This window comes from Sorex fumeus, unplaced genomic scaffold (assembly GCF_029834395.1).
Source record: "Sorex fumeus unplaced genomic scaffold, SorFum_2.1 ptg000072l, whole genome shotgun sequence".
NCBI lineage: Eukaryota > Metazoa > Chordata > Mammalia > Eulipotyphla > Soricidae > Sorex > Sorex fumeus.
The window spans coordinates 41,801,966-41,944,794 of NW_026606129.1; the positions used below are offsets into that span (position 1 = coordinate 41,801,966).

The 142,829-nt window shown below is 46.9% G+C and overlaps 3 protein-coding genes and 3 non-coding genes across 8 annotated transcripts; all 6 read left to right on the forward strand.

Annotated features, from left to right (window-relative positions):
* Positions 1-36,106: 36,106 nt before the first annotated feature.
* Positions 36,107-52,799, forward strand: SLC25A38 (solute carrier family 25 member 38). 2 transcript variants are annotated; one of them, XM_056129880.1, is made up of 7 exons: positions 36,113-36,515; positions 45,742-45,863; positions 46,609-46,693; positions 47,374-47,553; positions 47,785-47,953; positions 50,766-50,932; positions 52,222-52,476. In XM_056129880.1, the coding sequence occupies exons 1-7, from the start codon at positions 36,447-36,449 to the stop codon at positions 52,342-52,344; spliced, it is 915 nt and encodes a 304-aa protein (XP_055985855.1). In that variant the 5' UTR covers positions 36,113-36,446; the 3' UTR covers positions 52,345-52,476. The 2 variants fall into 2 exon arrangements, with proteins under 2 accessions (XP_055985856.1, XP_055985855.1); XM_056129881.1 differs by lacking the exon at positions 50,766-50,932 and having other exon boundaries at positions 36,107-36,515; positions 52,222-52,799.
* A 13,137-nt stretch (positions 52,800-65,936) lies between these two features.
* On the forward strand, positions 65,937-88,079 carry LOC130037886 (caspase-14-like). The gene is made up of 7 exons (XM_056129879.1): positions 65,937-66,334; positions 68,336-68,388; positions 75,093-75,242; positions 80,789-81,014; positions 81,787-81,903; positions 85,677-85,786; positions 87,737-88,079. Exons 1-7 carry the CDS (start codon positions 65,980-65,982, stop codon positions 87,836-87,838), a joined length of 1,113 nt encoding a protein of 370 aa, XP_055985854.1. The 5' UTR covers positions 65,937-65,979; the 3' UTR covers positions 87,839-88,079.
* LOC130038028 (U6 spliceosomal RNA) lies at positions 84,724-84,830 on the forward strand. The gene has a single exon (XR_008794583.1). It is a non-coding gene; the product is annotated as a U6 spliceosomal RNA (small nuclear RNA).
* A 5,294-nt stretch (positions 88,080-93,373) lies between the features above and the next one.
* RPSA (ribosomal protein SA) lies at positions 93,374-98,581 on the forward strand. 2 transcript variants are annotated; one of them, XM_056129883.1, is made up of 7 exons: positions 93,374-93,450; positions 94,113-94,277; positions 95,100-95,218; positions 96,719-96,964; positions 97,745-97,873; positions 97,984-98,149; positions 98,427-98,581. In XM_056129883.1, exons 2-7 carry the CDS (start codon positions 94,145-94,147, stop codon positions 98,519-98,521), a joined length of 888 nt encoding a protein of 295 aa, XP_055985858.1. In that variant the 5' UTR covers positions 93,374-93,450; positions 94,113-94,144; the 3' UTR covers positions 98,522-98,581. The 2 variants fall into 2 exon arrangements, with proteins under 2 accessions (XP_055985858.1, XP_055985859.1); XM_056129884.1 differs by having other exon boundaries at positions 98,430-98,580.
* On the forward strand, positions 94,882-95,033 carry LOC130037953 (small nucleolar RNA SNORA62/SNORA6 family). Its single transcript, XR_008794534.1, has one exon. It is a non-coding gene; the product is annotated as a small nucleolar RNA SNORA62/SNORA6 family (small nucleolar RNA).
* LOC130037952 (small nucleolar RNA SNORA62/SNORA6 family) lies at positions 97,027-97,180 on the forward strand. The gene has a single exon (XR_008794533.1). It is a non-coding gene; the product is annotated as a small nucleolar RNA SNORA62/SNORA6 family (small nucleolar RNA).
* Positions 98,582-142,829: the final 44,248 nt, after the last annotated feature.

A 142,829-nucleotide genomic window follows, 5' to 3' on the forward strand; every position in this document is an offset into this window, starting at 1 on the left:
CATCATGAGAGAACTGAGCTGCACAATTGTGGACACTGTGGGATGGGAGGGGTGTTGGGGTCCTTGAGGGAGGGAGGTGGGTACACTGGAGATGTGTGGGCATTGGGATGATGAGCATGAGAAATCGTTATTAAAAGCGTTCTAAATCCCAGAGTTTCAATTAAATAAATCAAATAAAGATTAGAGTCCCAGCAGACATGAAAAAAAGGCAGGTTGGCGGGACTGGGAAGATGGCAGCGGCTGGAGCACATGTTCTGTACAGATTTGATCCTTGCACCTTTGGGTCCCAGAACACTGTGAGGTATGACCCAAAACAAAGCAAAACGCCAAGGGCAAGGTCTCCAGGACCATCTGTTCTCACAGGCAGGGACAGGAATTAGCCACTTCAAGCACTTGGTCATTGCTGGTCTCCCTGGCGACCCTGACCACTCCCAGGCATATTGATTTATTCCAGGTTCCTGGTTAACACAACCAAAAAATGCATTTTGCAGCTCCAAAAATCAAAGGCCTTGGTCAGTTACTAACACATGATTACTTAATGTCCCTGCTCAATCAGGCCTTTCCTGCTGGCGCCTGAGAGGAGGAGAGGAAGCGCTTTGCTCCTGTTCTGACTCTACACCTCAGGGAACACAGCCAGGCTCTGATTGGCTAAGTGTGATGTTTGCATCCTTGGCGGAGGCCTCACCTTTATAAGAAGGTTCATCCGACAAATCTCAGCTGGACGTCATGCTTCAGAGAGGTCTCAGACGGCTGGTGGGACAGCAGAGTGTGGCGCCTCTTCTCTCAGCACTGGTTGGCCAGCCCCAGCTGCCCATACCAGCCAGGACACCTGCCCAGCCCATCACAGTGAGTAGTACCCCTATCGTGGTTGTGAGGGTGGATGTGGAGTCTCTGAATGACACTGCTGGCCTCCGATGACACCTTTGCCATTATCTGGCCTGCTGGACTCCTTGGACCAATGAGATAACTAGTTTGGGGCTACCAGGTAGTCTGCCCAAGCCTACTCAAACTACTAGCAGAATGAAACTAATATCAAGACTCCTGATTCTTAGAAGATGTTTGTTCCTATGGGCTATGTTGTTCTATATCAGGGGACGGGCTCTCAAACTGGTCTCTAGAGAGAAGAGTGATGGTCCCCTACATATGTGCTCTCTCCCTCCCTTCCTCTCCCTCTCCTCGTCTCTCCCCCTCTCTATCTGGCTCTCCCCCCCCCTCTCTCTTCCTCTCCCTCTCCCCCTCTCTCCCGATCTCTCTCTCACCCTCTCTCCCTTCTCTCTCTTTCTCTTTCTGACATGGCTGGACTTTTCTAGTATGGGAAGGCTGGATTGCTATGGAGTCAGAGCAAGTATATAGCCAGGAAGGCGCTTGCCATGCACATAGCTCACCATGGCTCAGTCCCTAAGAAACCATATGGTTTGCTAAGCCCCACCAGGAGAGATCCCTGAGTGCAGAGTCAGGAGTAAGCCCTCATACTGCCAGGTGTGACCCCTAAACCAAAACAAAAAAAAACCATAAAATACCCAGAGAGAGTAGCTGAGCACTGTCCACTCCAACAAAAGCAGGGGTCACATTTTAATGTGATATTTTCTGACCTTCACTCCCCCTCTCAAAAAACAAAAAACAAACAAACAAACAAAAAGAAACAAAACAACAACAAAAAATAGTAGGCAAAATCAAAAGTAATTTGGATGTAAACTAAATGCTAAAAAGTAGCAGGAATCAGGTTAGAAAGAGCTAGAAAGATCCTACAGCAGGTTTCAATCCCTGGCAGCAGATACAGTTCCCTGAGCACATCTTTCCCTGAGCACGTCTAGATGTGATTCCTGAGCACAGAGCCAGGAGTAATCCATCTCTAAGCACAGCCAGGTGTGGCCCCCAAAACCAAAAGGAAAAAAGCAAAAAGAAAAGTAGCATGAATCAGAAGCCAGGCCTTACACATTTTCATAAGATGGGTAACCTCATTCCCAAAACACATACACAGATTCAGAGTTGGTTTCCTATCATCGGTCCTAGAAAAGAGTTCTTTGGGCTCCACATATAGAGAGGGGGAGACTTTTTCAGCTCGTTTCAGATTTTATGTGGGAATTCTTACTCGGGGCCAGGTATCAAGTAAGGTGCATGCAGGTCTTCTGAACGCCAAGGTCCCTCAAGCAAGACAGAGCTGGAGGTGTTGTCCTCACTTTACAGATTTGAAAACAGTGAAGGGACATGCGGTTGAGAAAGGCAGGTCCAAGTGGGAGGGGTCCTGGGGGTTGAATACAAATGCCTCTCTACCAGCCACTGGCTGGGAGGACTGGAGCTTATTTCCAAGCCTTAGACGATTTCCCACTTACAAGTCTGTTTTACAAGTCTGTTAACAAATAATCTAAGACTGACTCTCCCTCCCCCGCCCCCACCCCGCAGGTGCATAGAAAGGTAAGGGTGCATGAGAGAACTCTTGGTGTGCGGTTTAATGAAGCTGAACAAAGTAGAAACTGTACAAACATGGAAAGGGCCTGTAGGCATCAGTGACTGTGAACAGTCGCCAGCCGGCAGGCCCCAGAGGGTTGTCTGTATGATGAATGGATGGCAAAGTCCCTGGGAGGAGAGCTTGGATTTGGTCCTGGATTTGGTCCTCTCCCTCTGGTCACCAGAAAAGGGTGTCTCTGGTGCAGCCTCTGGATGTAATGAGACACAAAGAGGCCTGAGAAGCGTCAGCAAAAATCACCCTCTGGGAAGAGGCTCCTTGAGGATATGGGGCAGGCATCTTTTTTTCCTCCCCCCCTAATTTAAATTTATTTATTTATTTATTTATTTGCAAAGCTGTTTATGACTGGGTTTCAGTCATACAATGTTTGAACACTCATCCTTCTACCAGTGTTAATTTCCCAGCACCGGTGTCCCCAGTTTCCCTCCCATCCCTCCAAACCCCCACCCTCACCCCCGCCTGCCTCTATGGCAAGCACCTCTCTTCTTTCTTTCTCTCTCTCTATTTCTCTCTCATTTTAAGCATCTGGTTTGCAATACAGATGCTGAAATGTTATCATGTATATCCCTTTGTCTAATTTCAATACTCAGTTCCTGTCCAGAGTGTTCATTTCCAACTCATGCTTGTCATAATGGACCTTCCCCTCTCTTAACTACCCTCCACTTCCCCCCATGTAGGATAACATTGGTTCTTCCTTTCTCCCTTGCCACAGGGAGCTTAGGTGTATTGGGTTACACCCAGCACAGTGCTCCTGAGTTACCCCCATTCCTTATCTGTAAACTCTTCTCTGTGCTCTCTTCCCCAACCAGTCTATCACTTTCTTCCTAATCAGACTCCGTTAACTTGTAAGGTCAGATCCTCCTAAGGACACTGAACTTGTATTGTAGGTTATATATTGTCTTTCTCCTCTCCTTATGTCTTTTGCATAGTTTACTTTAAAGCAATGTCCTTTCTGTATAGACACAGGAAGACAGTTAATGCTATGCTTTTGTAACTTGGGAGTTAATTGACTTCGAATAATATTCATTCCTGGGTATCTGCTTTCTTGATTTATGCCTCAGTTGCCCTTAGTTTCTAGCACCCTAAAGCAAGGTCCCAATGAGGGACTGAATGGACCCAGGCAAGGTGTGAACTACCCTGGCATCGAAATGGGCCAGGTCAAAGTGCCACAATACTCAACTATAAATTAAGAGCATGGTCATGGACAAATGCTGTCAGGACTCAAAAGTAATGATGAGATTAGGACCCTGCTAGGGATAGGAAAGACTAATCTGACATGAGCACTGTAGTCTGAGATCGAGGTGGCCCCAGGAGAGCAATGTATCTCTTACTGTGTCCATACAAATGATAAATGATTAATATTATGTAGACATTACATTACTGTCTAAGTTTAATGTATCTCTTACTGTGTCCATACAAAATGATTAATATTATGAATGTGTGTTTGTTGGACTAAGGAAAGGAGAAATACACCCATGATTGGAATTTCAGTCTTGGGAGAGCCGTCTTGCTGGATGAAAATCTATAAGAAGCTTCCCCTGAGGGAAGGACTTTACCCCTGTTGATCGTATGACCACACCTACGTCTAATGATTACCCCAACCCCGCATGCTTGGGGAATTAACTAGGCTGTCAGAGTGGGCTAGGGGAGTGAGGAGGAGAATGAAGTGGGAGCCAGAAGGAGAATGAAGTAGCATGGGAGAGACAGAGGGAGAGGGAGAATCAGAGGAGAATGGAGATGAGATTGGAATAAACTGCAGTTGAGACCAACCAGCCTGGCCCTCTTTCCTTCCTTCGCCTGCCCATCGCCATGGGCCTCCCCAGGGGTGGGGACAGTGGCGGAAGCCAACGAACACGGGTGGCGTGAGAGATAGAGTGTCGAGGCCCTTTAGTAAATACAACCTACACACATACCCCTGTGGTTACTTTCCAGCTGTTTACCAGTCCTCCTGACCCATTTTCCCAGGCCATGGGAAAATGGGTTTTATACTGGTTTTGTTTGTTTATTTGTTTTATATTGAAGAGAGCATCTTTGAACTGTGTATCTGGGGCAAGACCTAACACAAGTCCCCATGAGCCAGGAGGGAGCCTTCTAATATGGCAAAGTGGCCAGCCCACATTCCCCCGGGGACTCTTCTTCTTCTTCTTCTTTTTTCTTTCTTTTTTTTTTTATTAGTGAAACACCATGAGGTACAGTTATAGACTTACAAATTTTTGTGCTTGGGTTTCAGTTATACAATGATCAAGTACCCATCCCTCCACCAGCGCCCATCCTCCACCACCACGGGTCCCAGCATCCCTCCCACCACCCATCCTCCCCATCCCACCCTGCCTCTGTGGCAGGACATTCCCCCTTGTTCTCTCTCTCTCCTTTTGGGTCCTGTGGTTTGCAAGAGAGGCATTGAGTGGCTATCATGTTTGGTCTATAGTCTACTTTCAGCATGCTTCTCCCATCTTGGGAGGATCCTCCCAACACTCTTTATTTGGTGCTCCCTTCTCTATCTGAGCTTCCTTTTCCCCTAGCACATGTGGCTGGCCTCCAGGTCATGGAGCAAAATTCCTGGTACTAATCTCGGCCACTCCTGGGTGTTAGTCTTCCAATTTGTTACTTTATGTTTCCCAGATGAATGCAATCTTTCTGTGTCTATCCCTTTCTTTCTGAGTCATTTTGCTTAACATGATACTTTTCATGTATTACCACTTGTATGTAAATTTCATGACTTCATCTTTTCTAACCGCTCCATTTCTCATAGTACTCCATTGTGTAAATGTACCAGGGTTTCTTTAACCAGTCATCTGTTCTTGGGCACTCAGGTTTTTTCCAGATTCTGGCTATTGTAGAGTGCTACAATGAACAAACAAGTGCAGATGTCACTTCGACTATACTTTTTTGCCTCTCTGGGATATATTCCCAGGAGTGGTATTGCTGGGTCAAATGGGAGATCAAATTCTAAATTTTTGAGAATAGTCCATACTGTTTTCCAAAAGGGTTGAATCAGTCGGCATTCCCACCAGCAGTGAAGAAGGGTCCCTTTCTCGCCACATCTGCACCAGCTCTGGTTGCTTTTTTTCTTTTGAATGTGGGCCAGTCTCTGTGGTGTGAAATAATATCTCATTGTTGTTTTGATCTGCATCTCCCTGATGATTAGTGATATAGAGCATTTTCTCATGTGCCTTTTAGCCACTCAGATTTCTTCTTTGAGAAAGTTTCTGTTCATTTCCTCGCCCCATTTTTTGATGGAGTTGGGTGTTTTCTTCTTGTGGAGTTCAACTAGTACCTTGTATATCCTTGTTATCTGCCGCAGACTGGCTCGGTCGGGAACCACCAGGCTGAGGGACGTGGGAGAAGGTTTACAGGAAAGCAGGAGATTCGGCGATGACAGACAGACACCAACACAAGTGAGGTTGAGTGCTGCTGCGATTTTACTGAGCACAGAGTTCCTTTTTTATACAGTCAAGGCAAAATCATAGAACAAAGGGCCAGAATACAATCGGACATTACATCATATCGTGGTCACTTATTGGTGACATATTCCAAAAAATATCGAGGGACAAAAACACTTTCTTAATACACTTCCTGCTTCAAATTAGGACAAAACATTTACCTATGAATTCTTTACAGTGATTACACAGGATTTAATGTCTAACCATGGTTCCCCTGTTTACAGAGTTCTCTATCATTGTTTTTCTTCAGCAACTTTTGTTTTCATCTGACAGGGTCTTAACCACACATCACAATCCAGGAAGGGTCTCGGACCTTCCCATATATTGGTTTGCAACACTTTGTTTTTCTGTTAATAAACTCCAGGATGTATGTGCTTAGACCAGTTTTTGTATGGGGGGATAGAGGTTTCACAATGTCCCTCATTCTCTCATACGGTAGCTTATTGTTTTCTTTTATGTTAGGCACCCTTGCTTGAAATTAAGGGCTGTACTGTATGCTAAGGATCTAATTGTTTCAGCCACAATATTTGGTGGTTTTTCTGGCTCCTGTTATTGTTTGGTTTCACTATGACTCCTGACCTTTGTCGAACCTAACATCTCCTTAGTTTCCTACAGATTTCACAATGATTAAAAGCAAACTATAACTACAAAGCTTCTACCTATTAATTCTAAATACCTAACTTATAAGTAAAATTGGCAGGCAACCATTATAAACTCCATCCGGGATGCAGAAGAGCCACATACCAAAGTGCCACAGAAGCACACAAAGCAGGATAAGAAAAAGGGGGCGCCGGAGGCATAGACCCAAAGGTCGCGAACCTCCCTTTCCCGCGGGACCTGGGCCAGGCCCAGGTCACCTTAGCAGGTTGCTACGCGGGCGACACCGTTGACGGCGTGGCAATTCCTCCCTTTTTATTTTTTAGACGCTCGGCATACAGATCTTCTTTAACCCGTTGGAGAGATTGTGCCATGCCTCTAAAACAACAAGGAAATATGAACAAAATAACTCCTATTACAGCTGCTAATAAGGCAAATATAAGAACATATTGGATCCAATCTAATGGGTTTAATGCTTTGATTCCAGCAGTCAGGCTAGTAGCCAGGTCACTTAATTCCGTTGTCTTATCATACGCTTGACTCATGGCTGCAATATCTCTTTGTATACCTTCAAGATCATGCGTAATGGATTGGTCTTGCCAAACACCCATGAGATGATGTTTAACCTTATTCCAATCTAAAGAGGTGTTGTATGGCAAAGGGGTAACACAAATAGCTTTAAATTGTTCGTGACAACGGGTTTCCATTACTCTTTTTAAATTATTAACGTCCTGACCAAGGGCTAACACTACTTCTTCCAATACATTTAATTTTGCTTCTAATTTCTTATCAATAATAACTTGTTCAGATAAAGCAAATGTAACATTTTTGTTTAGGTTATTCACAAAATGGGCTGTATGAATTTCTTGGACCAATGCTATTGTGGCTACCGCAAATGTGGTAATGATAGATATTAATGCTGTAATTCCTAAAATCAATGCAGCAATAAACCTTTTTGGTCGAATTAAAGCTGTTAACTCTTCAAGAACTTGCATAGCTGAATTATCATACCAAGTTATATTGGGTAAATGTACTGGTAACATCACAAAAGATGGCCTCCATACCAATAACAGGACTGTTGCATTATTCCTTTGTTCCGGAGAAACACAATTAGTTAAGATGCAATCAATGCAAGACACATGATAGGAATTATTACCAAAGGAGGTTATAGCTAAATTTTTTGAAGACCCTAATAACACAGCATAAGGATAAGAAACACAACTTCTCACAGCCAGGATAGTAGTTTTTGACCACTGTCCAGGGCGGTCTTATAACACCATATTAGAAGCAACAATTAAGCAAAAAGGTCAAAGTGTATTTGCTGTCTAACAAAAGCGGTAATTCAGTTAAAAATGCAGGGCCCACCCAGAGCTAGAAGACTCGCTCTAAACCTTCCCTTAATTCTCGCATGGAGTTTTTAATCACTACACTGTGGTTAACATAAAAGCAACATTCTTCCCCCAAGGCAGCACACAATCCCCCCTCTTTCATAAAATGCAAGTCCAGTCCTCTGCGGTTTTGAAGAGCAACTTCCGAAAGAGATGTCAGAGAATCCTCGAGGTGAGAGATGGATTGTTCAAGGCACTCTAAATCGGCATCCACGGCAGCACGAAGTGTGGCTAGACCAGAGTGCTGAGAAGCCAGGGCAGCGATGCCTGTGCCGGCGCCCACAAGGCCAAGGATGAACAGGGTGGTGATGGTGAAGGCGGAGACAGGCTCACGGCGGAATCGGTGGGGTGAGGCAACATCGCTTGGAGTCTGGCATCTACACCCCAAAGATCAGGCCTGGCTAGCACCTGAGATCTGCTCTGTGAGATAAGAGAAGCTGCCTCTAACAGCAAGGTTTCTGTGAGATAAGGGAAGCTGCCTCTTGGAGTATACTGAGATTATTACTTAAGGCTGTTTGAAAGGAAAAAATGTTTAGCCTCATCCAAACTAGTCAGAACATTCTTCTAGGACAGATTCTCACTTAGCAGATGACTCGCAATTTACAACACAAGTTCAGTGTCCTAGAAGGATCTGATCTTACAAATTAACAGATTCTGACTAGGGGGAAAGCTGATTAGCTGGTTGGGGAGGAGAGCATATAGATATAGAAGTGATTACGAAAAACAAAGGAATGGAAGTAACTCAGGAGCACTGTGATGGGTGTAGCCTGATAAACCTTAGCTCCTTGTGTCAAGGGAGAATGGACAAATCCAATTGTTATCCTATAAATTGCCACTGTTTAGGAAAATAAGGAAACTTAATGTCTTTTGTACCTATGTAGTTTGTAAAAGCGGCCTAGTTTTTCATTAAAGTTAGCTGAGGCTTGTAAGATAAGGTCTTGCTTTCTCTGAACTCTTATTTCACTTTAGCTTCAGGCTCTAGTTCCATAGCTCTTCTAGATACTACAAGATTCTTAAGATCAAAAGGATTTCAACTGTTAATCACATAATCATTAATGTTATTCTACCAAGAAATTTAGATTGAGAATTCTGCTTTCTCTATAGGCTCAACCTTCTGATAAGGATTAACCCTTGTCTAACAGGTTCCAAAAACAACTGCATTTCTTAAATCACTGGGTTGCATATCACTAACTTCTCTAAAATTTCTACTTCTGATTTCAGCCTGGTTCCAACACTCGAGTGTTTCACAGAGACAGATAGACAGACAGACAGACAAAACAGACAGACAGACAGACAATGAACTGACTAAAACACCAAACATACATGTGCACACATCTGCAATTGATTGATCAATCTGACCCTTCAAAAATGACAGGGAAAAACTGATGGTCTGAGAAAGGAAGGGACAGTCCCCAGGGCGGAGAAACACTGCTCCCCATTTCCCAGCCTGACCAGCCAGTCTCCTGCTTGTTAAAAATGGGTCAGGAAAGCGCTTTTGTTGATATAAGCCGGCAAAATAAACTATGATAAAGATGTTACCGTTTTTTAGCCAAGGCTAATTCTGAGGCAGGGAGATTCTTATCAGACATGGGGATTGGCTCCTTAGTGACACACTTCTTTGTTTCTGATGTCAAACAGTTAATCATAAGATGTTGCATTTTCCTGCCTCCTCTGCTTTGATACTCCTATTTCTTTAGTTTACCTGCAAAGATCTGACTCTAAAATAATCTGGTAATGCAAACTGCCATTTACTGGCTATCTTTCCCCACTATACTCAGGCAACAAGGTGTTACAGAGGTCAACAAGATACTCTTTATCTAAACTACCTAGTTGGAGGCTCCTAGGATGTTTTTCTAATTGCAAGCAATAATCTATAAAAAAAAAAAAAAGGATGGTTCCTTGGCAAAACTTTTTTTCCAGGTCTGTCACTTTGGCCTCTCCAAGGGGATTCTAAGCCCTTGTAAATTGGCCTTTACTTTGGCCTTTTACCCCCCCCCCTTTTTTTTTTTGAACTGTCTTCATTAACATTTCAATTGACCTCTATCTTCTAGTTAGACCTGGGTGGGGAAAAGGATCTTATGCCTGGAAATTGGCCTGCCTTAGTTTCCCAGAGTCTTTCTCACTAGTGGGCTTCCTCCTAGTGGAGGGTGACACAAAACAGGCAAAGAAGGGGTGCCTCTTTTGCAGAGACCATTCACACAGAGGTTATCACATTCCTTCCCCATGCCCCCTAGAGATTTCCAGGGGAGTATACCTTCACAGCAGATTTTCTACAGATTACCTCTTTTACTGGAGCCACATGGTTTGTTGAGAAGGAATCTTGTGGGGGCCAATCCACATCAAAAGAAGGTCATTCTGATGAACAATAAATGCCAAACTTTCTTGACCCTCAAGCCCAGATCCTGAACTTTCCTGTGGATCTCAGAGAAGTGATTAAGAATTAAAGCTTTGGGGGTCGTTCGATTCTGACCCATGTTAAACAATCTTAATTAACAGAACTAGGAGAAAGATATTAAGAAAATACACACACTAGGAACACACGCACAGATCACACTCCTACACTTGCTCGGACCGGTCCTCCACTTACACGGGTGCGCACCACACTCACCAGTCACACAGAGATTTCCGAATTTGCCCAAAGGGCGTGTACGTGATTTTCACTTTTGAGGTTTCAGTTCTTCCAAGTCTTCTCCTGGCGCCAGGTTTTCCAGATCAAGTTACTAATTAGCAGTGCATAACTCTGGAATTCTGCAGCCAAAGAGAGGTCAATTTTCTCTTGCAAATACATTTTAGGGTTGTAAGGGGGAGGTCAGGAAGAAAAGGTAGGGAGGTGTGGGGGCCATTTGCACTCTAGATATCGGGCAGCCTCCTGCTGGAGGTCTGCCTCATCTCTGGGGATAGGACAGAAGGGAAGTCATGGTGGGGAGCAAAGGGTGGATCTGTGGGACTGTCCTTAAGAACTGGGTATAAATGAGGAACATTAGCCTCGGAAACAGGCATGGGGATAGTAACCAAGGGGCACTGGGATATGGGCTTCTTCATGGGAGAGGAGGCCCGAGAGGCTTTTCTCTCATAAGAAGGCCTCTGAATCTTTCACAGCATCCTCTACATCTGATTCAAAAATGCCCTACATAAGGAGTCATCCAATTGCTTGCAATCATGTCCACTATTTGTAAAGTGTAGGGAGCAGATGCTCCCGAAGACTGCACTGCTGACCGTAACTCTTGTAAGGTCTTAAGTGGAAGAGGCTCCCAGGAGGGGGGATCGTCACCAAAAGCCTCTGCAATTGGGAAGGCAAATGAGGTGTCTCCAAGGCGCCGTGCCTCAGCCATAGCGCCTTGAAACCCTACAGGAGGTGGGCACAAACGAGGCTTCGGAATGGGTTTTTTAGCCCGTCCCACTGGGAATGCTCTCATAAGAGGGAGCTGATGGTCTCGAAAATCATCCTCAAAATCCCTTTTTGCCATTTCATCAGCCACATCCCAGTCCTCCTCCTCTCCCTCAGATAGAGGTGGGGCAGTGGGAAGCACCTGCTCTGATCCCGCAGAGGGGTTTTCCACTGCCACAGAGGCATAGGCCGCGGAGGCGGTTTCTTCCTCCAAGCCCTCTAGGTCAGATGTCTGTGCTAATAACTCCTTTATTTGCAACCATAATGCATAAGTGCATGGGGGTAGCTTATCCTCCCCTTCTTCTTTACCGTATTTATGCAATGCTTTGCCCACTTTCCTCCATTCAGTTAGAGTAAGACTGCCGTCTTCTGGAAACCAAGGGCAAAGTTTCTTTACTAAATTCAAGAACTCTGATAGAGCTGAACTAGTCACTTTCAATCCCTTCTCAGATAGCATGCGCCTGATTACAGCTGCAAAGAGCTTGTCCTCCTTTGACATTTGCAAACCCATGATTACCTGCACTTAACCGGTGAGCCTTTACCGGCGGATCCGCGGAATCCTGACAGGAGCCGATCCCTGCTTTGGAAAGAAAAGAAAAGAAAGAGAAGATTACCTGTCCTTCCCGCCACGCGTTGGGCGCCACCTGCCGCAGACTGGCTCGGTCGGGAACCACCAGGCTGAGGGACATGGGAGAAGGTTTACAGGAAAGCAGGAGATTCGGCGATGACAGACAGACACCAACACAAGTGAGGTTGAGTGCTGCTGCGATTTTACTGAGCACAGAGTTCCTTTTTTATACAGTCAAGGCAAAATCATAGAACAAAGGGCCAGAATACAATCGGACATTACATCATATCGTGGTCACTTATTGGTGACATATTCCAAAAAATATCGAGGGACAAAAACACTTTCTTAATACACTTCCTGCTTCAAATTAGGACAAAACATTTACCTATGAATTCTTTACAGTGATTACACAGGATTTAATGTCTAACCATGGTTCCCCTGTTTACAGAGTTCTCTATCATTGTTTTTCTTCAGCAACTTTTGTTTTCATCTGACAGGGTCTTAACCACACATCACAATCCAGGAAGGGTCTCGGACCTTCCCATATATTGGTTTGCAACACTTTGTTTTTCTGTTAATAAACTCCAGGATGTATGTGCTTAGACCAGTTTTTGTATGGGGGGATAGAGGTTTCACAATGTCCCTCATTCTCTCATACGGTAGCTTATTGTTTTCTTTTATGTTAGGCACCCTTGCTTGAAATTAAGGGCTGTACTGTATGCTAAGGATCTAATTGTTTCAGCCACAATATTTGGCGGTTTTTCTGGCTCCTGTTATTGTTTGGTTTCACTATGACTCCTGACCTTTGTCGAACCTAACATCTCCTTAGTTTCCTACAGATTTCACAATGATTAAAAGCAAACTATAACTACAAAGCTTCTACCTATTAATTCTAAATACCTAACTTATAAGTAAAATTGGCAGGCAACCATTATAAACTCCATCCGGGATGCAGAAGAGCCACATACCAAAGTGCCACAGAAGCACACAAAGCAGGATAAGAAAAAGGGGGCGCCGGAGGCATAGACCCAAAGGTCGCGAACCTCCCTTTCCCGCGGGACCTGGGCCAGGCCCAGGTCACCTTAGCAGGTTGCTACGCGGGCGACACCGTTGACGGCGTGGCAGTTATCAACCTCTTGTTGGATGTGTATTTGGCAAATATCCTTTCCCATTCTGTAGACTGTCTTTGTATTTTGGTCACTGTTTCTTTTGAGGTGCAGAAGCTTCTTAGTTTAAGATAGTCCCATTTGTCTATTTCTGTTTTCACTTGCTTGGCCAGTGGCGTGACATCTTTGAAGATGCCATCAGCTTCAATATCATGGAGGGTTTTGCCAACTTTGTCTTCAATAAACTTTATGGATTCTGGTCTGATGTTGAGGTCTTTAATCCATTTTGATCTCACTTTTGTGCATGGCATTAGGCAGAGATCTGAGCCCACTTTTTTGCATGTAGCCATCCAGTTTTGCCAGCACAATTTATTAAAGAGGCTTTCCCTGCTTCACTTCACTTTTCTTGCCCCCTTATCAAAGATTAGATGATCATATGCTTGGGAGGAGATGTCAGTATATTCAACTCTGTTCCATTGGTCTATAGTTCTGCCTTTGTTCCAGTACCATGCTGTTTTAATTATTACTGCTTTGTAGTAGAGCTTGAAGTTAGGGATGCTGATTCCTCCCGTTTTCTTTTTTCCCAAGAATTGCTTTAGCTATTCGTGGGGGCTTATTGTTCCATATAAATTTCAGGAGTGTTTGCTCCATTTCTTTGAAGAATGTCATGGGTATCCTTATAGGGATCGCATTGAATTTGTACAGTGCTTTGGGAAGTATTGCCATTTTGACAATGTTAATTCTCCCCATCCATGAGCAGGGGATATTTTTCCATTTCCTTGTGTCCTCTTTTATTTCCTGAAGTAGCGTTTTGTAGTTTTCTTTGTACAGGTCCTTTACTTCCTTAGTTAAGCTTATTCCTAGGTACTTGATTTTCTGGAGCACAATTGTGAATGGGATTGTTTTCTTCATGTCACTTTCTTATCTTTCACTATTTGCGTATAGGAAAGCCATGGACTTTTAGGTATTGATTTTATAGCCTGCCACTTTACTATACAAGTCTATTGTTTCTAGGAGTTTCTTGGTAGAGGTTTTAGGGTTCTCTAAGTATAGTATCATACCATCTGCGAATAGTGAGAGTTTGATTTCTTCCTTCCCTACCTGGATGCCCTTAGTATCTTTTTCTTGCCTAATCGCTATTGCAAGTACTTCCAGTACTATATTGAACAGTAGTGGAGAGAGTGGGCATCCTTGTCTCATCCCTGATCTTAGGGAGAACAGGGACTCTTTTTTTACTAAGGTCCCAGTTCTTTAACCACACTGCGGGGCCCCGTGCCTTCTCTCTGGCCTCCTTCCAGCCCCACCGCCCTCCCACAGGAGATCTCCCCTGTGCGTCCTGGGAGCCCTGGTGCGGTTCTGGGAGCCCCACATGATCTGTCTCACCTTGGAGCATTTGTTATGTTCTTTCTGCTGAAAACAGACCCCCTGATTGAATACATGCAGGAAACCTGAAAATGTGAGTTGAGTGTGGTGAGTGAGAGTGTGATGGGCACCAACTAAGGCCTCTTTTGGACTTCTCAGGTCTCAAGCAGCCTCCGGTCCCCAGGAAAGTATGAAACCCTCCCCAATGCCAGCTGGAACCCCGACATGATGGGTCTGTATAATGAGTTCATGGAGAAGACCATGGATGGGTCCTGGACGCGACTTCCAGGCCCTCTGCACTCAACAGAGTTTCTTAAAGAAACAGACCTGGCCAGACTTGCTAAAGTTGTCCCTGGTAAGTCAGAGACCCTGACGTAGGAGTGATTCACCCAGGCTGGAGGGGAGCCTGGAGTGACACGTCGCAGCTGGCACACCTCTGCCGTGCCATTTGCCTGGGGGGGGGACCTGGGGGGTCCCAGCTCAGTCCCACGCCTCCCTTGCAGCTGTCAGAACCAACACATGCTGGAGATGGCGATTGAGCCTCGCGAGTTCCTGGCCTGGGAAAGGACAGTGGAGGCCACCTCACTCCACCAATTTACTTTACTGTGAGAAAATGGAGTTGTGGAAGGGGACCCCATTTTTACAGAGCACAGATTAGAATCTGAACTCCTGACTCTTGGCTCAGTGCTCCCAGACCCCTGACCCTTTTTCGCTGGCCCATTGTCTCTTTTCAACCAGACAGGCGCAGTGAGTGGGGAGAGCTGGGATGGGGCAATGCCCTGGACCAAATGTTGCTGCCTTCCTCCAGGCACACCCCAGGTTGTTAGCCAGCCACATGCGAGGAGCAGTGAACCGTCAGGGATCTGAGAGCCCAGGCCAGATGTCACCAAGCATGATGCCACTAGGCAAAGGGTCTTGTCTAGTGACCTACCGGTCAGTGTCAGAGGAGCTGCTGAACGGGTTAAAGGACTGGTGGGAAAGATCCCAGCAGATGGGGTGTAAGGGCCAGTGATGGAGCGCTGGAGAGGAAGGGCAACAGATTGAGCACACACTGCACGCAGGAGGCCTGAGCCAACCCCCGGCATTACCCAGTCTCCCCAGCACCACAGGAAAAATCCCTGAGCACTGAACCAGGAGTTGCCTCTGAGCACCAAAGGGTCTGCCCACCCCCCCAAACAAACAAAACAGAAAATTTATCAAGTTTGGGTGACCTGGGATGTATCTCAGCCATCAAGTCCTCACTCTCATGTGTGAGGCCTTGGGTTCGATTCCCAGCGCCGAAAGCAAACAAACACAGCAGGTGTTGGAGCAGCATTGGATGTTAGTCAACGATGGCTTGACCTTGGGCCTCTAATTAAGGTCTCTGAAACTTCCTCCTCTCCAGTTCGTACCCTAGAGACAAATCTCATAATGCAAATCTCAGGCCTGTTTCAGGAGAGAACACAGTTGCCTATTTAAGAGAAAAGAATTTCTCCTCTTTATTCCTGCATCTGCTCCCGTGGGTGCCTCTCAGGTTAGCTTGCTATCAATTGCAAAGCAGCAACTGTGTCCTGACTTCAGAAGTAGTTCACATCTCCTCATTGTCCTCACACTGCTAATCCCTCCCTTCCTCCAGAGAAAGTTTGGGAACATTCCAGAAGGCACCAGGGTAGCAGGTTTTCCTAAGGAATGCCTCCAGCTTCCTGCCCAGAGATCCGTGCGTACTCGGGAGGGCTCTGGCTCTCCCGAGCTCCCTGCCTCAAACTTGTCTCCTCTCTCTAGTGCCGATGATTGATGGGGCCCGCCTCTTCCTGCGGATCACAGAGACGGAGGGTCTTGGCTTTGAGTATGTCATCTTCCACAATAAGTCGGAGAAGAGAAGTGTCTGCCTCTTCCAGCCTGGGCCCCTCCTGGAGGGGCTGCCTGGGTAAGCCCTGGACCAGCTTCCCTCCAGCAGCTCTGAGGCGCTTTTCCTTGGTCACCGGTGAGAAAGGCAGGTGGAGGGAAGCAGCCGGGGCAGGTCCGTGTTCCTGCTCAGGGAGCACAGGGGAGCAAAGGCCTCACTGCATAGAGCCCCTAGGCAGAGACTCAGCCAGCCCCTCAGTCACTCCCCCTCAGCAGCCAACAAGGTGTGAACTTTGCTGTTGGAGGGGGCGCTCCTCATTGATTCCCAGCCCCCTACACTGCAGTGGACTAAGTAGCAAGTGGTATAAACCAGGGGAAAACAGTATTTTTGTTTGTTTGTTTTTGTGGGGGTGCTGGAGTGATAGCACAGCGGGTAGGGTGTTTGTCTTGCACATGGCCCACGCGGCCAACCCGAGTTTGATTCCTTCGCCCCTCTCGGAGAGCCTGGCAAGCTACCCAGAGTATCTCGCCCTCAGGGCAAAGCCTGGCAAGCTCCCGGTGGCATATTCAATATGCCAAACACAGTAACAAGTCTCACAATGGAGACGTTACTGGGCCCGCTCGAGCAAATCGATGAACAATAGGAGGACAGTGCTACAGTGCAAATGCAGTGGTTTTGGGGGTCACAGCCGGGGCAATGCTCAGGGGTTACTGGTACTCCACTTGGGGGAGCATATGGGAGGCCGAGGATCAAACCTGGATCAGCCACGTGTAAGAAGAACGCCCTCCCCGCTCTACTATCACTCCAGCCCCAACAGTATTTTAACTCAGTGGCTTGGATATACCAAATTTCTATGTGTGCGCAGAGCATTGGCTCTGCTCACTAATTGTTGGATGTGTGAGTTTTTTTCTGCTTTCGGTTTGGGGCCACACCTGGAGGTGATGGGAATTTCTACTGACTAGGTGCTTGGAAGTTACCCAGTGGTGCTGGGGCATTGGGGGACGGCATGTGACATCGGTACCATGGCCCCAACCTGGGCTTCTTGCACACAAAACATATGCTCATCTGGTTGAGTGATCGCTCTGCCTTGTCCATGCAGATCAAATGCTCACAAAAAAAATTTCAGGAAGATATTCTTTTTACTCCCCCCTTTTAAAATTTTTATTGTTTGGTTTGGGGCCACGTCTGGCAGTGCTCAGGGCTTACTCTTGGCTCTGTGCTCAGGGATTGTTCCTGGCAGTGCTCAGAGAACCCTATATGGCACCCCAGTCGAGACTCCAATGGTTTGCAGGCAAGGCAAACACTGTACCCTGTATTATCTCTCCCCCCCCCCCCCCCCCCCCCCCCCCCCCCCCCCGCCTCTCCACCTCCCACTCCCACCACCACCACCACCACAGTGACTGAGGAATCAGATGTCTTAGATGATTACGTGCCTGGGGCGACATTTGAAGCAGTTCACCTCTGTGTTAGCCTCTGAGCCAGCAAAGCCCTTTGTGTTCTGGAGTGATAATACAGCAGGTAGGGCGCTTGCCTTGCACGCAGCCAACCGGAGTTTGAGTCCTAGCATCCCATATGGTCCCCTGAGCACTGCCAGGAGTAGTTCCTGAGTGCAGAGCCAGGAGTAAACCCTGTGCACTGCTGGGTGTGACCCAAAAAGAAAAAAAAAGGAGGTGAATCCCTTGCCTGCCACCCCAAGATTTGCTGCTAATAAAATTTAAAGCTTTTTTTTTAAAGCCCTTTGTGTTGACTGCACCCTCTCTTTCTACCTGAGACTCCCCGGGGAGGAAACCAACATCATCAGAATCTGAAGCTGATGGAGGGAGAAGGGCCACTCCTGCCACCATGAATAGCACATCCTGTTCTAAAGAGGCACAATTTGCCCTGGACAATCATGATTATCTCCCCAGGGCTCTGCTTTGCTCTAGTGCTTTCTCTGCTCTGCCCTGAGCAACCAAGAGTCTGACCTGGTCCTGTAGGGAAGCCCAAGGTTTCTCACCTCCCAGCACCTAGTGCTGCCGCATGTAGTCCTATCTAATGCTTCCTTCCCTTTCCTCCCCTCATCTGACGTGGCAGGATTATCCACGGTGGGGCACTGGGGACCATGATAGACACCACGCTCTTCATGACAGCCTACACCAGTGCCAATGCTATCTTCACTGGGACCATGACCATCACCTTTAAGAGGTCTGTTTCCGAGCCTGGGGGAAGAGGGGTGAGGGTGAGGTGTTGGGGAGAGAATTAATCCATGTGTTAGGAAAATAAGGAGCTCCTGCAGCAGTCCTGAATGGGGGAGGGGAAAAAAGGGGGGAATTTCTACTTTCCTTTTTCTCATGGACCAATCTAAACTTCTGAGATGCTCCTTTTCCATCCAAGGACATGGTAATAGTAAAGATGCATTGTGTGGACTGGAAAGAGTGCAGAATGGGTCAGGCGCCTGCCTTGCCCACAGCCAACCCACATTTGATCCCTAGCACCACATATGTCCCCGCAAACTTGCCAGGAGTGATCCCTGAGCACAGAGCCAGAAGTAAGGCCTGAGCACAGTCAGTCATGGCCACTAAACAAAACAAATAAAAAAGCATTATATCGTCAAATATTATTGCTTCAGACTTAAAATTATTCTTTTGGTTTTTTTTTTTTTGGACTTGGGGCCACATCAGACAATGCTCAGGGGTTACTCCTGGAGTTTCACACAGTAATAACTCCTGGAAATGCTTGAGGAACCATACAGGATGCCAGGGATTGGCATTCCATATGGTTGGTTGTGTGCAAAGCAAGTGCCCTACTTACCGTACTTTTTTTCTCCAGTCCCCATAAAATTATTCTTAAAAAATGATAATGAACTGCTCTCAGTCACCATCAATGAAGAGAAAATGTGGTTATAAATATTTCAGTATGGAGCCCTGTGAGTACACACAGTAAACCACAGGGGCTGCTACTGCTCGGCCTGTGTGCGGTGGCCCAGAGCTGCCTCCCCACCTCCCCACCTCCCCAGGGCTCCCCAACAGAGAGACAGAGAGATGGGGAGATGGGAGACCCCAGTCTGATGGTGAAAATAGCCCGTTTAATGCAGAGTTGCTAGCATACTTAGAGAACATCTGAAGGGGTTGAGGTAAGGACTTAGGTATAATTGGTCATTTACATAGATAAACATTTGGCAGAGGAAATTCTCTTAGGGAGATCAACTCTCCCAGGGACATCTACATTGCTTTTATCTTTCCCTGTAGTTGTATAAGTTACAATACTTGCAGTTGTTCGGATAAACACAGTAAGAGACAAAGATCCCAACATGTAGTTCTCTGGGCTGAGAGCAATCAAGGCTTTTACCGTAAATCCCAGACTAAGTCCTCAGGCCAGTTCAGCTTGTTCTTCCCCATGGGGGTCCTGTCTCTTAGGCTGTAACAGCTTGCATCAAGACCATGTATTTATGGCTTCTAGAATGTTCCATTTTGATGCCGGGTAGCTTTGCCACTTGCCCTGGGTCCATCCCAGTTCTATGGCAGGACCTCCCTTTTGTAGTGTTAGGAAATACAGCAACTGAAGCCTAGGTCAAGTAATTATGACCAAGTAATTAGGCCCAGGAGCAGATACATTTCAGAGTCAATCAACTCCCATATATTAGGAGGATAGCATTAATGGTCTTTCTATGTTTAGCCGAAGAACATTGCTCTATAGTAAAATATAAAAAGGCTATAGGGGAAATAGAAAAGCAGGTACAGATACACAGCACTTCAAATACAAAGCAGTACAAATACAAGTTCAGAATTACCAGAAAGTTTTGGCTTACAAGTAATCAAGACTGACTTGGGGAACTGTGACAATGAGAGATAAAATACAAGGGAAAGGTTAAAGATAAACTTTAAGTCAGGGATGCTAGCAAGAGCATGTTAAACTTCTCTGGGAGGAAGAAAGGGGGAATTTACTGATGAAGCCTAAAGCACTTAGGGTTAATATCAAACACAGATAGACTTTAACCAAATTAGGGATGTTAGCAAGGGCATGGTAAGCTTCTCTGGGAAGAGGAAAGGAGAAAGTCACCGGTGAAACCTAAAACACTTAAGGCTGATATCCAACAGAGCCCAACTGACCTGAGTGTTCTTTCCACATGTTTGGTGTCTTACTAAATAACCATTTATGCACACACATTTATTTCATTTGTTTGCTTTTGGTTTTGTTTTTTGAGCTACACCTGGCAGCACTCAGGGTTTACTCCTGGCTCTGCACTCAGGAATCACTCCTAGAGGTACTTAGGGCAGCATATGAGGGGCTGGGGGGTGGACTCACGTGGGTCATATGCAAAGCAAGGACTCTACTCATTGTGCTACTGCTCAGACCCCCACTGGGTTATGATAAGTAACCGGAGAGGTAGAAACTATTTCCTTTAATTCAACACACGAAATGAGCACTCAGCTCACAGGTGACAGAACCAGGAGCAAACACAGGAATCACTGCCTGATTGCAGAGTCCATTTTCCCTGCCCAATAATAAGAGTCCTAGGTGGACTCTCAAGGACACAGGGACAAGCAGGACATAGCACTGAAACCAAGTGGTGGGGAAAGTCCAGCATTGTTCGGGAAAAAACATTCATACATACAACTTCATGTGTCATTATATATGTTTCTCTGAAAACTGAATGGAAATATATCAATATTTAATCATTATCGTTATAATAATTGCTTTTATGCTACATAATATCGATATATGAGCACATATGTCTTTAACAGGGATTTTTCAGTATTGCTCCTGAACTCTTTCACTAATTAGATTACACACACACACACACACACCAGATTATTGGAGGTAATCATTGTGTGTGTGGTGTTGGGGACTGAACCCAGGTCTCAAGCTTGTAAGGCAGGTGCTTTTCATGCATATCCCAGGTTCCCTGGAGATGATCTCTGTTCTCAGTAAAAATGACAAGCTGGGGAGGCAGTTCTGAGAATTGGGACACAGGCTTTGCATTTGGGTGGCCCAGGTTCAATGGATCCCCAGACTGCAAGTTTCCCCAAGCCCTGCAGCTGGGGGAATCAAAGCCAACTGAGATGACACCTTCCCAGCACTGCATGGCTCCGTTTCCAAAGGGAAGTGCCACCCTATCCCTCATGTGGGCACAGCTGCTTGCAAACTGGCACAGGAGGGGGTAGGTCAGCAGAGGGGCAAGGGCTGAGGTTTCCAAGGGCTCCTCGGCAGAGGGTGGAGCCCATCTGCAGCGAGGGCTGCTCCCTAGGAAGAAGCAGAAAAACATGTTACAGTGCTGACGAGGGGCTGTGTGACAATAAAGCATGCAGGGTCAAGCTGCCTGAGTCTGCTTCACAGTTCCTTCTCCCACTGTCCCCGAGATCTTGGGCCCTGGAGAAGAATTTGAGGACCCCCCCAAGTCGGCAGGGCCATAGGTGTCCCATCTTCCCCTTTCCATAGAGTCACCACCCTTTCCTCTGAGACCAGCCCAGGAGTGACTTGACCTCTTTGCTCTCCTGTACAGCCCGGTCATTCTCTGCTCAGCTGTGAGGTTGGAGGCCCAGATCATGGGCACGGAAGGAAGAAAGGTATTTCTCTCTTGCACAGCTCAAAGCAGTGACAGGACCGTCCTCTTTGCGGAAGCATCAGGTAAAGCCATTGGAATTCCTCCTGACTGCTGTTTGGGCCTGTCTGTGACTGAAACAGGGACTTCCCATACCTCCCGGGGCAGTGTCTGTCCAGGACCATTCAGACAGGCTGTGTTTGGGGTGGGAGAGGACATTCAAAGGGAGAAGGGTCTCTACTAGTTACAGGATGGAGGACATCAAACACATGATACACACAAACACACACAAACGCACATACACACACACACACACATACACCGAACCTTGTAACACTGCAAATGAATGATGAATCCATCCAAAAGGGAAGCAAGGGCCAGTGTGTGATTTGCATGCAGGAGGATGCCTGGGTTAAATCCACTGAGCACCACCGGGAGGCATCCCTGAACTGGTAATACCCCAGAACACTTACCGGGTGTGGTCCAAAAGCTAAAACATGAAAGACGGGGACAACCAAGCAAAGCACAATCAGGCCCCTCTCTAGGAGGGCAGTCATCCCTGAGGTCTGTGAGGATGCACGGGAGGAGCCGTGGGCAGTGAAGTAAGCATCAACTCTCCCTCTCCACCCCTTTCTGGCTTCCAAAAAGCAAAAGGCAGAAACCAGGGGTGTGACCTAACAACAGAGCATGCACCATGTGTACAGCTCAGAGCTCTATCACCAGCTCCATACAGTGGCCCAGACCATGCAAGACAATTCAGAGACTTACATAAAGTCAAAGGTGGACCCAGCGACACAGCACAAGGGTTTAAGGCTCTTGCCTTGCACCCAGCACCACAGCTGCTGCCCCCCCCCCACCAGAACTCACCAGAAGGAGCCCCTGAGCTCCTCCAAGGATGGCCCCCCCAAAAAAATAAATGCAAAAAGCAAAATGCTAAAGTGAGATCTCTGGTTTACCAACAGTCGAGGGAACTGAGACATTTATTTCAAGAGACTGGAAGGGCTCCCCAGGGGGTGGCGGGAATTGACCCGTGTGCTCTCTGCTCTTTCAGCTATCTTCTTCCAGATGAAGTGACTGAGCACGCAGGAGCTGGGAACACAGGAGCCTACCCATCCCTTCCCTGTACCCTCAGCTTCAGCCCTCTCCTATTCGGCTGGTGGAAACGCCTCCAGACATTGGAGCATGCTGTCAATAAAGATTTCAGAGTCGGGTCCAAGCTGCTATGGGTATATTTCTTCCGGGATGGGAGATGTTTCTACCCACTTGTTGGGGGTGGCCCGTGGGTATGTGAAAACATTCACTGAGAGAATTATAGACATAAGAATATCTTATTAGGGAATTAGTACAAGCGCCAAAATCGCAAAGAAGAAGGAACAAGCAGGTCTTTAGAGAGTTAGAAGACCCAGTGTGGCCCTTTATCTGGGCATCTGTGCCCTTTCTTGGTTGTGGGCTCCCACCCCTGGGATGCGGTCTATGTGATCTCTCTGGAAAGGCAGTGACAGGCCCAGAATGAGGCCTGGGACCCTCTTCTCTGATCACTCAGCTACCTTCTGCATCCTACTGAGAAGTGTTTTTGCTGAGTTGCTGCAAGTGAGCATCTGGGCCTTGCCTCATGCGGATAGAAACCTGCTTAGCTTTCTAGAGGGACAAGACCAGCAGTTTGCCCCACCCCCATGTCCCTTAGTAGTGGCTGAAGAGACTGAAGCTTGTGTCTCCCAGTGGGACCCATGCTGGCCTCCTGCACAGGGGGTAGGGCGTCTGCCTTGCACGCAGCCAACATGGCCGACCCGAGTTCGATTCCTCCGCCCCTCTCGGAGAGCCCGGCAAGCTACCGAGAGTATTCGATATGCCAGACACAGTAACAACAAAGTCTCCAATGGAGACGTTACTGGGCCCGCTCGAGCAAATCGATGATCAATGGGAGGGCCTTTACTTTACTTTTTTTTTTCTTAATTTTTTTTTAACCAAATCATCGTGAGACATATGGTTACAAAGTTGCCCGTGATTGGGTTTCAGTCATATGAAGTTCCAATACCTGTCCCCTTACCTGTGTACATTTCCCACCTATGTCCCCAATTTCCTTCTTTCTACCCCTCAACCCCAGCCTCTATAGCAGACACTTCCCTCTTCTCTCTCTGTCTCTCTGTCTCTGTCTCTCTGTCTCTGTCTCTCTGTCTCTGTCTGTCTCTGTCTCTCTGTCTCTGTCTCTCTCTGTCTCTCTCTCTCTGTCTCTCTGTCTCTCTCTCTCTCTCTCTCTCTCTCTCTCTCTCTCTCCTCCTTTAGTCATTTTGGTTTCTGGTACAGGTACTATAAGGTTATTATGTATGTATGTCCCTTTACCTACTTCTAGCACTTAATTCTTGTCCAGAGTGATCATTTCCAACTGTCATTGTCATAGTGGTCCCTTCTCTATCTGAACTGCCCTCTCCCCCTTGGGAATCTCATTCTTTCTCAAAAGTAGGAAACTTTTCCCTGCTGGGAAGAAACCCTTTGCCCTGCAAGTTTTTCTTCAAAAAAAAATTTAGCCTCAGGGGCTAGAGGCTAGAGAGATAACATAATGGGTAAGGTGCTTGCCTTGCATGCAGCCAATCTGGTTTGATCTCTGTTATCCCATATGGTTTCCTGAGCACTTCCCGGAGTGATTTCTGAATGCAGAGCCAGGAGTAACCTCTGAGCACTGCTGGTTGTGGCCCCAAAACAAAAGCAAATAAAGAGTATTTATTTAGTCATCAACACTGCATAAAGAAACTAAGCCTGTGGCTTAGATTAAGTTGCTCCAAAACCTTCAACCTTTATGAAGAAAAAACAGATATACACTGTCGTCTGTCCCCAACTCCCCCCACCCATGGTTATTTTTTGCTTAATCCCTTCTGGGAATACAGAGACAGTGGACTTTCCTGCTTGCTCCTTGTGGGGCCTCAGCATAACAGGACTGAAGTTTTAAAAAGTTGCACGGAGTTGCTTGATTCCACAATCCAAAATCCTTGCCATACCTTTGGCCTGACTTCACTGTCTCAGGACAGACCTCCTCAAGATATAATCTGCTGAAAATTCAGGTATGAAGGTTTTGTGGCTGAAGTCTCCAGGCTTTCTTGGGTTGGGATGGGCTACCTCCCCCCAACCTCCCTGAACTTCCAGAAGCCTCAGCAGTCACATTCACACTCCAAAGTTGCCACCCAATTGAAAAGCTACTCCAGACTTACCATCCTGATAAAAATACTGAATGCCCTGAAAAAACACCATGACCTCTTAGCACCAGTATTGCAAATCATAATGCTCAAAAGGAAAAGGAGAGAGAGAGAGAGAGAGAGAGAGAGAGAGAGAGAGAGAGAGAGAGAGGAAAGTGACTTCCATAAAGGGAGGCTGTAGGGGGAGGGGTCTTGGGGGATGGGGAAGGGAAATAGGAGACATTGGTGGTGGGAAATGTACACTGGTGGAGGGATGGGTGCTGAATAATTGTATGACTGAAACCCAACTATGAACGACTTTGTAAAGGTCTATCTCACAGATATTCAATTAATTAAAAAAAATTAATGTGGAATTCATGCCCAATTCAATCAGCTTAATAAATAACTGAATAAATAGCAGTACTCCTACATTAAAAGTTTATTTTTAATTTTTAAAAAATATTCTGCTGGAGCGATAGTACAGCGGGTAGGGCGTTCGCCTTACACGCGGCCAACATGGCCGACCCGAGTTTGATTCCTCCGCCCCTCTCGGAGAGCCCGGCAAGCTACCGAGAGTATTCGATATGCCAGACACAGTAACAACAAAGTCTCCAATGGAGACGTTACTGGGCCCGCTCGAGCAAAAAATATTCTGCATGGAACCACAGCACCCAAAAAGAGAGAGAGAACAAAAGGGAATGCCCTGCCACAGAGGTGGGGTAGGATGGGGGGATGGGGGAGTGGAGGGATACTGGGATCATTGATGGCAAAGAATGGGCACTGGTAGAGGGATGGGTACTCGATCATTGCATAACTGAAACCCAAGCACAAAAACTTGTAAATCCACAACTGTACCTCATGGTGTTTCACTAATAAAAATTAAAAAAAAAACCATGGACTCTAGGGATCCCCAGCCTCAGATATTGCTAAAAGAAGCAGCAGGACAGAGAAGTCCCGCTTGTCACCACTGTGTCACACAATGTTCCTAGACCTGCCCCCATGCAGGGCTGTCAGACCCCACAGTGGAATGACCACTGGGAAAGCACCTTTGCTGCTCAAATAAGCATCAGAACCCAAGGTTAATACTGCACCCCCTTCAAATCCTGCTAGCCACACCACTTCTGCACTTGGATCTAATTCCTTTCCCCAACTAAATTGTTTTTAAAAGATGGAAGCATTTGAATTCTTTTTAAGGCAATAAAGTTGAAAGTGGCCATTCTTTACGAAGCCGATAAGAAAAAAATTTTTCTGCATGGGGAGCCCAGAGAAATAATATAGGTGGTAGGGTGCTTGCTTTGCACATGACCAACCCGAGTTTGATCCTGAGCATATGGTACCCTAATCCCACCAAGAGTGACCCCTGATTGCAGAACGAGGAGTAAGGCTTGAGCACAGCTGCCAGGTGTTACCCCAAACAAAAACAAAACACAGCATAGGACAGAGAGAGTGCAATCAATGGATCAGATGCTTTGCATGTAGAAGGGCCTGTTCCCCACACCCCCACACCAACGCCCTGGATTGAGTTATAGGCATGCAATAATTCAACACCAATCCCTCCACCAGTGTCAACTTCCCTCCGCCAGTGTTCCCTGATTCCCTCTCCATCCCAACCCCCACTTGACAGGCACATTACAAAGTTTCAGTGGTTGCAATGTTCTCAGTTTTGTTGGGTATATGGCCTATACCCCTCACTCATATCATTGGTATAATTGAAGCCCTGATGCCGGTTCACCCATTACTTCTTGTTCTCTTTGCTCCTTCTTGTTTTCTTTACTTCTCTGACTGTCTCCTCTCTTCTTCTTCTTCTTCTTCTTCTTCTTCTTCTTCTTCTTCTTCTTCTTCTTCTCCTCCTCCTCCTCCTCCTCCTCCTCCTCCTCCTCCTCCTCCTCCTCCTTCTCCTCCTCCTCCTCCTCCTCCTCCTACTCCTCCTCCTCCTCCTGTCACACCTGGCGATGCTCAGGGGTTACCCCTGGCTCTGCACTTCGGAATTAGTAGTGCTCTGGGGACCATATAGGTTGCCGGGGATCGAACCCAGGTCAGCCGCATGCAAGGCAAACACCCTGCCCTCTGTACTATCATTTCTGCCCAGTCTCCCTAAACACCGGAGTCAAGGGTAACCTAAGCATCCTCCTTTTACTACATTTCCCCATCCAGTAGTCTACATTCCATAGATAAGTAAGATAACCCTGTGTTTGTTTTTCTTCTGGCTTACTTCACTCAATATGGTATCTTCCAGTTCCAACCATGTTGCAGCAAATTGCATGATTTCACCGTTCCTTGCCATTGCATAGTATGTATTTCAGTGTGTTTATATACCACATCTTCATAATCCATTCATCTGTCATTGGGCACCTTGGTTGATTCCATATATTAGCTATTGTACTGAGATGCAGCAATAAATAATGGTGTGCATATGTCCTTTTGAGAGACTGTCTTTTATGTCCTGGAGATAGACGCCCAGAATGGAATTGCTGGGTCATATGGCAGTTCAATTCTAAGTTTATTGAGAACTATCAATACTGTTTTCCACCATGGTTGTACCAGACAACATTTCCACCAGCGTGATTGAGAGTTCCTTTCACTACATCCCTACCAAAAGAGATAGCTTCTACTATTTTTGATATGTGTCACTCTCACTAGTGTGAGATGTGGTGGTCTTTTCTTTTTTTAAGCAGGCACACAATAATTTATTTTATATCACTGTCACGGCCAAATGACTAATGACATTAACAAAAATACTTCAATAAAGAAAAATTTGTGGTCATTGTTCTATCTCACCCCGGGGTCTTTAAATCCTTGTCTGACATTTAACTAATTGTTTGTTGCTATCTGAGCCTTGTGTTACTATTATTTTTCTAATGTAGGAGTACTGCTATTTATTTAGCCACCTATTAAGCTGACTGAAGCAGGCATGAGCTCCACATTATTTTTTTTTTAATTTTTAAATTTTATTTTCATAACGTTGCTCACAGTAATTATTGACATTCAACATTTCAACACCAATCCCAACATCATTAGCCTTCCCAACACCCATCATTTCAAATTTTACCACCACCACCCAAGCCTGTCTCATTGGCAGATGCTAAATAATTTATTTTGTATTGCGTGTCATGAATAGTATGAGATGTCATGTGCCATGAAAGTGGTCATAAACTCCTGAAATTCTAAATTTTTTAAAATATTTGTGGTCTGGAGGCATCTCTGCAGTGTGCTGCTGTCTTCTGAGATTCATTTGTGAGTGTCTGAATCATGGCTGTTAATGTGCTTAAATGGCCAATTTTGATCTCTTTTGAGTTTTATTTATGTGTCTCTGAAGCAAGGCCAATAAATGAGCTTGTATAGCTGAGCCGGAGGTGGTTTGTGGGCATGGCTCTCACATACCTAACTTTTGGCCATTTAATTTCCCGGGAAACTGGTCCCAAGTTGTTGGGGTCTGGCCAGAGGCACAGCGGCCATTTTGGGGTATCAGGAAGCCTGAAAGCACCATCAGGCTGCTGATGCACTCACCCCCACAGTACAGGTTGATCTGTACTGTTTCTGTTTGTTGAGGTTAGTTGGCTCCTGTGTGACTTTCTCATCGAATGTGATGTGCTTGCTCCTATTGCAATGTCAGTATTGTGGATTTTGGAGATGTCACGCGGCTGCATATGGATCCGTGAGGTCCAGAACTTCAGGCTCTCTAGAACTGGACCTTGAGTTGACAAGGTGGTGGCTGTGGGAAGTGGACATGGTTGTTGAGCTTCTGGAAGTTCTGGCATGGGGGATTCCCCACTCTAAAAAGACCCCAGAGTTCTCAGCCTAAAAAATGGTGTGTACCTGGAACTTTTCACGGTTTGTTGTCTCTGAAGCGATTCTTCATGATGAAGTAGAATTGGATGGTTGGCGTAGCAGCAACTTTGGGTTGTGGGTGTGGCTGCCAAGTCTTCAGCAGGATGGGGACATGGCTTGGGTCCTTCCCCAGGGCATCCCAGAGTTTTCAGCCAGGAGATAAGTATTTCCATCAACTGTAGCAGCTTGGTTTACATACACCCCTTGAGTGATTTAGTCTTGAGACTGGAGAGCAGGGCCAGTGAGTCCAAATGGCGGTGGCTGTGGGAAGTGGGCATAGCTGGCAACTTTTCATAATCTCACAGATTCTTCTCTAGCTTCTCCTTTTCTTAGGGGCCCACCCTTCTCTGGGTACAGCTTGGGGGGTGCCTTAATTTCTCCTCTCCAAAGAATTCAGGATTTGTTTTTGTTGGTGTTTTGTTTGGGGGTCACACCCAGTGATGCTCAGGGGTTACTCCTGGATCTGCACTCAGGAATTTCTTCTGGCAGTGCTGGGGAGGACCATATGGGATGCTGGGGATCGAACCTGGGTCAGTTGTGTGCAAGGCCTACCTGTTGTACTATCACTCTGACCCCAAGAGATCAGAATTTGTATTTCAAAGGTATGCGATCTTCATGCCTTTGGGATATTTCAGGACGAAGCAATCTCTTCTTAAGTTTTATTATTTTACAAGAGTACATTACCATAGGTCAGAACAGTAATACAGTGGGTAGGGCACTTGCCTTGCCCCTAGCTGACCAGAGTTTGATCCACAGCATCCTTTATGATCCCCTGAACCAACCAAGAGTGATTACTGGAGTACAGAGTCAGGAGTAATCCCTGACCACTACAGAGTGTAGTACTGGAGCACTGTCCTCCCATTGTTCATTGATTTGCTCGAGTGGGTGCCAGTAACGTCTCCATTGTTAGACTTGTTGTTACTGTTTTTGGCATATTGAATATGCCACAGGGAGCTTTCCAGGCTCTGCCATGTGGGAAGGATACTCTTGGTATCTTGCCAGGCTCTCTGAGTGGGATGGAGGAATCGAACTCGGGTTGGCCACATGCAAGGCAAACGCCCTACCTGCTGTGCTATCATTCCAGCCCATGGAGTGTAGCACAGAGACAAAATTAATAATAATAATAATAATAATAATAAGAAGAAGAAGAAGAAGAAGAAGAAGAAGAAGAAGAAGAAGAAAAATTGGAATATAATGTAACAGGTCAATTTATCTTGCAGTCACACTTGTAATCACTTGTCATCTCGTTGTTCATCAATTTGTTCGAGTGGGTACCAGTCATGTCTCCATTCGACCCTGTTGTGTGCTAATGTAGCCCAATGGCATCTACTCACTCCAAGAACATGAAGAGCATCAAACCGTTTGTTCAGGGTCAGATGAAGAAGTCTGACCATCTCGTAGGTAGGCAGTCAGGTGTTCTTTTGATATCCCATGGAATCCCGTTGGTAATGGCTCTAGTCCAGCGGTCGTATCCAAATCACATTATGTGTCCAGCTCATCTGATTCTTGACACCTTGGCAAATGAAGCAACGTCCCTGATCTTCGATCATTGACGGAGGTCTGAACTCCAGATTCCTTCTTTCACTTGAGTGAAGCGTGATACTCCAAGCTTAGCTCTTTCGATTCCTCCTTGGGTGATCCAAATAGCATTCTCATCCTGTTTTCATAGGGCCCAGGTCTCTGAGGCAGATGTTAGAGCGGGAAGAACAGTGGAGTCGAAAATATGTGCCTGGAGTCGGAGGTTCTTTGTCCTCTTAACAACTTCTTCAACGCTCTTGAAGGCATTCCATGCTGCTCTCTTCCTCCTGCACAGCTCTGGCGCCCAGTTGTTCCTCATGTTGAGCTCTCAACCCAGGTACCCATAGCTGCTGCATTCGGAGATGTTCCATTGAGAGCATATGGAATGTCAGAGACTAGTTCATTTTTCATGAACATTGTCTTGGTAAAGTTCAGCTGTAATCTGACCTTTCCACACTCATGGTCGAAGTTGGCCAGCATTTATGCCGCTTGAATAATGTTTGGTGTTATTAGAACAATGTCATCAGCGAAGTGGAGGTGGTGTAGTTGCTGACCATCTGTCTTCACTCCCACTTCTTCCCATTCCAGTCATCACATGACGTTCTTGAGGGTGGCACTGAAGAGTTTCAGTGAAATGGTATCACCCTGCCGAACTCCTCTCTTTACTTCAATGATTACTTCCTTATAGAATGATGAGATCATGGTGCTGAATCCGTAATACAGCTCATGGAGGATCCTGATGTACTGAGTTTGAATGCCCTGTTTGGCTAGGGCTTCGATAACCAATTCAGTCTCAACAGAATCAAAGGCCTTCTCTAAATCGATGATTGTTAGACAGAGTGGCATCTTGAACTTGCGAAACCTCAATGAGCTTGGTCACCATGTGGATATGGTTGATTGTGCTGAATACTTTTTTGACCCAGCTTGCTCACATGGTTGTCCTTTGTCTAGTGTTCTACCTATTCTATTCAGGATGACTCAAGTGAACAACTTGTAGACGACGGACAACAGGCAGATCAGGCGATAGTTGCCAATGTCATGGATGTCTCCCTTCTTGTACAATAAAATGGTCCTGCTGGTTTTCCATTGGGAGGGAACCTTGCATTCAGACAGGTAGTTTGTGAAGAGCCAAACCAGTGTATTGACGAGTGCTGGCAGCGGATTCTTCAGGTGTTCAGGTCTAACCTCGTCTGGACCGGGTGCTGTATGCTTCTTTACCAACAAAATGGCATGTCAGATTTCGGAGGGGGAACATTGAGAATGACATTCATCCTGCAGAATTTGGTATTTAGGCAGGTAGATGTGGCTATCGAAGAGATCCGAGTAGAAATCGTGGATAATCTTCTCCATTGCCCTTCTGGAAGATGTGATAGATCCATCAGGATGTCGGAGGGCAGTCATCTTGGTCTTGTAGTTGGCTAAGGACAGGTGGGCATTGCGAATACTTTTCCCAGCTTCTGCTGCATCAGCCAACACTGCTGCTTTTCTCTCTTTGCGGTCTTCCTTTATCGCTTCTCTACACAGTTTTGCGAGCTCGGATGTTAGCTTGTGATTGCCCGAGGTTCGCACCAAACCACGTTGGCGAATGAGCTCGAGAGTTTCCGAGGACAGGCATCTATTTGTGGCTTTCCCACTCTCGGTATTCTTTGCGCAGTCATGGAGGTGCTGAACCAGTCAATCGTATTCCTTGTCAATGTTGTCAAAGACGGCATCTTCCTATGTTGTTGCAATAGTGCCAAAGAGCTCCCAGTTGGTGGTCGTTCTGGGAGTTCTCTTCTTAAACGTTGTAGCCCTCTCTCCCCGCTCTGTGAAGTAGAATTTTGCATGAAGGAGGTGGTGATCCAATCCCATTTGGAATTTTGGGACAACAGCAACATCGGTCAGGCAAAACAGTCTGAATATAATGTGGTCACTTTTGTTGTGGAACTGTCCACTGTGAGACTCCCATGTCCAACATTTAGATTCGGCCTTCTGGAACTGTGAGTTACCATGGATGGTCTTGATCGACATGATGAACACAGACAGTCTCTCACTTGGTTTGTTCCATTCTAGGCCATTGGTCCTGATGTGGAGTTCTTCGGGCGACCTTCTTGGTCCTATCTTGGCATTAAAATCACCGACAATGATCTTGTAGAAGGTGTGGTCATCTTTATAGAACTTCTTCAGCTCCATGTAGAACTTCTAAATTCTTCTTCATCATAGTTGCATGTTGGTGCATAGACGACGAAGATAGAAACTGTTGGCAATGAGCCACATCTATTTAAGCATAATCGTCCGATTCAGGTTATTAGGCATTCGAATGAATCAATGCTCATTGCCAAGTTCATGTTGACAAGGACACTGACACCACCGACACCTCTATTGTTGCATGTTCCGAGGAACAGTTCTTCTCCAGTGTCGAAAATGGCATGTTGTGATCGATGCCTTCTCATCTCTATCAAACCAGTGATGTCATACTTGATCTTCTGTGCTTGCGTCATCAGGTCCTTGATGGATGCTTCCGATGCCAGCATATGTGCGTTGAAAGTACAGACAGTCATTTTAGTCCTTCGTTTTGTCAGCCTAGTTTGGCCCTAAGATTTTATCAGCCTCTCCTTGCTCATCTTTCTTAATGCTGCTATAGTTTACCACTTTCAGGGTCAGGGTAATTAGGCCCATTGTTTTTACTGTTTTTGGCATATTGAATATATGCCACGGGCAGCTTACCAGGCTCTGCCATGTGGGCAGGGTACTCTCAGTAGCTTGCCAGGCTCTCCAAGAGGGATAGTGGCTTTTAGGGTAGACTCTAATTGCCCTTATAGGTGTTCCCATGGTTCACACCATATTTGAACCCCATCAAATATGGAGCAGTAATCATGGAAAATGGGTAGGAAGTGTCTTATGGGTAGGAAGTGGCTTCGTGGCCACGTGGTCCGGAAAGCGGCCTGGAGCGTGGCAGCAGTTGAGTAGTGGAGGTCGGCCAATGAGGAATTTATCTGGCACCTTCAGGGTGGGTCTTATTGGTATGACCTCTGGGTCGCCAGAGATTGGTGGAAGCAGGCAGGCCGCTGCCATGCTCCAGGCCGCTTTCTGGATGCTAGGACTGAGCCTCACACATGAGTGAAGTTCCACAGAACCAGGTAAGCAGAACTTTGGAACTTTGGACACCAGGCTCAACAGGATTTAGAAACAGAGATCCTCTGCCTGCTTCCCCCAATATCAATTTATCTTAACTTAAAAAATACTGTGGGGTATGGTGTTGCCAGCAGGTCAATCTGTACCTGTGAGGCGAGTGGATCAGCAGCCTGATGGTGCCTTCAGACTTCTAGATACTCCCAAATTGCTGCTGTGCCTTTGGCCAGACCCCAACAACTTGGGGCCAAGTTTACCAAGAAAGTAAATGGCCAAAAGTTAGGTATGTGGGAGACACACCCACAAACCACCTCTGGCTCAGCTATGTAATTGGAGGCAAGACCCCTCTGGTTCCTGATAAAACTGCTTAACGGCCATGATCCAAGAGACTCAGAAACAAATCTCGGAACCCAGTGGTTTTTGGCAGAAATGCGTCTGGTTCCTGCAGTAGGTTACTGGCGCTTGGCCACCCCAGGTGGAATAGGTTTCGTGCCTTGGCCTGTTCCCCCGGTGGCTTGGTGACCGCCATTCTCCAAAGGCCATTGGACAGTCAGATTTGGGCCCATAGTGATGAGACTCTCAGGGCCTCACGGTATGGGGGTGGAACCGACCCTTTCCTCCCTGCCCCAACAAGACCCCAGGTTGTTGCCCACAAATGGCCTCTCTGGCTCCTGATCAAGCTGCTTAATGGCCATGATCCAAGAGACTCAGGAACAAATCTCGGAACCCAGCAGGTTTTGGCAGAAATCCCTCCAGATTTAATTGTTAAAATTTTGGAATTTCAAAATCGTGCGGCCACTGCTGCAGCCACGCGACATCATATGTTATTCATAACCAGCAATAGAAAACAAATTATCTATGGTTGCCTTTTCAGCAGATCTGAGTGTTGGGGTAAAATCCTGAATCATAATGGTGGGTCTGGTGTCGAAATATTGAATGTAATCAAAGTAGAGAGAGAGAGAGAGAGTAATGTGGAAATCATCTGCCCCACAGGTAGGGGGAGGATGTGGGATGGGGGGTATACTGGGGTTATTGGTGATGGAAAATGGGTACTGGTGAAGGGATGGGTGTTTCATCATTGTGTGACCGAGACTTAAACCCGAAAGCTTTGTAACTGTTCTCATGGTGATTCAATAAATAAATTTATAAAAAGGAAAAAAAAAGTAAGGTGGAGTTCATGACCAACTCAATCAGCCTAATCAATGACTGAATAAATAGCAATACTCCTACATTAAAAAATAAAAATTAAAAATTAAAAAATTAAAAATACTATTACCTTTACAGCGGGTAGGGCGTTTGCCTTGCACACAGCCAACATGGCCGACCCGAGTTCGATTCCTCCGCCCCTCTCGGAGAGCCCGGCAAGCTACCGAGAGTATTGGATATGCCAGACACAGTAACAACAATGTCTCCAATGGAGACGTTACTGGGCCCGCTCGAGCAAATCGATGATCAACGGGAGGGCCTTATTATATTATTATAAAAATAAAAATAAAAAATAAAAAATTTAAAAATACTACTACCTTTATAAAAAGAAGAAAAGACTGGCTCCAAAATAAATAAATAAATAAGAGTATATTACCAGCTCCCCCCAACCCCACCCCAAATCTGTCTGCAATATTAAATTAAATTGTTGATTTTTTTCCAAACCTAGATTCCCTATGTGCAGAATGTATGGCCTGGAACCCTAGTGACCCTCTGAGCCCACCAGCATCAATCCCTGGGCACAGAGCCAGGAGAAAGTCCTGAGCATAGCTAGGTGTGGCCCCAAAGCAAAAATAAAACAAAAAATCTGAATGGATTGTGGAGAATATAGAAAGTTTATAACCAGGGCCAATGAAGGTGAAGTGTCAGGATCCCAGCAATAAAATTTTTCTAACATCCAGGAAGACAGAAATAAACAAGTTAGGTAAACAAGTCTCACAATGGAGACGTCACTGTTGCCCGCTAGAGCAAATCGATGAACAACGGGAAGACAGTGGACAGTGCAGATAAACAGGAGTTCAGAGCAGAGATAAACTTTAACCTCTAGAGTAGAGCTGTCCAATTTGTAACGCAAATCCCACAGTGTAATCTTAAATGTTCTGTAATACATTAAAAATAAACAGGTAAGGCACTAGTCTCGCATACAGCTCAATTTAACTCAGATTGAACTCAACTGGACCCACATCAATCCCCAGCACCCCACATGGTTCCATAAACAAAGAGCCAGGGGTAAGCACCAAGCACAGCTGGGTATGGCCCCAAAATACAAACAAATAAGTTAATAGGTAAAATTTTTGAAAGACACAGGTGAAACTAATTTTATGTCATCGACCTCAACATATGCAAAAATATCATTTTAACATTAGTAGAAATGGTTAATAAAATACTTTAAGTCTTAACAATCCGGTGTGTGGATAATTTACAGTTCATGTCAATTCCTGTACTAAATTTCAGCGTTTAAAGGGACATGTGGCCCTAGTAAGGTGGAATTACTCCGAGAAGTATTCACACTGCTTCCCCTTCTGATACACATTAACTAAAATAAACTTCTGTCCTTCCGTGATACTAATCACAGTTCCAGTGCTCAGTGGCCGCCGTCACGTATTAACTCACGGCTTTGCGCAGAGCAAATCTGGGCTGCAAATACTTGAGCCCAAACTTTGCACCCTGAGCTCAAAATCCTGGAGAGCACGGTCCAAGAAGACTGGCCGAGGTCGAAAGGGGCGGCTCCTGCAGTTCCGCACGTTTGCACGCGGTGGCGCTAGAGAGCCCCACCCCCGTGCCCTCACGTGACGAGGGCCCAACCCCGGAAGCTCAATCCCCGCCTCCTATCTAGTTCCTCCGACGTTCTCCACCCCGCGTACGGCCGCCCGGAGCTCGGGGCTTCAGGTTGCTCCCCGGCAGAATGGGCTGCAGGGATGAGCCGCCGCGGCGTGCCCGGAGCGAGTGAAGGGCCGCGAGTCGTCGTCCCCGGGTGCGGCAACGTCCAGCTCGGCGGGGCCCCGCACGGACGGGTGGACGCGCAGCCCCGGGTCCGCGGCGGGCGCAGACGGCAGAGAGCCCTGCCTGGAAGCGCGGGGCGAGTCTCCGGCCCCCCAAGTAGCCTTCAGCGCCAAGGTCGCCCCCTGACACCCCACCTCCCCCGACTCGTGCACTGGCGGGCTCCTCTCCAATGATTCAGAAGGCGCACCCGGCACTGCTGCAGCCGGAAGATGTTGGGGACCACGTGGAAACGCTCGTGGTAAACTGCGGGAAAGGGGAGGCCCCAGAACCTCCGGCTGGGGGGCAGGGGACTTCGGGACAAGTCCAGGGGGGTGCCCTCGGGGGAGACTTGCCCGCATCCTGGACCCGTGCGGAACCGGTTAGTGACGTGGCGAGAGAAAAGAAATTTGGCGAAATACTTCGAAGGGGGCGGGGCAGGGAGGAGAGCAGTTGCCACTTAACCTTCGGGCCGGCCAAGTGTGTTAGTAACTGGATACTCCTGGGGACGGAATTACTGGGGGCCCAGGGCGTAGGAGGGGGGCGGACGTGGGAGGGTCCTAGGGATTGTGCCCGCGCCGCCCAGAGCCAGGTGACAGAGCGCGCCCGGACGTTGTTTTGAGCTAGAAGTCCGAAGTGGCCAGTGGCGCGGGCACATCTAGACAGGTATTTGGGCCGTCTCCAAGCTTGCGATGCCGTCGTGGCTCCCGCGTGTTGGGACCGCGGCTCTCCGGCCAGACCCGGGAAGCTGCTAGCATCCCTGCGGCTCCGGGCGCGGCCGCCGGAGACCACGCCCCCGCACCTGATTGGCTGCCGTGGCCGGGCCGCCGCGCCGCCATTGGCGGAAGCGGAGGCGGGGCTGGGCAGGTGTGTCCCGGGGGAGGAGGATCTGACAGAGACGGGCTGCGGGTGGGTGGAGGCGGGTGCGCAGCCCTGGCCTTGGGCTGCGAAGGCCGGGACGGTGGCCACTTTCACCCCCCACCCCCCGAAGGTCATAGTTCAGGCCACCCGCGGCAGGTGACGGGGTGCGAAGCAAACGTTAATCCTTACCTAGGGAGCGGAGAGATGGTTTATCGGGCTAGAGCACAAGCTTTGCATGCAGGAGCCCCGGGCTTTGATTCCGAGCACCAGTTGGTCCTTAGTGAGAGCATTCCTTCCTTTATTTGTGGGAAATTTCTCCAGGGAGGAAGGTCCTGCAAGAGGTGAGGAATGGATCTGAGAGTGGCCTGACATTTGGCTGGGAGGGCGAGGAATCAACGGCCAGTTCTCCCTAAGGTCATAGTTGGGTGACCCTTAGGGAGTGGCAGGGTGTAGAAGAAAACTAAGTGAATCTCCTTAAGTTGAGATGTCTCTCTGCCCCTGGTGAACTCTCAAAACAAGCCAAATAAATCCCAGCGTGTAGGTTGCAGTTTTACATTTATGTTTTTGTTTACTTGTTTGGTTGAGGGGGGGGTGTCTTGTAGGGAACACCCCCTAAGATGGCCTGCTGTGCCTGGAATAGGACCAGATCTCCCACTGCAAAGCATCCAACTTGTCACATTGAGTTCTATCTCTCCTGCCCCACACATACATCCTTGAAGAATACACTGAACCTCTTTCTCAGCCTGGCTCTACCCTCTCTGGCTTCAAGATCTAAATTGTATTTAAGTTGTTTTGTTTTGAGGAGAGTAGGTGTTGCTGTGAAGCCAATTTTTTAACTATTTAAGTGCTGTAGTTGCCACTGTGCCTGAATTGTTATTTGACTGTTTATGCCCACTCTGTATTAAGAGAAAATTGGACTTTGGGGATTTGCTGCAGGTTACTTTGTGCTATATAGGGGGAAAAATCACATTGATCTTGGAGTGGAGATAGAACAGGGATTAAGGTGTGCTTGTATGCTTCCAGACCCCATTAGATCCCCAGCAACACATGTGGTCCCTTGAGCACCACTAGGACTGATCCCGGAGCACCAAGTCAGGAGTAGTCCTGAGCACTGCTGGATGTGACCCAGGATGTGACCCAATTCCCCCTACTCCCTCTCCAAATTATATCAGAGTTACGTCCTTTAAGAATGTTCTTTGAGAACTGAAATTCTTTAAGACCGTTTACAATAAAACTACAGTGTCTTCTTGTTTGTTTGTTTTTATTGATTTGGAGATCTTAGAAGTTGGGCTTCTCATTTCCCTTTTATAATTATGTTTTTGGTGCCAGCACCCAAACATGCAAGGCAAGTGCTCTGCCACTGAGTCGCATCCCTGACCCTCTCTCTTCCCTTTAAAAAAAAAATTCTATAGTTTACCACTGGGAGGCAGCTCTGCCTTTATGAGCTTTTTACTTTTCTCCATCTTGGAGCAGTTATGCGGCCTCACATCAGTGGTGTTTCTCTTTTTTTGTTGTCTTGTTTCTTGTTTTGGGGTCACAGCCAGCGATGTTCCAAGATCAGTGCCGGCTCTGCACTCAGGAATCACTGCTGGCAGTGCTGGGAGATCATATGGGTTGCTGGACCAAACCTGGGGCTTCGGCTGTGGTTCAGCTGAGTCAAGGCAAATGCCCCGCCCGCTGTGCTATTGCTCTCTCCCTTAGTGGTCTTTCTCAGGTTGCAGTTCCCTTGACCATAAATAAAAGCTTCATTTTCACCTGCATAGAGACTTCTGGGTCACTGATGAAATGTAGTGTTTAACCCTGTTAGGTAACTCATTCTTTTTGTCATTGTTGTTGTTCTATTTTTGCTTGGGGGCCACCCGTGGTGGTGCTCAGGGCTTACTCCAGGCTCTGCACTCAGGGACCACTTCTGGAAGTGCTCAGGAACCAGATGGAGCATCAAGGATTGAACCCAGATCGACCATTTCAAGACAAGCGCCTCACCTGCTGTACTAGTTCCAACCCATCTTTCTGTTTCTTTGTTTTGGGGCACATCTAGCAGTGCTCAGGGATTACTCCTACCTCTGCACTCAGGAATTTCTTCTGGCGGTGCTCAGGGGGATCCTATGGGATGGTGGGGATCGAATTCGAGTTGGCCTTATGCAAGACAACTGCCTTACCTGATGTACTCGCTCTTCATCCCATCTCCCCACCCCCCCACACACCCCCCCACCCCACCTTAATTTCCATTCTTGGCTGAAGAGATAGTATAGAGGTTGAGACACTTGACCAAGCCCAGAATCAGGAGTAGCCACTGATTACAAACTGGTTATGAAGACTAAACCTCGAAACAAGTAAATGAACTTGTATTCTATTCTAAGTATTCAAAAGGGTTTTATCTCTTTTCTTTCAAAGAAATATGCCAATGATTGTATATTTATTCCCATTTAGTTTTCATTTCTTTCACCTTGAAGATTCACCAGTCAGTCTTCCTTTCTTACTTTACTCACCATGCCAGGAAACAGTGGATTCTTTTATCTTTTAAATTTAGACCCTCTTCAAGGGCTGGAGCGATAGCACAGCGGGTAGGGCGTTCGCCTTACAAGAGGCCAACATGGCCGACCCGAGTTCGATTCCTCCGCCCCTCTCGGAGAGCCTGGCAAGCTACCGAGAGTATTCGATATGCCAGACACAGTAACAACAAAGTCTCCAATGGAGACGTTACTGGGCCCGCTCGAGCAAATCGATGATCAACGGGAGGGCCTTTACCTTTACCTTTTACCACCTCTGGACCAGCTCAGCCCCAGTCTCTTTCCCTCTCGTAACCCATTGATTTATTTTGTTTTCCTCCTGACCTATGATCTCAAATTCCTTGCATTTTGCTGCAGATAGTCAAATTTTATCTTTTTTATTGCTAAACAGTATTCCAGAGAGAGAGAGAGATAAAGAGGTGGGGAGTCCACATCTCAATCCAGTCACCTATTAGTGAGAACTTGGACGTTTTCCATTGTTTATCTATTATACATAATGTGGCAATCAACTTTGGTGCCTGCCATTGCTCCTCTGGGCAAAGCTGAAGACAGAGCTGCTGCCTTGTCGCCAGAGACCTTTCTATCCTTAAAGGAAAAATCTCCATCTGTACTGATGTCTGCCTCAGCAGTGTCAGTCTGTCTCATACTCTCCTGACAAGCCCTACCTTCTCTGTGCCTCACTCTTTCCTGTGCACCCCACAGAGTGTGGCATGACTAGAGGTCAGGTCTGGATTCCTTCTGGCTCCTGCTGGAGGCCCTGGGCTGCGGGCACCTGCTGCCCTGTCAGCCCTGGCCACTTGTCCACGTCATCCTGAGCCTGCGTCTGGAGCTGTGTGAAAAATTGAAGGCTCAGAAACTCTGACAGCTTCTGGCCACTCTGACCGGGAGGAAGGAGGCAGGGCCCAGGGATAAATTAGACTCAGGTGTGTGGAAGAGCAGGGAATGAGGGGAAGGAGCCTCAAGATTCATTTGGGAAAGGCTCCTCAGGCCAGTGATTTGGACTTTATTCGGAGGAATGGAGAACACTTAGAGGAACTTTTTTTTTTTGTCTGTTAATTTGCATTTAAAAGACTCTATTAAAGGGGCAGCCAGAGTTCACAGCTGGAGTGTGTGCTTTGGGTTCAGGAGTTCTGGATCAGCACCTTCACCCCACCCCCCAGTATCGATCTGAGAGTGGCCGGGAGCACAGCCGGGTAGTGTCTGAAACCAAAAGATGAAAACCACTGTTCAGTTACGTTTAATTTCATGTACTATTTTTTTTTATAACTGCTATTTTTAAATTTTTAGAATTTACTTGGGTGAGGACCACACCCTGCAGTGCGTTGGGACTATTTCTAGCTCTGCTCAGAAATGACTGATAGTGGCATTTGGGGGACTATAGATGACGCCGGATCAAGTAGGGGTCAGCTTCTTGCGAGGCAAGCACCTGAAACCCTGTACTTTCTCTCAGGCCTGTTTTTACTTTTTAAATCAATAGCTTCAGAGTGTGCAATAGCTTCAAGTTCATTGGTAGGTTTTGCACCCAGAAACCACACGTCAGAACTGTGGTTTCAGAGGCCAGAGGATGGACAGGTTTTGAGAGGAGGCGATATAGGGGAGCCGTTTGGAGTTGAAGAGAGGTGAAGTCAAAGCTGGGGCTCAGGGGTTGGAGAATAGCACAGCAGGGACGGCATTTGCCTTGCACGCAGCCAACCCAGCATCCCTTATGGTCTCCCAAGCACCATCAAGAGCAGTTCCTGAGTGCAAAGCCAGGAGTAACCCCTGAGTACAATAGGGTGTGGCTCAAAAAATCAAAAAGGCCGGTGCTCAGGAGTCTGGTGGGGCATTCCCCAGGAGAGAATGATATGGAAAGTGTGTAAGAAAAAATGTCACACCTGAATGTTATGAAATGTGTAGCCCGTTAGGAAATGTGTTTCTTGGATTTACTTTTTTGTTTCTTTGTTTTGTTTTGTTTTTTGGGTCACACCTGGCTTCCTGTGCCCAGGGCTTGCTCCTGACTTTGGGCTCAGGGATCACTCCTGGCCAGCTTGGGACCAAACAGGATGCCCGGGATCTAACCCAGGTCGGGTATGTGCAAGGGAAGCTCCTTATTCATTGTATTATCTCTGTAGTCCCACGTTTACTCGGTTTCTTTTTTAACCTGTACTGCAATATCTGTTTCTGTATCCCCTGCTTAACTTTTTGACACCCAAGCCTGTGGGCCCCATCGCCCCACAGTTATCCTAACTACTGCTGTTAATACTAACTTAAGGACTTTTAGTTTTCCTGTTCTTGATTGAGATAGCTAACTCCCTGCCACCTTCAACCCCTTACTTGCTGTCCACACCAACATGCCTAGAGGCCTGTAGGGCTTTATGTCAGAAAGTCACTGACACAGAATTCCAGAGTAATCTCCTGCCCCGTACACCCCCCCCCTCCCCCCCGCAACCACCAACCTAATAAAAAACACCCTCTGAACCTTCTGGAGGTCAGTTGTTCATTCAGAAAGATTTTCTTCTTTAAGGAAATAAGAGAGATGGCCCAGTTCCAGTTAGGAAATGTCACCTGAGGGCCCCGTGGGCGTGTAGCTGTGGGGTGACGTTGCAAGTGGAAAGATTTCAAGAGGCCGCAGGAGAGCTGGGAGGAGCCCAGCAGTTCAGGCCAAGAAAGCATTTCCAGATGAGCCAGTGATGGACCGAAAGTGGATTACTGCTGAGAGTCTGCAAAGTGGCCTGGGTATTCAGTGGTACCATGCCTTGGACATGTGAGGTCCTGGGTTTGATCCCCAACACTGCAAAAAAAGGGTAGAGTTTGTGGGGGGTGGGGGGCAGGGCACAGGCAAGTAGAGATGTGGTGAAGATATTTGAAGCCACTGGGCTCTGAATTCATCTGTGAGAAATGCCCAACTCTCAGAAGTGTCCTGTCCTGAGAGTTAGAGGAGGTGCAAGGGGCTGCCTTGCCTGGGGGCCCCCCTGGAGGGTGGGTCAGCTCTCTGGACACCCACGATCCTCACAAAGGCCACTGGGGTGACTGGCTGGGGGCAGATTCTGGGAAGGTGTGTGTGTGTGTGTGTGTTTGATTATGTCTGTCTGTCCGTCTGTCTGCCTGTTCGCCTGTCTGTCGGTCTGTCCGTCCTGGGTCTCCTCTTTGGAATGCAGAGTGGGAGTTGCCTGTGGGCCCCTGGAGATGAGGTGGAGGCAGGGGATCGGGGCTGGAGAGGTGGGCGTTGCCCGCATGTGTGTGTATATGCTGACAGTGATGAGGTCGCCCTGGGAGGTGCAGGCAGAGGAGATAAGGGGGACCAAAACATCTGTGAGCGGCCTGAGAAGGAGCCCAGAGGAACTGAGAGGAGGCAAGAAGCATTTCCGATGCTCCAGCGACAGCAGGAGAAAGCCACAGACGGGAGAGGGGCCCCGGGCGGCAGCACCGTGGTGAGCTGCGGGCAGTTTCACTCTGGTGCTCTAGACTACTCCTGGCCAAACCTGGGGCCTATGGGGGCACCAGCGGTGAGGGAGTAGCAGTGTGGCGGCGGGTGGGAAATGAGGGGTTTTCACACTTGTGGCCAGCACAGGAAAGAGGCCAGGGTGCCTGCGGCGGGAGGGGGGGGGGGGGCTTGCAGTCAGGTGAACACCTGTCAGCAAAGAGGCTTGGGCACGTCCCCTCAGGGGAAAGGGCATTGGACGCCTGGCCATGGGCCTGACCAGATGTGTGTTTTGCTCGGTTGTGATTGCTTTATCAATTTTACAGCCTTGAATACTTAACAAGCTTTTTGAACATGGTTGTAAACGCCAAACTTTCTTTTTCTGAACCTCTGTGGTCTTTCTCTCAAGTGTTATTTTGGGGTTTCTCCCAGCTGAGGAGACCAGGCAGTGCGTGTGGGCCTACTTAGGGCCTTCTTTCTGCACATGTGCACTCAGCCTCAGGGGCCTTCCCAGTAGTCGTCTGAGTAATTCTGGTAGTAACTGGAGACTTGCTCCTCGGATGGAATTTGGAGCTATCTCTCTTCTCCATCAAAGAGATCACAACAACTTATTTCTAGTAGGTGAGGTGACAACTTCATATTCATCCAAACAGGGTTTTATGAAAATAGCATACCATTTATGTATGGTAAGAGCATAGGGGCCAGAAAGATAGTACAGCAGGCGTTTGCCTTTCATGTAGCTGACCTGGGCTCGATCCCCAGAATCCCATATGGTCCCTCAAGCCTTCCAGGAGTGATTCCGGACCAGGAGTAACCAGGAGTAACCCTGAGAACTGCTTGGTGTGACCCCCCCCCCAAAAAAAAAAACTAAAAATAAAATAAGAGTGAAAATGCCATTTAATGATTGGGGAGAGTTTTGGTTTTGGTTTTGAGGGGCCACACCCGACAATGTCCAGGAATCACTCCTGGCAGTGCTTAGGGGGATTCTATACAGCGCCAGGCTCTAAGAAGGGCCAGCTGTAAGCAAGGCAAGTGTCTTGACTGTGTTTTGGTGTTGGGTTCTTTTTTGTTTGTTTCTTAAGTGGGATTTGTCAAATATCTTTAGTAGAGAAGAGAGCTTTACTTTGGGGGGTGGGGTGGGGGAAGTTATTAAAAAGTTTTAGGTGCCTTATCCCAGTCCTTTGTACTTCCAGGCTGGATTCTGGAGCTTGCTGGAGGCCTCCCGGGCATGCTTGGGAGGGGCGAGAGTACATTTTTTTTTCTCTTGAGAATCTTGCTTTTCTGAGTAGTACCCCAAGATAACCCAGTAGTGTGACTGTGGTGCCCGGCTTAACGGAGACCAAGTAAACCAGCAGTGGGCACTAGTTTGTGACACTTGTGTCTGAGACCTGCTGAGGTCCCCGGAGAGATGCGTGAGTCTAAGAATGCGATTAAGTTAAGATCAAGTTAAGTAGACTTGACTGGGAGTGGCAGTGTTTCCTTGACAACTGTTTGCACATATAGTTTCACTTCCTTTGCCATGAAGCTGTTGCTGTCTGTCGCTCCTGCGCCTCAGCTCAGGGAAACCCACACCTCCTCCTTAAAGCACTGTTCTTTTCTCTCATGAAGACGCCGAGATCCCAGGGCAATGATGTTTATTGTCAGGGACTGTGGCTGGTGGCCTGATTCATGAATGGAAACAGATGGGTTGCTCAGTAGTCGCAGAATAGTCATCACTATTAAGACACGAAAGGTTGTGTGTGTGTGGGGGGGGGGGCGTTGCGGAGTGATAGTAGAGTGGGTTGGGCACTTGCTTTTTTCTTTTTTTTTTCTTTTAATTGAATCACCATGAGGTAGAGCATTACAAAGCTGTTCATGATTGAGTTTCAGTCATATAATATTCCAACATGCATCCCTCAACCAATGTAATTTCCCAGTACCAGTGTCCTCAGTTTCCCTTCCATCCCCTCAGCTGCCCCCAAGCCAGTCTGCCTCTCCTCTGTCTCTGTCTCTGTGTCTCTGTCTCTGTCTCTCTCTTCGGGCATTATGATTTGCAATATTTATTGTCAGGGACTGTGGTGCCGAAAGGTTATCTTCAGCACTTTACCTACTTTAAACTTTACCTACTTTCAACATTTAATTCTTATCCAGAGTGATCATTTCCAACTGTTGTCGTCATACTGGACCTTCCTCTAACTTATCTACCCTCTGGCCCCCACACACTTGTGGTAATTTCCAACCATTGATCAGTCTAGGGCACTTGCTTTGCAAGCAGCCTGGGTTCAATTCTCAGTATCCCATGTAGTCCCCGAGCACTGCCAAGAGTCACTTCTGAGAATAGAACCAGGAATAACCCTTGAGTACCACCAGGTATGGACCTCTGAGAGAGAGAGAGAGATTGAGAGATTGCTCAAAGGGCAGGTGAACATGCTTTTGTGCAAGAGTTCCAGGCTCCATCCCAGGGCCACCATTACCTGGTGGCCCAAGAACAAACAACAGAATCCTAAGACTGGTGAGCTATATCTTTCTGTGTACTATTTTTTCAGCAACATTCTGACCATGTTCATTCCTGGCTAACAATCCCTTTCCCTCCTCTAACCTGTGACTGGAATCTGGGGGGCCACCAGGTAAATTTCTCGAGATCCTTATGGGGGAACTGACCCGCCCCCGGTTTGCGGGGAGAGAGGTGAGACACGGTTCCTGCGAAGCTGCTCACGCCGTGTCTGCTCGTCCTGCAGCTGCATCCGGTGATCAAAGCGTTCCTCTGTGGCTCCATCAGTGGCACCTGCTCTACGCTCCTTTTCCAACCTCTGGATCTCCTCAAAACGCGCCTGCAGACCGTGCAGCCCCCGGCCAATGGGTAAGGCCTGCTGCCGCCCCATTTCACCACGTGAAGTCCACCAAACCCTGGGGGTGCTCGTGGAGCAGCAAAGGGCATGTGGGCCCAGCCATGGTCCATGAATGTTTTCCTGACCAGGCATGTCTTGATAGTTAGGTGGGGCACCTCCTGAGACCTGTCTCGGGGCACTGGTGTTTTATTGTCTTTTCCTAATAAGTGTCTAATTGTCCTTACTGGTGTCTGATGATACGGGGGGGGGGGGGGGGGGGGTGGAGAGAGTCTGTGTGTCTGTGTATGTGTCTTTGTTTGGGGAGCAAGGGTGTTCTGGAATAAGTATTGAGTGGCAGCTGGAGAGGTAGAGAGGGTAAGGTATTTGCCTTGCCTGCAGCTAATCTGAATTTGATCTCCAGGCACCCCACATGGTTCTCCTGGTACCTCCAGGAGTGATCCCTGAGCACCACCACTGGGTGTGTCCCTCACACTGTTAAAAAAAAAAAAAGAAAAGAAAAGTATTGAGTGCCCTTTTGGAGTCCAGTGCTGCGCTTTGCACTGTGCGAGCGTGTTCAGATGTGTATGGAGCAGGGAGTTTTGGAGGGACAGAGGACAGATAGACTCACGCATGTTAACCATGAGCACCCAGGCACGAAGTTTCTCCAGGATGCCGGTGGAGGAAAGAGCCCGTGTGGAGAGGTCTCAGGGGTGCCCTGGCCCCGAAGACAGTCTAAGTGACCTTTGTCTTCCCTGCCTCCATTTCATCTGCCCTCAGATCCAGACGTGTTGGGATGGTGGCTCTGCTCTTGAAGGTGGTTCGCACGGAGAGTCTCTGGGGCCTTTGGAGGGGGATGTCACCTGTAAGTCGCCTGTGGGGTCTTTTAGCACCTGTCATTTCTCATCTATCTCCTGTAGCCTTTGTGGATGTGCAAGAGGGGGATGGAGAGAGTTACAGAAATGAAGGCACTTGCTTCCAAGAGACCAACCCAATTCTTTTGTTTGTTTGTTTGTTTGTTTGTGGGGGGGGGGGGACACGTTGGACTCCTGACTCGTGTGGTTCTGAGCTTAGGGGTCACTCCTGGCATTGCTGGAAGGCACCAGATGTATTGCCAAGGATCCAACTGGGGTCAGTTTGCAAGTGCAGCACCTTATGCTGCCAGTGTGACCCCCTGAGAACAGAGCCAGGAGTAAGCCCTGGTTAGTGCTGGGTATGGCCCAAACATCACTCATCACCCGCGCCCCCAAATAAATGAAGAAGTGAAAAATACTAAAACCTCCAATTCAGTTGGAGAGAAAACTAAAGCGTGCCCTGTGTTGAGTCACAGAGTTCCCAGAAAGCTGCAGTTTCTCCAGCGGTAGCTGGTCCCTTCCTGGACCCCCTTCCCTGCCTCCCTTTCCCACTCCTGAAGTAGGATTCCTGCTGCATCTCTGATCCTCAGCCGCCTGCAAACCTGGGTCTTCTCCTGGGATGCCCCAGCTGAGGCGGGAGCCCCCAGTGTCGGGTCTGTGATGTTGCGGTCCTTCTGCCTCTCTCTTGCAGTCCATCGTGAGGTGTGTGCCCGGCGTGGGCATCTACTTCGGCACCCTCTACTCTTCCAAGCAGTACCTCCTCCGAGGCCATCCCCCCACTGCCCTGGAGTCAATTATCCTGGGGATGGGCTCTCGCTCCGTCGCGGGGATCTGTATGTCACCCATCACGGTGATCAAAACACGGTATGAGGTGAGTTGACAGCTTTAGGCCCTGCAATAGAGATTGGGGGAGGGGAGGCGGGGACTCTTGAGCCACGTGGCTGCTGATGTGAGCTCCCAGCTGGGCGTGGAGCTGGTGTGATCAGAGCCAAACATGGCAGGCCCAGAGGCCAGGTGCCCTGAGCCTTACCCGAGGAGGACCTGGTTCCTCTGACACAGGGCCTCCACCCACACCCTCACGTTTTCTGTGCTTCCTTGGCAGAGTGGGAGGTACGGCTACGGGAGCATCTATGCGGCCCTGAGGAGCATCTATCGCACCGAGGGCCACCGGGGCCTTTTCAGCGGCCTCACAGCCACACTCCTCCGTGACGCTCCCTTTTCTGGAATCTACCTGATGTTTTACAACCAGACCAAAAACATTGTGCCCCACGGTATGGTAAAGGGAAGGAAGAAAGGGGCGTGAGTGTGAGAGTGTGTGTGTGTGTGTGTGTGTGTGTGTGTGTGTGTAGGAGGGGTGTGGGGGTGGTAGAAATCTCTGGAGTCATCCCCTCCTCACCTCTCTCTGTGGGTGAGACGCCTGGTTCTGGGCAGTGTCACATTCTGAGTGGTTTTCGGAACTGAACCCTTATCCATGTTGTTGCCGGCCTGGGGCTGGGGCCTGGATGCAATTGTGTTAAGTGTGAGCTGCTGGTGGTTTGTGGTGGAATCAGCCTGTTCATTCAGAGAACTGCCAGTGAGCTTCTTGGGCTGGGGTGGGGTGGAGTAAAGCTTCCTTTGCTAAGTTCTGCAGTAATACTTCAAGTTTTCTGATCTTTGAATCGCTGGCTTCCTAAATCAGAATCTGTGGGACAAGCCTGGGAGCCTGTTGTTTCCAGGTGTACTTGAACTGTTCTCAGCGGACAGGTTTGGGAAACGTGGATGGGTTTGGCTCTGGAAGGAAAGCCTTCCTTGCTGTGCTCTTGGGTACTGTGGTTTTGAACCCTTGGTTTGGGTGGCGAGAAAGGGCAGAGCTGATGGGCAGTAACAACCCACCAAAGCAGAGCCAGGCATGGACAGAAAAGTTCCCTGTGGAACAAAGCTGTGTTCAATCAGGAGTCAGTGGTACTCGGAGCCTTGGACTGCACCTCCCCGTCATTTCTCTGGGAACGCCCAAATGCCTTCAGCATGGCAGTGGTGATCAGTTGTAGTTTGGGAACTTCAGGAGATTAGGGGCTTCTGCCCAAATCCCAGAAGGGGTGATACTACCCCTTCTCTTCTAAATAATACTGCAGAAATTTAAGGCAGAAAAACAGCTTGGATAAGTACTTCTGACTTCTCAATCCATCTTTTACATTTCTTTCTGATTTGGTTTCCAAAATCACATGAAGCTTGGGGTTTGTGGCTTAGTGAGGTGCATACCTTGCAGTATGACGTCCTGTGTTCTATCCCTGGCTCCAAATCACATCAAAACAGCAAAAAGATGCAAGAATAGTACAAATAATTTCATGGCCATATGTAATTTCCCCCCAAACCATTTTGGAGTAAGATGGGACAATTTTTTTTTTTGTTTGGGGGCCATACCTGTTGATGCTCAGCGGTTACTCCTGGCTCAGTACTCAAGAATTACTCCTGGTGGTGCTCAGGGGACCATCTGGGATGCTGGGACTCAAACCCAGGTTGTCCGCTTACAAAGCGCCTTAGCCACTGTACTGTCATTCCAGTCCCCTAGAGGGATGAGACAGTTTTTTAAAAAATTAGTTTCAGGGACCAGAGCCATAGAACTGTGGATGGGGCGCTTGCCTTGCTCATGACCAACCCTGACTTGATTCCTGGCACCACCTGTGGTCCCCAGGTGTGATCTGAGGAGAGATCCCTGGGTGTAGGCAGAACCAGGAGGAAGCATCACTGGATGTGGCCCCCAAACTTGAAAGATTAAAAAAGAAATTCAGTTGCAAAAATGCTGCCTGTTTTCCTTACTTTATTTCCCTAAAGACAAGGATCTCCTTATATTGCCAGCACAGCAGACATAGGAAACTTAAAAACATGATGCAAATCTTTGATCTATATTCATAATTTTCCCATGTACCAATAATGTACTTTCGGTTTTGTGTTTGGGGTTGCAGGATGCGACCACCCAGCAGTGCTCAGGGGCTACTGGAGCTCTGTGCCCTGGGGACCTGAGGATTGGGCCCTGGGTCAGCCCCAGGAAAGGCAGTCCATTTAACCCCTGAACCATCAGTCTGGCGGGCCTGCAATATTGTACTTTATAATCATTTTTTATCTTGGAGTCTATGGGCCAGTTACATTACCTCCTCATGGGTTGACTTGACGTTTCCTTTTGATTAGACTTAGTTGTTGCCTGAGGCTCATGGCTACGGTAGCCTCCCTGATCCCTTCTAGCAAGAGGCTCAGGACATTGATTTGGACCTTGTGGTGGACGTCAACCATTTATTATTATTATTATTATTGGGATAAGGTCGTGTTTTCACTGAAAACGGTTATTTTTCCTTTGATAATTTGTAAATATATATGTGTGTGTATTTGTGTGGGTGGTCCCAGGGATCAAACCCAGGACCTAACACCTGCAAAGGAGCAAAGCAAGTTCTTTACCACCAAGCTACATCCCAGGCCAATATTTTGAATCAATATGAATTCATATGCAACATCCTCTTCCTTTGATGCTTGTGTTAGTGAATTAGCATCAGTTAGGTTATTCTTGGTCACGGTCATGGTCCTCCCGTTGTTCATCGATTTTCTCGAGCGGGCCCAGTATGGTTATTCTTATTCAGGCAAAAATAATAATTCAATAATGGTTGTATAGAAGTAAATTTCCAACTTCAGTATTCCACTACATTTATTAAGTTGCATCTTTCCTTTCAATTTTTAGTAAGTGCTCAGAGGTTACTCTTAGAACAGTGCTCAGAGGTCTCTTCTGCTAAGTGTGGTGGATATACTTGAGACCACTTAGGGCACCATGCAGTGCTGGGGACGGACGGGGACTCCTTCACACAAAGCACACACACTTTTGCCCTTTAAATTGTCTTCCTCTCCGGTCCTCAGTTTTCAATTCTTTTTTGGTGAGGACAGTCGTTCACTTTATTTCCTGTCCCTCAGGCAGTGTTTAGTTCCTTAATCTTGTTTGAATCCAAACCCTTCTGACACTGGGGGAAGAATTACTGAACAAGTTGGCACTGATATTTATCTGTGAATGGGAGATTTATTTATTTATAACGTTCAGTGAATGTTGCCTTTGTTTTCTTTCAGACCAGTTGGATACAACCCTTATTCCTGTTGTGAATTTCAGCTGTGGGATATTTGCTGGTATTCTGGCCTCGCTGGTAACTCAGCCTGCAGATGTTATTAAAACCCATATGCAGCTCTCTCCAGGGAAATTTCGGTGGATCGGGCAGGCCGTGATGCTCATTTTCAAAGTAAGCAGGTTGAACAAATAGGTTTTCTTGTTTCTGGCTTTCTAAAGCAGAGGTTCTCATCTTTCACTTTTTGTTTGTTTAGTTTTTGGGCCACACCCGGTGGTGCTCAGGGGTTACTCCTGGCTGTGCACTCAGAGATCACTCCTGGCAGGTTCAGGGGACCAAAGGGGATGCCGGGGATTGGACCCCAGGTTGGCTGCATGCAAGGCAAGAGTCCTACCCGCTGTACTAGCTCTCTAGCCCCTCATTTACTATTTAGTATGCGTTGCCCAGGTTGAGAACCGTTAATGAAAACCTATAGTCTCTTGAGTTTTTTGTTTGTTTTGGGGGGAAGGGTCACGTACTGAGGACAAGCAAGGTGTTTGTTAAGCTTGCAAACTATTTATCAAGTCAGGTGATGCAGGAGGCTCGAGCAATCTAATCAAGAGCCTAAGAGGAAGTGTAGGCAGAAAAATAGACATGCTTTATTTTTCAGTTTGCTCTAATACTAATACACAGATGACATTATGAAAATAAAAAGTGCAGTCACTACAAGGGCTGCTAAAATTCTGTTTCAAAACCTGAGGGCCAGGCTGGAGGCGCACAGGGCTGGTGAACACACTTGACCCTTGATGCAGGAGGCCCCAGGTTTAATCCCCGGCACTGCATAGTCCCTGCTGAGTTTTAAGAGAACTCAGACTTTTTTTAATTTGGTTGGGTTTGTGGGTGGTGTGTTGGGCCATACCTGTCTGTGTGTGGGCTGACTCTTTGCTCAAGGGTCCCTCCTAGGGCCATGCGCAGTGCCAGAGATTGGAGTCAGCCATGTGCTAGACAAATGTTTTCAGCCATAAGCCACCATTTTAAAGTTCATTGTCTCCTTGGAACCATTACTCATAGTTTTGGCATTTTAAAAATAAGTCTGTGGGGCCACTTGAGCACTACCAGGAGTGATCCCTAAGTGCAGAGCCAGGAAGGAGTAAGCCCTGAGCACTGCTGGGTGTGGCCAGAAAGGAAAAGAAAGGAAAAGAAAAGAAAAGAAAAATTGTCTGTGTGGCCAGAGAGATAGTACAAAGGTTAAGACACTTGCCTTGCATGCACCCGACCCTAGTTGATCCCTACCACCGTATATGGTGCTCTGTGCACAACCAGGAGTGATCCCTGAGCCATTGGTCCCCCAGAAATTAAAAAATCAGAGGCTGAAAATTTAGATTTAAGAATGGGCTCATGCAAGAGATGCTCACGCTGGTTGTATGTGCAGAATTCCCCTGCCACTTTGCTTCCAGAGTTGTGAACTTCCCTTTTCCTCACAGGACTACGGGCTACGTGGCTTCTTCCAGGGCGGTGTTCCCCGGGCCCTCCGCAGAACTCTGATGGCAGCCATGGCGTGGACAGTGTACGAATCGATGATGGCCAAGATGGGCCTCAAGTCCTGAGCCAGAAGGGGCCCGGGAGAGGATGGAATCCTTTGCCCTGCTTGATGTTGCATCCCTGTGCCAGACTAAGACAGAGCCCTGTCTGGAGAACCGGGCGCTTAGGTGACCTTGAGTGACCCAGTTCAAGTAGCGAATAGACAGGTCTGAGTCAGGCCTTTGGAATCTCCCCAAGGCTCATGTAAACATGCAGCACATTGGGGAGTTGGGAGTACAGCGAGGCTGCCCGATGGGCATTTCCAGAGGGAGCTCTGCCAGGAGGCTCTGCCCACCGCCTCATGGCTTCCGGCCACCTCTTCCTCGAACCCAAGGAAGCTGTAACAGAGACGCTTCCTTCCAGAGGGGCTGGAGCTTCAGAGAGAGGAGTCGCTGTTACCAGGCCAAGTCTGGTATTAGGGGGAGAAAGAAGCAAGGGTGTTATTTCATTGGCTCTTAATAAACTCAGACGATTTGGCAAATGGAGAGTGGTTTCTTAGCCTCTAAGTGTTCTGACATGTTTCTGCAGCTCACGCAGGTAAGTCTGAAGCACGTTATCATTGAAAGCTGTATAGGACACCTAAATAGTCCGGGAGCAGGGCTTGGCGAGGCGGGGAGAGGGGGAGCAGGTGGGGCACTTGACTTGCACACAGCCAACTTGCGTTCAATCCCCGGCATCTCATATGGCCTCCCTGAGCCTTACCAGGAGTGATCCTTGAGAGCAGAGCCAGAAGTAAGACCTAAGCTCAACTGGGTGTGACCCAACCAAACAAACCCCAAAACCCAAGTAGTGAGCCTGAGAGATGACTCCAAGGGCTGAGCACATTCTGTATATAGAAGCGCTGTTCTGTTCCTGGCACTGCATGGTCCCTGAGCACCCCCAGGAGTTCACCCCGAGCACTGAGCTTGGAGTAACCTCTGAGAGTGGCTGATGGTAACCACACAAAAAGGAGAGAAAGAAGAAAGAGTGTTATCACTGCTCGGGGCTGGAGCAATAGCAGAGCCGGTAGGGCATTTGCCTTGCACGCGGCCAACCCGGGTTTGATTTCCAGCATATGGTCCCATATCCCATATGGTCCCCTGAGCACTGCCAGCAGTAATTCCTGAGTGCAGAGCCAGGAGTAACCCCTTAGGATTGCCAGGTGTGACCAAAAAAAGAAAAAAAATAAAAGTGTTATCACTGCTCTAAAATAACAAATGTTGGTTGACTCTTCACCTACGTGGGTTCTAAATATCACCCCCCTAGATTTATCTCTTTTTCTTTTTTTCAAGGGGTGGGCTGTAGCAAGAATTCGGGGTCTCGTATATGCAAGGAAGGCCCTCTGCCGATGAGCCACATGCCCAGACCTAAAATATTTCTAGACACCTTTGATTTTTCTTTGTTTTGTTTTTGCTCTACACCTTGCTGTGCTCCTGGCTCTGTGCTCAGTGCTCGCTTCTGTTGGGTTTTTCTAAAACAGTTGGGGCATCTGTGGTGCCAGGGATCAGTTGAGCCCAAGGCAAGTGCCTTTAACTGCTGGTGCTATCTCTCCAGCCCCTAGACAGCTTCGCTTTTTTCATATCTTTATTAAGTGCTATATCTGTCAATACCAGTCAGAATTAGGACATGTTCATTCCCCAATAAGATCTCTTTGTTTTATTTATTTTGGATGGTTTGGTTTTGGTTTGAGGGCCACACCCGGTAATACACTGAGCCATTCCCTCTCTGCTGGGACATCACTCCTGGCAGTGCTCATGAGACCATGTGGTCCTGGGGACTGATCCCAAGTTTCTCACATGCAAAGCATGTGCTCAATCCATTGTGCTCTCTCTCTAGTACTCCCCTTTTTATCAAATTGAGACATGATTGATATATTTCATGTAATATGATTTATGTGTATGTTGTAAAGTGATCACAATAAGTCTAGTCCTATCCCTATGTAAAGTTAATATTTTTTTTTCCTATGATGAGAATTTTTAAGATCTACTCTGAGCAGCTGGAGTGATAGCACAGCGGGTAGGGCATTTGTCTTGCATGCGGCTGACACGGATGACCCGAATTTGATTCCTCTGCCCCTCTCGGAGAGCCCGGCAAGCTACTGAGTGTATATCGCCTGCACAGCAAAGCCTGGCAAGCTACCCGTGATGTATTCGATATGCCAAACACAGTAACAAGTCTCACAATGTTACTGGGCCCACTCGAGCAAATTGATGAACAATGGGAGGATAGTGACAGTGACAGTGACTCTGAGCAGCTTTCAAATATATTCTTTCCTCCTTTCCTGAATATTTTTTGGCTATTACATTGAAGAGAGGGGAAAAAAATCATGGCCTTGGACATCATTTGAAGACCTTAGTTAAGGTCTGGACATTTCTTTGGGGAGGGGGGCAGGGGGACACACCCAGTAATACTCAGGGGTTACTCCTGGCAGTGGTCGGGGGATCATATGGGATGTCAAATATCAAATTGAACCTTGGTCGGCCACATGAAAGGCAAACACCCTACCTGCATTATTATCACTCCAGTCACAAGGTCTGCATATTTCTAAGAACCTGTAGAAGATGTTAAGGGAGTTACTGTATGCAATATAGTTTATCTTAAAGTTAACATACTGTATATTACATCATAGCTCTGTGTGTGTGTGTGTGTGTGTGTTGTGAGGAATAAACTTGAACCTTATATGCAAAGCACACACTCTACCACTGACCTATGTCCCTTGCCCCCTAGATGTATCTGTTTTAGGGTTCACTCTTGGTGATACTCAGCTAACCAGGCCAGTGTTTCAGTGCTTAGGCCAGAAATGCTGGAGGTCATGCAGTATTGGGGATTGGGCCCCCAGAACCCTAAGCGGCTTCCTCTGTACTTGTTTCATTTTGGGGGCCACAACTGGTAGTGCTTGGGTACTATTCCTGGTTTTGTGTTTGGAGGATCACGTGGAACTGGTATCAAACCCTGACTTCCCGCGTGCAAAGCTTGTACTCAGCCCCGTCCTTGAACCCTCTTAGTCGTCTGAGCTTATTTTGAACTAGGAATTGGTTTTCTTTGCCACCTTTACCTATTTGGCTTTATCTATGGCCATTCCAACATCCATCTTATTTATAATCACATTTAATCCACTTGTAATGAACCCTTTGACAGTCTCAGTTTAAGGCAATGGTAATCGATAAATCTGCCTTTTCTAGACACTCGATAAATATGAAGCCGTATAATACTTGTGTCTGCTTTTTACTCCTTTTTAGAGGTTCATATTCAGTGTCTTTAATGGTCAAAACATACTCTATTGTTTGTCCATTCCATATATTTCATCTAACCGTTCATTTGACAAATATTTGCAGTGTTTCCACTTCTTGGCATTACTGAATGATATACTGCTCTGAACGTTGACGTATGTGTGTTTGTGTGGACATAAATTTTCAACTTTATTGTGTATGGAATTGTCAGGTCATGTGTACTAAACTGGCTAAACTACTTTACATACCAGCAGTATATGAAGGCTCTAGTCATCTGATACTGGTTATTGTGGTTTTCTTTCTCTTACCCTGACAAAGTTTGATTTTTTTTTTTTTTTTGCTGGAGAGGCTTCTGTGGGGTATCCACACCCAGGGTGCTCAGGTGCAGAGACTGAACCCAAGCCTGTACGCAAACCATGTGATCCAGCACTTTGAGTTCTCTTTCCAGCCCTCAGGGCAGACTCTATTTAATGTCTTTTTTTGTGTGTGTGGGGGTGGGAGGGGTGCAGATCACCTTTGGATATGCCCAGGTCTTACTCCTGGCTCTGTTCGGGGACCCGTTCTGGCAGGCCTAGGGTATATGCAGTGCCAGGAGTCAAACCAGGGCCACCTCATGCAAGGCAAGGGCCCCCTGTCTGTCTTTTCAGGCCCGCTTTATCTGTCTTTTTTTTATCTGTCTTTTATTCCAACCACTGTTGTTCCTCAAGTAGAATCTGTTAGAACTTTGATTTGCATTTTCCTGATAACTATCTCCTTGTCATTTGCATATCTTAGAGAATTATTCCACCTTAGGAGTAGCCTGTTTTTCAAGTGGGTCTGTTTGTTTCTACACTTTCAGTGAGTGGAGTCAGCCCTCTCTGCCCCAAGCAGTGTTCCAGCATCTCCACCACTTAACTGTGGCTATAGTATTTATTTACTATAGCCACACAGTGGTTACCAAGTTTTTTTTTTTCCTACCAACTTTCAGAGAGGAAAAGGCCATTGTCCAGAGGAGCTGCAGAAGTGGAATGTGGTTCTAGAGGTGAAGAACCTGGGGCAGGGGTGAGAGGGGAGATAGGGATTGCTCCTAGGGAAACAGACCTGCCCTATGGTGCTGTCCACTGTGCTGAGTGGGGCCCGTGGCTCTGGGCTTTAGGATCTTAAGTGCTACTGAAAAGTGTGCTTTCTCTGGCATGCTGCCACTGAAATGTGGCCCCTGGCAGAAACCACAACCTAGCATGCGTGTGAGATCCAGTCATTGGCACAATATTGACAGCATGGGAAGGGGGGGCTTTAATAAATAGATCATAGTTTCAGGGCCCGAGAGTACTTGATGATCCCCTGAGCATCACCAGGATATATGTACGTATATGGTGCTTTTGGAACCATACTCAGTCCCAAAGTGGTTGCTCCTGGCTCTGCATTCAAGGATCACTCCTGACAGTCCTGGGGATACTATATAGGGTGTCAGGGATTGAACCTGGGTTGTTTGCATGTAAGGCAAGTGCCCTAACCGCTGTACCATCACAAATTTGCTCCCTAGACTTCACTGATGAATTCCCACACCCAGAGTTCCTTTCTGGGCACCTCATTTGTTTTCTTTTTTTTTTTATTTTTTTGAAGTCAAATATTGTTTTACTGTGTGAGAATACTAATTCTAGGGCATATGAGGTGAGAGCCCGCACGGCAGAGCCACCTGGCAAGCTCCCCGTGGCGTATTCGATATGCCAAAAAACAGTAACAAGTCTCACAATGGAGATGTTAATAGTGCCCGCTCGAACAAATCGATGAACAATGGGAGGACAGTGCTACAGTGCTACATTAGGTGAGAGAGCGAAAAACTGGAGAGAGAAAAAGAGATAACGAACCAGATGCTATGACAATGATAGTTGGAAATGATCACTCTGGACAAGAACTGAGTGCCGAAAGGAGTTAAAGGGATACACATGATAACCTTTCGGTATCTGTATTGCCCAAAAGGAAAGAGGGAGAAGAAAGAACAGTGTCTGCTGTAGAGGCAGATTGGGGGAAGGGGATGATGGGAGGGAAACTGGGGACGTTGGTGGGAAATGTGCATTGGTGAACTGGGTGGGTTTGGGAACATTGCATGACTGAAACCCAATAGTGGACAATTTTGTGACTGTATCTAACTGTGACTCATTAAAAAAAAAATCCTAGAACCAGAGAGATAGTAGATAGTACCTAAGGTACTCAATCCCAGCACTCCATATCCCCGGGCCCTAGCACTCCTGAACATCACCAGGGGTGGCACCAAGTCGCCACCACCACCACCACCACCACCCTCATGCCCTAGAGAAGGACAGGGTGGGCCTGAGAGCTCAACTAGCTTTGATTGTAGGAAGGCCAGGGTGGACCCATGGTCCTCTGAGCACTGTCAGGCCAATTCCTGAGCGTTGAGCCCAGAGCAGTCGCTGCACACAGGATGGGGTCTGCCTGCTAGATTTTGTTTGTCTCCTGTGGTGCCAGGAATAGAGTTGTAAGGCATGTGCTGAATCCCTGTGTGTGGTTGGGCTGTGGTCTCTCAGTGTTCTCTAAACACAGTATAAAACTGCTAGTTGTCTTGGTGAACTCTAACACTGGGGGGCAAGCAACCCCAAGGCTTTTTCAGGCCCCCAAATTTGTTTCCTCTCCCTCTATCTCACGCAAGCATTAAAAGATTTCAGAAAAGGAAGTGGCTAGTAAGCTTCAGCTGGCTGTGAAAACATTACTGCCCGCCCCCTGCCACCCCATCCCCCACACTTCATCCTTTTAAAAATTGATTCAGGGCTGGAGAGATGGTATAGTGAATAAGGCTTGCACATGCCCAACCCAGGTTCAATCTCCGGCATCCTGTGGACCCCTGAGTATTTCCTGAGTGCAGAGGCTGGAGTGACCCCTGAGCGTCTCCAGATGTGACCCAAAACAAAAAATCAAATGATTCACTCTTTGCAACCACAGACTTAAAGCAAATTTGCAGGCTGGGTTTTGTGGGTGGAAAACAGCCAGCTGGGAAGTAGAGATAAAGTCTGGAGGAGCTTGAGTCAAAACACAGTAGCACTCGACATGCTATTGTACTCACTTTCTAAGCTCTGTCATGAAATATTTCCAGTAACTGCAACTAGTCCGGTGGCCAGTACCATTTGTTATCAGGATGTAGGCAGGGCTCGTGCTAGTTCATTTCTCACCTGCCACATTTTTTGGGAGGTTGCTTTGGGGTCACACCCAGCTGTGTTCAGGCTTAACTCCTGGCTCTTGGTATTCAGAGGTTACTCCTGGGACCGTAGGCAGTGTCAGGCTTGATCTGGGGTCTTCCACTGGCACAGCAAGCACCTTAACCCCTGAACCTTCTCTCTTCTCCACCCACCCCTCAATCTTGCTTTCATGAAGTATTTAAAAGTAGATCACAGGACTGGGGCCTGTGGTTCCAGTACTAGGGAAGCAGCACTATCAGGAGTGACCACTGGGGTACTAAACCAGTGGTTGTGTGAGTCTACGTAAATTAAACATTTTAAATGAAAGCAGGGGCTGGAGTGATAGCACAGCAGGTAGGGCATTTGCCTTGCAAGCAGCCAACATGGCCGAGCCGGGTTCGATTCCTCCGCCCCTCTCAGAGAGCCCGGCAAGCTACCGAGAGTATCTCACCTGCACAGCAAAGCCTGGCAAGCTCCTCGTGAGGTATTCGATATGCCAAACACAGTAACAAAAAGTTTCACAATAGAGACTACTGGGCCCGCTTAAGCAAATTGGTGAACAACAGGAGGACAGTGACAGTGAAATGAAAGCAGATGGCAGACTTCAGAGCCTTCCCTAATTAAATGTGCATCTTAAAGTATGGACTGTTCCCCCCCCTCCACGCGCACACACACACACACACACACACACACACACACACACACACACACACACAACCACTGTTATTATCATGCCTGGGGATGGGGGGAAACAACTTTCTTTTTCTTCCTTTTTTTTCCCTGTTTTTTTTTTTGTTTGTTTGCTTGTGTTTTTTTTTGTTGTTGTTGTTGTTGTTTTTTGGTTTTTCCCCTTGGTCCTTCTCTGGTGGCACCCAAGAGCCACACCAGATTCTGTATCCAGTTGTCTTGCCTGCCAGGGGACCCTATGTGGTACCAGTATCAGGTTCAGAACCGGGAGGAGGCTTAACCCCTGTATTAACTCTCCAACGCTGTTTTTCTTTTCTTTTTTTTGTTTTAATTCAAGAGTACTGATCTTTATTTAGCCATTGATTAAGCTGATTGAATTGGGAATAAATTCCGCATTACTTTTTTTTAAATTTTTCAATTGTATATCTGTGAGATAGACCATTAAAAGCTGTTCATAATTGGGTTTCAGTCATACAATGATCCAGCATCCATCCCTCTACCAGTGCACATTTTCTACCACCAATGTCCTCCATTTCCCCACCCCCACCCCCCAAACTCCCACTCCCCACCCCCAGCCTCCCTCTATGGGAGGCACTTTCCTTTTTTCTCTTTCCTTTTCCTTTTATGCACTATGTCAACCTTGTTTTTCTTGTGGTTTTAATTTGTTCCTCTTATGTATTTTCTACAAACTAGATGCTGCTCTGATGACTGGAATCAAATCCGGTCGCTGCAACATCTCAGACAAGAATTTTTTGCAGCTGGTTTATGTAATTTTGGTTCACAGCAACAGGAAATCCCCAGGACCTAACTGCTCCATTATTTTATTTGTTTGTTTTTCTGATTTTGAGCCACACCAGCTGTACTCAGGGCTTATTCATGGCTCTGTGCTCACTCCTCATGGGACTTGGGGGACTGTATGGAGTGCCAAGGATCAAATTCATGTTGGCCATATACAAGAAAAGGGCCCTTCCCACTGAATTATCTCTCCAATACCTTAAAATTTTTTTGTTGTTATTTCTTTTAAAGATACATAGACTTGGGGTGAAGCAATAATTCAGTGGTTTGGACATTTACCTTGTGCATGGCTGACCCAGGTTTGATCCCCAGAATCCCATAGGGTCCCCATGTCCCATCAGCTTGCAGATAAAGGGGGTTAAAGCCATTCTCTTGGGAATAAATCAGCCTGCTCATTATCATGTGTGTGTGGGGGGGGTTGGGTTACAGAGGGGACCATCACATGATACTGCAGGGGGCAGGGCTGTGCCTTAGACCCCATATAGGTTCCTGAGAGAGGAGGGCCTTGTTGGGACTATCACTTCCCTGGGTTGCTGTGTTCTTTTTTTTTTTAAAGTGGGGGGGGGAGGGGCTGGAGCAATAGCACAGTGGGTAGGGTGTTTGCCTTGCATGCGGCCAACCCGGGTTTGATTCCCAGCATCCCATATGGTCTCATGAGCACTGCCAGGGGTAATTCCTGAGTGCAGAGCCAGGAGTAACCCCTGTGCATCGCCAGGTGTGACCCAAAAAGCAAAAAAAAAAGGGGGGGGGAAAGGAAATCTTGGTAATGAATCATCCTGCTTAGACTGATCCTGGGTAGACTGATCTTGGGACTGAAAACACTGAAGCTTTTTCTGAATTGGGATGGGAAGATAACCCTTCCTTCCATTGAGACCCAGCAGCCACCACATCTGACCTCCTCTGGCATAAAAGTCACCCAGTTCCACATCTCCTGGAGCATGTGGCTGCATATGTGAGCACACAGTATCCCCACATCTCACTATACGAACAGCATATCAAGCTCACTGAACAAAACCCCTAAACACAGAAGGCCCAGCCAGCACCAACCAGCTCAGTAAATCCTCAGAAAAAAGACTTTAGTAACACCATTGTGAGAGGTAACAATTGTCACAAACTGACTTTTATTGATCTGTTCTGTTGTGTTGTTTCTGCTTTTTGTTTTTTTGCTTTTTGGGTCACATCTGGCGATGCACAGGGATTACTCCTGGCTCTGTACTCAGGAATTACGCCTGGCGGTAGCTCAGGGTACCATATGCGATGCTGGGAATCGAACCCAGGTTGGCCATGTGCAAGGCAAACACCCTCCCTGCTGTGCTATCACTCCAGCCCCTGATCTGTTCTCTGATAATCCCATTTTCCATTTTGTTGTAACAAGCAGTATGAATTAAATTTGTGTCTGCTAAGAGGGCAGTCTTGGGTGGGGTGGGGGGGGCGGGTGGGAAACTGGGGACATTGGTGGAGGGAAGGTCACTCTGATGGTGGGATTGGTGTTGGAACATTGAATGCCTAAATGCCTGAAACAACTGTATTATGAACATTGAATCTATGTTTAAATTTTGAAAAATAGAAAGCAAAAAAAAAATATATATATATGGGGTCAGGAAGATGGTTCAAAGGACTGGAGCACATGCTTTGTATGAGAGAGACAGGGGCTTACTATCTAGCTGCACATGGTCCTTGAAGCACCACCAGGTGGCCCTGGTGGCACCGGATTGAGCAGCAACAGGCTGAGTATTGCTGTTGAGTGCCTCCAAATGCTCCTGAGAACTATTTGCAGAGACTTCAACAATAATAAAACTTTATTGGCTGGCAGGTAGGTCAGTGGGTTGGAGTGATGATTTTTATGTAGGACTCTTGGTTTGATCACCAGTGCTACATGGTCCCCCAAATATTGCCAGGAGTAGCCTGATCTCCAGTACTACACGGTCCCCTAAATACTGCCATGAGTACCTCCAGGAACACCACACTGGGAGGAGCCCCTGAGCATCACCCTTGAAGGCTGACCAAAAAATAAGGTGTGTGGCTCAGGGGGAATGGGTGTTCTCAATGGCATGCATGTGTTGCAGCCTGCTGTTCTGAATTCAATCCCTGGTGCTCCTACATGTGTCAGTACTATCCTGGTGACTCTGCTCTTGAGCCTGGCAATTCTGCTGTCTGTGATCCCTGGCGCAACCCCCAACTGAAAAAGACACCTGAGGGGTTAGAGAGTACAGTGGGTTGGACACTTGGCTTGCATGTGGTTGACCTGAGTTTGATCCCCAGAACCCCATATGCCCCCCTGTCCCCGTCCCAACAGGAGTGATCCCTGAGCACTGCTGGGTGTGACGCAAGAACAACAACAACAACAAAAAGAAAAGGATGAGTGAGCACTAAGGCCAGGAAGTGATACTGTGAGCAATGCAGGGACCCCGAAAGTGACCACTACCATAACTCACCAAGACAATGTTCATGAAAAATGAACTAGTTCCTGACGTTCCATTTGCTCTCAACGGAACGAACATCTCCAGATGTAGTAGCTATATGTACCTGGGTCGAGAACTCAACATGAGGAATGAGTTGGTGCCAGAAATGTGCAGGAGGAAGAGAGCGGCGTGGAATGCCTTCAAGAGCGTCGAAGAAGTTGTTAAGAGGATGAAGAGCCTCCGGCTCCGGGCACATCTCTTTGACTCCACTGTTCTTCCTGCACTAACATATGCCTCAGAGACCTGGGCCCTATGAAAACAGGACGAAAACGATATTTTGGTATTCCAAAAGAACTATGCTTTGAGTATCCTGCTTCCCTCAAGTGAGAGAAGGAATTTGGAGTTTTGACCTCTGTTGATGATCAAGAATCAGGGACGCTGCCTCTTTTGCCAAGGCATCGAAAATCAGATGGGTCGGACACATAATGCGATTTGGAGATGACCACTGGACTAGTGCCGTTACCTACTGGATTCCATGGGACGTCAAAAGGATGCGTGGCCACCCATCTGTAAGATGGTCAGACTTCTTTGTCAAAACCCTGAACAAATTGGTTTGAGGCTCTTCGTGTTCCTGGAGCGAACAGATGCCATTGGGCTATACTAACACGCGACAGGGACAAATGGAGATGTTACTGGTGCCCACTCGAGCAAATCGAAGATCAACGGGATGACAAGTGATACAAGTGATACCATAACGTCTGTGCCTGAGCTAAGAGTGAGAGCCCCTAGAGCAAATCACATATGCAAGCACCACAACTAGGCCAGTGCCAACCTCAACCAGCCATACAGCCGGCTAAGTTTAGGTAACCACCACCTGATAGGCGATGCCCAGTGAGCACCCCAGCCACGCATGCACCTGGCCCCCTAATCCCTCTCCCCTATCATAACAAGGCAGGTGGGAATTGTATAGATAGGTTGTTTTTAGGACCTTCCTGAGGACACACATCAGTCACTCTTGACTCCAGAGCACATTTTTGGTCTTTACTCAGCATCTGATACAGCATTTCAGGTATTTCTTTTTCTCCTTTTTGGGCCACCCCCACCCAGCAGTACTCAGGGCTTACTCCCATTTCTGTGCTCAGTGATCACTTCTGCTGGTGCTGAGGGGGAATAAATATAATACATGGTGTTTGGGATCAAGCATGGCTACAGCATGCAAGGTTTCACCTCCCTCCCCAACCCCCCCGTACTATGTCTCTGGCCTTTAATGGATGTTCCTGTGTCTCCCCCAGGGAGAGAGTCCTGCACCTGGGCCAGTTCAGTGTTGCTCTCGTCGTGGCACTGCCGAGGTAGCTCCATCTTCGGACAGCAAGTGCAGGACTGGTTGTGCCATTAAATCCCAGTGGTGGGCTGGAGTCATAGTTCAACAGAGAATGTGCTTGTCTTGTACGTGGCCCACTGGGGTTCAGTCAGGCATCCCATATATTCTCTTGAGCACTGCCAGGAGTGATCCCTGAGTGCAGAGCCAGGAGCAGTCTCTGAGCATCACATCACCAGGAGGGGACCCCAAACAAATAACAACAAAAAAGTCCCAGTGGTGCCAGGAAATTGATAAAGGGAAAGAATCTGCACCCCCACCCCTTAAGCTTTTTCTATGCTACATTTTAGAAGACAGCTATCTACAAAATTTTAAGTCCAAAGTTCTTGCACTTGGGGTTCTTAAAAAAAAATGTGTGCCACATGGGAGGGGCTCAGGGTCCATCCTGGTGTTGGGCTTGTTTCCATGAAATCATGAGTTTCTGGCCCTCGGAGCTCGCTCTCTCTCTCTCTCTCTCTCTCTCTCTCTCTCTCTCTCTCTCTCTCTCTCTCTCTGGCTCTGTAAATAGAAATCTGAAGGAACCAGGCTCTCTACCATTTTTGCATTGTCTGGGGTCAAGCACGTTCTCACCCAAGGTTAAGGCACTGGCTCTATCATTGAGCCACAGCCCCCTCCCCCAAATAATTAAGGTAATGGCAGGATAATCTCTCTTACCGCCATTTCAGTTTCTGCTTCTTTTTTTTTTTTTTAATTGTGTGGTCCGCACCTGTGATGCTGAGGAGATGGGGGCGGGGAGGACTTGCGAGGGATGCAGAGGTAGAGGGAGTGGACTGATCAGCCCCTGCTCTTCTAGTGGAAAGGAAGCCAGTCAAGCAGGGGTCTGCGGGGTCCCAGAGCTGCCTCAGTTTTTTTTTTTTAAATCCACACTCACCCCTCCTACCTAGCACTGCATTATAAGGCATCTAAGGGATTCTCATTTGGTTAACTAATGAGCCTGAGAAACTTTCCATTTCCCTGGCTCTGATGTTTTCTGGCAGAGAAATGAAGAAATCCCGACCGGAATCCATTTGTTGTTGGAAAAGGTCATTTGGAGGCACACCACGTGCAGACTGAGTTCTGGAGCCTTCAGTCTTTTCAGGGAAGGCTCGAGCTGGGGCTCGCGTGCGTGTTAGAGCTGAGATCCCTTACGGTCTCAAGGACCGCCCTGCACCCAGGCTTTAGGTTGGGGGGGGCTACACCGGGCTGTGCTTAGGGTTTACTCCTGGCTCTGCGCTCAGGGATCGCTCCAGACGGACTGGGAGGACCCTGTGGGGTGCAGGGGTTCACGGGAAGCGCCCCCCCACCCCCCGTACTATTTCTCCATCCCCCAGGCTGAGCACGACGCCTTTCCAACTCCAGGCTGACTGCACTTTCTCTTTCGGTCCTCGTGCTTGTCTCTCCCAAAGCTGGTCTTATGCAATCACCTGGGGCGGGGGTGTGATTTTCACTTCCACGTTCTCCTCGGACTCCTGAGAACCCTCTGGCTGGGCTAGATATATAAACACGCTGGAGGTTTGAGCTCCATGGGTCTAAAACTTGCACCTTGGAAGCATCTGAAGGGCTTTAAAAACTGTTGCTGGTGCCTGGATCTCCCTCCCGCTCCGCTCTCCCCCCCCAGATATTCCAGTGAGAATCCACCGATAGGATGGCTGAAGGTCTGAAACGTGCCATCCTAGGTGCCTCGCGCACAGCCGCGGCTGAGAAACACGGCAGGGGCAGATTCAGTCCTGGGCTGTAAAGGGTTAAAGTGGAATCAGACGGGGGCGTGGCCTCGCGGAAGGGGGCGTGGTCTGGCCGAAGCGCGGAGGCTCGACCCGGGGGCGCAGACTCTGACGGGGCGTGGCCTTGTCGGGGGCGTGGCCTGTGGCGAAGGCGGGAGCGCCGGGGCCGCGGCGGCCTGCGGACTCCGGCTCTGGAGGGCGAAAGGAAACGCCTCCTCTCCGCAAAACAAAGAGACGCGGGAGGCGTGCGCGGTCCGTGCGTGCACGCCCGCAGGGACAGCGGCCTCCCGGCGCTTCGGGCCGCCTCCGAAGAGGCGACGATGGCGGGCAGCCCGGCGCGAGGCCAGCGCTCGGGCTCCAAGGTATCCCGCGCACCGGCGCAGGTCAGCTCCGACGTGGAGGAGCTGCAGAGCCGCTTGCAAGAGACCCTGGACGTGCTGACCCCGCACGAGCTGCGCAGCTTCCGCTTCATCCTCAAGAGGCTGGACGTGGAGCCGCGGGTGAGCCAGCTGCGCCTGGAGCTGGAGGGCGGCAGCGCGTCTGGGCTGGCCAGCCTGCTGGCCAGGCACTATTGTCTGCCCACCGCGCCGCGCGTGGTCGTCATGGTGCTGCAGCAGTTGCGCCGCGCCGACTTGCTACCCCTCTGGCAGAGCCGTGCGGCCCCGGACAGCGAGGGTGAGTGGGCGCGGGGACTCCCGGGCTGCGGGGATGGGGGCGGGGGATCCGGCGGTAGGCGTTGGGCGGAGAGCGGGGCGGCGGGACGGGAGCCAGGTCTGCTGGGGGGATGGGGGGGAGGGGGAGGGTGCGGGTATGGGCACCGCAGGCCCGACCCGCGCAGAGGGGGACGCCCAGGGGTGCTGCGGGAGGATGGAGCGGGTAGGGCCGGGCCGTCGGGGACCCGGCGCTCAGCATCCGGGCGTCTGCAGGTGGGACCTGCGCCCAGCCCGCGGTTCCCCACGCACGCAGTCCCGAGCGCGCAGCCCGTCGGCGAATGCCAGTTTGTTTCGGGGGGGGGGGGGTGAGCCTAGATTTCGGATTGACTCGGCAGGCCCGAGGCGGGGGGGGGGGGTGCATTTGTGTAGAGAAGCCCGGCCTGTGATTTTGGTGGGGGAGATTTTTAGAAGGGTGCGGCGGCGGCGGCGCGAAAACGGTTGGAATCCTCCGGGCCACCCTTAAGAAGTGTGTGTGATCGTGGGAAAGAGGCCGCCGGCTCTCCATCCATCGGACCGTTTGCTAGAAGTCGGAGGGGGGGGGGGCGGGGAGAGGTAGGCTTTATAATCAAAAAATGCAGTAACGGTGGAAGGGGAGCTTAGGGCGATTCTAGCTTCTGTAGCGGGCGGGATGCTTGTCTTGCACGCGGCTTGGCACCATGCCCACCTCCACCCCCTTCCCAAGTTCCACCAGGAGTAAGCCCTGAGCACTGCTGGGTGTCCACCCCTCACCCTCCGAAAACAGCAAAAACCCCAAATGGGTATATGTAGTGTGTATACACGCCTATAAAGAGGAAGTAGCCTACAAAGAGGAAGCAGCGCAGAGATGCAAGGCATTAGGTTTTGAGGTCCTGCACTACCGCTGCTGGTACTTGTTACCTCTCCCAGGGTCATAAGTTGTTTCTGTATCAAGTTTTTGTCATGCCATCGTTAAATAGGAGCCTGTCTCTTGCTGTTGACAAAACATTGTCTATTTCCCCCAGAATAACCAAAATTTCACGGTTTTGTGACTACACTGCAGGTGTCCATTAAGTCACTGTCACTGTCACTGTCCTCCTGTTGTTCATCGATTTGCTCGAGTGGGCCCAGTAACATTGTGAGACTTGTTGTTAACTGTGTTTGGCATATTGAATATGTCACAGGTAGCTCTCCAAGAGGGACAGAGGAATCGAAAATCGAACCTGCTAGACTGGGCCTGCCACATGCAAATGCCCTACCACTGTGCTATTGCTCCAGCCATTAAGTAATCAAATATTAAGAAGTCAGAGAAAAAAGTAAAAGCTGGTCTCTTTTATCTCCTTCCCTTTGTCCCTTGGTCCCTTCAGGGAGCAAGTGTGTTCTCATGGCAATTATTCCTTGGCCTTCCTCCCCCTCGCCCTCCCCCATCTCCAACCTGGGATCTTTCCGCCCCTGTTCCTGATGGTCATCTAAGGGATTTCTGTTTTAGGTTTCCAGTCTCAGGTTTTCCCCCCATAAGGAATCTTATTTTGTCTTTTGGGTCACACCAGGGTGGTATCCAGGACTACAGACTGGTGCTGAGGGATTCTTCTGGTGATGTTGGAAGACCATGCAGTGCCTAGGATCAAACTCATCCCCCCAGCCTGTTGGTGCATATCTCTGCTGTGCAGAAACCAATTCTAAAATGGGACGGAAGGGAGTGGGAGGGAGAGTGCAGAGGTCAAGTTGCTTGTCTTGTATGCAGCCAATCCTGGTTCCATGCCTGGCACCATTAGGCATGAATACTACTGAGCACAGAGGCATGAGTAGTCCCTGAGTACTGCCAAGTGGTCCCCACAAACCCAAAATAAATAAAATGAGGCAAAAAACTTTCCAGATCCATAACCATAAAAGATTACAGAATTCCTTGGTAGAAGTTTCTAGGTCACAGGAATAACAGCAGATCTTGATTTTAAAAAGTGGGGAAAATAATGCTCTCTCTTTTATTCTTTTTTTCATGAAAATTCAGTGATTCCAAGAAAGAGTCTGAAGAGAAGCTATGATTGTGTGGACGGTGACTTGGTAAATATCTCACTTTGTTTTCCTTTTCTTTTGTATATTGAGTAAGTGTTGAATAAGATTTAATGAAAAATTTTTTTCCAGTAGAGGACTTGTTCAAAGCAAAGAAGCATTTTAAAAATTCTGATTATCTCCATAAGCAGCCCCATCTGAATGGGATGTCTCTGTGTGTACTTTTTCCCCCCTCCCTTCCTCCCTCCCTTCCCCCTTCCTTCCTTTTTCCCATCTCAAGCCAAAAACGCTCCTGCACGCTCCCGCTCCAGCTGCTTTCTTTCCAAAACTAAGTAAGCAGAATGCTGAGTCTCTGTTTTTAAGTTGCAGTGCCCATTCTTGAAGGGTCCACTGTCCTCCAGTTTTGGTACTTCTCCTGCAGCACATCGCTCTGAAGTTTCTCTGAGAGGGGACTAGTAACTTCTGTCCATTCCTCTTGGGTGAAGCTAAAGACCCCACGTAGGAGAAGTCATTGAGTCATGAGGACAACTGGTCAAAGTGAGGGTCCCCGTGGGTTTTAGCCTTAGTCAAAGGAAGGTAGAAAGGTCCATTATGAAGACACTGACATTTGGGATATCTAGGTCGGAGAGAACCACAGGGTGCCTGAGCAACTTGGCTTGCAGAGCAGAAATTCTTTCTTCTGGAGGAACTTCACAAAGGTTACTTTGGAGGCTTTTGACTATAGGAGCAGAGGGACAGAGGTAGCGCTCAGCCCCACCTCTGTGCATCCTTCCTGGACTATGCCAGGATCACAGATGGGGTCAGGCCTCTTAAGAGTGCTTGTATAGTTGGCAGGGCACATGGCCAATCTGGCTTCAATCCCTTGTACCCTATGTGGTCCCCCGAGCAGCATCAGGCGTGATCCTTGAGCTCATAGCTAGCAGTAAACCCTGAGCACTGCCTGCTGTGACCCCAAAATCAAAATAAATAAAAACTAGGCCCTTGGGGCTGAGGGCTGGAGAGATGGTGCAGAGGATAAGGCACTTGTCTTGCATGTGGCTAATCCCAGTTTGATCCTGGGTACAGCATATGTTTCCCCTGGGTACCACCAAGTGAGGAGATAGGAAAACTGAGCACTGCATGGAGTGCCTGCCCCCCTGCCCCCAATATGTAAATAAATATATAAAGAGGCACTTTGGAAACATTGAGACAAATCCTCTGAATCCCCCTTCTAGCCCCTGTCCTTCCCTTCCCATGTTCCTTCTGAATTGCTAAAATAGAAATAGCTTCACCCAGCCCCAACAGGACACATGGGTAAGTGGACGGTGTTTAGGCATTACCCGGACAGTTTTGTGCTGCTCCTGTTAGGGAATGTCTATGTGGTCATCTCAGGTGGTCAGATTTCGATGTTTCATTTATTTATTTTTTTTCAGTTCTGGGTCCACACCTGGCAGTTTTCAGGACTTAGTCCTGGCTCTGTGCTCAGGGATTACTCCCGGTAGGCTCGGGGAATCATAGAGGGTGCTGGGACTTGAACAAGCGCCTCACACACTCCCGCATGCTCCTGTTCCAGATTTCGATACCATCTTTTCCACTAGTAAAAGCTAAAATTGGGCAGTCATAACTACTTTGCATGCTGGTAGGCTGTTACATCTCTTCCTTATAAATCAAGGAAAATGAGGCCCTGGAGATGCAAAGACTAGTGGGATGGCCTTGAGCAACTCTTAAGAATTGCCAGTTGCAAGGTTTAAGGAGAAAAAAAGTTGTTTTGTTTTTATTTTTTCTTAGTAGGATGGAACCCAAGGCCTTACCTGTGTAAAGCATAGCCTTCTGCTGAGATCCATCTCATTCTCCTGCAGGATTTTGTTTTGTTTCCTTAGTTTTCCTTAGTTCTTTTTCTTTTTGCAGGAGGGGAGAGGGCAGAGGGTTGTTGTTTTTTGGGTCACAGCCAACTATGGTCAGGGATCATTCCTGGTGGGCCTGGGGGACCACATGGGGTGCCAGTGATCAAATCCATATTGTGCAAAGCAAAAAGCAAGTACCTACTAGCTAGACTATTATGCTGGCCCAACTTTCTTTTTTGCAGGAGCCCAACTTTCTTTTTTGCAGGAGCCCAACTTCCTGCAGTGCTCAGGGGCTGCTCCTGGATTTGTGTTCATGGGTCATTGCCAGGGAAGCTCTGGGGAACATGTGAAATCAGGGCTAGAACCCAAGCATCTTGCAGACAGAGCATGCATTCACCTACTGAGCTGGCTCTTAAACCTTACATAATTTAAAAAAAAATTTAGTATTTGGAGTTAGGGGCTCAGGCCACACCTAGCAGTTCTTTGGATGCTATGTGGTGCAAGGGTTCAAATGTGGAGTAGTTTGGCCCACGCAAAACAAGTACCTTAACACTTGTACTGTCTTTCCAGCCCATGCAAGACTTTTTTTGTTTTTGGTTTGTATTTTGTTTTGGGGCCATGCCCCCCAGTGGCAGTGCTTGGGGGGACCATCTGTGATGCCAGGGATTGAATGAGGGAAGGCCTTATGCAAGACAAGAGCCTTATCCCCTGTATTATCTCTCCTGTCCCCACTCCTTTTTATTTATTTATTTTTAAAAAAATTTTATTGAATCACAGTGAGATACAGTTACAAAGCTTTCATGTTTGAGAGTCAGCCATACAGTGATCGAACACCCATCCTCCACCAGTGTGCATTTTCCATCACCAATGTCCCCAGGGCTAGAACCCAAGCATCTTGCAGACAAAGCATGCATTCACCTACTGAGTTTTTATACCACCTATAATTATGTAAGGCTTAAGAGCAAGGATTCCCCCTGACCCCCACATCCCAGTCTTCACCCTGCCTCTATGGCAGTTAGTTTCCCCAATACTGGCTCTACTTTTGCGCATTCTGTTTTGCCCGAATTTTTCCACCACCATTCAAGCCTGCCTGCCAGGGGCAGATGCTAGATAATTTATTTTGCATTGCTCATTTTGAATATCATGAGAACTTGGAATCCTACATTGTAAATGGTTGGGTCCAGAGCCATCACTGTAGGGTACTAATCCATTTGGGGAATCAATTGGGAGTCTCTGGACCAGGGCTGTTGGTGCGCTGATATGTTGCCAGGTAGAAGCTTGTCGGCATGACCAGGCCAATGAGCGGGCAGGGAGCTGGGGAGGGACAGCTCGTCTCCCCCTGGCCCCTCTGCTGCCATCAGTTTGGAGATTTAATCCTGGAACCCACATATCTGGGCCTTGCTTATGGAAGCTCTTGATCACCAGGATTCCATCTGGAGTAGGCGGGGAGACTGCACCTGTTCCATCTGGGGTGCCCTGGTGAAATTGGCTGGGTATGGTGCCCCCCTCCTTTTTAAAGTGTTTTATTATGGATTTTAAAGCAGAGGATAAAGCAGAATAGGATCTGAATCTCCCAAACTCTAGCCCGGCGTGCGTACATGCTGCCTCATCAGTCGTAATGTAGGGCCAGACTTAGCTCCTCCTTCCCAGTCATTCTAAAGCAAATCCAGATACATCACTTTTGCCTATATATTCTTTATAGCCTCTACCGATGAGAAAGGCTTTTGTCTTTTGGGGGAGTCTCCCAAGTGGTGCTCAGGCGCCCTGAGGCCACTCCCAGATAGTGGTTCAGTGCTGGGGCTCGAGTCCTTGATGCTGCTGCAGACCTGCAATGCTGAGGGCCAGCAGAGCAAAGTGCCTAGGACCCACACCCCGCTAGGTTCTGTGCATCGAACCCAGGTCAGGCACAGGCTCAAAGCCATCAATACTGTACTGCCTCCCAGCACCCTGAGGAAAAGTTTTCCAAAAAGCCAGGCTGCGATTTTCCTTAAAAACAATTCTGTAGCTTGGCAGAGATATGACTAGTACTGAGATTTCCTGAACTGGTTCCGATTTCTTTCCAGGTGGTTTGCTTAATTAAATCAGGATTCTGACGTGGTATTTCTCTCATCGTAAAACTTGGATGTTAGTTTGTCAAATTATTTTATATAATATTTTTCTGTTTTTATATTGCAGTGGCTTTCTTTTTTCTTTTCTTTTCTTTTTTTTCAATTCAGGCTGGAAACAGGGGTGGGGTTTGAGGCCGAACCTGGCAGTGATCAGGGCTTATTTGTAGCTCTGTAGTCAGGGATCACTTCTGGCCATTGCATGCAAAGCAAGCACCTTATTTCCTGTGTTATCTCTCTGCCCCCAGATAGGGTTTGTTGTATGAGCTTAAAATGGTCAGGTGATTTGACTGCCATAGTGCAGCGGGTAGGATGTTTGCCTTGCACGTGGCTGACCCGGGGGTTCGATCTCTTCATCCCAAATATGGTCCCTGAGCACCACTCACCAGGAATAGTTTCTGAGTGCAGAGCCAGGTGAGCATGAGTGGGTTTGGCCCCAAACAAACAAACTAAATAGCCAGGACAGCTCACTCTTCGAGCCTGTATTCTCCCTTGAGCATGCATCTCGCTTGCTGGTTTGTATGTTGCTTCACTTGCCTTATTTCCACTCTGGAAGTGCATTCTCTCTCGATCACATTTCCCTTCTTTTTCTCCTCTCACATCTTTCTAAACAAGTTTCATCTGATAAAAACTGTCGTACTTCACTACAAAAAAAACCTTAAAATGACCAGGACATTTTCTTTTTGCTTAGTGTGTCTTATTTTACTTATCTTGAATATTGATCTTGTCCCGTGTTTCTCAACCTTTCACTGACTGTGGCCCCTTTTGATCTTGTTTCCTTCCAGTCACCACTCTGTCCTATCGATTAGCCCCAAGTCTTAGGCTGTACCTACGCCTGCCCTCACATTTATGAACTTTTCACCTGTGACTTCCTGAGAGTATGCTGGAGACCCTCAGGAGGCTGTACTGCCCCTGTTGAAGAAAGGCTCATCTATCTTATGGCTTTTACTTATGAATTTAGCACAGATAATCGGAAAATGCCTACAGTGGCATTTCTTCTTGTCAAGTGTGTTGGTCACTTATAAGGATCAGTCCTATATCATTATATGGTTATATTGACTATATGCGTAGTTATCTATCATGAGCTAAAGAAGTAATTCAAAACATTTCCTGGCCCATTTCTTTCTTCCCAGCAACATTTATTAATATAAAAAAAAACCTAGGTTTTAGTTCTGTCAAATTATTTCATATTTTTTTTTACATTTAATTTTTATATGGTTTCTTTTGCTCTTTTTTTTTACATAAATAATAATGTTTTCCTAGACTTTTTGGGTCACATCTGGTGATACTCAGGGTTACTCCTGGCTCTGCATTCAGGAATTACTCTGGCAGTGCACGGGTGGACCATATGGGATGCTGGGGATCGAACCCAGGTCTGCCACGTATAAGGCAAATGCCCTACTCTCTGTTCTATCACTCTGACTCCAATAATTACTTTTTGTTTTGGAGCCACACCTGGTGGTGCTCAGGGCTTACTCCTGGTTCTGTATTCAGGGATCATTCCTGGGAAGCTCAGGGGGCCACATGGGGTGCCAGGGATAGAACTTGGGTTGGCCACGTTGTAAGACGAGTGCCCTAACTGCTGTACTATTGCTCTGCCCTATAAATTATTTCTAATTTTGAAAAATGACTTGGAGGGGGCTGGAGAGATAGTACAGTAGGTGGGGCACTTGCCTTACATACATTTGACCCGGGTTCAAGCCAACAAAACAAAACGACCTGGATCTAAGGGTCTGGGGAGATAGCTCAAAGGGCTACAATACTGCCATAGTTCCAGTTGATCCCCACTACAACTTGGTCTCCTGAGAACTGGGAGCACCCTGCAGCACAGCTAGGGTGGCACTGTAACAGAGCAAAAAGTACAGTTAAGTAAAAGTGAAATTAAACTTCTGTTGCACATGGCCGACCTGGGCTTGATCCTCATATGATCCTTGAGCACTGACTGAGCCAGGAGTAAAGAGTAAGCCCTGAGCACTTGCTGGTATGGCCCCCAAACCAGAAAAAGGGCGGGGGGAAGGGCAGCAAAAAGGAAAAAAAGAAAAGAAATTAGGTATAGGTGGGCCAGGGGGATATCTCAAAGGATTGAGTTCATGCTTGAGCCCTGGCATGGCGGGGGCTTGGCACCCTGCCATGGAAGCAGCCTCTGTTGCCCTTCACCACTGTGCTCTGCAGTATTTCCCCAAGCTGGTAGTTAGAGCTCTATTTAGTAATTTAAAAGAGAGATTGAATGGTCAGAGCGATAATATCACTTGCCTTGCATGCGGCTGACCCCGATTTAATCCTCAGCATCCCGTATGGTCCTCAGAGCCCTGCCAAGATTGACACCTGACACAGAGTCAAGAATAAGCTCTAAGCATCGCTGGGTGTAGCTCCCAAACCAAAAACATAAAATTAAAATGAGGTTGACTTGTCAATACTAGACTGGGATATTTGAGAGAATCGTCATGAATCCTTGTGCTCCAGCCCTGATGACTGAGGCAGTTATTTTGTGCCTTTTCGGAACTGAGACACCCTGCACCCCCCCTCACCATTTATCTCAGGAGAAACTCAGCACTTGAGAGCCAGAGAGATGGCTCACTGGGCGGAGCTCGAGCTTTGCGTGGAGGAGGCCCGGGTTTGATCCCTGGCACCACATGGTCCTCAAATACTGCCAGGAGAGAGTACTGAGCATGGGCGGGGATGCAGAACAATAACAAAACCAAGTAGCATTCCTGTACATAATTACACACACACACACACACACACACACACACACACACACACATCTCATATCTGACTTCCCATGTTGGGTTTGGGTCAGTCGTGTCTTGGTTTTTCCTGCCTACAGGACAGTTATGATCTGAGCGGCAAGCGGAAGGCCTTCCTCATGTGTGTGAAGAAGCACAGGCCGGGGGCGAACCAGGACATCGAGCTCATGAAGGAGTGGCTTGGCCATTGCCGTTTCGAACACACCTCCTGCATCGATCCCGACAAAATGGTAATGTCCGAGTGACCTGCTTAGTGCAGCCGCTTCTATTCTCTCCTCCTTTGTGGGGTGATGTCCCAGCTCCCCTTCCTGTCTGGCAGGGATCACCTGGGGCTCCAATCCTGACTAGAGGACAGGAGCAGTGGACTAGAGAAAGAGAGTCCAGGAATGTGTCCCAGCAAGGCGGGCAAGGAGGCCCAAGGATGAGCTGTGGTGGTGAGTCCAGAATGAGCAAGTTCTGGAGCCCTTAGGAATAGGGTAGGCCATGGAAATAGCTTTGAGAGGTCAGCGTGTGCCATGCCAGACACATCCCAGTAGCCCTAGTGCCTAGGATTTGGAAAAAAAATTTTTTTTCCTTTTTGGGTTACACCTGGCGATGCACAGGGATTACTCCTGGCTCTGCACTCAGGGGTTACTCCTGGTGATGCTCACGGGAATGGTCAGAGCGATAATATCACTTGCCTTGCATGCGGCTGACCCCGATTTAATCCTCAGCATCCCGTATGGTCCTGGGATGCTGGGAATCGAACCCGGGTCCTGGTTCGGCCATGTGCAAGGCAATCGCCCTATCTGCTGTGCTATCACTCCAACCCTGGAAAAAATCTTTAAATTTTTTTTTTTAATTGAATCACTGTGAGACACACAGTTACAAAGTTCTTCATGGTTAGGTTTTAGTCATACATTGTTCCAACACCCATCCCTCCACCAGTGAACATTTCCCACAAGCAGTTTCCCCAGTTTCCCTCCCGCTACTCCACATCCCACCCCATCCCCACCCCTCGAAAAGTCTTTAAGGGACTTAACATGGAGACTTGTTAAAGTCTATATAGTGGTAGAAGCCTGCATGCCCAGGGCAGAAGTGTTAGGATTTAAGTATGACACAGAAAAGCAAAGTGTAAGGTTGGCGGTAGAAGGGGCGGATTATATTTGGTGTATGTGGGGTATATTGGTACTCAGCAGTGCTCAGGGATTATTCCTGGCTCTGTCTGATCCAGTGATCACTCCTGGCAGTATGAAGGGAGGAGCGTGTGTGTAGGGGGAATGGACATATGCAGTGACCGGGGATTGAACCAGGGTTGGCCTTAACTTTGTACTCTCTCTCCATCCCCTACCACAAAGATTTGTTGGGGGGCTGTGTTTTTCGGGCTCAACCAAGGGATAGGTTTGCTCTCTGCAGATAGAAGTAGTCTGGGTCCAGGGCTCCTTATGTTGCAGAAAAGATTTCCAGAAAAGACAATGGAGGAAAGTCGTTTTCTCTTTTGAGGAAGGGGACTTGGAAGAGTGTGGGATTTTCTAGAAAAAAAAAAATCCTTCCCAAGGGAAGGAACTTGACATCATAAAGATGGGGCAAGCGAGGCCAGAATGGAGCGCCCCCTCAAGCAGAGAGAGGAAGTTGTGATCCCAGAAAACAGGGTTGCTTTGCAGAGCTTGATTTTACAGGATTTTCCTTAACTGCTTCACTTCAGGCTGAGTTGTCAGGGAGAAGGACTTGTTTTTATTGTTGTTTTTGTTTGGGACCATACCTGGCAGTGTTTCGGGTCTACTACCAGTTCTGTGTTTCCGTGGTCACTGTTGGTGGCCCTTACGGGACCATGTGGTGCTAGTGTGCCAATTGCTTATATCTCTGCCCCTTATCTCTGGTCCAAGAAGGACTTTTGACCTTGGCAGTTTCTTTGTTCTCAGTCTTATCAGGGCTCCACTCCTGTCTGTCAGTTATCATCCAACTGTTTTTTTTTCCAACGGTTTTCCTTAGTCGCATCTGTGTGCTTCTATTCAGAATGTATCTGCTTCTTCAGACATGTCTTGGTTCATATGATGGCTTTTCCTCTATCCAGATGGCTGGCTGACTGTCATTGCCCAGGGCCCACTGCCTGACTGCCCAGCTCAATTTTCAGTCCATGGAAGAAGTTTTATTCTTCCTAGGATCTGGAAGTGTCTTCTTGGGGTTTTTCTCTACCTCAGTTAATATTTATTTGTAAATTGTTAGTAATATTACTGGCAAAAGTATATCACTTTTCCTGATTATTACTTTGGCTGAACATGTTTTATTTCTCCCAGTATATTTTTTGCTTTTGGACCACACCTGGTTATGCTCAGGGCTTACTCTTGACTCTGTGCTCAGGAATCACTCCTGGCAGTGCTTGGTGAATTGTTTGCAGTGCTGGGAATCAATCCAGGGTCGGTCACTTGTAAGGCAAGTGCCTTAACACCTCTGCTAACTCTTTTTTTGGAAAATTTTTTTATTACTGAAAGACCATGAGGTATAGTTGTAGACTTACACACTTTCGTGCTTGGGTTTCAGTTATACAGTGATTGAGTACCCATCCCTTCACCAGTGCCCATTCTCCACCACCAATGAACCCAGTAGGCCTCCCACCCCTCCTTCCCTGTGCTAACTCTTCAGTCCTGATTGAACATGTTTTGTCCATTTTTTTTCCTTCTGTAACTTACCTTTGTATTCTTTGCTCACACTCCCATCTACACAACCACACGCTTTTCCTCGGGAGCTGGGGGTCGAACCCAGGTCCCTACATGCTTGTCCTCAACTTTGGAGCCACAACCCAGCCTCCGTTTGCCCTTTTATTCATTGGACTTCTTTATCTAATTTTATAGTTCCTTTTTCCTGAACATTATTTACTTTACAAAATATAGGATCACAGACTGGGGATGTCAGATTCCTTTTTCCTGGCCCCGTGTTTGTCCTATGCCCACTTCAGCCTCTGAGTCATCTTCCCTGCTTCCCTTTTGACTTTTGGGAGCCTTTCATACAGAAACCTTCATTTTTAAAATTTTTTTTTATTTTTTTGGGTCATACCCGGCGATGCTCGGGGATTACGCCTGGCTCTGCACTCCGGAATTATTCCTGGCGGTGCTCGGCGAACCATATGGGATGCTGGGGATTGAACCCAGGTCGGCTGCGTGTGAAACAAACTCCCTACCCACTGTACTATTGCTCTGGCCCCAGAAGCCTACATTCTTGTGCGTAAACTTGTCTTTATACTTTCAGTTTCTTGTTTTTTTGTGTCTTTATCATACCATAGGCATGGCAACCTAGGTCTGCCTCACTTAATTTTTGTTCTTGTTGCTGGGTCATACCCTCCGTGCTCAGTGCTTCCTCCTGGGTCTGTGCCCGGGGACTGCTCCTGATGGGGCTCTGGGGACCGTATATGATACTGGGGACTGAACCTGGGTCAACTGCATGCAAAGAAAGTACCCTACTTGCTCTACTCTCTCCAGCCCCCACTTAATTACATTAATATATTTGTTTAGGATTTTGTGGCCAGGGGCTCCTCCTGGCTCTGTGCTCAGGGATCCACTTAAATATTCAAACATTTAAAAATAGCTTTTCTGTAATATTTTCAGTTTAAGGTTAGTCTTATGCTCGCTGGAATTTTAATTTTGGGATAGTGTGAAATAGAAATTATCTTTGTTTCCTGGTGAACTCTTGGCTGTCTTGACATTTATTGAATGATGTTTCCTTCACCCAAATATTTGAAATTCCTGTTTTATCATGAATTAACTTTGGGTGCATAGTTGGACCAGTTCCCCACCACCCCAATGAATACTTGGATCAACTTCTGGATTTTCATTTATTTAGTTTTTCTGTTTTAGTGCTATACTCAGTGGTGCTTAAGGGTCTCTCCTGGTGGATTGATTGGGGTCACTTCCTGTAGTGCTTGGGAGGATTGTGCAATGCTGGGGATCAAACCAGGGTCTCCCTTGTGCTAAGTGTGTGCTTCAGTGCTTTGAACTATCTCCCTGGCCCCAACTCCTGGAGTTTTAAATATTCTATTTGTATGTATTTATGCTCATCCCACTGTTCCATTTTATTCACTGTGATTTTTTGTGGTACATTTTAATGTCTGTAGGACCTTTTGCCCTTCATTTTTGGTTTTCTTTTCTTTTGACTGCTCTTGGCTATTTTTTAAAAATTTTTGTTTATTTATCTATCGCTCTAGCCCCATTGGCTATTTATTATTTTGGGGGGCATACCAGTGAGTGCCCAGAGCTTTATACTCAGCAATCACTCCTGGTGGAGGTTGGGGGGCCATATGGGGTGGCGGGAGTTGAAACCGGGTCGACTGTGTGCCAGGCAAATATCTTACCTGGTATACTGTCTGGCCCCCTGTTCTTGGCTCTTTCTTGAGCATTATCTATTCTCAGATCTCTATGATGTGTTGAAATTTCTTTGGGATTTTATTGGTATGGGTACTGATTTATAAATTAATCCCGTATCTAATCAGTTTACTGTTCTTTCTAATTTCTGTGGATTATTTTATGGTTCTAGTTTTGGGGGATCCCTCGACCAGCAGTGCTCATGAACTGATTCTGTGCTCATTATGTGGTGCTGGGAATAGAATTAGCATCAGCAACATGTAAGGCAAATGCCTTAACTCCTGTCCTATCTCTCTAACTCAATTCTAGACTTACATAAATGCTTTATGTCTCTTTGAGTATGAAGCTTAATTTTGATTTTATTGAAATGTCTGGATCAGGGGCTGGAGTGATAGCACAGCAGGTAGGGCATTTACCTTGTACGCGGCAGACCTGGATTTGATCCCAGCATCCCATATGGTCCCCTGAGCACCGCCAGGAGTAATTCCTGAGTGCAGAGCCAGGAGTAACCCCTGTGTATCGCCGGGTGTGACCCAAAAAGAAAAAAAGGAAAACAAAAAAAAAATAGCTGGATCATAACAAAGGTTATAGTATGTCTGGTAGCAGTAATTGTAGTATACTTATATTTCTCATTTTCTCTCCTTTAAAAAAATTTTTTTTTCATATTTGGTGGTGCTCAGGGCTTATTCCTGTTTCTGTACTCAATTATCACTCCTGGCAGGACTTAGGGGGAATTTATATGGTGCTGGGGTTCAAACCCGGGTTGGCTGTGTACAAGGCTTTACCCGCTGAGCTATCTGTCCAGCCCTCCTATCTTTTCAGTCAGCTGCCTTCTGGTGGCTATTCTTTTTTTTTTCCTCTTTGGGTCACACCCGGCGATGCACAGGGGTTACTCCTGGCTCTGCACTCAGGAGTTACTCCTGACGATGCTCAGGGGACCATATGGGATGCTGGGAATTGAACCCGGGTCGGCCATGTGCAAGGCAAACGCCCTACCCGCTGTGCTAATCTCTCTAGCCCCCGGTGGCTGTTCTTGATTCAGGCAGGTAGATATTATTGGACAGATTCCTTCATTGCCTTTCATTTCTAGATTATAGGGGGTATTAATTGTAGAAAATAACTTGTTTAGTACTTGTAAGTTACAATACAATTTAGGTAAATGCACCCTTTGGGGAGGTATCATTCTATTGTATTTTATGTTGGAGAATCATAAATGCCCTAATTTTGTTAGTCAGGAGCCAGTGACACAAAGAGAAATACAATGCTGAGAGCAACCAAAAATGTAGCAACAAGTTAAAGAATTAGTGCTAACATCATGCTAGCTCTGCTGGAAACGTAGGTAATTCATTATTTATCTCCCGAGCTTACCCAGTAACAAGACCATCTCTAGCACATCAGATTTACCCACCTTCTGTGCTCTGACATTTCATTCTGCTTTACAGGAGTTACTTGAACAAATAACATTATTTCGGGATGAGCTCAATGAAATTAGAGACAAAATTGGCTGCTGCATTGTCACTCTCATGTCCCACGGCGAGCAAGGCTTTATTAAAATGAAAGATGGTGAGAAAGTCAGCCTGGAAATCATTTTTGAAATGTTCAACAATAAGAACTGCCCTGCTCTTCAGGAGAAGCCAAAGATCTTTATAATTCAGGCCTGCAGGGGAGGTATGTGGGGGACTTCTCTGCAATAAGTGTATTTCTAGGAAAAATCTCACGTTGATGATGGAGAAAAGGGGGAAATAAGTAAGCACGTGTGTGATTAATTTACTTCATTGCTTAGTTTAAGGGCCACACCCTGGCAGTTTTCAGTGCTTACTCCTGGCTCAGTGCTTGGGAATCATGTGCTTGGCAGGCAGCTTGATCCCTACACTATCTCTTTAGCTCTGTATGTATTTATTTGAAGTAGTTGAGGCCCCTAAGCAAATGTAAGGAACACTGGCCCTATAGGACTCTTGGGATTTGGAACGGAGAAGAAAGGGTAGCAGAACAATTATGCCTGGGAGGGGCTGGAGCAATATCACAGCAAGTAGGGCGTTTGCCTTGCACTCAACCAGCCCAGGTTTGATTTCCAGCATCCCATATGGTCCCCCGAGCACCGCCAGGAGTAACTCCTGAGTGCAGAGCCAGTAGTAACCCCTGAGCATTGCTGCGTGTGACCCAAAAAGCAAACTATATATATATACCTGGGAGAGAAGTGTGACCTGAGACTGAGGGTGATGCTGGGAAACCAGACTCTTGAGAGCTGGGTGGCCGGTTCCCAGGCCAGGTCAGCTGTCTGCGTGTCTTAGAGCACCGTGGGACTGCCCTGGGGCTGAAACAGCTTTAGTAACGTCTTCCTCTGGAGGTACAAGCCTGGCAGGGCTCTGAGTAAGGGTTACTCGTGTCAAAATAACGGATGGGAGTTTGTCTTTTATTTTTTTTTTTCCTTGAAACACAGAGAAGAGAGACTGTGGTGTTGAGACGGATGATGAGCCCATGGATTCTGATGACATCTGTGAGAAGCGGCGGCTGCCCACGTTCAGTGATTATTTCATCATCTACCCCACCCAGCCAAGTGAGCCATGAGGAGAACCTGAGAGAGAGACCCACGTTTTGAGGGCTTAGGAGCTTCCCACTGGCTTTAATTTACTTGTTTATTTTTATTTGGGGGGATATCGGGACACACTTGGCAGTGCTCAGGGATCACTCTCAGCAGTGCTTGCATGACCGTTTGATGCTGGGACCAAACTGTGACTGGTTACATGCAAGCCCTCAAGCCCTTAAAGGCATGTGCCTGACCCACCATATTATCTCTCCAGTCCTGGATTGTTTGTTTTCTAATGAAAGTTTTCTAAACCTCAGTTGTTGGAGTCTGGGCTGGTGAGATGGCTCAATAGCACTGAGCACATGTTTTGCATGTAGGAGGCCCAGGTTTGATCCCTGGTTCCACATGGTTCCCCAAGCATTACAGACAGCAACCCTCCCCCCTCAAGACTCCTTCTGTGTGTTACATTTTCTCTTAAATTTGCTTTCTTGTTTATTGTCTTTTTTTTTTAATTTATTTTTAAGAAGTTTTACTGGATCACTGTGAGATCCAGTTACAAACTTGCATGATTACATTTCAGTCAAACAATGCTCGAGCCCCCATCCCTCCACCAATACACATTTTCCACCACCATTGTTCCCAGTGGTCCACCCACCACCCCGACCCTACCTACTCCCTGCCTCTGTGGCAAGTACAGTCTTTCTTACTCTCTAATTTTGGGTATTATGATTTGCAATACAGATACTAAAATGTCATCTTGTTTGGTCCTTGGTCTACTTTCAGCACACATCTCCTATCCTGGGCGATCTTTCCAATTATCATTTACTTAGTGGTCCCTTCTCCATCCCAATTGTCTTTTCCCCTAGCACGTGGGGACGGCTTCCAAACCATGGTGTGACCCTCCTGGCCCTTATAAGTCTCTACTGTTCTTAGGTGTTAGTCTCATAGTATGCTACTTTATATTCCACAGATGGGTGGAGTCATTCTATGTCTGTCCTCTTTCTGACTAATTTCACTTAGTATGATACTCTCCATCTTGTTTATTGTCTCGATTCTGCCAAAACATTTTAGTTTTGGTAAAGTCAGCGGGTAGGGCGTCTGCCTTGCACGCAGCCAACATGGCCGACCCAAGTTCGATTCCTCCGCCCCTCTCGGAGAGCCCGGCAAGGTACCGAGAGTATTCGATATGCCAGACACAGTAACAACAAAGTCTCCAATGGAGACGTTACTGGGCCCGCTCGAGCAAATCGATGATCAACGGGAGGGCCTTTACCTTTACCTTTTTACTTTGTTTTTGGGTGATGCCCAGCTGTGCTCAGGGTTTACTCCTGGCTCTGAGCTTAGGGATCACTCTTGGTGGACTTGGGGGACTGAACCCACCATACTGGGTGCTAGGGACTGAATCCAGGTCTACTTGCATGTAAAGAAAGCACTTCACCCACTGTACCACCTCTCTGACCACTTCTTATTTCATTCATGTTATATGCAACCTCAAGACTGCAAAATATTCCCAGGCTATTTTCCTTTCCAACTCAGATTTACTCTGTAGGATGCGATTTTGATATTCCCACTGAATTTCTACATTGAATAGACATGTACCACGTTATTTGATTTAACTAATACAAATAATTTCAGTAACTAACCTTTCGAGTACTCTGAAAGTTCCATACAAATATATTTTAGAGCATTTGGCTTCGAATTCTGAAAAGCAGATATATAAAAAATGGAAAAGAGATAAATGGAGCAAATTTAACAAACATTTGATAACTATTGCATATAGGGAATGGTTAAATGAGCCTTTGTTTTATATATATATATATATATATATATTTATTTATTGCTTTTTAGGTCACACCTGGCGATGCACAGGGGTTATTCCTGACTCTACACTCAGGAATTACTCCTGGCAGTGCACGGGGGACCATATGGGATTCTGGGAATTGAACCTGGGTTGGCCACATGCAAGGCAAACACCCTACCCGCTGTGCTATCACTCCAGCCCCACTCTATTTTTGTCTGTATTTGAATATATCTGCTGCTGAAGTGAGCAAATTTTTTAAATTTTGTTATATTTTGAAACGTTTATTTTTCCCCCTTTCCTTTCCATACACACACACACACACACACACACACACACACACACACATATATATACACATATTTTTTTGAGGGGTGTTGGGCCACATCTAGCTATGGTTTAGGGGCTGTTCCTGGCTCTGTGCTCAGGGATCACTCTAGGTGGTGCTGGGGATCGAAGCTGAGTCAGCCACATGCAAGGTGAGCACCTTAACCCCAGCATGTCTCTCTGACCCTCCATTCATTATTGTGAGGGTGAAGTCACACCCTTGGTTGGGGTTGGGTTTTTGCGCACTTGGTTCCATGTGCACTGGACGTGGACACCTGATGGTGCTGCTCACCCACTTAACGGTGGGGCTCACTGGGGTCACACATGGTGCTGTGGAGGCACTGGGCCACGAAAACTGGGACCTGGCCTAGAGGTTTAAGCGTCTGTTTCTCAAATATGAGGCTGTGAGTTTGATGGCGAGTGCTGCCTCCAGGGCCCAACACCATCCTGGCAACTCTGCTGTTGGAGAGCCCCTGCACCTTGGCACCACCATCTACTTTTGGTCACACTGTGGCTAGGTGTGTGTCAGCACTGCAACCAAAGGTGTGATCTCGGGGCTGGAGCAATAGCATAGCGGGTAGGGTGTTTGCCTTGCATGCGGCTAACCCGGGTTCAATTCCCAGCATTCTATATGATCCCCTGAGCATCGTCAGGAGTAATTCCTTCGTGCAAAGCCAGGAATAACTGCTGTGCATCGCCAGGTATGACCCAAAAAGCAAAAAATAGTGCTCACTTCGGCTGCACATATACTAAAATTGAAACGATACAGAGAAGATTAGCATGGCCCCTGCGCAGGGATGACATGCAAATTTGTGAAGCGTTCCATATTTTTCTAACTTTCTTATAAGCAACTCATTAAATCATGAATCCATAAAAAAAAAAAAAAGATGTGATCTCCCGGGAGCATGGCAGCGAGGCCAAGGTTCAGGCTCGGTCCAGCCCCAGCTAGCACCACAACTAGACTGTGAGTCCTGTACTGTGCTCGCTGCAGCCCTAGGAGGGAACGTGGTTCTTCTGGTCCCTTTGGTGTCTGTGAGGGCCCCAGCTGTACTCCTGCTTTTGTAATCTCTTTTCAAAGCCATTTTCCAGCAGCAGGAGTGATAGTACAGTGGGTAAGGTGCTTGCCTTGCATGTGGCCAACCTGGGTTCAATCCCCAGGCACCACATACAGTCCCCCAAGTCCCCTGAGCACAGAGCCAGGGGACAAAGACCCTGCACAAACCCCACTTAACCCCCTTGACCCTCCCTCCTCCCCCCCCCCCCACTAAAAACATTTCTGGGATTCCAAGTCATTTCTAGAACTACTTGTAGAAGAACAAGTTAGATCCAAATAGAGGAGGAAATGGATGGACTTAATTTTTCTCTTTGGCTCAGATGATGATGGTTGGAAGAATCGTTCAGAATGGGAGATGTGTGCTGAAAGTGGAAAAAGGATCAGACATGATAGTCTCTCAGTATCTGTATTGCAAACCATAATGCCCCAAAGTAGAGAGAGAATATGGAGGAAATTGTCTGTCATGGAGGCAGGGGGAGGGTTGGAAGGGGGTTGTTAACTGGGAACATTGGTGGAGAATGTGTGCTGGTAGAGGGATGGGTGTTTGATCATTGTATGACTGAAACTCAAACATGAAAGCTTTGTAACTGTATCTCACGGTGATAATTTTTTTTCCCTTTGTAGATCATGTAGCTCTCCGGCACTGCATTAAGGGCTCTGTGATGATTGAGGCCATGATTGAAGTCTTTAATGAGTACGGGAATCGGTGGCACATCGCGGACTTCTTCACCAAAGTAAGTCCATTCCAAGTGCGTGTGTGTGTTCCATTTCCTCAGTTTGATGCCCTCAGTGAAAAGGCCTCTAGGAGGAGATTCACTCTAGCGATGAGACATGAGTGATGGTGACAAGTTGCTTGAGAACCCTGGGCAGAGGACTGTGAGTCAGAGGACTGTGGCATTTAGGAGATACGACTGAGCAAGATACTGTGGAAAAGTGATATCTGTACTTGGTTAAGTACTTATAGGAGTGAGTTGGATATGGCAGTTTCTACTGTATCCTCACGGAATATATTCTAAGACCACTCCCCAGTGCATGCCTGAAATTGTGGCTCCCACTGGTGCTGTATATATTATGGTGTTTTTTTCCCCTAACATACAAAACTAAGCAAAAGTTTTAATTTTTCAGTTAAGCACAGTGATAGGTTAACAAGAACTAATATTAGAATAATTACAACTACACTGTAATAACAGTTTGTTAAGGTGATCACAAATCATTATCACAAATCTCAAGATACCTTTTTTAAAAAATTATTTTTATAAAGTTGTTTGTGATTTATTATTAAGTATTCCAACACCAACTCCACCATGAGTGCACCTTCCCACTACTATTGATTCCAATTTCCCCAATCACCACTCAAGCCTGCCTCTGTAGCAGGCCCTCGATAGTTTATTTTATATTGCTTGTTATAATTCACTAAAAATGATCAAAAAATATTTCCTTAGAGTTATGTGTATGAATATTGTTGTATCTCAGCATGGGGCTACTAAGTCCTTGTAGAAGAGATTACTAACATGTTACCCGTTAGGCCTTGTGTGTTTATATTTTCTTAATCGAGATTGGTTGCCATCTAATTTACATCAGGATACCTTTCTGGGCCACACTCATGGTGCTTTGGGCCTACCCCCAGCAGCTCATTGCTCAGGATTTCTCGTGGTGATGCTTGGGGCACCGTCGGGTCCCAGGGATGGGGTGCCCAGGCCTCCTGCATGTAAATGTGCCCTTTAGACATTTGAACCATCTTGCTGGTCCCAACATGGACAATTTTAAGTCATTTCAACAATATTCCCAAATATTTTATATTGTTCAATTTTTTTTCTTTAAGAAATTGGTTTCTCAGGGCCGGAGTGGTAGTACAGCTGGTAGGACATTTGCCTTGCATTTGGCTGACCTGGGTTTGATTCCCCAACACATGTGGTCTCCCGAGCACTGCCAGGAGCAATTCCTGAGTGCAGAGCCAGGAGTAGCCCCTGAGCATTGCCAGGTGTGACCCAAAAAAGAAAAAAAGAAGAAGAAGAAATTGGCTTCTGGAGCCAGAGAGATAATACAGTGGGTATGGTGCTTACCTTGCAAGGGGTTGACTGGGTTTGATCCCTGGCATCACATAATGGGTCCCCTGAGACCCACCAGGTGTGACCTCTGAGCACAGAGTCAGAGGTAAGCCCTGACTCTGCCCATATCATTAGGTGTGCCCACCTCACTCTTTTCTTCCCACCCCTCCCCCCCACAAAAAAAAGGAAACTAGTTTCTAAGCCGAAGAGATAGTTTAAGGGTTGAGGTATTTGCCTTGCATGCAGCTGATCCCTGCTTGATCTCTGGCATTGCCTGTGGTCTGTTGAGTTACTCCTAAGCCAAGAACCAGGAATAGCCCCTGAACACTACTGGGTGTGTGCTGCCTTCTCTGCCACCTGCTTCTATCAAAGAAAGAAACTTGTTTCTTGGTTTCCTTTTCTTTTCTCCTCTCCCCCTCCGCCCCCCCCAGTGCTTGGGATTGATTCAGGTGCACACGCAAGGCAAGTGCCCCATCACCGTGAACCACATCCCTGGGGTCCCAAGCCCAGGTGTGACGTGCTCCTTACCATGCTGTCTGTATTTTCCCGTTGAGATTCTGCGGTCTTCTTCTGCAGGGCGTATTGAAAGTGTTCCTTCTGAGTTTTTGCATTCTCCTGCTTGCTTTTGTCTTACAGGTGAATAGCAGAGTGGTGCAGAAGGAATTCTCTCTATACGAGGAACCTGTGAAAGTATCACTCGTAATGGAATCGACTTTAACTAAGTCTGTGTATTTTTGACCGAATCAGGAAGACTTTAAGACAAGGACTCCTTTAAGATAGACTTCACAGAGATCTGTGAAGGTTTGTAGCATATTACTAATGGTTCTATTTTGCATTATTTCTGTCACTTGCTATACATTTCCAGTTTGTTTTATGTTTGTTTTCCTAGGATTTATGACATGTATTTGCTACTTGTAAATATTTTCGACTTTTCTAAAATCGCGGCTTTCTAAAATGTCATTCCTGGATTGTTATCAGAACCCAGAAGTCTCTATTTGTATTTGTATACTGTGTTTATTTGTATACTCTCTTTGTATACTGTGTTTATCACTTACTTTCCGTTAACGATACCACACTCTCTCCCACTCTGCTTGGTGCTGGTGTTATTAAGCCTTATTTTCTTGGCTTTGTATTTGAGACCTGCCTTGGTGTGTTCACTTCATTTCCCCCATGTCCTTGTTTCCAGCCAGCCTGTGTCTTTTTTTTTTTTTTTCGGCTTTGTTGGCTAAAGTCTTGCCGAGCTTACCTTGCCTTCTCTTTGTGCCCTGATGTACCTCATGCTTTTACCTTTACCCATTCCTCAGCTTCCTCCTATTGTCCCGGGACCCGTGGACTGTTGGGTTAGAGTGTCACGTGCACAGGAAAGCTTTCTGAACCCCTCTCCTAAGTCAGCTCTTCTGAAGTGCTCAGCGACCCCGTGCTTTTCTTACGTAGCGTTGCACCTACTAAGTACTGAATAGAGTACAAGCTGCTCAGTTTCTCTCCAGTTCCTCCCCCCCACCCCGTGAACTCCAAGAGGTACATCACATGTGCCTTGTTCACTGCTATATTCCAGCTCCAGTCTATGCCTTAAGACACAGAGCTCTAAGCCATGTGCCTGATGGTTCTCATTTTGCATAATCTTTAATTTTCAATATTTTATCGGTTCTGCAGACCTCCCCTCAATACCTCTTACATACCCGGCCACCTGTTAGTCATCCCCACTGACTTGTCTGTCCCGTGGCCAATTGAACTTGAACAAGTTAGAATTTGAGTTCCCCTTAATGGATATGGAAAACCCGTTCTATGATTCCTTTGACCGCCCCCCATCACTCCTCATAGTATATACCCCAAACTCTCTCTTTTTTAAAAAAACATTTCTGGGCCATACCCAGTGATGCTCAGGACTTTGCTTGGTGGACCATATAGGACGCTGGGTTGGCTGTGTGCAAAGAAAGCACCTTACCTGTGGTACCGTCACTCTGGCACAACTCTAGACTCTCTTAAGAGAATATTTCAAGTCTGTTCCTGCCAGGCCTTAGTCTATACTGTGCATGTACTACCTGTTTATTCTGGCTCCTTTTTCGGAGTGTGTATGGGGGTGGGGTGGGGGGTGGGGCACACCCAGCAGCGCTTGGGGCTTACTCCTGGCTCTTTGCTCAGGGATCACTCCTGGCAGGGTGAAGGACCATATGGAGTGCCAGGTATGGAAGCCTGGTCGGGTGTGTTGCCTTGCCAGCTGTACTGTCTCTCTGACCCTTGTCCCGAGTGTTGACTTCTCCAGGTCATTTGCCCTCTCAGTAATCCACCTTCTCTCAGGACGGGGGCCTTGAGGAATGCTGGGTGAATGTTCTTAGCTGTGCCATCATGGTTGACTTTGCCCTTCTGTCTGCAGCGTCCTTCATTCTCCCTCCCTTTGTTTCATGCATTTTCAAGAAGCAGCTCCCATCCTGCCATCAAGTAAACCTGTGTGTAAGTGTTTCTTGAGTAACAAACTATGAACTCACTGTGTGTTTGCACCCTGTGTAACTTTGGGACACTATTGGGATCTGTCCTCCCATTTGTATGTAAGGAAATGTAGTTCTGCTGACTCCAAGAACTGATGGACTCTAACTTACTGGTGTATCTTCTCGTGAGCATCCTGGAGCTGTGGCTGTCTCTGATCCTAGGGGTGCAGGCAGGCAGTTGCCTATGACCAGTGGGCCTGTATGAAGATAGTTTGCTGACAATGCTGTGAAGATTGAGGGCCAGCTGGCCTGAAGAAACCCGGATTCTGCACGTTTTCTCATTTCAGGGATATCTGTCCTTTTTTAATTACTGTAATTTCTTTCATATGTATGCATATAGATAGATAGATAGATAGATAGATAGATAGATAGGTCCTTTTTTAATTATTGTAATTTCTTTCGTATGTATGTATATAGATAGATAGATCGATAGATAGATAGATAGATAGATAGATAGATACACATGTAGTTAAGTTTTTATACTTTTGAGTTTGTATGTAAGTTTTTTTTTAAATAGAGCATTAAAATGTCTTCTTAGTTTGTAATATACAAACATCGTGTAAGCCTTCTCTATTCATTTGTATCAGATAGGATTTCTGGGTACAGAGGCCATTTCAAGCGAGTACCAGCAACTTGAACTATTATCAGTTCCTATTTCTAGGAAGTTTATCTATTGAAGTGAGCTTGTTTAGTCAGCCACAATTTTCCATGTGTCAAAGCTGAGATTCTAATGCGGGAATGAATACAAGGCACCAGCGCCGAGTGACAGAGCAAAGCTGTGGACGAGAGGGACTATACCTTTGGGTTTGGGGATTGAGAAATTTGGAACAAAGGAGGGAAAGATTGGGTGTTCGGGCCAGATATGCTGGTGAGCAGGGGTCAGTCTCAGAGGTGCTCAGCAGTGCTGAAGGCTGAACCCAAGCCTCCTGAATGTAGGTATGTACTCAGGGAGTTGAACTCTTTCTCTGGTATGGAAAAGTTGCATTTTTTTATTGTTTTTTTTTATTTGGGTGCCATATTTAGTGGTGCTTAGAGCTTACTCCTGGCTCTATATTCAGTGATTTCCTGGCAGAGCTCAGGACCATATTACAGTGCTGGGGATTGAACCTGGGTAAGCAAGTACAAGTGTAAGTGTGCAAGGCAAGTGGCCTACCCACTGTGCTATGTCTCCATCCCCTGGAAGAACTTTTTTTTTGGGGGGGTGTCACACCTGGCAATGCCCAGGGGTTACTTCTGCCTCTGCACCCAGGAATTACTCCTGGCGGTGCTCAGGGGACCATATGGGATGCTGGGAATCAAACCCAGGTTGGCCGCGTGCAAGGCAAACACCCTACCCGCTTGCTGTACTATCGCTTCAGCCCCAGGAAAAACTTTTTTAACACTGCTCTGGTCACTGTTGCTGGTAAAGCTTGTGGACTATAGGACAGCGGTGCAGCAGACAGGTGCAGAGTAAGAGGAGCTGTCTTAGAAGGGGAGATGGAAGGTGCTGCAGATAAACTTGATCTTGATGGTTCTTTTGTTGGCAGAGCTGGGTTCTTCCCTCCACACTCCCCCACCACTACATCATTTTCAAGGGAGATCATAAGGCACTTTCCTTGCATGTAGCCAACCCCAGTTTGATGCTGAGTACCACATGGTCCCCCAAGTACCACCCGATGTGGCCTCCCAACCCCCAAAGAACGAAACACTTGATCCTGAGTGAAGAACAGATGGCTGCCACTTGATGTCATATACACAGCCTCTGACCCCCACTGTAGTCCCTAGCACAACTTTACATTTGGGAAAAAAAAAAAACCTTTGAAGCCCATGTTTTGTTTTTGAAATCTGGGGCCATATCTAATGTTGCTCAGGGGTCACTTCTTGTGCTTGGGGGTCCAGAAGGTGCCAGGGATTGAACCTGGACCTCCTGCACGCAAGGCCTCCACTCCACTCTAGCCTCCTGAGCCTCTCTCTCTGCTCCCACGTGTTTATTAATACAAAGTCTACATATAGAAGTTTGTAAAAACCAGTCTCTGAAGCTTTTATTAAAAGTGGGCGTGGGTCTGATGAACAGTGTAGCAGCTCAGAGAGTGGCTTAGAACACTGGCCTTGCAATCATAAATCCCTAAGTTCAAGTCCTGGTGGCCCCCTTGCAATCCTGATGCCTCTGCTGTTCCGGATCCCTCACACTGCAGGCGAGTGAGCTCACAAGAGGAGTGCCGAGGTGGGAAGTGAACCTTCTGGTGAACATAATCCTAACTTGTGTGTTCCTCTCCCCCACATACCTGTGTGCAGGCATGTAACTCTCAGTGACAACGCTGTGGAGTGTGTAGTGCCCCCCTTCAGTTGGAGAAATAAAGAAAAATAGTCCTATCAAAGTGGGCATGAATAAAAAATAGAGAGATTTGCACAGGGGGCTGAGAGGCCCAGAGCCCTTAAGTGCAGTTTCCTAGTTTTCATCTTTGGACATTTCTCAGTTCATTTCCCAACCACAAACTTATCACAAAAAAGATAGAAAAAACCAACACCTTAATTAGTACAGTACAATGCACTCCTTGTTATAATCAAAGTATTTAGATTTCAAAGGGCTTTGTAGGGGGAAGTTTCTAGAATGTTCAGGTAGAGAAATCCTGCAGTAAGTGAAAAACCATAAAAACCAGCCATGCATTTTTCAATGAAGTATTTTAATCATTTATTTTTGGGTTTTGGCAAGAGCCCTACATGCTGTATAGGCCCCTCAAATATTTAAAATCTTCCTCTTTTTGAGATTCAGAATGTCTTGCAGCTATTTCCAGCAGTTTCTGTGAATGCTGAAAACCTGGCTGCACGGACTCCTTTTCCTTATGTCAGCTGTTGAAATGCAATGGGGTTGGTTTTCAATTTAAAAATCACCTGTTTCTCAGAAAGTTAAGTAAAACCTAAGACCCAAAACTTAATCCATCCCCAGTGATTCTTACCCAAAATGTACTTAAAACCATTCAAAGAGCTGTTTTTGCAAATCTGATTTAAAAGCAAAAACTGGATTATTAGCTAGACCTTCACAATCTTGGTGAATATGGTCATACTCAAGCTGCCCTCAAGCTGCAATATTTTTATTCCATAAAATAAAAATTTATAAAATGGCTTGAATTGGATGAACTAAATCTTGACTAGTCTTTGATAATGCAAGTTTTTCTACCAAATTAAAAAAAAAATGCCTATGCTTGCCATCCGTGCTGTCTTGTTCTTTAAATTTTTTTCAGGGACACATCCCATAAGTTAATTTAGTACTACCTTACAAGAAAAGAACGTTTCTGCAACTTTGGTTTTCGAGCATTTTTTTAAAAAATTTTTGGGTCACACCCTGCGATGCACAGGGGTTACTCCTGGCTTATGCACTCAGGAATTACTCTTGGCGGTGCTCCGGGGACCATATGGGATGCTGGGAATCGAACCCCGGTTGGCCGCATGCAAGGCAAACGCCCTACCTGGTGTTTAAAAGTGCTCGAGGGGCTACCGCTCCAGCCCCTGGAGCACTTTTTATACACACTCCATGATGAGAAGGGCAACGTTGGGAGAAGGACCTCGCGTACAAACACACAAGTCTGGCTTGGAACCTCGAACCCGCCTAGAGGGGGGGGGAACTAAAGGGTGAATGAAACCCCCGAGCACCGAACAACCGGCAGAGAGTCAGCCCAGAAGGCCGCGCGGCTGCGCACGCGCGCCGCAGGCCCGCCCCTTCCGGGAGGGGACAGCCCGCCGCGCCGCGCGCGCCCTTGAAGACCCGCCTCTCTTCCGCCAGACCTCCCTTGTCATTGGCTGGCCGAGATGCATATAAGGACGTCACTTCCGCCCGTCGCTCCTTTCCGCGCTGCCCAGCGAGGGACCCATACGGCGTTGTTCACGGTGAGCGCGTGTGGCTGTTTCTTGGGCCCGCCAAACGCCGGGACGGACTTCCAGCACTGTTTGGGGGCGCGCGGGCACCAGGGGATTGGCAGCCGGCGGCTGGCGCGGGCCCGCCGGGACTCGGGGCGGTCCCGCACGTGGCGCGGCCTGCGGGGCCCGGGAGAGATGGCGCCGGGCCCGGGCAGCGGGCGCCTCGCCGCGCCGCGGGTCGCTCTCCGGATCTACTCAGGGTCCCGGGGACACGACCGCCTGGGGAGATTACCGAGCCGCCCCCTGCCGTCTATCTGGAGAACAAAACGTGTCCCTGCCACATGCTTAGACTGAAGCTCAGTCTCTGCTTGTGTTTGCTTATCTTGCTGCATCTGCCTGCCGTGTTGGCTCGTCCGGGGCTCTCTGAACGTCCTTCAGTCCCGCTATCCACTTCCCAGCAAGATTTGCTGCACTTGGAAGCAGTGACTTGTCACATTCCCCACTCGTGACCTGCATGCCTGACTCTGGAAGGTAGAGGTCTAGATTGCATTTCAGGAGTTTGACACAGTCTGTCGTGATGCACCTGTTAACCACACCCACATACACAACCCCACCCTTGCTTGCTTTAATATTTTCACTTGGGTTACTGGAATGAGGAATGAACGGATTTAACGGAATTTTCTCCCTTCCAGATTCCCGTCGTAACTTAAAGGGAAATTTCACAATGTCCGGAGCCCTCGATGTCCTGCAGATGAAGGAGGAGGATGTCCTCAAATTCCTTGCAGCAGGCACCCACTTAGGTGGCACCAACCTGGACTTCCAGATGGAACAGTACATCTACAAAAGGAAAAGTGATGGTAAGTTTGGACTCGTGACCTATATATAGCCTAGGAAAAATCTGGCCCTGCTGTTTTTGTGGCTCTTAGGACATTGTGTTGTTTCTAAATCTCTTTCGGGCAGCTCTGCCTCTAATGAAACTCCATTACTAGATCATAGTTTTAGTTTTTGATTTTCTTTTGTGTGTGTTTTGGGGCCGTGTTTGGTGGTGCCCAGAATACCAGATGCAAGCTAGGCGAGGCACTATAACCATCTATTCTTGCAGCCCAGAAGACAGTTTTAAAAATTAAGTGCATGTTTGAAGCAGCATAAAATTGGCGGTTGTTGAAAGTCGTGATTTGGGGCATAAAGTGTTGGTGGGTGTTTGTGATGAATTTGAGGAAAGATGGGAATAAGCAGTTTGGCTTGGGAGAGATGGTTGTGATGAGGATGTGGAAAACATTGTTAGGCCATGGTAGCATTCAGTTTGCTGATCATTGAAAGATTAAAGGCTGGGTCTTAAATTCTTGGGGAGGGAACTGGCGTGAGGGGAGAGTCCAGGAAGCGACTTAATAAGCTTACAAAAGGGACCCGCCGGTGGAAGGTAAGTGGAAGGGAAAGATGTATCTTGCCTTTTGGGTCAAAACTGCACACTATTAAAGCTCAGGGTGGAGGCCAGTTTTGGCCAATGACCTTCTGAGTGTCGGAAGTGTGCTATATAAAATGGCAGGATTTTCGCTAACACCAGTAGAGCTTGTCTCGATGACTGGAGTTTGATAGTACTCGCTGCCACATTCCAGCCTTTTAGAAGAATGTCGGTTTATCAGCCTGGGTTAGATGTTACAAGGGCTTCTGTCGCCTAGGCATCTACATCATAAATTTGAAGAGAACCTGGGAGAAGCTTCTGCTGGCAGCTCGTGCCATTGTTGCCATTGAAAACCCAGCCGATGTCAGTGTGATCTCATCCAGGAATACTGGCCAGGTTTGTGACCAACTTTTTTCTTTGGTTGGGGGGGCCAGATGCTTGTGGCCCTGGGTCTATTCTCCAGGGACCATATGCAGTGCTGGAGGTTTGAACCAGGGACAACTCCATGCAGACAAATCCTTTACTTCCTGTATTGTCTCTCTGACCCTCAGGCTTTTTTAATTTAAAAATAGACAGTTTAAAGACTTTGATGATGTATAGGAGAGAGTTAACCAAAAGTAACATGTCACTTTGGAATTCCAAATTGACAATATTATGGTCAACATATCACTTAGCGTATGTTATGTTGTTCTTCAGTATTCATCACTTTTTATTCCCAAATATCAAAACCCCCTTTGAAATGCTAGTGATATTTTCTCATTAAAATTTTTTAATTTTGGAATTTTGTTTTATACCTGATGGTATCTCTCCATTCTCCCAATTTTTATATTTTAAATTACTGAAGTGGGCCAAAAATTGGCCAGCTGTAGACTTAAGCTAGGGGAGAGGTCTTCTACCTTGGGGTTGGAGTACAGAGGGCAGGTACAGGGTGGTTTGCCTTGCATGCAACCAACCCGGATTTGATTTTCTGTTTTCCCAAATGGTCCCTCGAGCACTGCCAGGAGTAATTGCTGGTGTACAACCAGGAGTTAACCCTGAGCATTGGCCGGGGTATGTGTGATCCAAGAAAACCAACCAAAATGGTCTTTTCCCAATTTTAAGTCAGGGGCAAGCATAAGAATCTTCGTTATTTTAATGGTATGTTTTTTTTTTTAAACTGGGGTAAGTGGGGTAAGCGTTACCACCCCTAGCCACCTCCGATGGCAGTCCTAGTTTTTATTCTTAGGGGATGGGTAAACTGAATATTGAATTTCCACTAGATGTGTAGCAGGACTGGAAACTCAACATTTACACTTAAGAGCTCTGACTTGACACTGTTAATTTTTTTTAATTAGTGAAACACCATGAGTTACAGTTGTAGACTTACAAATTTTTGTGCTTCAGTTTCAGTTATACAGTGATCGAGTACCATCCCTCCACCAGTGCCCATTCTCCACCACCAATGATCTCATCATCCCTCCCACTCCCACCCCGCCTCTGGCAGGGCATTTCCATTTGTTCTCTCCTTTTGGGTGCTGTGGTTTGCATTGAGGCATTGAGTGGCAGTCATGTTCGGTCTATAGTCTACTTTTAGTATCCTGGGCAGATCCTCTCAACACCCATTACTTGGTGCTCCCTTCTCTATCTGAGCTGCCTTTTCTCCCAGCATGTGTGGCTGGCCTCCACACCATGCAGTAAGCCTCCTGGTACTTATCTCGACTATTCTTGGGTGTTAGTCTCCTATTTTGTTACTTTATATTCCACAGATGAATGCAATCTTTCTATGTCCGTCCCTTTCTGACTCATTTCACTTACTGTATTTTCCATGTAGTACCACTTGTATGTAAATTTCATAACTTGATCCTTTTTTAACAGCTGCATAGTATTCCATTGTCGAAACTGTTAATTCTATCCTAGCGTGCTGTGCTGAAGTTCGCTGCTGCCACCGGTGCCACTCCAATCGCTGGCCGCTTCACTCCTGGAACTTTCACCAATCAAATCCAGGCGGCTTTCCGGGAGCCGAGACTTCTGGTGGTTACTGATCCCAGGGCTGACCACCAGCCCCTCACAGAGGCTTCTTACGTTAACCTGCCTACTATTGCTCTGTGTAACACAGACTCTCCTCTGCGCTATGTGGACATTGCCATCCCTTGCAACAACAAGGTAATTTGTGACTGGCACTGGAGTTTGAGACTGGATGTTCTAGAAATCCGTTGGGGTGTGATTCTGCACATTGTTAGAGCTTGGAGTTGAGGCCACTGAATGGTCGATGAACTCTCAAGTGTAGGTAGTGTGCTACACGAGGGGCAAGTCTTTCGCTAACACCACAAGGGTCTTTGGCCCGATGAGTGGGGTTTGATAGTAATTCTTGCTACAAATAAAGATTTTTGATGTGTGAGCTTAGAAATGATGAATGCACGGGAAAATGTCCTGATTTCTTACGTGTTCTATTAACCTACTTGGGTTTCTTAGCTATGATGTGACCTTTTCTTTTTAGACCAACTTTGTGAATCCTGCTTTAAGATCCCAAAAAGGTGGGTTGTGTATGTGAAATAGACTTAAGTTGCCAGCTGATCAGTCTGGTTCCACTCAGGTAACCCAGAAGTTAAAAGTATCACTGTATGGATACTAATGCCAAGAATTACAATTTTGTTTCTTGGAGTTGAAAGTTGAGAACCATGGATTTATAGAATTATCTTGGCATATAAACACTTGCAAACTGCAAAGGGCATGTCTGTTACAGAGTTAGCTAGATGGTCTGTGGTTACAGAATGAGCAGAACGCTTGGAACTGCCACTCCCAGTGATGATTGGCCAAGCAGGCTGGACGTTTCGGTACTGAGACAGGGCCCAAGGATGTACCAGGGGTGGGACGGGATCCTGTGTATGTAAAAACATGTGCCCTTGGTCTTGTCACTGTTCAAATGACCTGTCACTTTTGCAGGGAGCTCACTCTGTGGGCCTCATGTGGTGGATGCTGGCCCGGGAGGTTCTGCGCATGCGAGGCACCATCTCCCGTGAACACCCATGGGAGGTCATGCCTGATCTCTACTTCTACAGAGATCCCGAGGAGGTGAGCTTTCTTCACTAATCTTGGGCTGGCATAAGCAACTTGCCTGCTTAGGTTTGTGCTCCTTGGGTGCTAGGGTTGCCATTCCAGTAAAATTTCCTTTTAATAACCAGATTGAAAAGGAAGAGCAGGCCGCTGCTGAGAAGGCCGTGACTAAGGAGGAATTCCAGGGTGAATGGACTGCCCCAGCTCCAGAGTTCACCGCGACTCAGCCTGAGGTTGCAGACTGGTCTGAAGGGGTGCAGGTGCCCTCTGTGCCCATTCAGCAGTTCCCTACTGGTATGTATGATGGTCGTGCCTCAAGTGGTGGTTTGGAACTACGTGTTGATCCAAGTTCAGCGATCTCTGCCATATTTTCCTAGTGTGAGATACCTGGATTTCTGTCAAAAGTTGAACTCAAAGATATTTCCAATTATCTTTTGGAAAGATCTGTCTTTGTAATGAACTTCTGATACAGTGCAAGACGGATTGGTGTTGGCGGGGGGGGGGGGGGCGTTAAGTGACGAAAAGACTAAGTCGGGTGGAGCTCATTGTTTTTATTGTTTTTTATTCACAGAAGATTGGAGTGCTCAGCCTGCCACAGAAGACTGGTCTGCGGCTCCTACTGCTCAGGCCACTGAGTGGGTTGGAACCACCACCGAGTGGTCTTAAGCTGTTCGTCTAGACTCAAACGGGAAATGAAAATAAGGTTGGCAGGAAATAAAATAAATGAGTTTCTAAAAGTGTGTCCCATTTTTAAAAAATTTATTCCGTTGGTGCAAGATTGAAGACTTTGTATATAAGTGGTTTGGGGTCTTGACCTCTATTACTATTTATGTCAGATCTATAGGGCATCTTGAAGTGGGCTGCTGTCGTTGCCACCTTGAGAGTTATTAGTCCTGCCTCTTGATTTTCAAACCAGTTAGTAACTGTCAAAGATTTACAATGGATTCCCTAGCAAGAACTGTGCTAGCATACTGGAAGCTAAATTTCCCTATTTGGTCCCAATGTACTAGAGTACAGTACTCACAGGGATCACTTCTGGTGACCAGGGCAGCACTTGTCTAAAGAAAGAATTGCAAACGTTAGACTGTTAGGGAGGCCCAGTCCCACCAAGTAAGCAGAGGTGCTAGAGATCCAGCCTTCTTTGGGAGCTGTTCCTGTTTTTCATTTTAAATTTTGAGTTTTTAACCCAAGGCATAGACTTTTTTTTTTCGGGTCACACCTGGGGATGCTCAGGGGTTATTCCTGGCTTTGAACTCAGGAATCACTCCTGGCAGTGCTTGGGACCTTATAGTCAAATTCCCTTATGCTGGGAATCAAACCCAGGTCAGCCATGTGCAAGGCAAACGTCCTACCCACTGTGCTATCACTCCAGCCCCACGGCATAGAATTTACCGCTATGTCAAGAGTGCAGGTGGGTCTTAACTGTTTAGGAAATAAAGCAGTCACCAGCATCCATCAAGTTCCTCCAGCCCAACTTCTGGGGTCCATTCAACACCTACCCTAAGGGGTAACATCCCATTCCAAATCAAGAGATTTGGAAGAGAAAGTGACATCCCCCTTGTCCTAAGTAATGTATGAATGGGTTTGTGATGTTTCAAAATCTCTGAAGTTAAATGTTTCATAAACAAGTAGATTGTTATTTTAAAACAATACTTATTAAAATCCTGTATGTTTACAATTTAGAAGTGCAGCCACTTTAATACACAAAAAGGGAATGTGGAGTGGGAATGTGCTGGTGTGGAGTTTGGCAAATCAAATAAGGAACTGCAAGGAGCACCGGTGCGGTAGTATAGTGGGTAGGATATTTGCCTTGCACCTGAGCAACTGGGGTTCCTTCCTGTATGATCCCCAGAGCACTCCCAGGAGTAATTGCTGAGTGCAGAACGAGGAGTACCCCTGAGCATTACCGGGTATGGTGCAGAAAGCCAAAAAAAAAATGCAAGAACAGCAGGATGAAAAAAGAACATCCAGGGCCTGAAGAGGCAGTGCAGTGAGTTAGGTGCTTGAATTGATGCAGCTTTGTTTCCCAGCATACCATGTGGTTCCCTGAACACCACCAGGAGTGAGACCTGCCAGGTGTAGCCCTCCCCCTGGCTCCCCAACAGTCTAGAGGGAAGAGAAAAGAGAACGGGAATGTCAGTATATGAGAAAAAAACCAATTTTCTCAAATTCTGAATCTACATAATTTTGAGTTGTAGGAGTACAACGTAAGTTGTGGCAAGCAGGCCAGGGGACAAGGGCCCCTCCCTGCTCCCCCTGTTACCAACACAGTAGGCTGAGGAAAACCAAGGTTAACACCCAGCCCTCCAGCCCTGTTACCCAAGAACTAGGACCTTACACTTTCCAGAAAATATTAAGGGGAGGTGGCAGGATGGGGTCAGGGAGGGGGATGAGGAGAAGGAAGCACTGGCTTGAGGGCCGTGGTCCATCACCATACATTATCCTTCCGTAGCAGTAAATCCTGACTGCAGAGCTGGTGCCCCATGTAACCATGTCGGAATGTTCAGTTTGGTTTTGAGGCCTGTAATACTTCAAAACTTGGGAGGAAAGCAAACCACAATTTGACCTTCAGGTATTCAGGAGATGGTAGGAAAGATCCAGAATGCTGGGTAACATCTTTGCGTTGTGCAAAGTCTAGCAAGAGACAAGAATTCCAGCTAAATCTGGCCAGTCTGCAAACAAATGGAGTCTTGCTAACACAGGTGCCTTCTGTCCAGTCTGCTTACTGCACATCGGCCAAACACCTCGCCTGGCTGGCAAAACCATGCTGAGCAGCTCTCATGGTGGTGGGTGCTCTCTGAAGAGGCTGGCTCTGAAGACCTTACACTTGCTCCTCAGGGGGAGGTTCAAGGCAGACAAGTGGTGCTGTTTCCCACGGCAAACCTACCATCCACAAGGAAAAAATACAATGTTTGAAGGGGAATTGGCATGAATGGGAATTGGTTCTGTCAGCATTATTTAGTAACCCGCGCATCTGCTCTATCTCCCTTGGTTGGGGGGGGGGGGGTATCCACCCACTCACACACATTGACCTTAGGATTTGTGGAAAAGAATTCCAACCAAGGGCAGGGCGTGTGTGTGTGTGTGTGTGTGTGTGTGTGTGTGTGTGTGTGTGTGTGTGTGTGTGTGTGTGTGTGAATATCCCTCCTCTCTTGGCACCCAGAGGTAAGACTGTCCAAGCACTTAGTCTTAAGGAGTTGCCAAGGATTTCGGAGGCACAGCTGGAAGAAACTATCTGAGTCAAGGTTCATGGGCTGAAACTGCAGGACTGTTCTGGGCTCAGCTCTCTACCACGAGGCAGTCCTGGAGCTGCCTTGTGTTGGAAATCGTTAGTTTTGGGGCCACACCTAGCAGTGCTCAGGGGTGACTCCTGACTTTGTTACTCAGGCATTACTCCTGGTGGTGCTTGGAAGGTCACGTGGTACCAGGAATGGAACCCAGGTCTCCGGCATGCAGAGAAAATGTACCAGACCATTGCACTCTTTCTGGTCCTGGATAGAAATCCTATCTCTAGAGTGATGCCAACCTCAAACCCACAGTCTTCAAACAACAGCATGGAGGCTTACCTGGTCAAGGAGCTGCTGCCGCTAAATCAGAATCTGGATCATAGAGACCTACTGATGAAAATAAGATTTTTTCCCCTTGATCTCTGGGTTTTGGACCCAACACACTGGCTGCACGCACCCCTCTGTTCTCAAGATTGCATTTGAAAGCATTGCGGGTATATGTAGAGATTCTGAAAAGAAAAGATAAAATCTCAAAGATAAATTGTAAAAACATTAATTGCTGGGCTCTGTACATCTCAACTGATTCCCACTTAACATATGGTATGTAAAACTTTTTAGTATGTATGATGAAAATTTAAACTTTTGGCATCTAAATTTTAAGCGGATTTTGGGAGTGAAAACCAGGACTATTGAGAGTTTTACGTAGTCAAATGCGAATTGTTTAAAAAGCACCCAAATATCTGAGCTGCCATTTGGACTTCTGTTACTGTTGGTTTTTACTGTCAGAGTTTGCAGTGCTCAGAAGGTTGTACTCCTGGCTCTGTGCTCAGAGGTCACTCTTCCAGTGCTCAGGGGGGGTCCCATATGTAGTGCCAGGGACTCAAACCAGGGTCAGCCACATGTAAAGCAAGCACATGACCTCCTGTAAGATCTCTCCAGTCCCACGTCATTTTTTACTTTAGTAGCATTGCCAGCTTTATTATTTGGAGGGTTGGGAGAACTCTTATCCCAGTGCTCAGAGATTTATTTTAGTGGGATTTGGGGAATCATGCTGTGCCGGGAATTGAATCTGGAACTCCTGTATGCAAAGCATGTGCTCTAGCCCATGGAGCTATTTCGCAGGTTCCTATTTGTGATGTCAGGGATCAAACCCAGGAACTTAACGTGCAAAGCACACATTTTACCACTGAGCCACTGCACCACATTCCTGGCCCTGTATTTTTAAATTTTTATCACAGTATATGAACTTAAAAGATATAGACTGATTTAACTGTGACCTATTGCTGCTATGCTACTTTTCAATGTTGAGAAGTATAACTGTTATCGTGCCATAAAGCTTATCATACATGATTTGAAGCACTGATTCATAGGCCTTTTCTCACAAACAAAGGAGATCTGCCAAAGGAGGTCAGAAAAATTTGCCAAAGACTTTTCAAATGATTTGTTTTTCTGTAACAGTTTTGAAATTGAGAAAAGTTCCAAAACTTAGCGTAGAGAACCTTTTTCCTCATGGAAAATTTGACCATTAGTTTGTTGTTTTGTTTGGGGGCTACACCCAGCATTGCTCAGGACTCACATTTGGCTCTGCCTAAGGGATCCCTCCTTGTGGGACTCAGGGAGGAGACCAGAGTGATGCTGGGAACTGAACCCGGATTGGCTGCCCGCAAGGCGAGGGTATTAAACTCAATAATATCTCTGCAGCCCCTCTCATGGAACACTGGGGAGTAAATTGTGGACATTATGCCATCATCCCTGCCAGTGGGTCTCCCTGTCTCCCACCGCCCCACCCCCCCATCCAGTGGTGCTTGTGGGTTACTCCTAATCTGGTGTTAGGGTTGGTGTTTGGGGTACCACGCAAATTGAATATAGGCCTCTGTTTATGCAAAGCATGTTTCAGACCTTCGAGCTAAACCCTAACCTGGTAGGGACATTAAACACACACACACACACACACACACACACACACAACCAACTTTTAAAAAATGAGATGTACTCTAGGGGATAGAGAGATAGTATGGAGGGTAGGGTGCTTGCCTTGCACCTGGCTGACTTGAGTTCGAGCCCTGGCACCCCATATAGTCCACTGGGCCCCACCAGGAATGATTCCTGGGCCCAGAGCCAGATGTAAGTCCTGAGCACTGCTGGGTGTGGCCCCCAAACAAAAATAAGACTTAGTTTAAAGATTTTTTAAACCACCCCTCACCTCCTTCCCTTCCCTTCTCATTGTTGACATGACATTGGTAGTGTGTATGTGCACATACTCTTTTGGGATATGCTGGACATGACACTTTGTGGTTGTGGCACCAGGAACCACAGATACCAGTGCTGCTGGGATCACTTGGTTTGTGTGTGTGTTGGGGGGGGGGGGTGGGGGTGGGGGTGCTGGGTATCAGCTGCATGGCCTCAAGCTCACTCTACTTCTGAGCTTGTCTCTGGGTCCCGACAGAGGCACTTTGATTTTAATATAAAATCATTCCGTCTTCCTCAAATTATGTCCTGTCTTTTCTATTATTGTGGGGCTGAGGGTGGGTGGGTGGGAAGGGAGGTATTCTTCAAGGACCAGGAAGCATGAGGGATTGGACCCAGGGCCTCATGGAAGCAAAGCAGGTATTGGACCACCTGAGCTACATCCCAGCCCTCCCAAAGTGCATTTTTAAGCCCCAGCAGCAGCAGCAGCAGCAGCAGCAGCAGCAGCAGCAACAAAAAGACTCTGCAGATTCCAACTCATTACCACCCACAATAATTACCAACATCTTTCAACTAATGAAAAATTGCATTTCAGTAAAGACCACAAGGGCTAACCTGTTCACATTTGGGAGAGAGAGCGAGGGGGGGGGAGGGAGGGGGAGAGTGTGAGGAAGGGAGGGAGAGAAAGAGAATGGGAGGAAGGAGGGAGAGAGGGAGGAAGGGAGGGAGGGAAAGAGAGAAAAGGAGGGAAAGAGAGAGAGGGAGGGAGGGAAAGAGGATGGGAGGAAGGAGGGAGAGAGAGAGGATGGGAGGAAGGAGGGAGAGAGGGAGGATGGGAGGAAGGAGGGAGAGAGAGGATGGGAGGGAGAGAGAAAGAGGGAGGGAGGGAGGGAGGGAGGGAGGGAGGGAGGGAGGGAGGGAGGGAAAGAGGAGGAGGGAGGGAGAGAGGGAGGGAGAGAGGGAGGGAGGGAGGGATAGAGGGAGAGTGAGAGAGAGAGAGAGAGAGAGAGAGCGCAAAATTTGATTTGTCAAGGATTCCTCCACTCACAGGGAAGTGGACCCAGAAGCACTAAGGTCCCCTCTGCCAACAAGGCTCATCACTGAGATCAAAGACCCAAACCCGGCTGTGTTCCCTGAAGAAACAAAGCCTAACGGAGTTCCCGCGGCGTCAGTGGCCCCTGTGGACCGCCAGGGGGCAGAGCGCGCGCCTTCTCGCTGGTCCTTCCCCAGCCGCGGTGAGGGACGGGATGCTCAGGCAGCCTCTGTGCGCGTTCTCCGCCGCTGAGAGGCACCCAAAGCACGGTTCTCTGCTCAAGGGGTCCTGCAGGAGAAGGGCTGAAGCCCAGCTTTGTGACGGAAGATCACAGAGAAGTCCCCCTGCATCTGGCCAGTGACCAGCTCTAGAGAAGAAAGTCTTTATTTTGGGAGGGAGGGTGTGAGAGGGCGGGCTTTTGGGTCACACCCAGCGATGCTCAGGGCTCACGCCTGGCTCTGCACTCAGGAATTACCCCTGGCGGTGCTCAGGGGACCAAATGGGATGCCGAGGATCGAACCCAAGTCGGCCACGTGCAAGGCAGCTGTACTCTGGCTCTGGTCCCAGGGGAGAAAGTCTTTCTTGGAGCGCTTCCCTGCCGAGCCCCAGAGGGACTGTCCTGGCCTCTGCAGCTTCTGTTTTGGGAACAGACCCTACCCCCACTGTCGGTGTTAAGAACCTTTTGACTCTCTCTCTCTCTCTCTCTCTCTCTCTCTATATATATATATATATATATATATAACTTTTTTGGGTCACACCCGGCAATGCACAGGGGTTACTCCTGGCTCTGAACTCAGGAATTACTCCTGGCTGTGCTCAGGGGACCATATGGGATGCTGGGAATCGAACCCGGGTGAGGGCGTGCAAGGCAAACGCCCTACCTGCGGTGCTATCGCTCCAGTCGATCTTTTTATATTTTAATTATTTGGTGTGTTGGGTATGTGTGTGGGGGTGGGAGGGCGGGGGCGGTATTTGGAAAGAGAAGTTGTGCTAGAGATCCAACCCAGGCCTCCTCAAGCACACTAGCCATGTGATCTTCCATTGAGTTCTTTGTTTGGTTTTGGTTTTTCTTTTTTTTTTTCGGGGGGGGGATGGGGGGTGAGGGAAGCACACCCATCAGTGTCTGGGTTTACTCCTGGCTCTGTGCTTAGGGATCACTCCTGTTGGTGTTTGGGGGATGCTGGAGATCAAAGCCAGGCTGGTCACTTGCAAGACAAGTGCCCTACCTGCTGTACTTGCTGTACTTGCTGTACTGTCTTGCCTCCCCTCCCCTCCCCCCTCCCCTCCCTCTCTTCCCCTTCCCTAACCTCTCTCTCTCCTCTTCCATTGATTCTTATTGTCTTTAGACAACCTGCTCCATTTTTCTCCTTATATTCACTTTATTCTCATTTTCTTGTATCCAAGGTAAAGGGTAAAGGTAAAGGCCCTCCCGTTGATCGTCGATTTGCTCGAGCGGGCCCAGTAACGTCTCCATTGGAGATTTTGTTGTTACTGTGTTTGGCATATCGAATACTCTCGGTAGCTTGCCGGGCTCTCCGAGAGGGGCGGAGGAATCGAACTCGGGTCGGCCATGTTTGGCCGCTTGTACGGCAAACGCCCTACCCGCTGTGCTATCGCTCCAGCCCTTGTATCCAAGCTAGAACATTATTTAGCATTGCACAGACCCCAAACATACGCTACTGGAACAAAGCAAAACAAACCTACTCTTGCCCAGGAAACCAGATTCTTTTTTTTTTTAAATTTTTAAATTTTTATTAGTGAGACACCATGAGGTATAGTTGTAGACTTACACATTTTTGTGCTTGGGTTTCAATTATACAATGATCAAATACCCATTCCTCCACCAGAGCCCATTTTCCACTACCACGGATCCCAGTATCCCTCCCACCCCCCATCCCCCCCCATCCCACCATGCGTCTGTGGCAGGGCAAGAATGGCCGAGATTAGTACCAGGAATTTTGCTCCATGGCTTAGAGGCCAGCCACACATGCTAGGGGAAAAGGGAGCTCAGATAGAGAAGGGAGCACCAAATAAAGGGTGTTGGGAGGATCCTCCCAGGATGGGAGAAGCATGCTGAAAGTAGACTATAGGCCGAACATGATTGCCACTCAATGCCTCTTTTACAAACTACAACGGAAACCAGATTCTTTCAGCGGTGTGGAGGGGGGGAGGCGGGGAGGGGGTGTTGTTGAGAGGAAACAGAGGCTAACACCCTAACACCCAGTATTGCTCAGGGGACCAGAAACCAGGACTCCCTTATGACATAAAAATCCAGACTTTTGAGTCATCTTCTCAGCTCCAGAATCTTACAATCTAATTCCAGATTTTAAAATTTTCGACAAGACCTCTTAATTTAATTCTGTACAGGAAACCTGGCGCATAACATATACCTCCCAGATAAAAGCCTGTTTTTGTGAAACAATTCAGACAAATCCAATTGAGTTCCTATTCTTGCCTTCTAAAGAATCCCCTTAGGCACAAAGTCATTTGGTTCAGCCTCTATGGGAAACAGTCTGGAGATTTCTCAAAAAAAAAAAAAAACTAAACTAAAAATACAGCTTCTATATGACCAAGCAATTCCAGTTCATGCGAATTCCCCAAAACAGATCTGGGGACACCTATGTTCACTGCAGTGCTAAGTACAACAGCCAGGATACAGACAAATGTCCCAAACAACACAGATGAATAGAAAAGTAATGGTACATATACACAATGGAATACTATGAAACTGCAAGATGAAATCTGATTGTTTCCTCTAACTTGGATTTGGAGGATGTGGGGTTAAGCAAAATAAGTCAGGGGGAACAACAAATAAGGGATGATGTCATTCATTTGTAGCAGAGGGAGAAACAAAACAAGAGAATAGTATCAGATGCTGACAGATCCTTGGGCTTTGATTTCAAAACAGTTTACCAGTGTGTGTGTGTGTGTGGGGGGGGGGGTGGGATGATGAAAGAGGTGAAAATACTTTCGAGTGAACTGAATTTTGCATCCATACTGAAATAAGTATGAACTCAATGAGGAGAATAAAAGGGTTGATCACTTTTGAAATAGAAAATGAAATTTGACCTATAGAAGTGAGACCAAGTATTTATAATGACTTTCAGGACGGCCACAAAGGACATTTTCCAGGGAGGGGGTCCTAAATATATTTGAACAACGATGGCATAGCTGATCCCACATTTTACTTTCCAAAGTGACTAAAAGTTACACCTGGGCAAGTCTGATCTCAAAGAATCAGTCATGAAACTTGACTGACATTTCCCCAAAACTGTGCAAACAGATAGCTTTGCTTTTGTAAGGGCCAAATAGTTCCTATGAACATAATCTCCCTGGAATAACTACTACTGAAAACTCTGGGGAAAAAAGGAGAGAGAGAACAAGGGGGAATGCCCTGCCACAGAGGCAGGGTGGGATGGGGGGCACGGGGTGGGGGGTGGGAGGGATACTGGGATCAGTGGTGGTGGAGAATGGGCACTGCTGGAGGGATGGGTATTCGATCATTGTATAACTGAAACCCAAGCACAAAAATTTGTAAATCTACAACTGTACCTCATGGTGTTTCGCTAATAAAAATCTAAGTGAAAAAAAAAAATACTCCGGGGAAAATAAAAGTGCAGAAGAGAAAACAAAACATTTTCTTGAGTGGAGTTGATCACTATAAAATGTTAAATTGAAGTTAAAGGCTGGCCACACTTGGCAGTGCTTAGAGGCTATTCCTCGCTCTGTGCTCAGAAGTGACCCTACCAGTAGTCAAGGGACCATATGTGGTGCTTGGGATTTGAACAGGGGTAGGTGGGATGCAAGGCAAGTACCTTAACTCCTAACTATACGATCTCTCTGAGCCAGTAAACCTTCCTCCTCTTCCCCCTTCTCCCTTTCTTCCTCCCTCCCCTCCTTCTCTTTCCTCCCTTTCCTTCTCTGCCTCCTCCTTTCCCTCCTTCTCCTCCTCTCTTTCCTCCCCTTCCCCCTTCCACTCTTCCTCCTCCTCCTTCTTTTTTGGTTTTGGGGCCACACCGATTGGTGTTCAGGGCCTACTCCTGGTTCTGCGCCCAGGAATCATTTCTGGCAGGCTGGGGGGACCATGTGGAGTGCCGGGGATCGAGCCTGGGTTGACTGTGTGCAAGGCAAGCACCCTACCTGCTGTAAGGTCTCTCTGGTCCCTCTTCTTAATTTTTGGGGTGACACAGAATCAAGTATGGGCCTCCCACACGCAAGGAAAGTTCTCTTCTTCAAAGGGACATCCTGGGCTTGACACCTATAAGGTAAAGGTAAAGGTAAATCGATGACACCTATAAGGAAGAAATAATTAGCTGAGCCTCCCATTCTTGTGTAGCTTTTACCCTTTGCTCAGTCTTAAGTCACCGAGGCAGGAGACCCGAGACCAGGACAGCTTCTGAAGATCTATCTTCTAGATCAAAGAACTGGAAATAGGTTGACACCACAACTATTTTTTTTTTCTTTTTGGGTCACACCTGGCAATGCACAGGGGTTACTCCTGGCTCTGCACTCAGGAATTACTCCTGGCGGTGCTCAGAGGACCATATGGGATGCTGGGAATTGAACCCGGGTTGGTTGCGTGCAAGGCCAACACCCTACCCGCCGTGCTATTGCTCCAGCCCCTGACACCACAACTACTAAAATTACCTGCAACCCCACAGACACCCCCTGGCTATCATTTCTAGTGGAAAAGTGTCCTCCATGCCCAGGATGGCAAGTTTGTCAGAGAGTGTTCAAACACAAGGCCAAGGTTGGGGTGTAACAACACTGCATGTGGCATAGGACCTGGGGACAGGAAATGCTTCCTTTTACCCCTTTTTACAAAATCGGCAACATCTGTAGGGTTCAGATGGCACATCCTAAAATCGCCATTTGGTCCTTATTCTGAATTTCTATTGTCTAACCAAACTCAAGGGTGAGTGTGCATGAATGATCTTCAGAAATATTGCTAAGCAGTGGGCCCTCCTATTCTGAGGTCCAAGTCACTGCTAGGGAGAAAATGAGCACTGTGATGAATGGAACAAAGTCTCGGCTGAGGGTACTTAGTAACTAAAGGAAAAATAATCTGAAGAAGCAGACAGCAAGATTCTCTTTTCATCTGGACAGAAAACGGAGGCAGGTAGGATTAGGGTAGGTCTTTTCCTCTGGGTCCAACTATGAGTATTTAAAGGGACTTCCTGGTCCAGGCACCTACACTACGGACCTCCATCAATTCTATCTTCCTTGTATACTTTCATGTATATGTGCTTTTTTTTTTTTTTTGATTTTTGGGTCACACCCGGTGATGCACAGCGGTTACTCTTGGCTCATGCACTCAGAAATTACTCCTGGCGATGCTCGGGGGAACCAGATGGGATGCTGGGAATTGAACTTGGGTCAGCCGCGTGCAAGGCAAACACCCTACCCGCTGAGCTAGGGGGAGAGATAGCCAGAGGATAAGGCATCACCTTGCATATAGCACACCCAGTTTGATCCATGCATGACACCCCATATGGTCCTCTGAGCCCACCAGAAGTGATCTCTGAGTGCAGAGCCAGAACTCAGCCCTGAATACTGCTGGATATGGCCCCCAAATCCCACAAAATTTAAAAATAATAAAAAAAAATCGATCACCATGAATTTCAAGGAGATGATTGCATTTCAGATGTACAATGTTCCAACACCAATTCCTTCACCAGTGTCTGCTTTCATCCTCTACCGCTCCTCCCCCCCCCCCCCCCGCAGCCTGCCTCTATGGCAGACACTTCTTTTTCTTTTTCTTTTCTCCTTCTACTCCATTTAATCGAATATCTATGATTATTTTGGGGCAGTGGTACTCAGGGCCTTACTCTTTGCTCTGCCACTCAGGGATCACTCCTGAAGGTCCTGGTGGGAGATGAGGTGGTGGTGGGTCAGATGGAGAGATGGGAAGACTTAGGAAGGAGGGAGAGGGTGAAGGAAGCAAAATGGGACAGTTGAGTGTAATCTCTGCAGACCTCCATGTCTTGGAAAAGTGAGTTGAATAGTAAGCAAGAGGGAATCACTGTCATCAACTCAACTCTGTAATGCAAAGTCAACTGTGAGATGCTCACTTTCTCTTGGTGGGGGTGGGGGGTCCATCTAGCTATCTTCAGGGCCTACTCCTGCACTGTGCTTAGGAATCCCTCCTGACTGTGCTGAGAGGGGGAGGGTGGGATCTCTATGCGGTGCTGGTGAGGCAACTGGGGTCTGCCGAGTGCAAGGCCAGTGCCTTGTTCTTCCACTAGCTCTCATACTCAAGATTATTTTCTGAGCACATATCTTGATTGCACCCGCTGCTGTGTCAGAAGTCCCTGGCTGTGGGGATCAATAGGTTGAAGGCTGGTCCTGTAAGGCAGCCCTGGAGTGGCTCAGAGGGGACAGCTCATCTCTATTGCTGCCCAGTCCCCCAAGGCTGTTTTCAGTGCTCGTCTGGACGGGACAGGGCAGGACATATCTGGCACAACTGTGGATGGGGGGATAGAGGAGGGTGAGAAAGAGAACCATTGAAAAGTGTCAGGGGCTGGGGCCATCCCATGGTTTCATTCTGTGCTCTCCAAGACTCTGCAGTTCCCAGAGCTCAGTTCTTTGCTGAAGGTTCCTTGGGCTAACTCTAGAAACCATAATGGAACATCCCCAGTCTGGGTGCCCAGAGTAAGAGGGTCAGGACCGGGCCACGGGCAAGCAGAGGGAAGACTGAGATTGGAGCTCTGAGTGTGTGATGCAAGTGGGCACGTGAGGGGTAGTCTACCTCAGCTATCAGATTCTGGAGGCACCACAGGGACTGCTCTGGGCCGGGCCACTCACAGGTGTGCTGAACCGACAGGTGGCAGGAGCTGGGTCACCCCAGAGGGTCACTCAGCTCGACCCTTGGGGGAGGAAAGAGGACTGACCAGAGGCAGTCAGTTACAAAATAAAAAACCAAGAAGCCGTCGTCGTCGGAGCCTCTAAAATCGGAACCTGTGCTCGAACAGGTCGGGAAACTGCAACAGCAGCACCGGAAACTGCGTGCAGTCGAGCGCCCACCGCTTCTCCCGTGCCTGCAGGGCCAGGCCGGGGGGCAGGCCAGGTGGTGGCTCGGGATTTGCAGGTAAGGCGGATCCTCCAACCGCTGGACGGCGCCGTGGACAGTCCAGGGGGCCTGGCCTCCATGGGAGGGCCTCTCTGGGCAGCTGGCCTGAACTGTGCCCTTGGCCCAGCGCCTGTCCGGGCTGCTCGGGGCCGTCCAGGCTCTCACTCATCAGTGTGGACCGTCGCCACGGTGGGCGGTGAGACCCGGAATTCTGGCGGGATTCCTCCTTCCTCTTTCCAGGCTGGCAGAACTTTCTCTTCGACCCCGCCCCCAGACCCTAGCAGTTGTCGGCGCTTCCCTCCCCGCCCCCCACCAACGGTCCAGCCAACTGCCAACGGCCTCCAGCCACCTGGCATATCGTCTCCCCGCTCGGCCTGCCTCCCAGTATCCCCTGGCTGCAGGTCCCAGACTGCCAGCCCCGTCCCTGGTGGCCTTGTGGGTGCTGCGGAGCTCCTGGAGGAGAAAGAAGTTGTTTGGAGGGGGCCTGGGAGGGTTTTTAGGGACAGCCCAGGGAAGAGAATCTGCAGGGGAGGGCTAGGATGTTGAGTAGGAGGGGTGTGGGAAGCCTAAACTTTGGGAGTCTGGGGCACTGGATTAGAGTAGATGGAAGGAAGAGATACTCGGTGAGGAAGCAGAGGGTCCAGGGCCCCCCATACCCTGTGAAGAGGGTGGCTGGTGGACAGCCGGGGGCGGGGGGCGGGGGGAGTTGTAGGGCATAGCACCAGTGGATAAAGTTCCAGGAAATGACCTGGAATGAGGTGCGGGTACAGAAATGAGGATTTCTCTCATCTTTTTCTTTTCTTTTTTTTTTTTCTTAATACCGAAATTGAGAACCTTGTCAGGGAGGTAGAGACAGAGCCTGGGGGTGAAGGTGCTTGGGTTTAGTAGTTAGAAGTATCCTGAGCAGACGCAGGAAACAGGAAGAAAGAGGGGCCTGGTGGGGGCCAGAGGGCAGATTCGGATGTTGTCAGGATTTTGAACAGATGCTCTGGTTCCTTCTGGAGTTCACAGGGAGGGATCTTAGATATGGAGAGCAGGAGCAGGGAGAGGAGGGCTGGAATCAATCCCCTATGTGGGGAGCCACGGGACTTAAGGAGAGGAGAGAACTCAAATCTGACGGCCCATCTCAAGGCTGGGATGCAAGAAGACTGACCTTTTAGGAATCTGAGGAAGTCCAAAGAGAAAAAATGAAAAAGTCCAAAGTGAATCTCTTAAGGCTGTTGACAAAAGCAGGGCCCAGAAAAACAGGTGGAGAGGATGAGGGATGCTTCTGTGGGGAAGGAAAGGGTGTTTGATACAGAACTTAAGAGCAGTCATCTGACAGCCTGCTGGTTGCTGTTTAGCACCAGCGGGTAGGAGTTTGAAGTCCTGGATTCTGCCTCACTGGAGCATGGCCCCAGGCACTCAGGCCCTGAAGCAAAAAGCCCAGAAATGTGCAGCTGACTCATAACTTCTCCCAGTAACAGGAATTTGCATATCTGAATCTGTTGAAGGACATTGCTTGACAAAGCTAAAAGTATGTGTGCACGCGCACACACACACACACACACACACACACACACACACACATTCATAGCTACATTTTGTAAGGACACACTCCCCCACGAAAAAAGGGATAAAAACACAGCAAAAGTCTCAGTCTTCCCTCTGCTCGCCTATGTCCTGGTCATGACCCATGACCCTCTTACTCTGGGCACCCAGACTGGGGATGCTCCATTAGGGTTTCTTTTCTTTCTTGATTTTTTTTAAATGTAGGAGTACTGCTATTTATTCAGCCACTGATTAGCTGATTGAATTGGGCATAAACTCCACCTTACCTTTTTCCTCCATTTTTAATAATTTTATTTATTGAATCACTGAGAGCAGCTACAAAGCTTTCGGGTCTAAGTCTCGGTCATACAATGAAACACCCATCCCTTCACCAGTGCCCATTCTCCACCACCAAAAACCCCAGTATACCCCCATCCCACACCCTCCCCCAACCTGTGGGGCAGATGATTTCCACATTACTCTCTCTTTACTTTGATTACATTCAATATTTTGACACCAGACCCACCATTATTATTTGAGATTTTACCCCAACACTCAGATCTGCTGAAAAGGCAACAATAGAAAATTTGTTTTCTATTCCTGGTAATAAATAACATGATGTCGTGTGGCTGCACGATTTTGAAATTCCGAAATTTTAACGATTAAAACTGGAGAGATTTCTGCCAAAACTTGCTGGGTTCCGAGATTTGTTCCTGAGTCTCTTGGATCATGACCATTATGCAGCTTGACCAGGAGCCAGAAAGGCTGTTAGTGGGCGGTGACTTAGGGTCTCATTGGGGTGGGGAGAAAAGGGCCTGCTCCACCCCCACCCATCAGGCCCTATGTGTCTTGTCACTGCGGGTGCTAACCTGACTGTCCAGTGGCCTCTGGAGGATGGCGGCCACCGAGCCGCAAGGGGGAGCAGGTGGAGGCACAGCACCCTTTCCCCCCTGGGGTGGCCCGGACACAGTAACCTACTGCGCAGTCCGGATGCAATTCTGCCAAAAGCTGCTGGGTTTCAAGATCTGTTACTGAGTCTCTGGGATCATGGCCATTAAACAGCTTGATCAGGAGCCAGAGGGGCCGTTCGTGGGTGACAATTCGGGGTCTTATTGGGACGGGAGGAAAGGGCTGGCTCCACACCCATCTCATGAGGCCCTGCGTATCTCATCACTGCGGGTGCAAACCTGACTGTCCAGTGGTCTCTGGAGGACGGCGGCCACCGGACCTCCAGGGGGAACAGGCCAAGGCACGGAACCTATTCCCACCTGGAGTGGCCCAGAGCCTGTAACTTACTGCAGGGACTGGATGCATTTCTGCCAAAAGCCGTTGGGTTTTGAGATTTGTTTCTGAGTCTCTGGGATCACAGCCATTAAGCAGTTCAATCAGGAACCAGAGAGGCCATGCCTCCAATTATATAGCTGAGCTGGAGGTGGTTTGTGGGTATGTCTTCCACATACCTATCTTTTGGCCGTTTACTTTCTTGGGAAACTTTGCCCCAAGTTGTTGGGGTCTAGCCAAAGGTCCAGCAGCAATTTTGGGGTATCTGGAAGTCTGAAGGCGTGATCAGGCCGCTGATGCACTCACCTCACAGGTACAGATTGACCTGCTGGCGGCACCATACCCCCTCCATTAGGGTTTCTAGAGAGTTTGTCCAATCTTGCCTGGGGGAAACTTAAGTGAAGAACTGAGTCCTGGAAACTAGAGTCTTGGGAAGCATAGAATGAGACCTTGGGATGTCCCCAGCCACTGGCACTTTTCAACGGTTTTCTTCCCCACCCCACTCTATTCCAGAAAGGGTTGGAGAGCTGCGTCCTGCCAAGCTCAGTTAGACGAGGAAGATTTTGGGGGTTCTGGAGTGCTCAAAATGCCTTTGGTTTGGTACTAAGACAGGTTTGGAATTTAGGGTTTAAAAAGAAAAAGGCCAATGTAAAAATGATGGGTTTAATGATGCATAGTGACAGTTATTTTTTATTTTATAAAAGTTTTTGGACCACACACAGTGATGCTCAGAGATTACTCCTAGGGGACCATATGGGATGCCAGGGATTGAACCTGGGTTGGGCCCAGTTTTTTTTTTTTTTAAAGGAAACTTTGATGAAGAAAGGGTTATGAGAGTCTCACTCTCTCCTATTTCTTGAGACCCTAATTGGGCCGGGAGGGTCCCAAGTAGAGTGTGAGGTGTGCTCCTTGGGGCAGGCCCTGGTTGCTGATCTGAACTTCAGGTGAACAGAGTGGTTGGGTCAGAGGCACAAATAGCATTCAGTGAGTGAGTGTGCCTTACTGTCATTTCCCCCTTCCATGTGCTGGACCTCTGGAGGTGGTACTTCTGCCTTGATTTCTTGCTCCTCTTTGCATTAGATGTTTTGAATTCATATGCACCTGTTTTCACTCAGTTCACTCCTGATAATAACCAGCCAAAAGTTAGTACATGTAGAAGAGTCCTCAACCTATATTTATGTGAATGAATGAGGCCAAGAAGAAATTCTTCCTACTCATTTTTGATGTTATACTAAAGAATATATAGACATATATATCTATATACATATATATCTATATATATTTGTGACTGGCAATGAGCTGCTTAAATTCTTGAAATTTGTCCTGAGAGGTAAAAGAGGGTTAGGTCAGGATGGCAGCCGATCACTAGGAAACCCACCACATAAAACTTCCCATCCCTAATCTCCAACTCCAACTTTTATAAAAAACAAGAAGGGCTAGAGGCTGAGTTAAGGATTGATAATTTTATCATGCGTAGGTAATGAAACCTTGATGAAATCCTTATGTACTTGAGCAGTTTCTGGGTTAGTGAACACATCAATATACTGGGAAGGTGGTCACCTACGGAAGCTTGGGAGTGAGGGAGATTATCCATCCCCCCATGTGTCTCTTTCCTACGCTTCCCATATTTTTGCTTGATGTTTTATGGTAATCATAAAGTTCATTCTGAGTTCTATGAGTCATTCTAGTGAATTGTTGGGCCTGGGGTGTGGGAAGAGGAGAGAAGCCAGTGGTGGTGAAAGGGTCACTGGTGGTGAAATGTGGAGTTTTTTTTTTTTTATTAGTGAAACACCATGAGGTACAGTTGTAGACTTAAAAATTTTAGAAATGTGGAGTTTTTTTATGTAGGAGTATTGCTATTTATTCAGCCACTGGTTAGCTGATTGAATTGTGCATGAACTGCACCTTAACTTTTTAAAATTTTTTTATAATTTTATTTATTGAATCACCATGAGAGCAGTTACAAAGCTTTCGGGTCTAAGTCTCAGTCATACAGTGAAACACCCATACCTTCACCAGTGCCCATTCTCTACCACCAAAAGCCCCAGTATACCCCCATCCCACACCCTCCCCCTACCTGTGGGACAGATGATTTCCACATTACTCTCTCTCTCTACTTTGATCACATTCAATATTTTGCCACCAGACCCACCATTATTATTTGAGATTTTACCCCAACACTCAGATCTGCTGAAAAGGCAACAGTAGACAATTTGTTTTCTATTGCTGGTAATGAATAACATATGATGTTGCATGGCTGCAGTAGTGGCTGCGCGATTTTGAAATTCCGAAATTTTAACACTTAAATCTGGAGGGATTTCTGCCCAAATCTGCTGGGTTCCAAGGTTTGCTCCTGAGTCTCTGGGATCATGGCCATTAAGCAGCTTGATCAGGAGCCAGAAAGGCCGTTTGTGAGCAATGACTTGGGGTCTCGTTGGGGTGGGGAGGACAGGACCGACTCCATCCCCACCCATGAGGCCCAAAATGTCTCGTCACTGTGGGCCCAAACCTGACTGTCCAATGGCCTCTGAAGGATGACAGCCACCGAGCCGCCAGGGGGAAGCAGGCAGAGGGACAACACCCTTTTCCCCCTGGGGTGGCCCAGCAACAGTAACCTACTGTGGGGTTCGACGCATTTCTGCCAAAAGCCGCTGGGTTTCGAGATTTGTTTCTGAGTCTCTAGGATCATGGCCGTTAAGCAGCTTGATCAGGAGTCAGAGAGGCCATTTGTGGACGATGACTTGGGGTCTCGTTGGGACGGGGAGAACAGAACCAGCTCTACCCCCATCCCATGAGGCCCAACAAGTTTCGTCACTGCGGGCCCAAGCCTGACTGTCCAATGGCCTCTGGAGGATGACAGCCACCAAGTCACCAAGAGGGAGCAGGCGGAGGGACAGCACCCATTCCCCCTGGGGTGGCCCGGCGACAGTAACCTACTGTGGGGTCCATACACATTTCTGCCAAAAGCCACTGGATTTTGAGATTTGTTTCTGAGTCTCTGGGATCATGGCCGTTAAGCGGCTTGATCAGGAGCCAGAGAGGCCATTCGTGGACGATGACTTGGGGTCTTGTTGGGATGGGGAGAACAGGACTGGCTCCACCCCCATCTCATGAGGCCCTACGTGTCTTGTCACTGCGGGCCCAAACCTGACTGTCCAGTGGCCTCTGGAGGATGGTGGTCACTGGGCTGCCAGGGGGAACAGGTCAAGGCATGAAACCTATTCCCACCTGGGTTGGCCCAGCACCAGTAACGTACTGCAGGGACTGGAAGCATTTCTGCCAAAAGCCGCTGGGTTTCAAGATTTGTTTCTGAGTCTCTGGGATCATGGCCATTAACCAGTTCAATCAGGAACCAGAGAGGCCATGCCTCCAATTATATAGCTGAGTTGGAGGTGGTTTGTGGGGGTGTCTCCCACATACCTAACTTTTGGCCATTTACTTTCTTGGGAAACTTTGCCCCAAGTTTTTGGGGTCTGGCCAAAGGCACAGCAGCAATTTGGGGGTATCTGGAAGTCTGAAGGTGTCATAAGGCTGCTGATGTACTTGCCTCACAGGTACAGATTGACCTGCTGGCGGCACCATACCCCTGAAATGTGGAGTTTTAAGTACGGAAGCTTTTGTGGGGGAAGCTTTAAGTGGGGAAGCTCTTCAGACTTGATCTTAAAGTTTTGGAGCCTGTGCTCACTTTGGGTTGGTTATTATCAGGAGTGAACAGTGTGTAGACTCAGTTGGCATTAGAATTAGAGGATTCCATACCATGGACAAGCAACTGTTTAGAGGAAAGCCATGTTTCCTCTCTCTTGTAAGTTTGATCTAGCTGCAGTGGTTTTCTGCTTCTACTCTGAGTCACTGATTATGTTGCTGTGGAATCTCCGATCTCAGAGCTTTACTTTTTTTCCTTGCAGGGATATTGACTCCATTTTGGATTTGTCTTCACAGATACTGAAATAGCTCCATGTGGACATTTTTTCTAGGAATGGTGGGTTGGTTGATGTTGGTACAAAGACTATCTCCCTCAGCAGTACCATAAGACACCATTGTGAGTTCTTTTAGAAGGTTGGTTCCTCAGCCATCACCGTCCACTTTCCCGCCATCCCTTGCCTTCCAGTTTGTCTTCAAGACAAGAAAATTCTACCTAGATTGTTAAAAGAGTTTTCTCCTAACTAGGAAGTTAGAGATAACGTTCAAACTTCTTAGAAGCCCTGCCCAACCAGCTTCCTGGGCCTAACCACTACATAAGAGGTTTTTCTACATTTTCCCTTTGCAAGGAAAAATTCCTGTGCAAAATTGCTCAACCTTGAGCTGAGTTTCCTTGCATGCTGCTTTCAGTCTGGTGGAGTGAAGGACCATTTCAAAAGTTTCCAAACAATGTGAACATTCCTCAAAACAAACACCCCCCCCCCACAACCCCCCACCCCACAAAAAACAAAAAAACTAGAAATTGAGCTTCCATATTACCCAACAATTCCACTCCTGAGAATACACCCCCAGGGCTCAAAAAAGCACAATTGAGAAAAGACATCTGCATTCCTATGTTCATTGCAGCATTATATACAATAGCTAAAATATATGGGCTGGAGTGATAACACAGTGGTAGGGCATTCGCCTTGCATGCAGCCAGCCCGGCCGAGCTGGGTTTGATTCCTCTGCCCCTCTCGGAGAGCCTGGCAAGCTACCGAGAGTATTCAATATGCCAAACACAGTAACAAGAAGTCTCACAATGGAGACGTTACTGGGCCTGCTCGAGCAAATCCATGAACAACGGGAGGACAGGACAGGACAGGACAGCTAAAATATAGAAACAATCCAAATACCCGCAAAGAAACTATGGTACAGATACACCGTGGAATACTCTTAAACCAAAAAAAAATTTGGTCATGCAATTTACTACACTATAGATAGATTTGGAGAGTGTCATGTTGAATGAAAACAGTAATAGGGAGAGGAACAGACTCGTGGGATATAAAGAAATCCCTAGGGGAATATCAAATGCCCAGTGGCAATAGAAACGGAGAGCGGGAGAACTGGTCTTCAGGAGGAAGTTTGCCACTTGAGGTTGGGGTGAGTGGGGATAAGTTAGAAAAGGGAACACTAGGGGAATGGGGAGGGGAAAAGTGCCTACCACAGAGGCAGGCTGGGGGGGCAGGAGGGAAACTGGGGGACATCGGTGGAGGCTAGAGGGCGCTGATGAAGGGATTGGCATAGGAACAATGTATGCCTGAAACTCAGCCACAAATATCTTTATAAGTTTGTCATTAATAGTGATTCCATTTTTTATGTTTTTAACTTCAAACCATTACAATTCTGTATTTTTCAGTTATTTAAAACTTAATTCCACTCCTCAAACTGTACTGCTTTGAATAAAGTGATCCCCTTCTTGAGAGAATAGGAAAATAATGGGTTTTTGTCTTTGCAACTCCTGTGATTAGAACTAGACTGTAACTTTGAAAATATAAACCTTCCAGTGAGGCGCAAGGGAAGAAATGAAGCCTGAGAAGGAAGCCGTTTGGGAGGAGTTTCCCTCTCCACAGTGTAGGCTCCAGGGTCCCCAAGCAGACTCAGGTGTGAGAATTGTCGATGACACCCAAGGCAGGTCACTGAGGCAGATACCCAAGGATCCCTTTCTCCATGCCTTGGGCCATTATTATTGTACTGTTTCCTTATTTCTAATTTGGTATTTGGGCTTTGCTGGAGCGATAGCACAGTGGTAGGGTGTTTGCCTTGCGCGCAGCCGGCCTGGCCGAGCTGGGTCCGATTCCTCCACCCCTCTCGGAGAGCCTGGCAAGCTACTGAGAGTGTTTCACCCGCGCAGCAAAGCCTGGCAAGCTACCCATGACATATTCGATATGCCAAACACAGTAACAACAAAGTCTCACGATGGAGATGTTACTGGGCCCGCTCGAGCAAATTGATGAACAACGGGAGGACAGTGCTACAGTGCTTCTCATTTGTCAACAGACAGTCCTCACTTCTGACACCCTAAGTTCAAGGAAGTTTCCAAGACCACCCTTAGGTTTGATCATTTACTAGGCAGACTCACAGAACTCAATGAAAGTGGTTAACTCACAGCTACCATTTATTACATTGAAAGGATACAGATGAAAACAAATGAGAGAAGGATATACAGGGCAGAGTCCAGGAGAGCTCCACTCCTGGAAGCATTTAGCCCCGTGTGGAATCACAGCGTTGAATTGTCCCAGCAATGACATGTGATTCTATGCCTTGGTTATTGCCTATCAATGAAGTTCACTGGAGTCTTGGAATTCAGAGCTTTTGCTGGGGGTTTACTTATATAGAAAGACTGACTGGCCACATGGCTGACCTTAAGCCTCTGGTACTCTAGATACAGAACAGATATTGTGTGGCCAAAATTCCCCAACATATGAAAAAAGGAACTCTAATTTTCTGTTAATGGGACTATTGTCTGATTCAGGAAAAAGTTTGGAGATGTCTGGAAAATAGATGGACCAGAGAGAACACTCAATCAGCTGGAGAACATTGCTCTGCATACAGGAATCCTGGGTGTGGGCTCTGACACAGCATCGCCCGAACACCACTAGGAACAGTCCCTGAGCACCAAGCCAAGAGTTAGCCCCTGAGTACCCCAAGGCTGAGTGCCACAAGGTGCTCTTTGACCCTCCCCCACAAACCAGAAATAACCCACTGCTTCCGCTCCTTGGCATCTATCTCAAGAACACGAGAAAACAAGAATTAAGATCTATGCATGCAGAGTTTCAATGCAGAATTGTTTACAGTAGCCAAGGTCTGCAAACAAAGTGCCCAACAAAAGATGGGTGGTTAAAGAAATTGCAGTACTGTGCCTAAAGAGGGAAAAGGCCCTCCCGTTGATCGTCGATTTGCTCGAGCGGGCCCAGTAACGTCTCCATTGGAGACTTTGTTGTTACTGTGTCTGGCATATCGAATACTCGGTAGCTTGCCGGGCTCTCCGAGAGGGGCGGAGGAATCGAACTCGGGTCGGCCATGTTGGCCGCGTGTAAGGCGAATGCCCTACCGCTGTGCTATAGCTCCAGCCCGTGTGCTATCGCTCCAGCGTTCTTTCTTACTAGATTTTATTTGTTTTGGGGCCTATACCCAAGAAAAGAAAACGACAAAAAAAAATGCCCATCATAGAGACAGGCTGCGGGAGGGGGCAGAGGGAAACTGGGGACACTGGTAGAGAGAAGAGGATACTGGTGAAGGGACTGGTGTTGAAACATTGCTGAAACCGTAACCGTGAGTAATTTTGTAACTTTGTAACTCATGGTGATTCAACTACAAAAATGAAAGAACTTGTGATATATGTATATATACACAATGGTGTAATACTTGGCAATGAGAGAAGATGACTTTTGCTGTTAGCTACAACTTGAAAACTGGAGGGTAGCAGGCTAAGTGAGTCAGATGCAGTACAGATTCCAGATGAGCTTAAGCATGTACCATATATAAAGAAAGGCAGTAAATAATGGCAAGTGAAAATAAACCCTGAGAATCAGCCTGCAGAACTGAGTCTGCCAAGGGGCAGAAGCAGGCGGGACAAGAAGGGATGGTGGGGCTAGGGACAGTGGTGGGGGGATATTGTTAGTCTTGGGATTGCTAAAAATGTATGCATAACACACACATGCGTGCACGCACACACACACACATATATCATTTCTATTGTAGCGTAGGCACCATGGTTATAATTGTGTTTGTGCCTTTGATGTACAAAGTTACTGTACCTTCAACAACTAAAATTTTAATAATATTATATATGATGACAACCACAGTGGAAAATAGATCTTGCCACTATGGTGAGATCTAACGCGTTCAGGCATCCTTACTAGGCCGAACATTCTAGGGGCTTAGAGATCACCGCCGAGGATGATCTCAAAAAAAAAAAAAAGGCCAAAATCTTTTTGAGTAAATGTAGTTTTTCGTTACATGATTCATCTAGTCCATGTAAATATTTAATTTTTTTGTCCTGATTTTCTATTTTTTCAAAATTTTATTTCTGCTTTATCTTTGATTTCTCTAGTTCTGATTTTCTCATGTTTCTTGAGATTCTTTTTTTTTAAATTTATTTTTTGCAATGGATTCCCGTGAGGTGCAGTTACAGACTTACAAACTTTTGTGGTTATGTTTCAGCCATACAATGCTCAGTGCCCATCCTTCCACCCAGTGCCCATTCTCCATACCAATGATCCCAGTGTGTCTCCCCCCATCCCTACCTCATCCGCCCCACTCCATCCCTGTGGCAGGGCATACTCTTTTGCTCTCTCTCTCTCTCTCTCTCTCTCTCTCTCTCTCTCTCTCTGTCTCTCTGTCTCTGTCTCTCTCTCTCTCTCTCTCTCTCGCTCGCTCGCTCATTTTGGGTGTTGTGGTTTGCAATAGAGATATTGAGTGGCCATCGTGTTCGGTCTGTAGTCTATTTTCAGAATGCATCTCCCATCTCAAGCGGGCCCTCCAAGCACCCTTTCCTTAGTGGTCTCTTATCTATCTGAACTGCCTTTTCCCCCAGCGTGTTAGGCCAGCTTCCAAGCCATGGAGCAATCCTCCTGGTGCTTATCTCTACTACTCTTGGTTGTTAGTAGAGCAGGTTGAGCACTTGCCTTGCATGCTGCTGACTGGGGTTTGATCCCTGGCACCCCATACAGTCCCCTCATGCTCACCAGGAGTGATTGCTGAGTGCAGAGCCAAGAGTAAGCCCTGAGCACTTCCAGGTGTGGTCCCACAACCCAAATACAGTAAAAATTGTTCTTGAATCAAGCTGGATATTAAAATAAAGAAGGAAGGAAGGGAAAGAAAGGAAAACATCAAAAAAGAAAGTGAGATTAGGTTCGATTTTGTCAACAGTAGAAAGTATTGTGTAAGTGCAGCATATTTTGTTAGAATTTAAAATAAAAACTTTAGGCTTCTAAAAGTTTTATGTGAGAGTTTCACTTCACTTGCTAAAAATTGGTTAACTGGTTTCCCAATTCCTCTTTTCTCCAAAAGATCTTCATAGGAGAGTCATGCAAGTGTCCCAAGTGATAAAACCCCGTATGAGAAAGGATGGAGCAGCAGAAGGGAGGCAGCCTTCTGGGACCACACAGCTCTCTGGTGGCTGGCTGGAGACGGTGACTGAGCCTCTGACAAATGCAAGGAACCTTCTGTGTCTCTTCATCCTGGGGGAAAAAAATAATGCTTTGTTGGAGATACATACAGTATGTAGAGCAGATTTGTGGGTAAAATTACTTGAGGCGACCATGTGCAGTGTGAGGGAAGGAACCCGGGTTGGCTATGTGTTAGGCAAGTGACTTACTACCTGTACGATCTCTCCAGCTCCCAGATGGGTCAGTTTACTCATGTATGTTGGCTTCATGTATTGACGTGACTTAAATGTCTTGGCTGTGAAAAAAAATTACTTGAGGCTTGATGTGAAACTTCTGGCATTCCCATTTCCACACTGGAAAAAATGTGTATGGGTCAGGAAAAGGTGAGAGAGGATGAGGAATAAATGAAATCAGGAAACTGTGGGGGTTGGAGAGATATAGGAATAGGGATCAAGATGTTTTTCTTGCACATGCAATCAGTGCTGATTGGATATCTGACACTATCAGGAGTGATCCCTGAGCACAGTCAGGAGTAGGCCCTGAGTACTCTGAGTACACACCTCCAAAAGGAGAAAATGTTGATTATTAGTAAAACTAGGTTAAAAAATATTCTCCCTAATTTTGTGTACATTTAATTTCTTTCATTATAAAAGCTACTAAGTTATCAGCCAGAACATTGATATTTAAATGTATTGAGAACTAGATAGAAATTAATATCAAATACCATAAAAAAAAATCAGCCTTGCCACAGTAGGTTTTCTAAAATAAAGGCTCTATTTTCAACCAAAGTGTGCTTCTGACCTTGTTTTTTTAAAAATTTACTAATGACAAGAAAATATTAAAAATGTTCATAATTTGTGAAGAAGAGATTGGAATCCCATGGTATAAAATAACCATGATTGTGAGCAGCTATGTGCAAATCTGTACAAGGCCGAGGACATCTGTACTTAGAACGCAAAAGCACACTTTGTGTGGCCGACAAAGACACTGCACAAGCTGAGATGCAACAAGCTCCTTATTTGCAACGCCTGAATGCCTGGCCTTTCAGTGCTAATATTTTCTCCTCACTGGTACATGAAACTAAGTCTTTCTCATATGTGAGGCCTGACAGCTTTACTCCAAGCCTGCAGTTGATTATACATTTATTTGAAATTTCCAAATGTTCAAGTTTCAACTAGTTCTCCTTCAGTTATCAATGAGAAGTTTGCCCATTTGTACAATTTAGTATCCAAGCTGCACAATCTGTTCACATTTCTTTAAGAGAGAGAACATTTCTTGAAGTTACTAATAAACGATGATGATGGAACGGCGCTACTGGAAATGTTTTGAATTTCAGCAATGGTTTAAAGCTAGAGCAGAAGTTGGTGGCGGACTGGGGTGGCATGTGCTTTAACAGCAAATAGAAGTAGAAATGTGCCTAAATCCTACCAAAGCTCAGGAGGACCTGGGGCAAAGTTGACTGGGTCAGGAATCTGACTTTTCCTATTGCAGCAGGTCTCTCTGTCAAGGAATAAGGGGCCTGGGGAAGTTTGCTCCCCTCTGTCAGTGTGCTTCCTAGCCACATGAGCACGGAAGCTGGTCTGGAACCTGGGGGCAGCTGAGTTCTTACCTCACAGTTGCCACTAGGCATCAAATGAAGGAAGATGCCCTGGCCTAGCCAGCATGAGGAAGTGTTCCTTATTCTGCTCTGTGCACCACTAGCCTCCTGGCCAGCGATTACTTCCAGCAGCTTCTCTGTCTCATCCTTTAACAGAGCTGAGTAGATAAAACTCATCACACACACAACTGGGCTGGGATATATCAGAACCTGCCATATATTTAATTTGACTTTGCGGGGGGGGGGGGCTCTCCAGCTCTACTTGGGGCTCCAGGGGCCATTCTCAGCAATACTTGACCTGGTTGTGTACACCTGGTAGTTCAGTGCTCTGGCCCAGGGGTGCTGAGGACTCCCAGAACCACACTGAATGATGCTCAGTGATCCTGCAGCTCTGGGGATCTAACCTGGGTCCACCAAATCCAGCCCTTTGAGCCATCATCAGCCTCTCCGCTCCTATCTATTTTATTTATTTTTGGTTTTTGGTTTATGGGCCATACCCAATGATGCTCAGGGGTTATTCCTGGCTCTGCACTCAGGAATTACTCCTGGCGGTGCTCAGGGGACCATATGGGCATCCAGGATTGAACACAGATCAGCCACAAGGCAAGCACCCTACCAGTTGTTCTATCTCTTAACCTCTCTATTTTTAAGAGAGAAAAAGACATTGTCACAGAACTTCGAAATACATCATGAAGATATTTTGTTTGCAAACTCTGTCATGCATGATTTACCTGAAATTCACCTGGTCATTGGATCAACCATGGGTGTTAGCCAATTGGCTTTCTCCGAAAGAAAAAACAAAGTTCTTGTGGTTTTATGTATGATAGGAGATAGTTTGGCCTCTGGCAGTGAGGGAACCCATGAAGTCTAGGTCCTATTCCCCCTCAGAAACTTGGAGAGATGTGTCACAGGGGATTTTTCAATGGAAAGTTTTTTTTTTTTTTGCTTTTTGGGTCACACCTGGCGATGCACAGGAGTTACACCTGGCTCTGCACTCAGGAGTTACTCCTGGCGGTGCTCAGGGGACCCTATGGGATGCTGGGAATCAAACCCGGGTCGGCCACGTGCAAGGCAAACACCCTTCCCACTGTGCTATTTCTCCAGCCCCTCAATGGGAATTGTTTTAAAGGTTCATTTAAAGCATGTACTTGTCCTTACACAAGTAATGCAGGCAACCTTCTCAAGAAATTCAGGCTGGAGAGTATCAAGGAATGTATTCTTCCCCAAAGTCTCCAGGAGTATGGACGGTGGCTCTGCTGGCATGTTGACTTTGGCCAGTAAAATCAATCTTATTATTTGACATTTTGACTTCCAGAACTGTAAGATGATAAATTTGTGTTGTTTCAAGTCTCAAGATTTACAGCACTTTTTTTTTCTTTTTTTCTTCTTTTTTCTTTTTGGGTCACACTTGGTGATGCACAGGGGTTACTCCTGGCTCTGCACTCAGGAATTACTCCTGGTTGTGCTCAGGAGGACCTTAGGGATGCTGGGAATGGCTGGGAATGGAACCCGGGTCAGCCATGTGCAAGGCAAATGCCCTACCCGCTGTGTTATCGCTCCAGCCCAGTTTACAGCACTTTAAGGTGACAAATATATCAATACATCACATGATAAAATACTATGTATGCATAGCAGTAATCACTATTATTTTACATATACACATGTAAAATGTATTCTAACCTATATTAGACTTAGATATATGAAAATCGCTTTATAAATGCATTGAAGATGTTTGCATTTTTACCAACTCTGCCTATTGACGTGACCCACGAGTTTTGGGGTTAGCTACATTTGATTTGATCCTTTGTGTATTTTATGGCAGGAATATTTATACCTAACTGGAGTCAGTTCCAACTGTGCTTCTTCCCTTCCAGTACTCAAGGAGAACAACTCTTATCACTTAGAATTTATTTGCTGTGAGGGTCCAGACTCTAAGATCACAGAGCCTTCATTAAGATGAGTTTCCTCTCTTAGAAAGTGACTTGCAGAAGTCGGCAGCTCCAAGAAAGCTCAGAGGCTCCAGTCCTTAGGGTAACCCAGTTCCCTCCTGATAACACTCTGCTCTCCTTTTTTTTTTTGTTTTTTCCTTGAATGGACTAGAGTATCATTGAAATTCCTCCAATTGCAGGCAGGAAGAGGGGGGTTGTCAGTGGAGTGTGTTCCCTTTTGGAATCCCTTAAGGAGACTCTCCTTCTGTCTACAAGGTTTCTGCTTCTGAGTCATCAGTCATTGCCAAGGGAGGCAGTAAGTCTGTCTGCGTGGGCCATTTTGCTATAGTTGCTGGGTCATAAGCATTTGTTCTGGGGGTCAGGGAGGCATGTGTTCCCAAGGATGGAATCCAGGGCCTCCCAAATGCAAGGGGTATATTCTACCACCTGAGCTGCACCTCTGGTCCTCTGCAGATTGTTTGACAAGCCGAGTGCATCTGCCACTGCACAGTGAGAGAAGAAGGGAAGGTGACAGCAAAAGTTGGGAGGCACTGGGGAGGCAATGAGGGGGTTCAGGTGTACCCTTCTTCCCAGGATCCCTGGCCATTTCAATTGCTTTCCTGGTCCCCATGTCACTGGTGAGATTGAGCTGTCTGGATCAAGAGCTTAGGAAAAGCCACGCTTGTCAGTTTTCCATATTCTTCTCTGAGTAAACCTGGGGCTCTTCAAAGATGCTTCCAGGATTTCCACAAGCAAGAAACAATTTTGAAACAGTGAATACCCAGCTGGAATGCTGCCAGCTGTGGGAAGTCTATATATCAGAGGGTCCTGAATATCCTTTTTTGCCTTATTTTGCCTAAATCTGACATGGCATCAAAGAGCTCCTTATCTGAGGAGTGCAGACTTGCTCTTAATCATACAGCATCTTTTGAGTTGAGTGTTAGTGATGCCTAAATATTTATCAATGGCCTTTTGTTACACTGGTGATACAGACGGGCCTCATTCCATTCTTTGAAGACCAAGTTGAAGTGAAGAAGTAACATGCAAGGCAGTTTGAAAAATATCTAAAATCTCATAAAGCTAAAATCTCGCTTTCAGTGATTGAGAGACCTGATAGATAGACCTGGGAGACTAGCTCAGAAGCTGTTCAGATGCCTCAGGATCTGGAGACAAAGTTAGACTTACCTCAACACAGTGACTGAGAGGAACTGTGAAACTGATGTCAAAGAGTTCCTGGAAGTATTCTTTTATTTATTTATTTTTCTTTTTGGGTCACATCCAGCGATGCATAGGGGTTACTCCTGGCTTATGCACTCAGGAATTATTCCTGGCGGTGCTTGGCAGACCATATGGGATGCTGGGAATCGAACCCCGGTCGGCTGCATGCAAGGCAAATGTCCTACCCTCTGTGCTCTCGCTCTAGCCCCCAACCTGGGAGTATTCTTGATGAAGCAAACAAATAATCTAAGCTACCTGTATTATCAACTTTCTTATCAGAAGTGGGTGGAAAAGTGAGCGCTGACTAGGAGGAAGCAGAAGTACAGCACCAGCAGTGAAGCTCTTCTAAAAAGTCTGCTAAATCCTCCCGGAAAAAAAAGACTTAACGCCTGAAGAAAATGCAAGTCTTTTCCTACAAAGGAAGTTCCAAAGTTTATTGAATTTTGAGTTCTTTTTCTTTTCTCCCAAATAAAATGCTTATTAAAAAAACAATGCATTTTTGCCATAGAACAACAAAAAAAATTCAAGAATCTCAGAAACTATAGATAGGGAGGGGTGGAAAAAAATAGCCCCAACAGCTCCTTTTTACAAAGTAATGAGAATAAATTGTGAACTATGTATTTATGTTTTTTTTATTTTTATTTATTTATTTTTTGTTTTGGGGCCACACCTGGCAGTGCTCAGGGGTTATTCCAGTCTCTCCACTCAGGAATCACTCCTGGCCGACTCGGGGAATCATATGAAATGCCAGGAATCAAATCCACGTCGACCAAGTGAAAAACAAGCAATCTGCCCTCTGTACTATCTCTCTGGCCATAAACATTTATGTTTTAATTAGTGATCTTGAAAATACAAACAGAAGGAAACAATAATACTTCAATTTTAATACTTCAATTTTACTGGGATAGCCAAAGTGACTAATGGGATGCAACCACCTTCTGGACACTGAACACCTCAAACCTTGGAGTCAGATTTTGAGATCTTCCTCATTTCCCATTCTACGAATTTTCCTGCACCTCTTCCATTTGTTCCAGCAACATCTAAACACCTGGATTTGCAGAGATCTGACATCATCTGAAGGCACACAGAAGTCTATTGTTGGAAGAGTGTATTTTCTCAAGCTACCGGAGGACAAGGTACTGGACAGAGGTTTATAATTGTGGTGTTTTTTCTTGAAATTGCCAATCATTTTCTGGTGCCCTGTGATCTTGCTGTGGCACACCAGAGCTTCTAGGAAATTCTGGGAACTATCAGTTTTTTGTGTAGATGTTAGTAGAGATTTAGTGTTATGACTCAGTGCTGCATAGGCTGACAAAGGTGGAGGAAACTCCACAGATACTACAATGAAGAGGATGACATGATGCAGCCACATATGCACACGTGTTCAACAGTGCTCTGAACCTGAAGAGAAGTCTGTGTATTGCTGTCACTGCAAAGCTGTGCATGAGAGATGCCACTGGATATCGACTCAATAGACAAAACCAAAGAAATTAACTTCCCACCATTTCCCTTGGAATGAATTGAGGCTCTAACAAGTAACATGCTTATGATAAATGTTTAGGATTTAGAGAGTGTTTTTTTAGGGGGTGCATTGGACCCACCTAGAAGTGCTCAAGGCTTAGTCATAGTCCTGTGCTCAAGGATCATACTTGGTGGGGCTCAAGGGATCATATGGAAACATGGGGATCAAACCTGGGTTGACCACATGCAGGTTTACATCCTACCCTCTGTACTATCTATCTTCCCTCCCTTCCCAGCCACTTAAAAATAAATGAAAAGAAAAGTTCTTACACTTTTGACTTCGAGTATCATGTGACACTTACCGTTTTTTTGTCTGTCTGTTTTATGGGGAGTGGAGGCACTTGAAACAGTGCTTGGGGCCCACTCCCAGTGGTGTTCAGATGATCATGCAGTGCTAGAGATTCAACCAGTGGCCCCTCATGAAAGCCATGTGGTTCCTCCCCTTTGAGCCAATTCCTGTGCCTTGAAACTCTTATTGAGTGAGTTCAATGTGTAATTTGCTGAGAGTCTGGCTTTTATCTCCCTTAAAGTTATGGTAAAGATGTGAACTCCTGAGGTAATGACCATTCATAGTCTATGATCCATTGTCACTGTGGTGGCCGTGTCCCCACTGAAAGTCATTGCCCTAGTGGATGGATAATGGGTCGATAGGCTGATGACTAGTGACAACTCTGAGGTCAAATAGTTCTAAGATAGGGAAAGAGAAGCTGTGCTATGTGCAGGGCGAGGGGATAAGGATGAAATGAGAAACAATACAATAAATGAACAGACGGGAAAGGAAGGCACAAAGGAAAGATAAACATAAAGCACTGGGGAACTGGGAGTGCCTTGGGAGCACTGCAGTGCTTGCAAGGTGATAGGTAATTCCATTAACATAAGCTCACTGGAGGCAGAGAGCCCAAAGTCAAGCCTGAACTGCCGGGAACTATGAAGGGGCAATGATTCAGCAAATTCTGTTAACTGAGCCACAGCAAATACAAATTATGGGGAAATGGTGCCCCTTTTTGGTGCTGTCCTTCCGCATCTCCTAAGTGGTGTCTCCAAACCCTTGAGGAGAGTCCCCAGAGGGTTACTCAAAAGGGTGGTACCAGCAGGGATTCCAGCTACCAATGATAGAATATTTCCCCCACACAAAGCCCTTTAGGCATAATGGTCCATGTAACTCCTTGAGGAATCAGGGACCTCACCTCACCAGCAATAAACTCTAGGGTGGCCACTCTGAATGAGATCTTTTTAATGAAAGAGAGCTCTTTTTTTTTTCTTAAATTTTTATTAAGTGAAACATCATGAGGTACAGTTGTAGACTTACAAATTTTTGTGCTTGGGTTTCAGTTATACAATGATCGAATACCCATCCCTCCACCAGTGCCCATTCTCCACCACCACCAGTCCCAGTATCCCTCCCACCCCCCTTCCCCCCATCCCACCCTACCTCTGTGGCAGGGCATTCCCTTTTGTTCTCTCTCTCCTTTTGAGTGTTGTGGTTTGCAAAAGAGAGACTGAGTGGCAATCTTGTTCAGACTATAGTCTACTCTCATCACGCATTTCCCATCCTGAGAGGAACCTCCCAACACCCTTTATTTGGTGCTCCCTTCTCTATCTGAGCTGCCTTTTCCCCTAGTGTGTGCGGCTGTCCGAAAGAGAGCTCTTGAAGGACTCATGATGTGCTTTTGGCCCTCAGAAAAATCTGCCCAGTGGAGCCTGATGCAGGTGAGAGGAGGGGAGGAGGGGGAGAGAGAGAGAGAGAGAGGGAAACCGAGAGAATGAGAATGTTGAGGTGTTACTAAGTCTTGCCAAGGGACCATAGGGGATGTCAGGGAATCGAACCCAGGTTGTGCACATGAGAGTAAATGAGGAAGCCTCAGTTTGTCCTGGCCAGTGAGAGGGAAAGCAGAGTTTTCTCTCTCCAGATGTTTCATCTCTTCTTCATCAACCTGATGCACATTTTATCTCAAAGGTTCTGTCTCAGCATTCCTGGGGTTTCCCAGGAACATAAAACTCTGCCCTGGAGCCCAGGCTGACAGGAAAACGAAGATAATGGGCAATTATCCATGGAGAGAGTTAGACCAGCTAGACATCCCTGTGATTTTCTGGCATATTTTGTAAATACTTGTTAACCAGTAAGGAATGCAAGGAGCCTTTAAAGGGGCACATACAAAACTCCCTTTTATCTTAGTCCTGTACTTAGTTCCTCCTCATTTGGGGAGCAACTTCTCTTTTCTCTTTTCACTTCTCAATAAATTTCTCTCTGTTTTTTCTTTTGGGGTCACACTCAGCGATGCTCCTCAGGGGTTACTCCTGGCTCTGCACTCAGGGATTACTCCTGGTGGTGCTTGGGGGAGACCATATTGGGATGCTGGGGATTGAACTCGGGTTGGGCACGTGTAAGGCAAAGGCCCTACCTCCAGCCCTCCCATAAACTTTTCTCCTCCTAATAACTCTGAATATGAACATCTTTATTACTCGATATTTTCATTCTTAAAAAATATTCAAGAACCTGGGAATCATGAACTCATGGAGTGAACTGCCACAGCCGCTTCTGTCTCACTTGTATCAAAAGTGTGCTGTACTGTGTCTCTGGTCCCTGGACTTGAGCTTTCTTTGCATCATCAGTTCTAACAAGAATCTTGCTAAATCCATTTAGCAAGAACCCCTTAGTCTGGATCCTATGTTGGCTGTTTTATTTCCTGCCCTACTTCAATTCTGGGTGATACTAACCCCACTGGCTGGTTCACCTTTGGTAACAATTCTGCTAGGTATATTAGGCCAGAAATCACCTTTTGCCTTCTGATATTTCCTCTTAGATTTCCATTGATTCACTCCCCCTAAACCAACCCTGCACCACAAATCCTCATTTGTGCTTGTGAGGAATTGAGCCCTGTGACATTAAAATGTTACAGCAGTTTGATTGCTCACTTTGGTTTTCTTAGGACACATTTCTGACATGAAAGCATTTTTGGTTTGGGTCCCTCTTTTTGATAGAATCCTTGTATGTTGCTATCCCATGTCCACGCTTTCCCAGTTTAGTGGTGATCCTGCAAGAGTGAAACTTCATGGATTGGGCCTGGGAAACTGAATAGCAGAAACATGTCTTTCACCGGGTGAGTTTTGACCAAGCAAGTTGAATAAGACCCAGATCCTTAGTTAGGGAACATGATGTACACTGTTACACAGGCCACCACTGGCCAGAACACAATTGTGACTGGGCCCTAGTTGAGAGAGACATTGGGTCTGAGAAACACACAAAGGCTTTGTCTGAGCGGCTGGCAGCTCCCTTGCTATCATATTCAGTCATTTGTTGCAGGCTGATAGGAGCCCTAATTATGAGTTTTTGGGAAATAATAAAAAAAAATGCCTCACCCAGAAGTAGACTGAAGGCATGCGGAACATGCATATCCCTTTGAGATACAAATACCAAACTCTCTGGGATGGAGAAACTGAGGCACCACCCAGAGATGGGTGGACCCCTTACCCTCAGAAAGGAGAAGCTATAGGAGAATCTAAAGGCAAGAATATGAGAGGACCTTCAAGAGGACAAGGCTTTCTGACAACACCCAGATTTACTTTTGTTTTTGTTTCTGTTTTTGGGGCACACCCAGCAATGCTTATTCCTGGCGGTCCTGGGGGACTCTTGGATGCTGAGGATTTTGCAGGTCAGATGTGTGCAAGGCAAGCATCCTATTCACTGAATGAACATTCTGGCCCAACACCCAGATTAACTTTTTTTCTTTTTTTTTTTGCTTTTTGCGTCACACTCCGTGATGCACAGGGTTTACTCTTGGCTCTGCACTCAGGAATGCAGTGCCCGGGGGAGACCATATGGGATGCTGGGGATCGAACCCGGGTCAGCTGTGCATAAGGCAAACGCCCTACTTGCTGTGCTATTGCTTCCTCCCCCCGCAACCCCATTAACGTTTATATATGCAGAGAACTCCAGGCAAAGACACCTGGGAGGAATTGTATATGATTTCCAAAAGCCTCAGTTTTTCCCCCTCTGGAAATGAGATTGTGTTCCTCTTGAGCATGTATTTTTTTTCTCTCTCCTCACATTGCTACACATTTCTTTAAATAAAATACTTTTGCTTTACTATTTTGCCTCCTCCTGAAATTCTTTTCTGCAAGGAAAGGTGATGTTTCTGGAATTCCTGTGGCCAAGGTTTGTACTGACTTTGCTTTTCCTGCAGAGAGCAATTCCTCTCTCCAGCCTGGGTCCATGGTGGTGAATGAGTTTCTGAGCCAGGCAGAACAAGCTGACTTCAGGCCATTGCTTGACAGCTGCCTTGTGGGGTGGCTGGGAGCATCCATGGTGTATAGGTGCTTGTCACAGTCTTTCCCACGACAGGCATTTCCCCGGGTTGTCGAGGTGGGTCAAGCAGAGAGGGAGAAGCATTGTTACCTTGAAGCTTCTTGCCCTCACTTCGCTTAAGTCACCTGCAACCCTGCTAAATAGTTCAAAATATTATTGATATTTGGGGACCATGGAACAAAAGTTCTGTAAAGTCAAGGTCTAAGTCTTGGAGGAGACACATTTTGCTTTAAAAGTGAGGATTGAAAGATTAATAAGAAACCACTTGAAATGAATAAGTTTGAATTAATTTGAAAATTCATTATTTACCACATAATGACCTTTTTAGTGATTTATAAATTAATATTTATAATATTTCATATTTCCACGGAAAAAATGGTCTCATTTTTATACATCTAAGAAGTCTCTGGATTGGAAAGCTAGGTATGAGCTAGTGGTGATGGGGCAACTGCAGACTCATGGGAAGGTGGACTGTACTGGCTCGTCCTTCACACCCTACTGAGGTCACGAATTGCCCCACACGAATGGCTCTCCGGCACAGCCATGGCTCCAGAGGCAAAAGGACTTAATCCAGAGCCTGGCAGCTTGCGGTAGAAAAGTGAATGGACCATGTGGTAAACTACGGTGCCACGCCTTCCTGGGAGGGAAAGGGTGTTGCCCCCCCCTCCCCCCCCAGCAAGGTGGCCTGCCTCAGAGCTTATAAGAAAGCCAGGTATGAGCTGGCACTGACGGGACAACTGCAGTCTCATGGGAAGGGGGGCAGTACCTGCTCATCCTTTGAGCCCTACCGAGGTCAAGAGTTGCCCCCCACGAGTGGCTCTCCGGCATAGCCATAACGCCAGACGCACAGAAACCAATCTCGTAATTATTGGGCTCTTTGCAGAAATCCAAAATCACAAGGCTGCTATTGCAGCCACGCAAGATTATATGATTCTCATAACCAGCTATAGAAAGCAAAGTATTTCACAATGCCTTTTCAGCAATTCTGATTGTTGGGTGTGGGGGGAGGGATTCTAAACAATAATCGTGCATCTTTTGTTGAAATAATGAATTTAATCAATGTAGAGAAGAGTTAAGTGGAAATCATCTGCTTCACAGGCATTGGGAGGGGTGGGAGGGGGTATATTGGGGTTCTTGGTGGTGAAAAATGAGTACTGGTGAAGGGAGAGGTGTTTGATCATTATATGACCGAGACTTAAACCTGAAAGCTTAGTAACTTTTCCCACAGTGATTCAATAAATAAATATAAGAAGAAAAATAAATAAAATTATGAAAAAAAGGTAAAGTAAGGTGGAGTTCATGCTCAATTCAATCAGCTAATCGGTGGCTGAATAAATAGCAGTACTCCTACATAAAAAAATAAAAAATAAAAAGTCTCTGGCCTGTTCTTTTTTTTTCCTTTTTTTAAAGCATTTTAATTTTAATTTATTTTATTTTATTTGCTTTTTGGGTCACACCGGCGATGCACAGGGACTACTCCTGGCTTTGTACTCAGAAATTACTACTGTCAGTGCTCAGAGGACCATATGGGATGCTGGGAATCGAACCCGGGTAGACTGCATGCAAGGCAAATGCCCTACCTACTGCACTATCACTCCAGCTCCATTTTTAGCATTTGAAGTCATTTTTTATTTATTGAATCTACATGAGATACAGTTACACAGCTTTCATGTTTGCACTTCAGCCTACAATGATCGAACACTCATTTCTCTACCAGTGCACATTTTCCACCACCGATGTCTCCAGTATCCCGCCCCCCTCCCCCATCCCAGTCCTCACCCTGCCTCTACGGCTGTCAATTTCCCCCATACTCACTCTCTCTACTTTTGGGCATTATAGTTTGCTCGAATTTTCCCACCACCATTCAAGCTTGCCTGCCAGGGGCAGACGTTAGATAATTTATTTTCTATTGATCACTTTGAATATCATGAGAGATTGTGCAGCCACTTTGGCAGCCGCATGCTTCTGGGATTCTAAAATTGTAAATGGTTGGGTTCCAGAGACATCTCTGTAAGTCGCTAATCCATTTTGGGATTCAATTGGGAGTCTCTGGGCCAAGGCCATTGGTGCGCTGAGATGGTGCCCGGGGGCAGATTGTGGGTATGACAGGTAGGACCCCAAGTGGGCGGGGAGCAGGAGAGGGATGACCGACTCCTCTGCCACCGCCAGTGCGGCCTGGAGTCTTAGTCCTGGAACCTGCATACTTGGGCCTTTGCTTCTGGAAGCTCATAGTCACCCAGGTTTCATCTGGGGCAGGCAGGAAGAGCACATCTGGTCCATCTGAGGTGGCCTGGTGGAATTGGCTCAGCATGAGGTCTGCAGAGATCTCTGGCAATGTGGTGTCTTCCGGGACTCGCTCGTTCTTTTATTTGTTTAGTGCACACACAACTTTTGTGAGATAGAGTGGGTACATTGGTTTGGTTTGGGGTCACACCCACTGGTGCTCTGTGGACCATGTGGTTCAGGGAAGGAGCTTGGGGATCCTGCATGGAAAGCAGGTGCTCCAGACCTTCGTGCCATTCCCCAGGCTCCTTTGATAAATAATTTTATTTAAAACCCGTTTTAAGTTAAAAATCTATTGAATCACCACAATTAATAATTCTTAATTTGAATTTGTTATACAATGTTCAAGTACCCATCCCTTCACCAGTGTTCACTTCCCTCCACCAATGTCCCCAGGTCCCCCTTCCCCCTAGCCTGCCTCTATGGCAGACAATCCCTCACAACCCCTGTTTTAGGCATTGTGATTTGCAGTACTGTTACTGGAAGGGTATCATGCATTCCACTTTACCTCATTTTAGTATCCAGTTTTTGTCCAGAGTGATCACTTCCCACTATCATTGTCATAGTGGTCCCTTCTCTGACTGGTACGGAATTTCATTGTCAACAACTAACCGTGGCTATAACTCTGTCCATTTCATTTTGTTGTTGTTGTTGTTGTTGTTTTGGTCTTTGGGCAACACCTGGCAGTTCTCAGGGTTTACTCCCAGATCTGCACTTAGGGATCAGTCCTGGTGGGTTTGGGAAACTATATGGGGTGTCCGGGATCATACCCGGTGAAGCCACATGTAAGGTAAGCGCCCTAACACTGTACTATCTCTCCAATCCCTTGCTCATTTTAGTATATAGGTGTTGCATGTGATGGCCTTATCTCCTACTATAGGTGGATCACTCATTTGACTGTAGTGCTGTTGCTAAATTGTGTGAGGGCATGCATGGAGAATATTAACTTGGTGTGTGTGTGTGTGTGTGTGTGTGTGTGTGTGTGTGTGTGCGTGCGCGTGCATGCGACTGGGTATTTAATTCATGTGGAGTATGGAAATAAGAGCCTAAAAATAGGATGAGGTGGATGTGACTCTTTCTCTTTATGGATGTGGGTTTGGTGTGCGGTGGAAGGAGGAATAGAGTGAAGGCTGGATCACTTCTGTGGTGGAGAGGCCCAGTGGTGAAAGGGCACGGGGCTTGGTGTAGGGAGCTGGTATGTGGTGTGGATGGACTGTCTTGTGTTCAGATGTGGGGTAGAGTTGGTGTGGAGGGATTCTAGCAAAGGTTTGGCATGCAGTGCTGATAATGGGGAATATGGGAGTGGAGAGATAAATATATGCGGTATCTAGTGTCTGTATGCGAGATGGTTGTAACTGAGCTTAGCTTTTGTTTAGATTTTCTTTTGCCCTTTGTTCTGGTCTTTGCTTTTGTTTCTGTTGGTCTTTGTTTAGTCTTTGTTTCATTCTTTGTCTCAACTTTCCTTTGACTTTTGTTTGGTCCTTCTTTAGGCTTTTGTTTAAACTTTGTGTGGCCTTTTTGTAGTCTTTGTATAGCTTTTGTTTTTAAGTGGGTCTTGGCTGAGAACCATCAAAAACACCTTGTGTAATGAAAACCCCGGATATATCGTCTCTCCCTATAAATCCACAAGCACCGAGGTGGCCTCAATGCCCTCCAGGGACCTGGTACCCAGTTGGAATCTGTTTCAGTCAACAGCAACTACTTGAGGGTAAGCAGACTTTGTATGCTCATGCTGTACTTCATTTTCAAGTGCCAGGGTACATATTTATAAGGATTATTTCATGATGTCCGATGGGGGAATTTATGCTCTGGGCAATCAAAACGGGGGAGGAGCATAAAGGAACAGACAAGACAAGAGCAAAGGGCACGGGGTAATTCAGGTGTGCTTGGGACAGGTTGTATGCTCCCGGTGTGTGAAACGTTTGGGAGTCCTTCTAGTCTGGGGAGAAGCTCCAACCCCTAACTCAGTATCTTGCAGGTTTAAAGCCCCGTGATCCAGGGACTAGATCAATAGCACTGTTGGCTTCTTTTTCTATTTCTTCCTTTATTGCCTGTCATGATTTGAAAATGAGTTTTTCTTCTTATCTGGGATGAACTTCTTCCCTCCTACAGCTGGTTGTATGTGTGAGGAATGCTAATGGAACAACAAAGCCCCAAATCTTATTAGAATTTTGCTTCATGTACACCAGCCGCTTAAATAAAAAGGTGCTAATGCTTTGCCTTGTACTGAATTGCTTAGAAATCACCGAGTTGTTTAGGTTTTGTGGCTGACAGAAAACGAAAAGAAGGGATGTGTCGGTCCCAAATTAATGGATGTGGCTAGAGAAGCAGGAAGAGAATAGGTGAAAGAATTTTGAATCTTAAAATAAAAACTCAAACAGGGAGATGAAAACAGACAGGGGTCAGATGGCAGCTATGCTATTGTGTGTTTATTTTGAACAATAGGAGAATATCTTGATGAGTGGAGGTTCTTAATTACTTCAGATTTACAGAAAAATTGTGAATAGTACAAAAGTTCCAGATGTACCTATATTGTACAAGGGATGATATTTCACAAGATTTGTACCCCAGAGTCAACCCAGAGTTATGATTTTCTTAGTTGTCATGGTCATTGAGACTCTTAGAATCAGGATGTGTATCTGGCACTAGCATCTCTTTCATGACCTGGACAGTTGTGAAGAGTAAAGGCTGCCATTTTATTAAGTGTCCCTCAATGGTTGTTTTTAATTTTTTGCTTGGTCTTATGCCTTCCTATGACTACTTTTTTTTTTTTTTTGCTTTTTGGGTCACACCTGGCAATGCACAGGGGTTACTCCTGGCTCTGCACTCAGGAAGTACTCCTGGCGGTGCTCAGGGGACCATATGGGATGCTGGAAATCCAATCTGGGGCGGCTGTGTGCAAGGCAAATGCCCTATCCGCTGTGATATCACTCCAGCCCCGCCATGACTACTTTTTTGAGGAAGGAATAGGTTTGCCTTTTAGATGAAGCATATCTAAATGCATACCTGAATCTGGCTGCACACATTTAACAAGAGGTCTGGCTTCTGGAATCTTAACTAGGATTTTAAATAAGTACCTAAAATCTTGGGCTGGACCAATAGCACAGCGGGTAGGGCGCTTGCCTTGCATGTGGTCGACCCGGGTTTGATTTCTCCATCCCTCTCGGAGAGCCCGGCAAGCTACAGAGAGTATCCCATCCGCTTTGCAGAGGCTGGCAAGCTCCCTGTGGCCAAAAACAGTAACAACAAGTCTCACAATGGAGACATTACTAGTGACCGCTTGAGAAAATTGATGAACAATGCGAGGACAGTGCAGTGCAATGCTACCTAAAATCTTACAAGAAAAATTGAAAGAAAGATTCAGTGTCGTTGAGGGTAATGTACAAGCATTCACTAAAAGTGTGTAAGTGTGGCCCTTAAAGTTATATCTGAGGTATATGCGGGTGAGGAGCACTGTGCTTATTCTAGGTTCATTGTTTGTGTTGGATTTATGTCTGTCATTGTGTATTCACTTTATAAACGTGATCATTCCTTTCTTAGCACAACCATCTGTTAAATACACATTTCAGTGAAGTCTTGAGTAGACACTCCAGTTTGCTTAGTAGCCTTGAGTGGACAGTAAAGAATGTGGATTTTATTTGTAAGAAGATGGCAGTATTTCTATTCTGGAGGTGGAGACTTTGGCTCCCAGGAGACTTCCTTGGAATGGGAGAAGTGATTAAAATATACTTTTTAAGATATGCAAATATGAGCAATGTTTTGTTACTCAGAATACAACCTGAAGTCATAAATCTGAATGTAGGGCAGTTGATTAATTTGTTGTGTGATCCTTGCAGTCAAGTGAGTGCGTGTGTTACTGTGGGGAGCAGGGCTGTTTCTTTGGATGAGGTAGATAGTCCAAAATATGGAGTTCTTTCAGAAGTCTGAGTTTCTGTGTTTGGTGCAATGTAATGTTGAGGATCTCAGTACTGGGAAATGCAGCCTTATTATGATAACCACCGTATTTGGGCCACAGCAGTTGCCCTGGAGTCGAGAAAGTATGTTCTACTTGAAGGCTCATGTGCTTTATGATGAACCCTCCTGGGAAGAAATGAGAGTTTCTTCTCTTTCACCCATAAAGACTGATAGTCTCAGTAGGACAGGAGAGTCTTTGTCTATATGTGCTGAGTTGCTGTCTGTAACCTGAAAATCTTCTAGGCTGGGCTGCAAATCTAGGGTTAGGTTCCATTTGTAGGGACCCCAAGAATGACCTCATCTATTGGCAGTACAGGCCTCTCTTGATGGATGTTAGCTGTGCTCGGCTCCTTAAGGTGTCAGTCTGTTCTAAAATATACCTAAGGGCTGGAGAGATATTGTGGGTCAAGTGCTTGCCTTGTATATGGCCAACCCAGGCAGGGATACCCTGGCCCTCATATGGTTCCTTGAGAATCATCAGGAGTGATTCCTGAGCACAGAACAGGAAGAAAGTCCTGAGCACAACCAGGTATGGAGGTATGCCCCCAACCCCAACAAAATGAAACAAATAAAACAAAGAATGTACCTAAGGGCTGAAGAGATAACTCAATGGCTGAGATCATGCTTTGCTTGTGAAAAACACAGGACTGATCTTTGTCACCCCAAGATTCACTAAGCACCTCTGGGGGTAACCCCCTCAAGTACAGAGTAATGAGTAGGTCCCAAGGTACCAATGAGTATGACCACAAAACTAAAATGAATAAAACATTTTTTTTTTGTGCTATACCCAGTGGTCTTCAGTCCTTACTCCTGGCTCTGTGCTCAGGGATTACTCCTGGTGGGATTTGAGGAATACTATGTGTCATCAAACCTGGCTTAGCTGTACATAACACAAATGGCTGGTCCAAAATAAATAAATTTTAAAAATGTTCCTGGGTTGAGAGAGATAGTAGAGGGGATAAAGGTCTCACCTCATTTTGTCTAAGCCCGGTTTGGCACTGCATATGGTCCCCTGAGCACTTCTAGGAGTGACCCCTGAATATAGAGCCCGGAGTAAGCCCTGAGCTGCTATGTTAGGTTCCATTTGTAGGGACCCCAAGAATTTGTTAGGTTCCATTTGTGTGGCCCTCAAACAAGAATAAAACAAAAAAACCAAAAACAAATTCTCAAGAAACAAGGGAGATGGTTCAAGGACTGGATAAAGTTCATATCTGGCAGGGTCGGGGATCAGGTTCAACCTCCTGCACTATGTGGCCTCTTAAGTTTGGCCAGGTGTAATCAATCCTCATGACTCTCTGTCCTGCTGAGGAGACTCCCTTAAAACAAAAGAGAGGTCAAAGGCAAAAACTCTGTCCAGGATTTTGTGTCTAGTCAGTATGGGGAGGCTGGTGGATTAGCAGATGCCTGCTGTTGAAAAGAGGGCTTGTTCCCTACTGTTTAGATGGGTCCTGCCATGCCATGGCTTAGCCAGGAGCCTGTGGGTGCCAGGAAGGAGAGGGAACCAGCAAGAGCTTAGTGCTACTTTTGGTCTGTGAGGAAAATGGGCTAGGGCAATGGGGTTGGGCAGGCTCAGGATGAACGAGTTTGAATGATTGCAGTGTGTCTGATCCCAGGTTGACATGTACCTGACCCTGGTACCAGACAATGATTCCAAGTTGTCTGGTACCTGAACCTTGTCTGTTTGGCTCAACAAATGCCCTGTCTGTGAGAGCACTATAGAAAGGGTTAATGAAAAACAGAAGGATTAAAGAAATAAGGGATAAGACACTTGCCTTGCTTATAGTAGACTGGGTTTGATCCCTGGAAGCACTTGTGGTTCCCCAAGCCCTGCCAGAAGTGATCCCTGAGCACAGCTGGGTGTGTCCCCCTGTCCCTTCCACCATCCTCCCTGCCACCCCCCCCAAAAAAAAATTTAAAAAATTATCTGGCTTTGCTGGAGGAATAATTGCTTTAGGATTGGCCACACCTCATGCTGGATTATCAAAAATACAGAAAATAAGGAAATATGATTAGTGTACAGTGTTCACATTTAAAGAAAACGGGCATCGGGAAAGGAAAGATCATTCAGTCTGGAGAAAAAGCATTTAAGAACCAGGCATTTGATAACTAGGTTCATGAGACACTTACCTATTTTTCAGGGAAGACCAAAAATTAAGGAGACAGAGGAATGGAAGTGATCTGCACAGCAGTTGGTATATAAGTTTCATATTGCTGCACAACAGATGAACTAGTGTCCTAAAATCATGCCCATTGCTATCCCAGCATTCTGCAAATCAGATGTCCATTAGCCTTGGTCCATTAGTAGAGTCTCATGAGGTCTTGCCTGATGAAGTTGCTGTATACGGGCTTTATTTCAGCTTATTTCTGGAGTTTGCAGAATTTATTTCCTTATGATTGTTGATCTTCCAGCCAGCAATGTAGCATAATTTTTTCCCCATACTCTGAATCTCTTTGATCTTGTCTTTCCAATCTATTTCCAGCTAGAACAAATTCTTGGATCTTAAGGTGGGTTTAAAATGTGCCCACCCAAACTACCAAGAGTAATTTTCTATTTTTTTCCTTTTTTAAATGTTTGGGTCATGTCCAGCCAGTGTTCATGTGCTCATTCCTGATGGTGCTTGGGGAAGCTTATAGTGCCAGGGATCAAACCTGGGGCTTCTTGCATGAAAACCCACTCCAATTCATTGAGTCTCCAGACTAATCTACTTGTTTAAAGATCTGTAACTCTAGTAATATGCTTCTGCAAATTTCCTTTCACCCTACAATGCA

Coding starts and splice junctions, on each gene's coding strand:
- SLC25A38 (XM_056129880.1), top strand. CDS start 36,447: ATGATTCAGAAGGCGCACCCGGCACTGCTGCAGCCGGAAGATGTTGGG. Junction 46,694..47,373: donor TTTGGAGGGGGATGTCACCT/GTAAGTCGCCTG, acceptor TCTCTCTTGCAG/TCCATCGTGAGGTGTGTGCC. Junction 47,554..47,784: donor TGATCAAAACACGGTATGAG/GTGAGTTGACAG, acceptor CTTCCTTGGCAG/AGTGGGAGGTACGGCTACGG.
- LOC130037886 (XM_056129879.1), top strand. CDS start 65,980: ATGGCGGGCAGCCCGGCGCGAGGCCAGCGCTCGGGCTCCAAGGTATCC. Junction 75,243..80,788: donor GCATCGATCCCGACAAAATG/GTAATGTCCGAG, acceptor TCTGCTTTACAG/GAGTTACTTGAACAAATAAC. Junction 81,015..81,786: donor AATTCAGGCCTGCAGGGGAG/GTATGTGGGGGA, acceptor CTTGAAACACAG/AGAAGAGAGACTGTGGTGTT.
- RPSA (XM_056129883.1), top strand. CDS start 94,145: ATGTCCGGAGCCCTCGATGTCCTGCAGATGAAGGAGGAGGATGTCCTC. Junction 94,278..95,099: donor CTACAAAAGGAAAAGTGATG/GTAAGTTTGGAC, acceptor TCTGTCGCCTAG/GCATCTACATCATAAATTTG. Junction 96,965..97,744: donor CCATCCCTTGCAACAACAAG/GTAATTTGTGAC, acceptor TCACTTTTGCAG/GGAGCTCACTCTGTGGGCCT.